Genomic DNA, 144179 nt, shown 5'->3' with positions numbered 1-144179 from the left:
CAATTGTAGCCGAAAAATGATAATGAAACATTTCTGTTTAATATCGATCTATTGTTGGAATTGTAAATTTTCATATTCAATTTTTGTGTTTAAAAATTACCATTTTAAATAAAGATTTTATTTTTTTAAAAAGCAAGTGTTAGACTTGTGCTTTTATTGCCACTCAGTTCATTTAACCTGTCATTTTAGACCCTGTAACTTTTGTTGCAGAAAGCTCGACATATGAATAGTGATCCGGCGGCGGCGGCGGCGTAAGTTAACTTCTGAAAAGCTTAATATTTTAGAACGTGAAAGAATTGGATGCTTCATACTCTGTATATAGATGCCTCATGTTACGAAGTTTCTGTCAGTCACATGTCCAATGTCCTTGACCTCATTTTCATGGTTCAGTGATCACTTGAAAAAAAAGTTCAGAATTTTTGTAATGTTGAATTCTCTCTTATTATAAGTAATAGGATAACTATATTTGTTATGTGCGTACCTTGCAAGGTACTCATGCCCGTCAGACAGTTTTCACTTGACCTCGACTTCATTTCGTGGATCAGTGAACAAAGGTTAGAATAAGTTTAGGTGGTCGAGTCCACATCTCAGATACTATAAGCAACAGGGCTAGTATATTCGGTGTATGGAAGGACTGTAAGGTGTACATGTCCAACTGGCATGTGTCATCTGACCTTGACCTCATTTTCACGGTTCAGTGGTTATAGTTAATTTTTTCTGTCTTGGTCTGTTTTTCTCATACTTTATGCAATGAGTCTACAATATTTGTTGTATGGAATGATTGTAAGGTGTACATGTCTAGCGGGAAGATATCATCTGACCTTGACCTCATTTTCATGGTTCAGTGGTCAAAGTTCAGTTTTTGAGTTTTGGTCTTTTTATCTAATATTATATGCCAAAGGTCACTATATTTGGTGCATGAAAATATCTTATGATCTATATATAAGTCTCCCAGGTTTTATTTGACCATGACCTCAATTTCACGGTTCATTGCACAGTGTTAAGTTTTTGTGTTTTGGTCTGTTTTTCTTAAACTATAAGTAATAGGTCAAGTATATTTGTTGTATCGAAGAATTGTTAGCTGTTCATGTCTGCCTGGTATGGTTCGTCTGACCTTTACCTCATTTTCATAATTCATTTGGTCTTTGTTTAGCTATCTTGGTTAATGTTAAGTTTATGTGGCAGTTGTAATAAATCTTTATACTTAGGGCTATCAACATAATATTAATGATGAGTAAAGTAGGCGAGACATTTCAGTGTGTGCACTCTTGTTTAAATGTGCTTATTTATCCGAGTCCTGGACTGCATTCCAGTGGCTTTCATTCGTTTACTTTTGTGTAAATTTTATACAGATCAGTATTTTTTCAAATGTTTTACCAATATTTTAGCTGCATGTAACATCTTGAACACTCAGAACAGCAAAACAAATTTAGATTTCAGAAATAAATAGCCTTCAGTCATCGACGAATAGCCGATGATTTCAAGAGTTGTTTCCGTTAAAGGATGATTCCTTTTTTTGTGTGCAATACTTGCTCTTTCGGAGGCTCGAGGGTAATTTCAGCAAAAATTTTATCATTTTTGTTTTCAATACAAATTTTATTTATTACACTATTAGTTATAACTTTATGAATTGGCTCAAAAATCAACCCAAAAAATCGAATGATTTTGGCCTCAGATTTATTTTTCAAATGTTTATATCACTGTAAAAGCTCCAAATTGTCTCCCTTTAGTGCATTAATGACATTTTGTTTTGGCATTAGAATTAAAATGTCTTTTTCAACTCATCTGTGACCTATAGATATTTTTCAAATATGCTTTACGTAAAAAAAACAGTTGTAAAACTAAATCGATTTCTGTAATTTAGTTCTTTTTTTATTTCGATATATATATCTCTCTATTTCTCCTATTAGTTCAACTTAAAAAAAGTACCTTAACAAAAATGGTTGCTTCTTTCGAGGGCAGATTGTGAGCTTAAGTGAACGATAACCCCATTTTTTTATTTGATTTTTCTATTTAGTATATGATAAAAGTTCATCTATAGAAAACAAGCAAAATCCTACATGTATATTTAAAACATAATGGATTAATACCCTCCAGTCCCCTTAACGACAAAAAAATAAATAGAACATTACGTTTAAGTACATGTATCACCTACAGTATTTTACAACCTCCATTGGTGATACAATATATGTATTTCTGCTGTTGTTTTATATAAGTTATTGTCCTGAATAAACATCTTTATGCATTTTTGCGTTTTTGCGTTTCAGTTTTTATTGTGAAATTTCTTCAATCAGCCAAGACAAACTTTAAATTTCGCCTTAACGATGTTTTCGCGAGAAATCCGTGTATTATTATCGAATTACTACAAATCTAATCATTGTCTAGTGCCCTAAAATGAGATTTTCCGAGACGCTGGGTTTGAAATGGGATACCCTATTTAATTTAAACAATATTTGCAATCTTTTCAAAAAGATGCAGATGGGAATTTTCGTTCCTTATGAAAGTGTTCGCAAGGAGTTAAAGTATTAACTCCTTATAGGATTATCAAAAAGCAACTATTAAGGACCCCCTTGGAATAAAGATCTTCCAAGACAACGTGTTCGAGAGTTTGAGTTTAATACATGACTTTTTAAAACTTAATGGACGGAGCAGGATTATCTTACTCTCCCAGTTAACCATACATCATGACAGTTGCATTGGTTCTTGTTGCTCAGATTTTAAATTTCAATGATTTCGTCCGAGACCACAATTGTCGTCCCTTGATTTTCGTTATTAGTCCCTAGTGATAACAGTGGGTTACTTGCCAATATTTATTATACAAATTTTTATACCCCTTCCAAATTTATTTCTCCTTGTTTAATGCCTCAAATTGTAAGTAGGGGGGGGGGGGGGTGAAATTACACTGTAAAAAAATTTGGGTCCAGAATTTTACAGGAAAGTAGTGATTTGGTCCGGCTGAAAAAGGTTAAAATTAGCACTTCGGAAGTTGTCAAAAGATTTCAAGACACCCTAAACACACAATTGTCCATATTTTGAGTTAGACGCGATGAAGTATTCTATAATTTTGATATAATTTGTCCCAAAATTAGTACAACACAATATAAAGTTTCATTGAGAAAGCGCAGGTGGGATTTTTTTAATTTTCATTTATGTTCTAAAAGAAATGCACTACGAATTAATTGTGTTCTCGGACCATTTGTTTTGTGGACTGTTGTGTATCTTGTTGTTTTTCATTCAGCTGCGGCTTTGTTGGTTTGTTTCAACCCTTTTTAGTGTGATTATCCTTTGGTACACTTTGCCTCTCTCTTATATATGATATCGCAATAATTATATATATGTAAGCGTTCATTTACATTTATATGGATACAATATTGAATTAAAATAGACATAATAATTAGATGAGTGAAAAAAAGAAAATGAAGTAATAATTGTACGTGTGAGGAGTTGGCATTCTTATAAAAAAGAAGATGTGGTATTATTGCAAATGAGACAACTATCCACAAAAGACCAAAATGACACAGACATTAACAGCATTAGGTCACCGTACGGCCTTCAACAATGAGCAAAGCCCATACAGCATAGTCAGCTATAAAAGGCCCCGATAAGACAATGTAAAACAATTCAAACGAGAAAACTAACGGCCTTATTTATGTCAAAAAAATAAATGAAAAAACAAATATGTAACACATAAACAAACGACAACCACTGAATATACAAGCTCCTGACTTGGTACAGGCACATACATAAATAATGTGGCGAGTTTAAAGTCTTTTACACTAGAAATATTTTAGATCTTGTTATAGAGACTAATTCTTATTCATTCTGGTCGTAAGTTAGTCTGTCATCCTCAAACGTGTGAGCAATGGTGTACGTACACCAATTTGTAGAATACATGGGATATCCAAAGACTTAAACGAACGTTAGGTCTCAGAGGCATGACTTTTTATTAGTTGTTAGTGGCTTTGGAATAGCTGTCAGATAACTGCGAGTACTCTCAGATCTGTTCATTGTGTCTTTTACTGTCGGAATGTATAAGTACCCGGCCACGTCCACTTGTATTTGTGTCTATTTGATGAGTTAAGCCTTTTTCAACTGATTTTTATAGTTCGTTCTTATGTTGTACTGTTATACCACTGTCCAAGGTTAGGGGAGGGTTGGGATCCCGCTAATATGTTTAACCTTGGCACATTATTTAAATCTGTGCCTGTCCCAAGTCAGGAGCCTGTAATTCAGTGGTTGTCGTTTGTTTATGTGTTACATATTTGTTTTCCGTTCATTTTTTTACTTAAATAAGGCCGTTAGTTTTCTCGTTTGAATTGTTTTGCATTGTCTTATCGGGCCTTTTTATATCTGACTATTCGGTATGGGCTTTGCTCATTGTTGAAGGTCGTACGGTGACCTATAGTTGTTAATGTTTGTGTCATTTTGGTCTTTTGTGGATAGTTGTCTCATTGGCAATCATACCACATCTTCTTTTTTATATGCTCGAAACTTTAGAATAGTTTAGAAATTTATCAAATCAAATAATCCTTTGAGTGATGGTTTCGTTGTTGAAATTCTAAATTGATGTTTAACCGCGCTAAATATTATATATGATAATCATACGAATAAGTCAGGAACGGAGTTTCAATCTGTAATTCAATAGTTGTTGTTTGTTTCTGTATTTGTTTGTCGTATAGTGTTTTGTAAATCAATGGTTTTCTCGTTTGAATAGTTTTATCATTATGTTAAATGATGTTGGCGTTTGCTACATGTGGAAGTGCACACATTTACGACATGTTATTGCTTAAACGCACAGTTTCTTCTTCCCGCTAATAATATATAGTCACCATTTGCACTTATATTCGAATGGCCGATTGACAGTCGCTCCAAAATATTTTGCAACATTTCAGTTAAAAAAAAACTTTTTTAAGTCTTGTAATATTTTCGTCATATTTCCAACAACTTTATTTTTCTTAAACATTACAAATATAACAAACAAACAAACTTCATTTTTGGAACACTATCACAAAAGTTTACGTAATACATGTGTAGCTATTTATTTAGATAAACTGTATTAATCCATACATTTCGGAATTATTTAGCAACTATATCCAAATGACGAGGAAGTTCGAGGTTATTCAAGTAATAAGATTAAGGAAACTTTGGTTAACACAACAGCATTTTCAACAAAGTAGTTTATTTTTGTTTGACAAACTCGAAAAGAGGGGGAAAAGTAATAAAATGGTTACTTAAGCATTTACTTAATTTCTATCACGAAATAAATGCGTTTAATATTTTTGATACAGATAAAATATAGTGCATTCGTAAATGTAAAACACTTTTTAATAGAAAATTTAAAAGAGATACATCAACAGTGTTTATTTTAGAATTGCTCAAGTCTGTAGGGCTTATTCCCGATTGTCCCACTTTTTTTGAAATTAAGAGCTCATATTGTCCCACATGAAAAGTTCTGACTGGTCCACAATATTTTATGAGGCGAAATGTTCTTATCCCTTGTTAGATTGTCTCTATGGTTTTGTTTCAGATATATAAGCCAAAATCTACATTTTATGCGATGTTCTATTTTTAGACATTGCGGCCATCTTAATTATTGGGCGGGGTCATCGGATACTTTTTTGAAACTAAATACCATAAGGATGATTTTGGCCATGTTTGCTTTAATTTTGCCAGTAGTTTCAGAAGAGAAGATTTTTGTAAAAATTAATGACGACGACGAATAATGAGAAAATGAGAAAAGCTCACTTAGTCCTATGGTCCAGGTGAGCTAAAAAGCAAAACGGACAAAAAGCAACGGACAAAAAGCAAAAGTGTCGGACAAAAAGCAAAATTATCGGACAAAAAGCAAAACGGACAAAAAGCAACGGACAAAAAGCAAAAGTATCGGACAAAAAGCAAAATTATCGGACAAAAAGCAAAACGGACAAAAAGCAACGGACAAAAAGCAAAAGTAACGGACAAAAAGCAAAATAATCGGACAAAAAGCAAAAGCGGACAAAAAGCAAATTGCGGACAAAAAGCACCGTATCAAACGTCTCCAATTTCAATAACATACTGTTTTCACGTTGTTGGGTTTTTTTTAATTATACACCCTGTACCTTGCTGATGCACCATAAACGTACACTGCATTTGTTATTGAACATATCGAGTCAAATTGACTTGTTTTCCTTATGAAATAAACTTTTTGTGAAATTCTTTTAGAAAAATAAATGTATGACGATATGTTCATATAACATATGATTTCATTGTGGATATTTCTGGGAAATAAAATATTCAGAAGCTTACACCTTTTGAATTTGCGAAATAACTTTTTTCTAAAAAAAAAAAGGGGGGGGGGACATATGCAGAATCAAACATTTTTGGAATGGCGGAGAGTCGGGTTTTACAAGAGTATGCATATCCAAACATAAAAAAACGAAGTCATACATAGCTGAAGCGTCATGTCAATGAATAAATAATGCGGGGGGAGTTGGGGTATAAAAAATGCCACATGACGTTGGACGTGTGTATTTATAACTAAGATAACGTTGTTGTACGAGCTGAAAAACCCAGACACAAGTACAATCTTCTAGTTCGTGTAGGATTTCTTAAAGCTTGACTGAAAAAATTAGAAAACTATGAAATTTGATTACGTCAATAAGTTGTTATCTCAAGTACATGTATTGAAAAACATTCAAATAATTTTCAAATAACAAAATCTATAAAAGCATCATACAACAGAAATATACAAAAACTTTGTACTTTTTCACCAAATTTCCAGACAAAGAAAATTAATAATCAACATAATTATTCGCAAATATGTAACATAACATGAAATCATGTCTACATTGTTCCGGAAATAATCCCAAATGTTCATTCGTTTTCTAGATTACTTCCGTGACATAATCCAAATCAATTATTTGGCATTTAAAGATATTTTAAGAGTACTTTTATAAGGTATAACATGTACAAGCAACATATACCCCACCAAAAACTGGGGATGATCGCAGGTGCTCCGGATAAAAAGCAGATCCTGCTCCACATGTGGTGACGGTCCTGCTGCTCTTGTTAGTACAAACCCAGTAAAAAGTCTAATTTGGTGTCCCATTCGTTAAAGAGAGGACGGGAATTTTAGTTACGACATTATAGGAACATATCTGCTATCATCTGCGAAACGGATATAACATAATGGTCACCTAATTTTGAGAAAGGCCGATTTCAACTTTACGATTTGGAATTGTTGGTTTAATATCGTTCTCGTGAGCAGCAACCCTCTATCAAAGAAATCACGTTAAGTATGTAATGGTATGGTTATAAAATGACATCTAAGTCAGCAATAGCCGTCAACTTCTTTGGATTCGGGCGTCACTAATGAGTCTTGTGTAGATGAAACGCGCGTCTGGTGAAAATAACAAAATTAAAACCTGGTATCTATGATAAGTTTATTTAGTTACAAATTAGATTCAAAACTGACTTGACCTGCCATGTTAGAGCACCTGCGTTCCAATTATCGTGTATATATGTAAACCTCAGATTTTTGTACAGCCTCAAGTCTGTGTTCGTTTCTCACATGTGTGCCCCATCGTGACGTCAATCCCTTATATGTGTCCATTAAAAATGATACGGACTTCATTCTGTGTCCTATTTTTACATTTGTGTTCAATCGTGACGTCATTTGCAAATCTATGTATCCCCATTTCAATTCTCAATTTTATGTTAAAAACTATATGGCCTCAAATCTGTGTCCTTTCCGTATTTAATCTTATTATGCCCGTCTAACATGTACGGCCTTATAGGATTTTTGTTTTTATTAAGTCATTTCTCATATTCCAATATTAAGTATGGCTGATGTGTTCTCCATGTGTGTGTTTAAAAAAAATTACATGCGTGAGTAGTTATTGTGTAATTTACATATTATTGTAAAATACAACATTTTAAAATTGTTTGCTTTTCTTGATCCCGTGTTTAATTCTTCTGTACTTATTATCGTAACTTTTCTTTACTCGTTACGTCATGATAAGAAATACACGAAAAAAAAATTAATAAACAACCTGAGAAAAATTACATCAAACATACAGGTTTGGCCTTCAAAAAAGAAGTAAACATATTCTGTATCGTAAGCTATAAACACATGCACTAATTTAAATACGTTGTGTTCAATGTTATGCTAAAATTTATTATTTCAAACAACGAAATGTTGTGCCCCGTTATTACAAAAAAAATAGTTTTTGTTAGTGAAAGTATTCTAGCTTTTAATCTATGTATCCTTAAAATACATAGTGTACCATGACATCAACATTCAGAAACCACAAAGGACATAGATTTGAGACAATACAAGACACAGATTAGAGACAATAAAACCCATAGATTTCAAACAATAGAGGACACAGATTAGAGACAATAAAACCCATAGATTTGAAACAATAGAGGACACAGAATAGAGACAATATCCCATAGATTTGAAACAATAGAGGACTTGATTAGGGACAAGAAAACCCATAGGTTTGAAACAATAGAGGACACAGATTAGAGACAATAAAACCCATATATTTGAAACAATAGAGGACTCAGATTAGAGACAATATCCCATAGATTTGAAACAATAGAGGACTTGATTAGAGACAATAAAATCCATAGATTTGAAACAATAGAGGACTCAGATTAGAGACAATAAAATCCATAGATTTGAGACAATACAGGACACAGATTAGAGACAATAAAACCCATAAATTTGAAACAATACAAGACACAGATTCGAAACATGAACTATGTCAATTGGACATGCTTTGATACTATATATGCGCTTGAATTTTTACTTGATAACATTTGTGATCGCTTTGGAGATTCCGTATATCGTCAAGTTATTGGAATTCCAATGGGGACTTACTGTGCACCACTTATTGCGGACCTGTTTTTTTATTGTTAAGAGTTACAATTTATGACTAAAATTAACAAAGACCCATCGAAAGAAAATTTGATAAAAAAAAATTAACAATACTTTTAGATATTTGGATGATATATTGGCTCTCAATGATGACGACTTCAGTATGTATACTAAAGAAATTTATCCTGTTGAACTTTCTTTAAATAAAGCTTATACTTACAATGACCACTGCCCTTTCCTCGATCTTGATATCTTTATCATTTACGTGAAGTTTAATACAAAAATTTATGATAAAAGAGATGATTTTTCATCTCCTCTCGTGAATTATCCATTTTTAGATGGTGACGTTCCCTTGTCACCATCTTATAGTGTTTGTATATCTCAACGTGTACGATTCGCTCGTGTATGTAACAACGTATTAGATTTTAGCGAGAGAAATTTATGTATTACTGAAAAATTATTACACCAGGGTTCTCGATATCACAAACTGGTCAAAACATTTACTAAATTTTATCACCGGTATAAGGAAATAATTCGTAAATATAACTCAACATGTAGACATCTTATACGTTCAGGTATTTAATATCCAATCTTTTATGGTAATATTCTTTACAAAGCACAAAAATGTCAGTATTCACCTCAAAAGCTTACAAAACTTTTAAACAGACTTATCAAGAAGGGATAAAGTTACGATACTGTTATCAGGTCATTAGAGATTGCATATTTTGGCTTTATTCACTTATAGGGTCTTTGCATAGGAACTAAACACCTTTTTTTTAAACTATTATTGGCATGACACGGGTTATGTGTTTCTCATATATTTTATGATGGTATGATACTAAACCCATAACGGGAGAGATTGTGCCTGATATTCATATGATGAAGACATAATCTGTCAATCAGTTTAATTGAGGTCTGGAGCTGGCATGTCAGTTAACTGCTAGTAGGCTGTTGTTATCTATGTATTATTGTCATTTTATTTGTTTTCATTTGTTACATCTTTTGACCTCGGACTCGGACTTCTCTTGAACTCATTTTAATGTGCGTATTAATATGCGTTTACTTTTCTACATTGGCTAGAGGTATAGGGGGAGGGTTGAGATCTCATAAACATGTTTAACCCCGCCGCAATTTTGCGCCTGTCCCGAGTCAGGAGCCTCTGACCTTTGTTAGTCTTGTATGATTTTTTTAAATTTATAATTCGGAGTTTAGTATGACGTCCATTGTCACTGTACTAGTATACATATTTTTAGGGGCCAGCTGAAGGACACCTACGGGTGCGGGAATTCTCGCTACACTGAAGGCCTATTGGTGGACTTCGGCTGTTGTCTGCTCTATGGTCGGCTAAGACACATTCCCAATTTCCTTTCTCAATTTTATTTAAATAGTTATCAAAAGTACCAGGATAATAAGTTAGTACGCCAGACACGCGTTTCGTCTGAATAAGTGACGTTTATATCAAAATAGTTATTAAGCCAAACAAGTACAAAGTTGAAGAGCATTGAGGATCCAAAATTCCAAAACGTTTAATTAACTGTAACTGCTTGATAATCGAATTAGGTATTGACAGTTCACTTGGAAACTCAATATATACACTAACGACACTTACCAAATAGGAAAACCTGGATAATCATAGGTCTATTCTATATTCCTTCGGAATTTCAACAAAAGATGAAGAACTGGATCTTCCATGACTTTATTGGATACCTAAACTACATAAGTGTCCTTACAAACAGCGGTATATTGCTGGGTCTTCCAAGTGCTCCACGAAACCTCTTTCTTAATTATTAGAATCTATTTTATCAGCAATCAAAGACGGGTTTCAAAGTTATTGAAAAACTGCCTGTGCTAGAGGTGGCGCGAATCAGATGTGGATACTTAAAAATTCCGAAGATCTTTTAGAGTACATACAATCTAACTCTCTTTCATCTTGTAATAGTATTAAAACATTTGACTTTTCTACACTTTAAACAAGTATTCACACCAAATCTTCCTATATCTATATATTCCACATTCCAAACTAAAAGACAAATTGAATGAGTTGGTTTAACTTTGTTTCATAACAAAGAATGACCAACGTAGATACAAGTATCTTGTCTTAGGAAGGGGTAAATCCTACTTTGTAAAAGATCACTCTGATTCAAACAAAAAATTATCTGAAACTGACACTATCAAGATGCTTGATTTCTTGATGGGCAAAATACTTATTACGTTCGGAGAATGTGTTTTTCAACAGACTGTCGGCATTCCAATAGGAAAAATAGTGCCCCGCTTCTTGCCGACTTTTTTCTTTATTATTATGAGGCTGACTTCATACAGAAACTTCTTAGGAAGAAAGATAACAAGTTAGCTATATCCTTTAACTCTACTTTCCGCTAAATAGATGATGTTCTTTCACTAAATAATTCAAAATTTGGTGACTATGTTGAACGCATCCATCCAATCAAACTAGAGATAAAGGATACTACAGATACAATTGACCTCATATCCTGAGTTAAAATCGTAAGTTCTTGAATTCGATTCATATCTGGTAATTCGTTTATACTCTAGATGATTTATGATCAGAACAAAATTAAAGCAAATTAACGAGCAAATTTCTAGACTTTAAATAAATAACAGTACTATACCGCTGTTCAAAATTAACAAAGTATGACAAAGAAAATATAATTGCAATATATTTACGTACGCATAATTTTGTTTAAATAAAGACTTTTTTTAGATGTCAAAATTCTATAAAATGCTGTTATGTGTATTGTGTTCTATATGTATATATATACATATATCAAGAAGGATAATGACTATCAGAAACCTGGTACAAATATTGCTGTTAATAAGTTGCTATTGTATTTTCGTTATTAATGCAGAAAATACAAGTTAATGGGAGAGTTGAATATTCATATCTGACATTAACAATTATTTAACATTTAACTACAATTTAGAAATTGCTTAATTTCATATTTTCAGTATGAATAAAATTTTATGTGGATTATAACTAATTTCCTGGTGTTTTTTTTTATGGTATTTTTCGAAAAACTAAGGATTTTCTTATCCCAGTCATCGATAATCTTAGCCGTATTTGGCACAACTTTTTAGAATTTTGGATCCTCAATGCTCTTCAACTTTATACTTTATAAATATTTTAATACGAACGTCACTGATGTATCTTATGTAGACGAAATCTTATTGTCAAAAATACGAACAAACATTATATTGCTCTCTCTAAAAGCTTTGAATTGAATGGCATGACTAAAATTGGGTTTCAAATCGCAGCAGCTCCAGATATGTCTTTGGTTATTTCTTTTTTTTACAAAGTTTTACCATCTTTGAAAATAAGTATGTGTCCCTAGTACACGGATGATCCATCCGCAAAATCATTTTTTATGTTCAGTGGACCATTAAAATGGGGTGAAATTTCTAATTTGGCATTAGAATTAAAAAGATTATATCAAAGGGAACATGTGTATTAACATCAAAAACTACCTCGACCAAAAAATTTAATCTGAAGCCGAATAGATGGACGAACAGACGGATGGATGGACGCACAGACCAGAAAACATCATGCCCATAAATGGGGCATAAAAATGAAGAAACGTACAAAGTAGTGTGTATTCAAAGTCAGAATATTCAGATAAATGGTACATGGGTATTACAATACTGTGGATTCATTTATTTTCGTGGGTACCAATTTTCGTGGTTTGAGGAAAACTTACATATTCGTGGATATTTAATTTCGTGGTTTCGGCAAAGTCTACACTCAGTCCTTTACAAAATTTGCATTTCGTTGAACATTTGAATTCGTGGTACCCACGAAATTCACGAAAATTGGTATCCAACGAATAATAATGAATCCACAGTAGATGCTAGATAAAAGCTTCTGTTCATTAGAAATCGTATTTAATGAATAATCACAAATTAAGGTGTAAAAGAAACCAACACCTACTTGAAGATGCGAAGTGTCGAACTCTATGAAGGGAGATATCATGTTGAAAAAGCAATTAGCTGTACTTACACAACAAGACAAACAAAGTACTTGACTGAATTACACATATGAGCAATTAGCAATTGCAATTAGACCAAACGAAAACATATAAATAGTTTGAATAATAAGGATTCCGTCAATAAACAACAAACAACAGAAGCAAGAACAACTTCATAATGTGTCAAATGTTGATGATTTTCGGATCCTTTGTTTTGTTTGACATCAGTGACCACATTAGAAACTGATAGTAGCGATGTAGAGGTTCGTTTACTCGATAACCTAAATTCTCCATTAATGGCTACATTTGACATGTCAAAAGCAAATGGTCGTATTAAACAGTTTGTAAGTGATACTATGGAAGCGAAAGTGAAAGATATAGAGGAGTTATGGAAACGGAAAGAGTGTATGAGTTATGCACTTGAAGCGAGGATGGAAGATATAGAGGCGAGTTTGGATCGGAAAAGTTTGAATGTTGAAAGAAACTTGACTGTTTATTTTACTGATCTGTTAAAAGGATTTGCTTATCAGATAGCTAACGAAAACGACAACGGTAAGAAATTTAATATTATTGACATTAACAATTATTTAACATTTAACTACAATTTTATAATTGCTTAATTTCATATTTTCAGTATGAATAAAATTTTATGTGGATTATAACTAATTTCCTGGGGGTTTTTTGGGGGTATTTTTCGAAAAACTAAGGATTTTCTTATCCCAGTCATCGATAATCTTAGCCGTATTTGGCACAACTTTTTAGAATTTTTGATCCTCAATGCTCTTCAACTTTATACTTTATAAATATTTCAATACGAACGTCAATGATGTATCGTATGTAGACGAAACGCGCGTCTGGCATACTAGATTATAATCCTGGTACCTTTGATAACTAATTAGGCGTATATTAATAGTATTTTTCTTATTAAAGTAAGTATTAGTCATGTATATTGCAACATAAGCTATTAATTTTATGCTTTAATTTCAATTGACAAATTCAAAGCTAACACATGTACAGGTTATGTGTTTTCAACAAGTAAATCGTATTAGGTCTTACCCCCTATACAAATGAGAAGATGTTGAATGATTTTCAATGAGAAGTTCAGATGACAATAGTTACCTTTGTTTACATCTCGTTATTCAATTAAGACAACACAAACCAAGGTTACAAACAAAAGAAACTATCCACTCGTCACAAAAAAAATATCCACTAGTCACCAAAAAAATATCCACTGGTCAACAAAAAACTATCCACCAGTCACCAAAACACTATCCTTAGTCACCAAAAAACTATCCACCAGTCAGCAAAAAACTATCCACCAGTCACCAAAAAAATATCTACCAGTCACTAAAAAACTATCCACCAATCATCAAAAAACTATCCACTAGCCAACAATAAACTATCCTTAGTCACCAAAAAACTATCCACCAGTCAGCAAAAAACTATCCACCAGTCACTAAAAAAATATCCACCAGTCACCAAAAAACCTTCCACTAGCCAACAAAAAACTATCCACCAGTCACCAAAAAAATACCTACAAGTCACCAAAAAACTATCCACCAGTCATCAAAAAAATACCTACAAGTCACCAAAAAAACTATCCACCAGTCACCAAAAAACCGGTTAGTTAAGTGGTAAGGTCATCGTACAGTCTTTTTAAATTAGCAAAGCATATACCATTAAGTAAGCTATAAATGTTACCGGAATAGCTTTATGTAAAACGCTGCAAATAAAAAAAATGCCCCAAAAAATCAAAAGCATGATTTAGGTATAAAACAATCAATTAAAAATGGTTAACATACACAACAACATACCTCTTCATATAACTACAGGTACATACATCATGTGGCAGAGTAAAAGAGTGCGGCGCTCAACATTCCTCTATGGCCAATTGTGTAACACTACAATATAAGAACACAGTGTAACAATCAGTTGAAAACAAGTTTCACGCATCAGTTCAATGCAAAACACACAAAAAAAAAAGACCATTGACTCACAGAATTGTTTTGAGAGTACTCACAACTACTGAAAGATAGTTCTCAGCCATTGACACTAGGAATGTAAACATTTCCTTTAAGATAAGAAAGTTAGTGTATTCCTTTAATACATAAATATTGATGTGTTCCTTTGACACAGGAAATGTTAATGTGTTCCTATGTATTGTAATTTTAAAACGGATAACGGAAATTGGACGGTAAGAACGAAATAAAGTGTTTTTTTTTTGTCTCTATTAGTCCTTTCAATTCATAATTAAATTCGTTGTACTAGTATCTTATTTGGTATGATTAACGATAATGGGTGGTCTTTACCAAAACTAAGTGTTTTAAGTGTATTCAAAATTTTCCAAAAAGAACATCCTTAACAATTAAAATAGTTTATATAAATAGAATTTTTCTTTTATTGTATTTTAGTTAATTTATCAGACCCATTTAAACCCTCTATTTTTTTAAGTTCAGAAGGCATTAAGGAAAAGGAATTTTCTCCTTAAATGAAAAGGACAGATATAACAACCGTACACAAAACACGATGTAGAAAACTACCGATAGAGCAACACGAACTCCGACAACACTGTGATGATATCAGGTGCTCATGAAGGAAGCAGATCCTGCTTCACATGTGGAACACCTCACCGAAATATAAAGTAGTTCTGACTTGGCTGATTTAAATACATTGAAACTAAAAACAATGTCCGATAACCCCAGATTCTATATTGAAATTTGAAGAACATTGACCAATAAGTCTTTTAGAGAAAAACAAATCTATCGTAATACATTTCAAACACACCAACAACCTTCAACGATCAAGTCAAAAAGTCTTTTACAGAAGTTATAGAAAATTCTATGATCGTACATATAACAAATCATCGACTTTAATTAATAAAATCATTTCTTTAGTGATGCATTCTGTCAATCTAAATATTTCAGTGATGCATTCTGTCAATCTAAATATTTCAGTTCAATAAAAATAATACTTTATAAATTACGAGTGTTTATGTAGAATGCTCTATCGTGGATTCCTTTCATCAAAAACACTCCAGTCGAATTTATAAGAGCATAGGATATGCAAATACTTCAACAGTAATGACGTATATGTTTTATCAAGAATTAAATCAATCAGAATTGGTTCAAAATAAATCAACAGATTGTTTAAAGAAAATGAACTGTAAGGCCGTACTTTAACCTATAATGGTTTAATTTTTAAATTGTTATTTGGATGGAGAGTTGTCTCATTGGCACTCACACCACATCTTCCTATATCTACTGATTCTGAAAAACTAAACTAGAGGCTCTAAGACCCTGTGTCTCTCACCTTGGTCTATGTGCATATTAAACAAAGGACATAGATGGATTCATGACAAAATTGTGTTTTGGTGATGGTGATATGTTTGTAGATCTTACTTTAACTGAACATTCTTGCTACTAACAATTTTTTCTATCTATATAGACTTGGTCTTTTAGATACAGGGGAAATTATTTTGTAAAAATTTACAAAAATTTACCAAATTAACGAAAATTGTTCAAAATCGACTATCAAGGGCAATATGTCCATTTTAGTCATGTTGTCCTATTATTAGATCTTACCTTGCTGAACATTGTTGCTGTAAACAGTTTGCCTCTATCTATAAAAGTATTCAAGATGATAACCAAAAACGGCAAAATTTCCTTGAAATTACCAATTCAGGGGCAGCAACCCAACAACCGATTGTATGGTTCATCTGAAAATTTCGGGGCTGATAGACCTTGACCTGAAAAACAATTTTAACCCAGATCAGATTTCCTCTTAATGCTTTGGTTTCAGAATAATCTACATTTTACCCCTATGATCAATTTTTAGCCATGGCGGCCATCTTGGTTGGTTGCCCAGGTCACTGGACACATTGTTTAACTAGATACCACAATGATTAATGTGGCCAAGTTTGGTTGAATTTCGCCCAGATGTTTCGGAGGAGAAGACTTTTGTAAAAGTAAACGACGACGGCGTCGGCTGACGATGGACGACAATCAATGAGAAAAGCACACTTGTCCCTTTGGGCCAGATGAGCTAAGAAAAAATCAACCAGGGTTTTTTGATAAAAACTTTCTGAAAAAAAAACGAGGTCACCAACAGAACGTTTATAGAGTATTCAGAAACTTGCCTTAATAGTCATCATGATCAAAGGTACCAGGATTATAATTTAGTACGCCAGACGCGCGTTTCGTCTAAACAAGACTCCTCAGTGACGCTCAAATCAAAAATATTTATAAACCCAAACAAGTACAAAGATGAAGAGCATTGGGGATCCAAAATTCCAAAAAGTTGTGCCAAATACAGCTAAGGTAATATATGCCTGGGATAAGAAAATCCTTAGTTTTTCAAAAATTTTAAAGTTTTGTATACAGGAAATTTAAAAAAATGACCACATAATGGATATTCATGTCACACCGAAGTGTTGACTACTGGGCTGGTGATCCCCTCGGGGACGAAACGTCCACCAGCAGTGGCATCGTCTAAATGAATGTGTTTCTATCTTATGACTGTTTCAACATGAAGTTTTGCTACTGTTAAGCAACATTCATAATAATGATAATGATTGTTTAGTTTCTTTTTTTTTTTAGGTATTTCAGAAAAGAATAAACGGTACGACAGACTTTTTCAGAGGATGGGAGGAATATGAAAATGGATTCGGTAATTTGGAGGCAGAATTTTGGCTTGGTAATTTCTTATATCTTTTTTTCAAGGAGCAACTTCAATTTGTTATGAATAATATTACAGACATACAAACAAACTCCATGCAATACATAGTCCAGATCATATTACTTTGTACGGGCACAATATCTGGTGATGTCATTCTAACGGTTTATGGACACTTTTTAATGACTGTATAAAAAATGTATTTAAACGGTTTAACAAAAGGTATAATGTAAAAAGTGCTATGGAATCCAGGGCTTCCCGTCGACTGTGGTTCTATCTGTTGGTTTAACGTGTAATGTTGATTTGAAAAACAAAGTTAATTTCTCAGTAAAACACGGAACACAGTAAAAACGGTTCTTTAGGTGTTCACAAACTAGCTTCTGTCCAAGTTTCGAACAATCCGTGAAGTGAAGTTATTTATGTCTTTATAATACTTATACTAGACATTTTTGAATGAAAACATAAAAAAATACTTACAATTAGAACAATATTATAATCAGTATTTAAACATGTTTGTCTTGGATACTCGATAGTAAATGCTTCTGTTCAAGCTTTTTATATACTCAAAAATGTTAGCCTATCTTGTTTGTTCGTACAAATAACTATAACTATTAACTAGACCTACATGTTGATGACGTAGATGTTGAGGTGTTATTCGTTACAGTTAAGGCAATTACCATTGTCACGTATACTTAAGCTATTTAATTTCATTTCAGGTAATCGGAAAATAAGTGATATAACGTCGACAGGAAAACATGAATTACGTATAGATCTTACCGATTTCGATGGAAGCACAGGATTTGCCAAATATTCAACATTTTCTGTCGGAAATGCGTCCACCAATTACAAACTGACAGTTCGTGGATATAATGGGAATATCGGTGAGTAAACATTTAATTTGTTATTCTGCTCTATATGTGTGAATCTCCATTCTTGTGGTTCTCGTAAATAGTTTTGGACTTATCTTATGCGGAAAGCATTTATTATGTTGCTCATAGAACATATCATATAGTCGTAAGATATGTTTTTCAAAGTTACTTATGACTAAGACATTTTAGATGAGGATTAGGGATAAATCCTACTTTGTAAAGAATCACTCTGATTCAAACAAAAAATTCTCTGAAACCGATATTATCAAGATGCTTGATTTCTTGATTGACAACATATTTGTTACGTTCGGAGGACTTGTTTTTGAACAGACTGTCGGCATCCCAATGGGAACAAACTGTGCCCCTCTACTTACACGACTTGTTTCTTTATCATTATGAGGCTGACGTCATGCAGGAACTTCTTATGAAGAAAGATAAGAAGTTAGCAATATCCCTTTTCACTAAACAATTCAAAATTTGGTGACTATGTGGCACGCATTTATCCCATCGAATTGGAGATAAAGGATACTACAGATACAGTTAAGTCGGCTTCATATCTTGACTTACATCTAGAAATTGACAATGAGGGTCGGTTGAAGACACAACTTTACTACAAAAGAGATGATTTCAGAATTTTCCAATTGTGAACTTTCCATTTCTAAGAAGCAACATTCCAGCAGCACCTGCATACGGGGTATATATCTCCCAATTGATACAATATTCCCGTGCTTGCATTTCCTATCATGATTTTCGTGATAGAGGGTTACTGCTCACAAGAAAGCTATTAAACCAGGAGTTCCAAATGGTGAAGTTGAAATCATCCCTTCGTAAATTTTATGGACGCCATCACGAGTTGGTTGACCGTTATGGAATAACCGTTTCACAAATGATATCGGATATGTTCCTTACGTCGTAACTACAATCCCCTTCCCTTTTATGAATTTGACCTACCGAATTAGACTATTTACCGGATTTGTAATCACATAAGCAACACGACGGGTGCCGCATGTGGAGCAGGATCTGCTTACCCTTCTGGAGCATCTGAGATCACCCCTAGTTTTTGGTGGGGTTCGTGTTGTTTATTCTTTAGTTTTCTATGTTGTGTCATGTGTACTATTGTTTTTCTGTTTGTCTTTTTCATTTTTAGCCATGGCGTTGTCAGTTTGTTTTATATTTATGAGTTTGACTGTCCCTTTGGTCTCTTTCGTCCCTCTTTTATGTTATATGTCAAAGTCGTAAGATATGTTTTTGAATGTGTCCCAAGTCCGATAAGTCATAATATTCATAAAAAATTAGAGACACCTTGTGACATGACGTATGAAAGTCTTCTGATTATCATAGATGTTACCACATCTCTTCTATTGTTCTATGGTGATCAGTATCCTTTACAGCATTTGTTTTCGCACATGCAGTTTAACGGGCTATCTTTATGACACTATTCGTTGATGTGTCGCGATCAGTCTGCAAAATAGAAAATAATTATGACTTTATAAGGACAGCTTTGATATTTGTTCTATGACGTATCAAATACTAGTTATGAGATAGCCACACAATTTGATTGTTTTAATTGTAATTAGGATACTCGTTGTGCTTGTACATTCTTTTATTATGTTATTATTTATGATATTCTATAATTCTTGTCTTTCATTTTTGCTAATGTGATTTATCAAGCCTTTTTGTGTTACGTCAATACATAGAGCGTTGCTCTGTACATATGCATTCCGTTATTGTGCTATTGTAAAACATGTTTGTATGCTTGTCTTTCATTTTTGCTATGTGCCTTTTTATGTTTGTTTTTTTATACATTTATCACGTGGTTTTGTACTTATATACCCGTCATTGGGTTATTGTACTTTGTAAATTTGTGTATTTTTGTCTTTATTTTTTTCTAATATTCTTGGTCTATAAGGAATTTTGTGTTTCTTTTTTACAAATTTGTTTGTTTTTAGTGGTTTAGATTATAACACAATATTGACTGTTGTACCCCTATTTTTGGCATGTTTACTTTACATGTCTGTTTGTTTCGTTCACGCGTCTTTGTCAATGTAATGGAATTTGATGCGACTGTCATACAAGTGAGGGGTTTATTTAGCTATAAAACCAGGTTCAATCCACCATTTTCTACTTAAGAAAATGCATGTACCAAGTCAGGAATATGACAGTTGTTATCCATTCGTTTGATTTGTTTCATCTTTTGATTTTGCCATTTGATTAGGGACTTTACGTTTTAAATTTTCCACGGAGTTCAGTATTTTTGTGATTTTACTTTTTTTCTATGATATATCTTATAACATACTTTAAGATACTTTCGAAAACCTTAACGTCGGCAAATTAATCATTCTTTAATATGACAAAGATATACGATGCATTTTTTATTAAAAAAAGTTTGGTTTATTTTAATCCTAAAGTCAATGTTAGGATAAAACAAAATTGTTCTTTATTATTAAGTTTACCTTTCTTTTATGACGATATTTCTTTTTCATCTTCTTACGCCGGTGACCTGAAATTTAGAAACGATCCTTTACTAATTCAACACTGTAGTTAGATCTTTAAATATTTCAGTAAATAGTTATCAAAGGTACCAGGATTATAATTTAGTACGCCAGACACGCGTTTCGTCTACATAAGACTCATCAGTGACGCTCATATCAAAATATTCATAAAACCGAACAAGTACAAAGTTGAAGAGCTTTCAAAATTCCAAACAGTTGTGCCAAATACGGCTAAGGTAATCCATGCCTGGGATAAGAAAATCCTTAGTTTTTCAAAAAATTCAAAGTTTTGTAAATAGGAAATTTATAAAAAAAAAAAAATGACCACATTATTGATATTCATGGCAACACCGAAGTAAATTATAGCGAACTTATTATTAAATACAGATGCTAATTCATTGATCTTCAAACTGTCGATATCTGTATAGCTCGTTCTTATGTTGTACAGAAATACCACTGTTAGGGAGAGCGTTGGGATCCTGCTAACATATCTAAACTCCGAAACATTCTGTATGTATGTGCTTGTTCCTAGTCAGGAGCCGGTAATTCAGTGGTTGTCGTTTGTTGATGTGTTACATATTTGTTTTTCGTTCATTTTTGTTTACATTAATTGTGCCGTTAGTTTCCTAATTTGATTTGTTTTACATATATTACGGGTCATTTTACAACTGACAATACCATATTAACTTTGCTTATTGTTGAAGGTCGTACGGTGACTTATAGTTGTAAATTTCCGTGTCATTTGGTCTCTTGCGAAGAGTGTCTCATTGGCAATCATACAACATCTTCTTTTGATGTATACAAGTGGATTTCTAAAATTACAATCACTACTTAATTTAATTTACTAACGTGATATTATTAGTAAATTACATAGTGTGCTAGTGACCTTATGCGCTATATATGGGGTCAATAAAACCCATATTGGGTGAGAGAAATTTTTTTGACACAGAAAATTTGTTTCAATATTAATTAAAACAAATGCAATAATAGTATTACATGTCTTACATATATTTCAATTATTTTGAACAGGAAATGGTTTATGGTATAATGATGGAATGAGTTTTACTACAAAAGACAGGGATAACGATCTAGATTCCACAGATAACTGTTCAAATACTCGAAATGGAGCCTGGTGGTATAATCGTTGTACCAATGTCAATCTAAACGGACAATATCTACAACGTTGGAAGTATGACATCAATGGTATTACTTGGTACGAATGGAAGACATCATTCCATTCAATGAAATCATCTGTAATGATGTTTAGAAAAGTTTATTTGACATAACAACATCAAAATGTTTTATTACGGCAGTTTGTGTATTTGAATTGTTTGATCAATTTTCATTATATATTTCATCCGTTTTGTGCATTTTCCATGTAAGATGTAGTCTTTCTTATTAACATAACAGAGACAGTTGTGTCAATTTGATTGTCCTGGATATGCCTGAAATGTATATCTTTCATTGGTCAACAATAAATCGATCATGAGTGGACCTTACATATAAATATATATCCAAAATACCCTCTGTTAGACTACATGGATTGCCTGAAATAATCATAATATTAGATAAAACTATTAAATGAGCTGTCAAAACATATAGAACATTTTACTAATTTAACGTCAATACACATTGAAATGCATTTAAACTGATACACACTCTCTTTCACCTTGCAATAGTATTAAAACATTTGACTTTTCTACACTTTACACAAGTATTCCCCATCCAAACTAAATGACAAATTGAAAGAGTTGGTATTGTTTTGTTTCATAAAAATGAATGTCCAAAATAGATTAAAGTATCCTGTCTTAGGGAGGGATAAATCCTACTTTGCAAAGGATCACTTTGATTCAAACAAAAAATTCTCTGAAACTCACATTATCAAGATGCTTGATTTCTTGATTGACAACATATTTGTTACGTTAGGAGGACATGTTTTAACATGACTGTCGGCATCTCAATGGGAACCAATTGGGCCCTCTTCTTGTCAACTTGTTTCTTTATTATTATGAGGCTAATCTTCACACAGGAAGTTATTTGACTGTTTGTCTGTTTGTCTTTTTTTCTTTTTTAAACTATGGCGTTGTCAGTTTATTTTCGATCTATGAGCTTGGCTGTCCCTTTGGTATCTTTCGTCCCTCTTTTACAGTATATGCTATACAGTCAAGTTCTAGCAATGTTTAACTTAGAATTTAAACATGATCAAACATAACCCAGGCTACAAGTACCCATATCAATTTCTTAGCAAAATATTGTTGATTAAATCATCATTAAATGAATACATAATTTGCAAACAAGATTGTCTTATAGTGTTCAGCCTCTCTTTGTTCTTTATTTCTAAATAGATATCGATATGAAGCATAACATTACATATTTATCATATATAACAATAGACACAAATCACCAATGTAAGAGTACACTCGAGTATGCAGAGTTTGAATGGCGAAGATAACAAAAATTATAGGTCTTCGTACGGGTTTTAATGATGAGAAATAAACTCATCATAGATACCAGGATTGAAATTTTATATTTACGCCAGACGCGCGTTTCGTCTACAAAAGACTCACCAGTAACGCTCGAATGAAAACATGTTGAAAAGACCAAATATAGTTCGAAGTTGAAGAACATTTAAATCCAAAAACTTCTTACAGTTTGAGAGAACCCCATAACGTAGAGTCAGCAATCCCCCCCCCCCCCCCCCAACAAAAAAAACCACACTCACCACAGAACACACATCAAACACATGAACAATATTAAACATATAAACAGTTCAAACCTAATTATCTGTTTTATGCAGTAATTAAATTTACAAATAGCATATATGACAAACAAGAACCAACGACAGCTCCTGAATTACAGGCTCCTGACCTCGACCAAGCACATATGAACACAGAAGGGTCAAACATGTCTGAGAGCGCTTAATCCTTCCTTTACACGGAATAGTGGTGTTATGGTACACCATAAGATTAGATACAGCCTACAAATGGTTCAAATCAATAGATGTGTAAGAATCACTAAATAACAAAGAAAGACAAAAGACGTAGAACCCCGTTTTAGAGCCCTTGCACAGTTAATAAATTAATTTTTCCAAGACTAAAGTATCAATCATGACACATCCAACAGATTGTGTGTAAAGATTTGATTTATAGTGTGCGAGTCGCATACTTTTGTGCACTGCCAAAATACAAGGAAAAAGTATCGGCATGTAGAAGGATCATATCATCAGGCATATATCCATTTGAAATTAAAAATAGAATGGAATTTTTAATTTAATAGAGCAGGTAAAATTGCCAATATGTCGTCGTTGTACGCCGTCTTTGTATGTAAACTTGCATACATCTGTTTCTTTGTGCATATTACGGAAAACCACCGTAAACTGAGTAGACAAAAAAAACCTAATCTTCAATATTACAAATTCAATTTAAGCTCACCTGGCCCAAAGTGCCAAGTGAGCTTTTCTCATCACTTGGCGTCGTCCGTTAACTTTTACAAAAATTTAGTCCTCTGAAATTACTAGGCCAAGTTAAACCAAGCTTGTCCTTATTCATCACTAGGGTATCTAGTTTTATAAATGTGTCCGATGACCCGGCCTGCCAACCAAGATGACCGACAGGGCTAACAATGGAACATCGGGGTAACGTGCAATTTTTTTTGTTTTTGCTTATATCTCATTCTCTGAAACCAACGCATTTAGAGAAAATCTGACATGGGGTAAAAATGGAAATTAGGTCATCATGTATATCTCTCCTGAAAATTTCAGACAAATCATGCAACCCATGGTTGTGTTGCTACACCTGGATTGGTAATTGTAAGAAATTTTGCAGTTTTTTTGGTTATTATATTTAAAAATATTAGAGAAAGAGATAAACTGTTAACAGCAATAATGTACAGCAAAGCAAGATCTACGAATAATTCAAATAACCAAAACTGTCAGCTGACCCCTGAAAGATTTTTTTACAAAATATTTTCCTGTCTGAAACTGGCTACTGGGCCAAGTTCATTATAGATAGAGATAATTGTAAGCAACAAGAATGTTCTCTATAGTAAGGTCTACAAACACATCACCATCACCAAAACACAATTTGTCATGAATCCATGCGTGTCCTTGTTCAATATGCACATAGACCAAGTTGAGCGACACAAGATCTTTAGAGGATGTTAGAGCCTCTATGAGGGTCTGAATGGGGGGGGGGGGGGGGGGGGGGGTATTCTGAAAACATTTAATATTTACCCCTTTTTTTCTCTAATCTTCAAAAAATAAGTTTATTCTTTAAAAGTGATTTTTTACGCATTATTCTCTATTTTTTCCCCCTAGTTTTCTTCAATTTTAAAAAAAAAAGAGTAAAAAACATTCTTTTAAATGAATGAGAATTACGGTGATTTCCAAACAACAGCAAGGCTTTCATTTGTTTCTCAACAATGACGTGTTGATGTGCATTGTTCTGCATCATTAAAGTGCTAGTTCCTTGGAAGTAACAAGTCCAAGTTCTCATCAGTTCTTTCCAGTGATTTTGACTACATATAAGAAGATGTGGTTTAATTGTCAATTAGACAACTCTTCAAAGAGACCAAAATGACACAGAAATGAACAACTAGAGGTCACTGTACGGCATTCAACAATGAGCAAAAGCCAACCGCATAGTCAGCTATATAAACAGGGACGGATTCAGGTTTTTTGAAAGAAGGGCTGTAGTTTGTAAAGATCGCCGTGCGGGCGTGGCAAAAAAAATTGTGAGCCCCTTTTTAGGACTAAAAACATAGAATAAATTAAATATGATATATAGAGCTAATACTTACTGGGGATCATTATTCAGCTATATTATTTTAAAATGGGCTGCGGATACTATTTCTGTGGAACTTTTTTTTTTCATGAGAGTGTAATAGTCTATAAAGCATTACTTTCTGTTTGGTGGAATAGTGAAATAGAAGTCAATATGTTCTTGCTAAATCCTGTGTCGCTTTGAAGGTGTCATGATTGTCATCCTCAACCTACACAATGTGTTACTGTAATTTGAATTTCAAAATGACTGAGAGACGTTTTATTCGACGCACTGCAGGTCAACTCCGCCATATCGAATCACATGACTTTGATAATCAGTAAATTCCAGCGAAAAATATCTTTATAAGTCAAGAACTGTCGTATAAAAATTAAATGGTAGTACACGGGAAAAGGCAAAGTTCACCATGTTCACGAAGTCTAATCTGATTATAATCATTTTAAACAAAGTCCGAGCAAAAGGGGGGCGTATGCCCTCTACGCCCCCCTCTGGATCCACCACTGAATTAAAAGTTGCAAGTAGAAGTATTGGAAACCAGTTCACATTGACTAACTCCTATAGTCTGTAATCACGAAACCAAAAAAGGTTTACCAAGTTTGTTTTCACTTTTATCATACTTTTACAATCATAATTTTTATAGTTTTCTTTAAATTTTAAGAAGGGAAAATTCTGTTTACAGTTAATTTTTAGCATTTTCTTTTATTAATCATTCAATATTCATTATATTTTTAGACCACATATTTCTTTAATCTTTTTTTTTTTTGCTCGTTATTCTCTAATCTTCATTTTTAAGGGCATTATTCTCTAATCATTTAACCCCATCCCGGCAAACCCTCCTCTATAGTCACCCAATTATATCAAGAAATATAATACTGTTTTTCTTTTTTGATATTAGAAATTCACATTTCTTAATATTAGAAATTCATTTTCTATTTCTAATATTGGAAAATGATTTTTTAATATTAAAAATGTGTTCTCTATATTATCATGATAATAATCATCAAAATGATTTTTTTTTACATTGAAAAAAAGCTCTTGCCATACATATCAACAAATCACATTTCACTTCCTTTTAATGATATATGACCCTTGCCTGCATATGTTGCATCAAATATCTAACTATATAATCACAATTTTCTTGTAATCTAGGGTAGTAAAAGTACCAAGCAGTAGAGAATAAATGGTCCGTTATTATATACTTATATTATTTTCTTTTTTGGTTGGTGTTTGGTTAGATTAGTGTAATTAGACTGTTAAAAAAGCGGCCCTCTTTTCTTAATATAATTTATAGCGAAAGAACATTACGGGGGACCAGATCAGAAGTGTAAAAAAGTCACATGACAACAAATTACTGTTAACAAATTCATGGATTTCCAAAACGATATTAATGCAATTTGTTTCCTGAGGGGTTTGAAGCAGTAAATCAGCATGCCGTCTCTTCGTAAAGTTAAAGATTTTCTCGGGAACCACAGGAAATTTTCTTCGATTCAGAAAATACTTTTCCTTTTCCTAGGGTTAGGAATTCTAGCTGCATTTTCATGGAAATTTATGTTTAGCTTTTTGTGGTATGTCCTGGTGATAGTATCAACGATCGGTGTTTGTCAGTATTTAATAACATCAAAACACAACCAAACCTTTCTGTTGAACATATACTTTTACCTTTGTAAACATGAAAAGGTTATAACCAGTTGTTTGAGTTTGAAAGAAAAAATTCAAGAAATATTCACTTTTGAAGTTGTTGAGGGAGAAGTTTTAAATGACCACAGTGAAAAAATTCAGGCAGATGAAAGTGAGCGTTTTTATGATGCTAAAGATTCATATTTTCCCAATGAACAAGAAAATTACCACTCTAGCATGCAATTGTCTGATCGAAGTGTTGCTTCATGCACACAAGTTTCGTGGCTTGAGGAGGTTGAAACCATTGCTGATTTGATTCAAAAACATTTTGTACATTCATGGTTAAAGGACTTCGATCCTCACATTGATGTTCTAACAGAATATGATAAAGTATTGAGAGATGGCATAATAAATTTTGCATACAAATTAAAAAAGGTAGACCCTAGTGATTTAGTGAAGGAAATTTGCTTAAATGGCTGTCACCATTTACGAACGCTTCAAACATCTAGAGATAAATACAAAATTCAGCCAAGAAGAAGACTCAGTTCAGGAAGAAGGGACTCTGGAAGTCTTTCTTCATTAAACCGAAGATATGCCTCAGTCGAAGAAGCGTTTGAGAACATCTCAACCTACCATATAGGCATATATGATGAGAATGAAAATAACTATCTTTTTAGCATCTGTGATATTATATTAAATAAGGCATTCAGTGGTATATTTTTAAATTCACAAGTGCTAAACTATATATTATCAGAAATTTTAACGTGCAATGTATTGTTGCCAGTTTTAGACCTTTTATCGGAACCAGATTTTATTTACGAAAAAATAATTTTTATTTTGTCTGATGAGGCACTCAATATGCCTGTAGATGAAGAAGATTTTGTTGAGGAAGTGAATGAAACATTTCAGATTGGTGATAATCAATACTTTCATGATAGTTCTGATAACACTTCTAAACATTTAGGCTTGCGGAATGAAAACCCACCTGATACAATTGAAAATCAAACTGCCTCTTCAATCAATTTTTCTCCTATATCACAAAACGGTACGCATGCTACAGAAATAAACTGTGATGAAAAGTTTTTACCTGTTATTCCAATGGCCCTCATAGAGCCAGCTGCAGCCTTCTCAGTGTCTGATTCTGGTCCACCTTCACCTGTTGAAACAGGCTCTCCAGTACACAAGCTCAATGAAATGAAAGCATCAAAGCCAGATTTCTTCCTCAGCTGTTCTGATGACGATAAACCTGACATGCCTGATCATTATATGAATAGTTTAGAAATCATTGAGCCCAAGCCAGCAATATTTCTGGATGTTTGTATTATTGATAGTGAAATTAGAAATGAAAGCAGAAGTAATTCACAGTTTGTGCTATATGTAATGCAGGTAAACTATTAAATTTACCTTCTGTCATGTCTATGCATCATGTTAACATGGTTAAGTTACATTGAAGTCTAAGCATACTCTAGTGAGGGGTACTACTTGTACAACTCAAGTAATTGTTATTCAATTGTAAAAACTTGAGAATTTTTGTGGGATTGTAATATACAATGATATAAAATTACTTAAATTTTATGCACGTACAATTTTTTTGGGGGGAAAATCAAGGGGAGATTATTCAAACATTATCATTAACTTATGTATGTATATTTTATTTACTTCTTCAAGTTAATAAAGATTGCTTGTACAAATAGTACCCCTAGTAAAAAAGTAAAACAGGGAAAAAAAATCTACATCTATAAATTATAAACAATGATAAATATCATGAACATGATCTTGTATGATTTTTAATTTTAGTTTTCTTGTGTACAATTCAGAGTTTAGTATGACATTGTTTGGAAGCAAGCTGAAGGACACCTTTGGGTGTGGGAGTTTCTAGCTGTATTGAATGGCCTTAGGTTGTTGTCTGCTCTATGGTCAGGTTGCTGTCTGTTTGACACATTCTCCATTTCCATTCTCTATTTTATGATAAATTATAATACATGTACGTGATATGCATGATATGTAAGAAGTTTGATCTACCTTTAGTTATGTGTAATCATGGTAATACAGGTAAAACTAATTACATTTTCGGTGTACATGCTTCAAATAGTCAAACTCATTACATGTATTATATGACTCCCTGATATTTAGGCCCATAAAAAACTCATGAGATCAGTGAATAATAGAATATAAGTATGATATTAACATGATACATGTACATACATGACATATCATTAGTTTTGATTGAAAGGAAATGATACAGATCATTAGTTTTGATTGAAAGGAAATGATACAGCCTCTCATCATTTAGTTATTTTGTTTCAGTATGATGCTCTATACTGGGTGGAAGCAGAGAAGGAACCAGTTCTACGTACAAGACAGGCTAAAAGAAGACATAGGGAATTTATTAATTTACATTCTAGATTAGAAGATAATACGTTGTACAAAAAAAGTCTGAAAGGTAATTCTTAAACAAAATGTAGCCAAAACCAGCATAATAGTTTAAACTTATAGTATCCAGCTGTGTTCAGCGAAGCAATTTATTAACACATGCTTATTGTTATAATATACATTTAGTGAACAATGAGAATTAAATTGCATAGCAAAAATCATTTGACCTGCTTCGAAATTATGTCTGGTCAGAATGAAGACATTAAATCTGATGCCTTGTGTACAGACAGTACCACGTTAAGAACCCTTGCAACAACTATTTGAGGGGAATGTAGGTAACCTCTTGCAAGGCTTAATTTCTGTCCCTATCCAATATACCCTTATTTTCTAGCATTCTAGTGGCAGTCCAAATTTTCCAAATCGTATACCCAATAATGCCTCTTTTACAAGACCTACCTACTATATGTACAACTAATATTGTTACCGGTAACTTGTTCTCGTCCTGAACATGCATGAAATATTTGCCACTGGATGTTAAACACCAACAGTTAATCAATTTATCAATTGCACCAAAACTTGGTAAATATTGGCCTCATCAACTTTGTAAAGCACCAAAATGACTGCCTCCAAGACAAATATTTCAATATAAAAAAAGTCCTACCAGGCATACTGTGGATTCATTTATTTTTGTGGGTACATATTTAAAATTTTCACTGTTGGCAAATGATTCAGCAAAACTTGCATTGTCATGGATATATAATGTTGTTGTAATGGCAAAGTCTTAATACATTCCGTTGAAGTAATTGAACATTTAAATTCTAGGTTCCCCTGTAATTTTCCCAAGACATCCATGAAAATTGGTATCCAACAAATATTAATGATATCACAGTACTTCTACATGAATTTATAGCAACATTGCTTTCTCTTCTGTAGAAAACTGATTGATGTTTTTTCTACACTACAAATCATCTGAAAACAGTTTTTTTTGCCAAATAACACAAATTGCAAGCTTGATTCAACTTCTTTGGGTCGCTCTAACATAACCAACTATCAGACTTCCTTCATACATGTCATATATAACCTGTTGACAAATTATATATTGGGAATCTGTAATATATATATATATGAAATTAGTCTTTTATGGATCATGTTACAATATTTGTATAGTTTTTATACGACCGCAAATTTTGAAAAAATTTTCGTTGTATATTGCTATCACGTTGGCGTCGTCGTTGTCGTCGTCCGAATACTTTTAGTTTTCGCACTCTAACTTTAGTAAAAGTGAATAGAAATCTATGAAATTTTAACACAAGGTTTATGACCATAAAAGGAAGGCTGGTATTGATTTTGGGAGTTTTGGTCCTAACATTTTAGGAATTAGGGGCCAAAAAGGGCCCAAATAAGCATTTTCTTGGTTTTCGCACTATAACTTTAGTTTAAGTTAATAGAAATCTATGAAATTTTGACACAAGGTTTATGACCACAAAAGAAAGGTTGGGATTGATTTTGGGAGTTTTGGTTTCAACAGTTTAGGAATTAGGGGCCAAAAAAGGTCCCAAATAAGCATTATTCTTGGTTTTCGCACAATAACTTTAGTTAAAGATAATAGAAATCAATGAAATTTAAACACAATGTTTATGACCACAAAAGGAAGGTTGGTATTGATTTTGGGATTTTCGGTCCCAACAGTTTAGGAATTAGGGGCCAAAAAGGGACCCAAATAAGCATTTTTCTTGGTTTTCGAAACCATAGCGTTAGTATAAGTAAATAGAAATCTATGAAATTTAAACACAAGGTTGATGACTATTAAAGGAAGGTTGGTATTGATTTTGGGAGTTTTGGTCCCAACAGTTAAGGAAAAAGGGGCCCAAAGGGTCCAAAATTAAATTTTGTTTGATTTCATCAAAATTGAATAATTGGGGTTCTTTAATATGCCGAATCTAACTGTGTATGTAGATTCTTAATTTTTGGTCCCGTTTTCAAATTGGTCTACATTAAGGTCCAAAGGGTCCAAAATTAAACTTAGTTTGATTTTAACAAAAATTGAAACCTTTGGGTTCTTTGATATGCTGAATCTAAAAATGTACTTAGATTTTTGATTATTGGCCCAGTTTTCAAGTTGGCCCAAATCGAGGTCCAAAATTAAACATTGTTTGATTTCATCAAAAATTGAATAATTGGGGTTCTTTGATATGCCAAATCTAACTGTCTATGTAGATTCTTAATTTTTGGTCCAGTTTTAAAATTGGTCTAAATTAAAGTGCAAAGGGTCCAAAATTAAACTTAGTTTGATTTTAACAAAAATTAAATTCTTGGGCCTCTTTGATATGCTGAATCTAAACATGTACTTAGATTTTTGATTATGGGCCCAGTTTTCAAGTTGGTCCAAATCAGGATCTAAAATTATTATATTAAGTATTGTGCAATAGCAAGTCTTTTCAATTGCACAGTATTGTGCAATGGCAAGAAATATCTAATTTAACAATATTGTGAAATAGCAAATTTTTTTTTAATTAAGAGTTATCTTTCTTTGTCCAGTATAGTAAGCAAGAAATATCTGCAAGACATTTTTTTAATTGGAGTTATCTTTCTTTGTCCAGAATCAACTTAAATCTTTGTTATATACAATATACAATGTATATTCACTTTTTACTACCAACTGATAAATTTAAATAATCTTTACCATTCAGTGATAACAAGCAGTTTTTTTTACATCTTAATATTTTATGATGTATTTAAATGAGTAGTAATTGTTGCAAACTCCATTAGAATATTTTAATTGAAATTAGTTTTGGAATAAGGGAAAGGGGGATGTGATTAAAAAATTGGGTTCAATTTTTCTCATTTGAAATTTCATAAATAAAAAGAAAATTTCTTCAAACATTTTTTTGAGAGGATTAATATTCAACAGCATAGTGAATTGCTCTAAGAGAAAACAAAAATTTTAAGTTCATTTGAATACATTCATTCTGTGTCAGAAACGTATGCTGTGTCAACTATTTAATCACAATCCAAATTTAGAGTGGAATCCAGCTTGAATGTTGTGTCCATACTTGCCCCAACCGTTCAGGGTTCAACCTCTGCGGTCGTATAAAGCTACGCCCTGCAGAGCATCTGGTTGGCTTCTCTATTCATAAAATGATTCTTTAATATGCCTGAGATATTTATTTATGTAAAATTATTTATCAAGATTTATAAAAACATCCCAATACAAAAAAATGTTTTTTTTGCTAACAGTGAATGATGGAACCACAAAATTTGATGCCCTTGAAATAGCTAATTTTCTGCAACCATGAAAATGATTTTAACAAAAATAACCGAATGCTCAGTAAATGTTACTGTTTTATGTAAACTTACAGGAGTGAAAGGTCCAAAGAGATGGCAAACTCTACCATTTGGAAATTTAAACAAGAAAAGTATTGAAGACAGAAGAAAAAACTTAGAGACTTACTTAAAGGTAATGTAAATATATAGTTATCAATACCTTTACACAAAGAGTTATGTATAATGCCTGTCCATTTTAAAATGAGCATAGGACCTAACATTCGAGGACTACATGTATTTCGATTCTTTTAATATGAATACCTGTTACATATAATTTGAAATATATTTATTTTTAAACAGACCAATTGTGCCAATTAGACATGTTCTCAAGGCAGTCGTTATAGTTTGATGTAGTGAAAAGGTTTTATTTAAAAAAAAAAAAGCAAAATATTAGACAATGTTTAACCTCCAAGCTATGATTTAAGCCAAAACAATGTAGTAATATTTCTTTTTTGGTTTAATTTGTCAAAATAACCTTTAAAAAAAATCCATTTCAGATGATCAAATGAATTATCAAGCTTATAAGTCAATAATTCAAACCTCATCTGAATCCTTATTTGCCGTACCTTCAATTTTATCTCTTATTTTGTAAAATTACAATACATCTCATAAATGTTTCTAAGATGAACATGTTGACAAATCCTTATTGCTGCTGTTGAGTGAATCACAGTGAAACTGGGTGATTGCTGGTGATTTGTAGTGATACCACTCTGATTGATAACTGTATCATATCATGCTAGTGAAAAACTTTAGATAGAAATCACCAGTATTCAAATTGAAAAATCATCTTGATGAGGGATTTTTAAATGAATCACTTTGCATTTAATGCAAACATACAAGTACTAAAAAGTAGAATCACAAAAATACTGAACTCCAAGAAAAATTCAATACGCAAGTCCCTATTAAATCAAATAGTACATGTATACTATAGCCATGAACTATAGACAGGTGGAGTAAAGCATATCCACTCAGTCTTTAGTGAATTGAATGCAAGTACATTATACTTACATCTTGAAGATTTTTAATGCCATGGATTGTGGACATTTGTAATAAGCAATATCCATCCAAGTGTATTTTAAAAGTGCAAGTACTCACATACTTATAGCTATGGGTTGTGGACATTTGGAATACCAGAACACAGTTAGCATGTTCACGATTTTTTTAACTAATTAACTTTGTGATTCCCATTTCAGTCGTTGATCCAGATAGATGATATATGTAATGGTCCTGAACTAAATGAATTCTTGGCGTATGAAGGGGATGGTCATATTGCATTCGTCAGGAAAACACCCGAAAATAGTATGCCAAGATTTGATAAGGTAATAATAAATACACAAACTGATTAAGCAATGGTGAAAAAAACTGCATATTAATGAATTTTTACATTTTAACAAAAAAATGTTTAAATTTAAATGCTTGATTGCAGTATTTTCCCTGCAAATTTCATATAGCACCCTGCTAAAAAGTTAAGTTTAAAAACTTAAAAACTTTAATTTTCAAATAACTTCTTGTTTCTAGAAATTATAGCATCCCATCCACTATTTTATCACCATCAACTGAAAAAAGGCGCAAAGAAAAATAAACAGTAAACTTAAATTATCAAAATATCTAAACTCAATATTATTCTTATAACAGAGCTTAACATACAACTGGTCTTATTTAACATTACATCATTACCTAATTTTAACTTAATTTTTTCTGATATTTAAAAACATAACCATTTATGAGCCTTGTTTTATTTCAGGCTGATCATGCTTTACACCACAGGCTGTTTAGGCGGAATGTATTGGTAAATCCTGTCTGAACAGTCTGTAGTGTATAACATGATTTAGCCTGAAATGTACAGTCTACTGATCTTCTTTTTTTTCCAGATGATTGTGAAGACGATGTCTGGAGTATTTGATGAGATAATAAAGATTCCTAGTCGTGTCAACTTTCCAAGTCTGCCTGGTAAAAAGGAGACCAATAAAGAAGTAGAAAAGAACGATTGTGATCTAATAGCTGTCGACTTTGACCTAAATACAAAACTTGTAAATATTATATACAATGTTACAGTGTTTATGCCCAACCTACGATAGTAGAGGGGCATTATGTTTTCTGGTCTGTGGGTCAGTTTGTCCTTTCGTCCATCTGTACATTTGTTCGTTCTTCTGTCTGTCCTGCTTTAGGTTAAAGTTTTTAGTCGAGGTAGTTTTGGATGAAGTTGAAGTCCAACTTGAAATTAAAACACATGTTCCCTTTGTTATCATTTTTAGCTCACCTGGCCCGAAGGGCCAAGTGAGCTTTTCCCATCACTTTGCGTCCGGCGTCCGTCGTCGTCCGTCGTCCGTCGTCGTTGTTAACTTTTACAAAAATCTTCTCCTCTGAAACTACTGGGCCAAATTAAACCAAACTTGGCCACTATCATTATTGGGGTATCTAGTTCAAAAAATGTGTCCGGTGACCCGGCCAACTAACCAAGATGGCCGCCATGGCTAAAAATAGAACATAGGGGTAAAATGCAGTTTTTGGCTTATAACTCAAAAACCAAAGCATTTAGAGGAAATCTGACATGGGGTAAAAATGTTTATCAGGGCAAGATCTATCTGCCCTGAAATTTTCAGATGAATCGGTCAACCCGTTGTTGGGTTGCTGCCCCTGAATTGGTAATTTTGTGGAAATTTTGCAGTTTTTATACGACCGCAAATTTTGAAAAAATTTTCGTCGTATATTGCTATCACGTTGGCGTCGTCGTCATCGTCGTCGTCGTCGTCGTCGTCCGAATACTTTTAGTTTTCGCACTCTAACTTTAGTAAAAGTGCATAGAAATCTATGAAATTTTAACACAAGGTTTATGACCATAAAAGGAAGGCTGGTATTGATTTTGGGAGTTTTGGTCCCAACATTTTAGGAATTAGGGGCCAAAAAGGGCCCAAATAAGCATTTTCTTGGTTTTCGCACTATAACTTTAGTTTAAGTTAATAGAAATCTATGAAATTTTGACACAAGGTTTATAACCACAAAATAAAGGTTGGGATTGATTTTGGGAGTTTTATTTTCAACAGTTTAGGAATTAGGGGCCAAAAAAGGGCCCAAATAAGCATTATTCTTGGTTTTCGCACAATAACTTTAGTTAAAGTAAATAGAAATCTATGAAATTTAAACACAATGTTTATGACCACAAAAGGAAGGTTGGTATTGATTTTGGGAGTTTCGGTCCCAACAGTTTAGGAATTAGGGGCCAAAAAGGGACCCAAATAAGCATTTTTCTTGGTTTTCGCACCATAATGTTAGTATAAGTAAATAGAAATCTATGAAATTTAAACACAAGGTTTATGACTATAAAAGGAAGGTTGGTATTGATTTTGGAAGTTTTGGTCCCAACAGTTAAGGAAAAAGGGGCCCAAAGGGTCCAAAATTAAACTTTGTTTGATTTCATCAAAATTGAATAATTGGTGTTCTTTAATATGCCGAATCTAACTGTGTATGTAGATTCTTAATTTTTGGTCCCGTTTTCAAATTGGTCTACATTAAGGTCCAAAGGGTCCAAAATTAAACTTAGTTTGATTTTAACAAAAATTGAAACCTTGGGGTTCTTTAATATGCTGAATCTAAAAATGTACTTAGATTTTTGATTATTGGCCCAGTTTTCAAGTTGTCCCAAATCGGGGTCCAAAATTAAACATTGTTTGATTTCATCAAAAATTGAATAAATGGGGTTCTTTGATATGCCAAATCTAACTGTGTATGTAGATTCTAAATTTTTGGTCCAGTTTTAAAATTGGTCTAAATTAAAGTGCAAAGGGTCCAAAATTAAACTAAGTTTGATTTTAACAAAAATTAAATTCTTGGGCCTCTTTGATATGCTGAATCTAAACATGTACTTAGATTTTTGATTATGGGCCCAGTTTTCAAGTTGGTCCAAATCAGGATCTAAAATTATTATATTAAGTATTGTGCAATAGCAAGTCTTTTCAATTGCACAGTATTGTGCAATGGCAAGAAATATCTAATTTCACAATATTGTGAAATAGCAATTTTTTTTTAATTAAGAGTTATCTTTCTTTGTCCAGTATAGTAAGCAAGAAATATCTGCAAGAATTTTTTTTAATTGGAGTTATCTTTCTTTGTCCAGAATCAACTTAAATCTTTGTTATATACAATATACAATGTATATTCACTCTTTACTACCAACTGATAAATTTAAATAATCTTTACCATTCAGTGATAACAAGCAGTTTGTTTATATCATGTATTTAAATGAGTAGTAATTGTTGCAAACTCCATTAGAATATTTTAATTGAAATTAGTTTTGGAATAAGGGAAAGGGGGATGTGAATAAAAATTGGGTTAAATTTTTCTCATTTGAAATTTCATAAATAAAAAGAAAATTTCTTCAAACATTTTTTTGAGAGGATTAATATTCAACAGCATAGTGAATTGCTCTAAGAGAAAACAAAAATTTTAAGTTCATTTGAATACATTCATTCTGTGTCAGAAACCTATGCTGTGTCAACTATTTAATCACAATCCAAATTTAGAGCGGAATCCAGCTTGATAGCCTCTAGTTCTAATCTAAATGCCAAATTAATTTTTCACTCCAATTTCGCAGTCTAATGAACATAGAAAATAATAGTGCCAGTAGAGTGTCCATGTACTATGGACACATACTTGTTTCATTTAAGATATTTTGTGTAAATATAGCTATGAATTTACTATAAGTAATTTAAATTTGAGCATAAAAGACAAAAACTTTACTGACAAATTACAGTTATAATTAAATGAGTATTTGAGTTTTATTTAAATAAACAGGAGACAAACAACACAGAAAAAAGCAACAAAATGGGATTAAGGTGGCTCGGGCGGCAGTCGGGCCTTTTCGAAATTTCTATCAAAAGTGCTGTATTTTTGTTTATTTTATTCTTTAAAGAAAATGAATCAAATTGGTCGAAACAAAAATAGGGGGTCACGGACCATTTAAGCTCAAAATTTTACTTGTTAACAGGTGAATGATAAGGAAAATAGAGGTGTTGACATATTTTTATCGGAATATCAAAAAAACGTTCTATGACAATTGGTCCAAAACTGTAATATGAAAAGCTGGAATATAGCTTCAAAGAATGAGCCAATAAAAAATATACGTCACCTATAAGGAAAAAAATTATTTTGCCTTAAAACCCAAATGTTGGCGGGAAAATGGTGAAAATGGGTGATATGTCATTTTGACCCTTTATCAAATACAAATAATAACGAAAATATTCTAATAGTCACATAAATACACTGATTTAACATTTCTAATCAATCAAAATGTTTAAAAAATTATATCGAATTTACTGCGTGAAATTATGCGCAGTCGAATAGTCCCGAGCCACCTTAAGTTCAACAATAGATTACTTTCTATACACTATGTAAATCTCTTAGTGACCACTACAGAAAGCCATTGTTTTGTTGGTCTCTCTTCAAATCTTGACCATGATATTTAATGTAGAATGTGTTCATTTATTTTCATTCATATTTAAGTTCAATCTTACAATTACAGCAAAGCCTAGAAGAAGAACTGCAAGAGTATATCAATAGTTATGATTGTCCATTTTTCACGTCAGACGATTTACCTCAGAACAAATTAGAGGAGACAGCAGGTATTTAAAGATATTCTAACATTTAGATATGAAATCACCACTCAAAAAAACTTGTATAGTGAAAGATTTCTAATTACTGCTAATTGTGTTAAGTTTGTATTTTTAACTAATCTATTGATTACATCACCTCTCCAAGGTAGAAGGAAGCCTTTATTTTTTAAATGAAAACTTAAGAAAATGTGGCATTTGACCACCATGTGAATATATATGGTACTAACTTAGGCTGTTAGTTTCTTAACTGAATTGTTTCACATTTTTTAAAGTAGCCTTTTATAGCTGACTATACATTATGGGTTTTTCTTGTTTTTGAAAACCATACAGTTGCCTATAATTGCTTACATACTCTTCATTTGAACTTGATAGCTGTTGCATTGGCAATCATATAACATCATCTTATTTTGATATTGTACAGAAAGCTTATTCCTCATGTTTTTCCCCTTTCAGATCAATTATCAGAAGAAGATATATCTTTAGCAGAAGCTGTTGTGGATATTGGGGTACAAACTTTACAAGGGAAGGATAACTGGGTCTGCAGGGAAAGGGTCATTATTGTGATGAAACGTTTGATAGGGGTCATTCTAGACAGGTAGGTTTACAGATGCAGTTTGTAGAATGTATCGGTGTTTTGCATTTACACTAATCTGCAATTTATTTGCGCCATTTGTTTTTTCTTCCCATTTTGAATATTTACAAGTCATTGCTAGCTGAATTCCGACCTTGTGATATCTTCTGTCCAATACATAACTTAAAACTGTAAAAGTAATTTTTTTCCTTATTTGAATTAATTGTTGCCTGGATTTTGTAAATGGCATCAATAAAATCTAAATGTTTGAGTAACAGAAGTATTTAAATCAATGACCTCAACATATTTTTTGGCGCAATTGAAAAAAAACCAATATTTTCAAAACTGGTGCAAATTTTATATGCCTTATTATGTATATATATATCTTACATTATTTTTACACTTTAATATAAACATGATTTTAGACAATTTGTTTGCATAACCACATAGATGCAATTGGTTGTATGACTAGAGCAAAAATTATATAAAGGTTATGTATCAAAAATTACAAAAAAAATATAAGATTTTATTTGCAAATACTTGCAATTTACCAATAGATAGGATTCTAAGGTTAATAATTTTCAACCCCAGGTTCAAAGCATACAATTCTTCAAAATAACCCTTGCCATATTGTGGGGTTAAAAAGGAAAAGAGATGAATTGAATAAAGACATGATCAAAGTCTTTAAAAAGTATTGATCCAGCATATTAAGATGGGTACACAAACAGATAAGAAATTAGCGCCTCATAATGATAGTAATAGTAATGACTAGTTATACATTGTATTGCCTATTTAGATGGTTAAGGGACCAGATCACTGATTTGACATCAGAACAGATGTGTGTCAAGTATCTCCAATTGTTACGAAGGACCGTGTGGCCTGATGGAGAATTGTTTGAGGGTGGCAGACCAGTAAAAACAGACAGACAGAAAGCTGCCACCAAAGAACAAGCTAGAAGATGTCTGGCTCAGTTTTTTCCAGGTGAGATTTTTGAGGAGTTACAATTCTAGGACTATAGGACAGTAGGCCCCTCTTTGTGTGATAGTGATACCTGCACCAATGACCTAATCATATATCAGAACCAAAGTATTCAGGATTTTCTACATTATGACAAGAATGATCTGGAAACTTGTTAATCAGTTTAATATAAGGTAGTACATGTACATACCACTACAGGGAGATAACTCTTTAAAAATCAGCTGAAAGTTTTAAACATGTTCTATTGTTAAAGAAAAATTTAGCTGCTCTATGATAAAAAAAATAGTGTTTGTCAAACTGCTGTAAATCCAATGAATTTTTCTGATAAAGTGTGTGGATCTTGGAAAGAATGCTCAATTTTTAGGAGAATCAGGATGAATTGGTTATTTTTCCAGGATTCAGGATGGCACCCCTCTTAACCCCTTGTAGAACTTTAGAATGTTTCATTCATACTCAAAATCAATATAACTGGCATGTGTAAAACATGAAAGACACCACCCATTCATTGATATGTGACATATGTCAAAACATTGATGACACTGCTTATTCAATGATACTTGACATATATATGTCAAAACAGTGCACCATATATTCAGTAATACTTATAGCACATGTGAAAACATCAAAGTAAGCATATTCAAAAGGTACTAGACTTTTGCAACAAACAGCTTTTGCATCAAAATTAATATTTTACCATTCAAGAATCCTACTTGATGGAAATGAGACATTCATGAATCTTTATTTCTAAACCTCTATGTGAGAAAATGTTCATGGGAGACAACTCTATCTTACACTATGATAAATGATATCCTAACAGGAGTTACTGTATTTATTTGTATAAGATCTTAAATAGAATTTAAGTATTCACATGATTCTATGCCAGGACTCGCATATATTTTAAACATTGATAAAATTTCAAAACAAAAAATCATAATGAGAGTCAAACATCATAATTTTTTTGAAAATTTCCAATAAACACATTTTTTTTTATGAAGATCTGTTAATTTCTAGATACACTAAGAAGACTAGTTGGAAAAGAAGACTTTGACCATGGCATCAATGAGATTATTGAATCTTTGCAATATAAAAAATTGAACAGGTAAACTTTGACTCTTATTCTTTACTGCTTCTCAAGTGTTTTTAATAATTTGATTTAAAATAAAGATCTTGTAATGATATTTCTATAATTTCCACTTGGTTGTTGCCTCTACAACTTTTCAAATTAGTTACCTAATTTTAGAGATGTTCATCTGAGAAAAATTTTCTGAATTGATATTACTATAGGACCAGTTAAGCGTTGCATGTACTGTGGATTCATCAATATTCGTTAGATACCAATTTTTGTGGATTTTGTGGGTACATGATAACCACGAATTTAAATCTTCAACCATACGTAAATTTCTATATATACTTTGTATGCAGATATTGGCATAACCACGAAATCGAATAGCCACAAAAATGCAATTTTTCTTCAATCCACAAAAAAATTGATACCCACGAAAATAAATGAATCCACAGTACATGGTTTTGAATTCAAAACTGTTATTTTGATATCAACATTTAGCAGTAAAGTCAACTCAGACTTGTTTGAGAGGTCATCTCAAGCTTTTATTAAGATGTGTAGAAGGTCTCATTTCTACTTTGAGATGAAGAACAAATTTAAAAGCACATTTCATTTGCTTTGTTTTTAATTCGTTGTATAAATGTTTTTTATTAAAATTAATACACTAAAATACTTCTCTTTATTATGTGCTCACTAGGGTCTTTTCTTTTATTCTATTTTGTACAGGCACTTGATTTATACATTAATGGACCAATTGATGGACAACGTTTATTCAGAAACCAGTGACAGAAAAAGTTCTACATAGTTACAGAAAAACCAAAGAATTAATTACTTAACAGAATAATGCTGTCTCTTTTTTGTTCGAAATTTAATTAAGTTTTTTTTTTAAGCATATTAAGTCATAGGCCACAAACAGTATTGTTGTTCCTTGCCAATAGGTCAACGTTTTTAATTAGAGTTATGGGACTTTGACCATTGTATGGATCTTTGTAACGCAACCACTGTGAAATCATAGATTATTGTGTGCATTTATAAATGTGCATGTTTTTTATTGGACAAAATGTTAGATAAACTTTTGTGACTTCAGGCAAAGCTGTCTATAGATATATGTGCAAGTTTTTGAAACTTAGTTCTTATTAATGCAATACCTACTCAAACGCATTATTTTCATTTATAAAAACCTCACACTTAAATCTGAATTTATAGTACTCTGAGAACCTATGTTAGACAGCTTTTCTAATTCATAAGGTTGTACATCTTTATGTATTATTGACCATATATATCTAATACCTTCATTTTCATTTGGCAGTTTTTACAGAAAATATAGATTTTTGACTTTTTTTTTATCTTCAACTTCTCAGAGACTGTTTGACTGAAAGCTCTTTACCTTTATAGGTTTGGTTATAATCTTGTGTAGTTGAACAGACATTACCACCATTTTAATTTGACAATTTTTATGTAAGTTATGAGATTTTAATCAACTTTGTTTAATCGTAATACAGGAACACTCTGAGCGTTCATTCTAGACATTTAGTGTTTTATTGTGATGACTGATTTTAATGGCAGTATAGCAGTATAACTTTTGTGAAGTTAAAAGTTATCATATTTTTGTTTTTATGTTTTATTTTTATTGTTATAAAGATTTTATTGAACTCCATTAACAGGGTCATATTGATGTTTAAAATAACATGTGTTCCAAGATGTAGGGTATTTGTAACATTGACTTCAAGAACTTGCATTAGATATTCAGCCATGTTTTTTTCATATTCAGTTAGTTTATAAGTTATAACTGTCAGTTTAAAAAAACACCAACATTATACAACTTTTAGAATTTATTTTTTAAGACAATTTTGTTCTAGGACCAATTTAAAATTTTACCCTTTCAGCACATTTTTCCAAATTTCGCAGTAGTAATGTAGCAATAAATTTCATTTAAATATTTGTAGGGGGCCATCTCAAACTTAAACTCACCTTTCAACTTTGAGATGATTCTTTTTCAAAAATTATCCAAGGGCAATAATCATGAAATAGGTTTTAATTGATGTAATTTTAGTCTTGAGTTACATCCCTTGACCACTATGTTGGATGACAAATTGGTTTATTTTCTTATTTAATTAACTAAATTTAGATATGTGGTACAAACAAGTCTGATGAAAGTGTAAAAATATATAAGAATAATGATGGATCTAGATCTTGTACAATAATTTGTAGTGCTGAGATATTTCGAGTGTACAATATGTATTCTTATTTAAAGATATATGAGCAGTGAAATTTTAACAGTTGTTTTTCCCTAAAATGTACTGCTCTAAAGCATAAAGTAACTGTAAGATATATGTTATGCTGTGAACACTTTTTTTAAAGAACTAATTATTGTTAGCTGTGAATGTGCAAAAATTTATCTTTTGTCATATATTTTATAAATGACTGTACTAAGTTTTCATTTGGCCATTTATAAAAGTTATCATTCTAATTATTAACAAATATTTGAAAAAATGGAAATGTCTAACATATGATAGTGCAATGGAATTATATGGTGCATAATATATATAATGGTAGTGCAATTTTAAATATTTATCATTTGATTTTAATGAATTTTTAAAGCAATGAATGTATTAAGAATATCATTGATATATTAATCCAGAAAGGTCTTTTGACACATACAATTTATGAAATGATATTTTCATTTCATATGTTCTGGGTAACATCAATGAGTTATTGACATGTCCTCAAAGAATGATTAATATTGTAATATAATGTTCAGTTTGATGTATTTAAAAAAAAATTATCAGTTTTATGTATTTTAAAATTTTTATCAGTTTTATGTCTTCTCAGTATGATGAAAACTCACCTGTGTAAGGTGATGAATGTGTATTGAAATAGCTGGAAGAATACAATGGAATATTGTAAAAGGCTTTCATTCTGTGTATTCATTTGTTTTCATGGATTAAGAAAAATTGTATTTTCATGGATTAAGAAAAAAATGTATTTTCATGGATTAAGAAAAATTGCATTTTCATGGATTCATGCATCATTGCTAATATTGAGGGTTATGAACCATTCCCTTCTCTCCACCCTTGGGAGATTGAGCCAATAATTGTGATAGGGTGTGTCGGAGAGGACGGGATTGGATCATAGTTCTTTGATAGCGAATATTTTAAACAGGAAAATTGTATTTCCATTAATATTTGACTTATTGGATTTGCCGAAGTCTGTATCCAAGCCTATAGTAAATTTATACTTACTAATTACTATTTTTTTCTTTCCTGGATATCCATGAAATACATGAAAAATTGGTATTCATGGAATAAAAATGAATCTATAGTAAATAGCATTGCAAAGCTGGAAATATTTGCCTTAGATATCGTTTGGTATATGAAAAATAGCTTATTGTTAAAGACAAACTTAAAAATTTTAAAAAATAAAAATGTGAGCTAATTTTTACAAAATTTGACAACAATATCATGCTTTAATAGAATATTGTAGTGTTTTATGTTTAATAGATTTCACTATTTCATGACCATTCCAGCTATATATATTGTATAATTGGCATGTTTTATAAACTTTGTTATTATTATTTAATAGATGTGATGATATATAAAGTTCAATTATATAACTCAAAAACCAAAGCATTTAGAGCAAATCTGACATGGGATAAAATTGTTTATCAGGTCAAGATCTATCTGCCCTGAAATTTTCAGATGAATCAGAGATTCCGTTGTTGGGTTGCTGCCCCTGAATTGGTAATTTTAAGGAAATTTTTCTGTTTTTGGTTATTATCTTGAATATTATTATAGATAAAGATAAACTGTAAACAGCAATAATGTTCAGCAAAGTAAGATTTACAAATAAGTCAAAATGACCAAACTGGTCAGTTGACCCCTTTAGGAGTTATTGTCCTTTAAAGTCAATTTTTAACCATTTTTTCGTAAATTTTCTATCTTTTACAAAAATCTTCTCCTCTGAAACTACTGGGCCAAATTACCAAACTTGGCCACAATGATCATTGGGGTATCTAGTTTAAAAAATGTGTGGCTTGACCCGCCAAACCAACCAAGATGGCCGCCATGGCTAAAAATAGAACATAGGGGTAAAATGCAGTTTTTGGCTTATAACACAAAAACCAAAGCATTTAGAGCAAATCTGACATGGGGGTAAAATTGTTTATCAGGTCAACATCTATCTGCCCTGAAATTTTTAGATGAATCAGACAACCCATTGTTGGGTTGCTGCCCCTGAATTGCTAATTTTAGGGAAATTTTTCTGTTTTTGGTTATTATCTTGAATATTATTATAGATAGAGATAAACTGTAAACAGCAATAATGTTCAGCAAAGTAAAATTTACAAATAAGTCAACATGACTAAAATGGTCAGTTGACCCCTTGAGGAGTTATTGCCCTTTAAAGTCAATTTTTAACCATTTTTCGTAAATTTTATATATCTTTTACAAAAATCTTCTCTATTGAAACTGCTGGGCCAAATTAATCCAAACTTGGCCACAATCATCTTTGGGGTATTAAGTTTAAAAAATATGTGGCGTGACCTGCCAAACCAACCAAGATGGCCGCATGTCTAAAAATAGAACATATGGGGTAAAACACAGTTTTTGGCTTATAACTCAAAAACCAAAGCATTTAGAGCAAATCTGACATGGGATAAAATTGTTTATCAGGTCAAGATCTATCTGCCCTGAAATTTTCAGATGAATCAGAGATTCCGTTGTTGGGTTGCTGCCCCTGAATTGGTAATTTTAAGGAAATTTTTCTGTTTTTGGTTATTATCTTGAATATTATTATAGATAAAGATAAACTGTAAACAGCAATAATGTTCAGCAAAGTAAGATTTACAAATAAGTCAAAATGACCAAACTGGTCAGTTGACCCCTTTAGGAGTTATTGTCCTTTAAAGTCAATTTTTAACCATTTTTTCGTAAATTTTCTATCTTTTACAAAAATCTTCTCCTCTGAAACTACTGGGCCAAATTACCAAACATGGCCACAATGATCATTGGGGTATTTAGTTCAAAAAATGTGTGGCGTGACCCGCCAAACCAACCAAGATGGCCGCCATGGCTAAAAAATGAACATAGGGGTAAAATGCAGTTTTTGGCTTATAACTCAAAAGCCAAAGCATTTAGAGCAAATCTGACATGGGGGTAAAATTGTTTATCAGGTCAACATCTATCTGCCCTGAAATTTTTAGATGAATCAGACAACCCATTGTTGGGTTGCTGCCCCTGAATTGCTAATTTTAGGGAAATTTTTCTGTTTTTGGTTATTATCTTGAATATTATTATAGATAGAGATAAACTGTAAACAGCAATAATGTTCAGCAAAGTAAAATTTACAAATAACTCAACATGACTAAAATGGTCAGTTGACCCCTTGAGGAGTTATTGCCCTTTAAAGTCAATTTTTAACCATTTTTCGTAAATTTTATATATCTTTTACAAAAATCTTCTCTATTGAAACTGCTGGGCCAAATTAATCCAAACTTGGCCACAATCATCTTTGGGGTATTAAGTTTAAAAAATATGTGGCGTGACCTGCCAAACCAACCAAGATGGCCGCATATCTAAAAATAGAACATATGGGGTAAAACACAGTTTTTGGCTTATAACTCAAAAACCAAAGCATTTAGAGCAAATCTGACATGGGATAAAATTGTTTATCAGGTCAAAATCTGTCTGCCCTGAAATTTTCAGATGAATCAGAGATTCCGTTGTTGGGTTGCTGCCCCTGAATTGGTAATTTTAAGGAAATTTTTCTGTTTTTGGTTATTATCTTGAATATTATTATAGATAAAGATAAACTGTAAACAGCAATAATGTTCAGCAAAGTAAGATTTACAAATAAGTCAAAATGACCAAACTGGTCAGTTGACCCCTTTAGGAGTTATTGTCCTTTAAAGTCAATTTTTAACCATTTTTTCGTAAATTTTCTATCTTTTACAAAAATCTTCTCCTCTGAAACTACTGGGCCAAATTACCAAACATGGCCACAATGATCATTGGGGTATTTAGTTCAAAAAATGTGTGGCGTGACCCGCCAAACCAACCAAGATGGCCGCCATGGCTAAAAAATGAACATAGGGGTAAAACACAGTTTTTGGCTTATAACTCAAAAACCAAAGCATTTAGAGCAAATCTGACATGGGATAAAATTGTTTATCAGGTCAACATCTATCTGCCCTGAAATTTTCAGATGAATCAGACAACCCATGGTTTGGTTGCTGCCCCTGATTTGGTAATTTTAGGGAAATTTTTCTGTTTTTGGTTATTATCTTGAATATTATTATAGATAGAGATAAACTGTAAACAGCAATAATGTTCAGCAAAGTAAGCTTTACAAATAAGTCAACATGACCAAAATGGTCAATTGACCCCCTAAGGAGTTATTGTCCTTTATAGTCAATTTTAAACAATTTTCATAAAATTTGTCAATTATTACTACCGATAACTTTTTCCACAGAAACTACTGGGCCAAGTTCATTATAGATAGGGATAATTGTAAGCAGCAAGAATGTTCAGTAAAGTAAGATGTACAAACACATCACCATCACCAAAACACAATTTTGTCATGAATCCATCTGCTTCCTTTGTTTAATATTCACATAGACCAAGGTGAGCGACACAGGCTCTTTAGAGCCTCTAGTTAATCTACAAAGTTTCTGTGTATTAATGTTTTCCTAAATGTAAAGTGAAAGATATTTCTAGTCATAACCACATATTGCCATATATATCCTGCAGGCTTTAAACAGGAAAAAAATATGATGGTTACAAATTTGTTTAAATATTAAATGTATAATCTACCATATTTAAAAAAAAAATTGGAAAATAGTATACACCTTATTGCTTTTTGATAATTTGCAACGCTTGACCAGAGAATCTGGGCTGCTTGAAGTCATACAACAATCACTTTTCCATTGTTGAGTCAGATATTTTCTAATGTAATGTCAAAATTTGATGTGAACTTATGAGATTGTCAGTAATGACAGACAAATAGCAATAAGATGTATTGCTTTCCCAATCATCATCTGCATGTTTTAAATGTGCCTTGTGTATTATATATGTGCATTCTGTGTATAGTATATGTGCACTCTAAATATTGTTTTATAATATAATAATACTCAATGTGATGAAAATAAGTACTGTAATTTGTAAATGTTTATTTTTTTGGTAGGTTATATATTGCAACTATAATTCATAAACATTGCAGTTGGCATAGAAAGATAGATGCACCATTCAATATTGTTCAGGCAGGGATAATTTTCCCCCATTTCAAGAAATTTCATTGAAAGTTTCAAGAAATTTCATTGAAGCTTTCAAGAAATTTCATTGAAACAGACACACAAAACTTGTATAATACCATACAATCAGAGTTTAAAACAGAGGTAAAAAAAAATAAAAAGAATATTCAAATTTATATGCTAACAACAAACTGACAACGCCATGGTTATAAAAACAAAATACAACAAAAAGACAAACAATTGTCTAGAAAGACTACATAGAAATCATAAGCCTGAACAAAGGAAACTGTCAAAAACCAAGATGATCACATGTGCTCCAGAAGGGTAAACAGTTTCTGTTTCATATGTTACATCTGTAATATTGCACATGTTAGTTCATGACACTGTTGTGGCTTTAACAATTGAACATATCCATAGTTATTTGTGAAACAGATGTTTCATAACTGTCAACAAACAAGTGACGGTCTCTGTTAAGTTTTTTGTATGGATGACTTTAACTTTCCCACTGGTAGCCCTTGATTTAATACCTTCGTTGTAAGCAGAAGCTCTCTATCATGAAAATAAAACTATTATAGGAAACCCATTGCCTGAATGATAGTATTATTTGGGAGATATAAATTCCATATGCAGGAACTGCTGGATTGTTGCTACATACAAATTGAAAGTTCACAATTGGAATGCTAAAATTTCAACAACCAAAATGTAAATGTAAAAAGTATTGTAACATGTAGGTAGTCACATGACATGTAAAGACATTTTGAATACTGTATACAACTTTAGTATATAGATGACCATGTGCATGTTCTCAGGAAATAATAAGTTATGTTTTAATTGATTTTATACAATTGAACTTTTATTTACAAATGGGTTGGTAAATTTAGTTATTATGTCTGTAGGCATTTTTTTTAGTAGCATGACAATGGGAAAACTAGAGTGCAAAATGAAAATGGTTTAATTTTGACCATTGAAGATTGAACTAGTACTGGTTTTGTAAAAGTATTAATTGCCTTTTTAATTTGCCAAGCATGCTTTTTTATTTTTTTTTATCTTTCCATAATTTGAATTAACTAAAGGTCATCTTTTGAGAGAAAGAAAATATCTTTACTTAGTCTATGATTAGAAAAAGATTTTCAACACCAATCTTCTTGGAGTGTGTAATGCTTTTAATGATAAATATAGCTTAGTATGAAATGATGTAATTTTTCATGTGAGAAGAAAACACCTGCATGCTGCAAAGGTTTTTAAAACATTTCCTGTGATATTTTTTAACTTGTTTAATGTATGGGTTTAGTTAAACTAAATCGTATTGAAAAGAGAGAACATATTTTACTCAGTTATGTCAGGGTCATGGCGAAAAAATTTATAAAAAAAATTGAATAATTAACCAAAAATATAAATAATATAAAAAATGGGCTAAAAACAATGCAGAAATGTAGAACTCCAATCCAGACGAACTTTTAAGAACCTACTTCTATTGGTCTGCACAAAAAAAATTAATGTCAACAATAACAACTTAATATCTGACAACTACCTTGAAATTTTTTTATTAAACATAACGTGCTAAGTCGTAACTCAACTACTAACAGTGTATCATAAAATAAGCCCAGCCCCCTACTAACCTATTTTGGAATATACACGGTCTCCATACGGACGCTTTTAACCAATCATATTCCTAGAAATGTATAGGAGGAAAGATAAAACCTTCTTATCCGTTCCTTTCTATTTTCAGCACCCCCTTATACATTTGATTTTGGAATAATCCCTCAACACTTTTAAATGTTTTTTTTCCTTCTTTATATCAGCTTAATTTGATATAGTAGATAATTGACCTTTGATATTAATTCATGTGTCAATATAGCCAACAAAAAAATTATATTATATAGGGCAGAATGATTGTGGTTGTATTTTTAGATACCTGCTAGAGGATAGCAGGAAATCAAAAGGGGCTGGGTCCTTCATTATAAGTATGCATTCCAAGTAGATTTAATATAAATTTTATTGTTACTAGTAAGGTACTGGTAAATTTTTTTGTTAATTTTAAAGAAGCATGAATTTAAGAGTTTTAAAATATAAAGATTTTCTACAAACTAAAATTTGAAAATGGCTGAAACTATGAGATCAAAATAAAAAAAATAATATTTATTACTTTTATAAAAAATATTGTTTTATCCTGCAGCCTTATGTTATTTGTTTAGTTCTCTCAATTTTGTCTTAATTTTGTAAAAACAATATGGTTAAATCTTAGACCATGTAGCAAATACTAATCTTATCAAAATAAAGATCCTTGTCCCGGTATTGCTTTTAAAGATTTTATGAGACTATTCTTTCTGTTCTGGTAATTATCAGGCAATGCTTAAAAATTTTGATGTGATGTTTTATTTAAAAAAACAGGATCCTGAAATGTCTCTAAAACAGAAAGTAGTTCGGAGTGTTGTCAGATTCTAATGTAAGCTAAGCTAGAACACAAGATCTGTATACATGTCAATATGTGATTGAAAGGTAGAGAACTTAAAAAACGAACTGTTATTGACAGTAATTTTAACATTACCATGATGAGTTAGACTTTTATTTTATACCTGTTGTTTGTACAATATCTAGCTAATTACAGGATGAATAAATTACAAGCATCTTTTAAAACTAGCTCAGAAAGAATAAGTTAATCTGCTGTAATCTATATGTTATTGGTGACATAATTAATGTGTTCTGTTTTTAATATGAGATTGTACTTAAATGTGATATGTTGTGATTCATAAATTTTGTGAAAAATAAAAATGTATTTTCTGTGTGAAATTGTTGTTATTTATGAGTGTCACAGTCTTTGTTTGATTATATTGTCTATAACTTGTTTGTACCTCAAGGCCTTTTCAATGCAGATGTGTATACTGAAAAGTTAAACTGCTACAACATCATCTTATTTAGTCCTTGTAAGTCTATTTTTAATTTATGATACAGGAGTTTGAATGTCCCTCTGGTATTGTTCGCCCATCTTGCAGTCAGTTTTGAGTTTGAGTAATCTGCTGAAGGTATCACTGTGACTTTTCAATTATTTACTGTTTATCAAGGTCTTCAAAATATAATACTCTATATATCCTTTCTTTTTCAAAGACATTAGATGGTTTATTTCACAACTTATCTCAGAAAGCTTGGCATACAGAAAGTGATCTAGCAGTGGTGGTGGAGATTACAAACTTCTGAAAACATTGTTAAAAGCTTAATATTTTGTGAGACCTGGATGCTTCATACTTTTTTTTATACAGGTGCCTTTTGTTATGAAGTTTCTATCTGTAATATTTCCATTGTCCTTGACCTCATAATCATTATCATGGTTCAGAAACTACTTGCAAAAAAGTTTAAATTTATAGTATTCTAATTTCACTCTTATTATGAGTAATAGGATAACTATTTATGGTATGTGCCTACCTTGCAAGGTCTTTGTGTCTGTCAGACAGTTTTCATTTGACCTTGACCTCATTTAGTCATACAGTGAATAAGGTAAAGTTTACGTAGTCCAGTCTATATCTCAGACACTATAAGCAAAGGTGTAAAATTTTTGGAGTGTGGAATGGTAACAAGGTGTACATGTCCAGCTGGCATTTGTCATGGTTCAGTGGTTTAAGTTACGTTTTTGTGTTTTGGTCTGTTTTTTAATACTTGATGCAACAGGTTACTGTAAATTTAGAAATTATTGCGATTTTCTTCATTTTTTACTTACATGCAATTTTATTTATTTTTTATATTGAGAAAAAATCCTGCTAGACTCATGTCAAAATGCAAGTTAAATTATTGGGATTATAACCCTGTCGCTTTTTTTCAAAAATAAAAACGTTGCAATAATTACTGAATTTACAATAACATGATCGAGTAACTATATTTGGCGTATGAAAATATTTTTATTTGACATTGATCTCCTTTTTACAATTCATTGCTCAATGCTAAGTTTTTTGGTTTGTTATTTTAATACTTAAATTAATAGGTCAACTATATTTGATGTATGGAATGATTGTAAGATGTTTGTCTGGTAAAAATCATCTGACCATGACCTCATTTTTATGGTTCATCAGTTATTCCTTAGATACTAAATGTATTTAAAACAATGTAATAATTGTAAGGTGTACAAGTCTGTTTGGCAGGATTTATCTGAACTTGACTAATTTTCATGGTTCATGATCAATGTTAACTTTTCCAGGCCAAGTTTGTTTCTTAGATACTATGTGCAATAGGTCAACTATATTTAAAGTGATTGATTGATTGATTGTTGGTTGCTTTACACCGCATTAGCACAAAAAGGCTATATCGCAGCGAATATATTTAAAGTATAGTTGGTGTATGAAATGATTGTGGGGTGTACATGTATTGAATCATATTTACTTTATGTGGTAGTTGGTGAAAAGTAATATATTAGGACATCAAAATATATATCAACATAAAACAAATGATCAGTAAAGAAGGCAAGACATTTCATCATGTACATTCTTGTTATTTATATTTGCTCTTTTGGGAGATAGATGAACTTTTTCATTTTTGAAGCATATACTTGCATAAAAGGTGCAGTGTTTCTAGATAACTCCTCCGTGAGTGAATCATAGACCAATGTGCCCCCATGCTCAATATTGTGAATTTTAAAATAAAATTTTGCATCTGCCAGACACAAAGTCCTACATTGACTTTCTTATAATATAGGCACCTCAAAGTGAAGTGCAAGGGCATCACTTTGTCTAGTCTTTTAATACTCATATCAGCGTAATTTAAAATCTAGTTAATTGTTTACTTGGCAACTATACCGCATCTTCACATCTCCTTATTTTTATTATGAAAAAATTCTTTGGTCTTGGAAGGATACCAGTTACTTAGGACAATATTAAACTATCATGTGACTGATGATTTGGATCAGATAGTGTCCTCAATAGAAATGCAACCTTTTTGTATTTTTTTTTATTTAAAGGCACAAACTCTGGAATCATTTCCTATACTGTATAGTTATGTGGTAATGTGACTACTTACAGATCTTATCTTGTAGATCATTTATGCTGTTTAATATTTTTCTCTATAATTAATACAATTTTTGTTAAGTCAGTAAGTTGTCTCGGAAAGCTCAACATAGGGATTGTGATCCGGCCGTGGCTCAGGCTTTATACTTTAGAAGGTGGCAGACTTGGATACTTCAGACTTGGTGTATAGTTGCTGTATTTTATGAAGTTTCTGTTTACCATATGTTCATTGCCCTTGACCTCATTTTCAGTCTTCAGTGACTACTTGAAATAAAAGTGTTTTTTTTGTTGTTAATTTCTTTCTTAAAATGAGAATAAGATAACTCTATTTAGTATGTCTGTACCTTACAAGGTCCTCATGCCTGGTAGACAATTTTCATCTGACCTCAACCGCATTTCAAGGATCAGTGCACAACATAGAGTTTTCCTTGTACAGTCAGTTAATCAGATACTATAAGCAAATGGTCTATTAGATTTGGTGTATGGAATGATTGCAAGATGTAAATGTCCAATTTGCAGACGTCATAATTTTTATGCTGCAGTGGTTAAACTTAAATTTTTTGTGGGTCTTTTTTCTATTAGTGTGTCAACTGTGTATGGAATTATTTTTACAATGTATATATTGTACATGTCAGTCTGGCAGTTTATTTCTTTACCTTCACATCATTTTCATGGTTAATTACTTCTTTAGTTTTCCTGAATAGGTCAAATATATTTGTTTTATGTTAGAATTGCCAGGTGCATATATGTCAGTGTTTGGCATGGTACATCTGACCTTGACATCATTTCCATGATTCATTGGTCAATGGTGCTAGTTTTTCTGGTTAAGTCTATTTCAAGCTATATTTATTGAATGATTGTAAGGTCCTGTTAGTATAACTGAGCTTGACCTCATTTTCTTTGATCATGTTTAGTTTATGTGAAAGTTGTAGTAAAGCTTTCTATTTAGGACTAGCAACACAAGATCAATGGTCAGTAAAGAAGGCAAGACTTTTCAACATATGCGCTCTTGTTAAATGTGATATGAATTTGAACAGTGCTTTCTTCCAAATCACATAATTTGTATTTTACTGGACTTCACACTAGGTGCCACATGTGATGCAGGATCTGCCTAACATTCTGGAGCACCTGCAATTACCCCTCTTCAGAGAGGGGTTGAGTTGTTAGGCCAATAGTTTTCTATGTAGTTATATATAGACTGGTGTTTGTAAAAACAGACGATGGGGTATGATTGCTTACGAAACAAATCTCCACAAAAGACCAAATGACACAAAAATTTACAACTAGTTCACCTGACTACCTACAACAATGAACACATCCCTTACTGCATAGTTTGTCTTTTCTTGGATGAATGATTTTTTAATGTCCCTTTCCAATTTTTTTACCCTTTTGTACAAGAATGACACACTGAGCGAGAATTTTTTTGAATGCTTATTTGCAAGTCACTACACCAACACATTATCTAGATTCTGAGCCAACTCATCTTCCCTTTTTCAACTAAATCCTGTGTGATAAGTAGATATGTAGCAAATACCAAATTTTCATTTTTGATTTGACTGTCCATGAACCCATTAAGTTCTGCACTTACAGTGAACAAACCATAAAACAATGGAAGCAATCAGCATCTCTAATCCTTAACACACTGAATTAATTCATTTTTCTTATGTTCACATTTCACGTAAAAAGACATCATTCTGGTTTTTTTAATATCAAATTTGACGGAAATGACAAATTCTTTATACAAGTCTATAGGGAACTTTTCTTTTGTTGAACACTGAAATCTCAAACCAATATATTTCTTCAGGCCTTATTAAGAAATAGACAACATTTACATGATGCAACATTTATGTTACCATGACAACAGCAGTTTCACATTTTACAACGAAGCAATGGATCATTTGACAATTTCCCTGATTCCACTCTTTGTACATAATTTTCGTTTGGGAGTAAAACTTACAAATAGTTCAATAATGATAAAATTTCAGGAGAATGTCAATGATAAAATTTTCTCATATTACAAATATAAAATTTCACACATACACGATAAATCATTGGCTATATCTATCTCATACATCAAAGGATTTCTTTCACACACAAAATATATTCTAATAAATCATGATTGACATACGATGAAAATGCTGTATGAATTTATAATGGTCCTTTTCCATCAATTTAGGAATTACACGACTTCTTACACCTTAATTGTCTTTTTAACATGGCTAAATCTTATCTTGCAATTATTATGTTTTAATCTTATTGTCTGTTATGATCAATATCGCCGAAATCCACCACTCTGTATACTTTTGTATGCATCAAACCTTGCTTCCTGTTGCCTAGCCGCAGCAAGTCCTTGGTTTGATATTATCATTTGTGCCGTATTGGGTACAGCAGGTACAAATATACTTGGCTGAACATTGCCTACCAGAGCCGGATTGATCGTGTTGGCAAATGTTCCTCTAGTTTCCTGTTGAACAGCAGTGAACCGTTCTTGTTGAATGGTGGGACGATTGTCTATGATATTTTGTCTGTCAATAGTACTAGCTCCTCCCCATGATCTTCCCTGCTGGGTAGCAACACCTAAAACATAGCAAAAACCAGTTCAAGTAACTTTTCTTACAACAGTATATACTAACGTGTAATGACAAGTAAATTATCATCATGCATACTGTGACATTTACTTAGTCTTTAGTTTTCTATGTCATGTCTTTTGTATTATTATTTGTCTGTGTCTGTCTTTTTAAATTTTTAGCCATGGCCTTGTCAGTTTATTTTCAATTTATGACTTTGATGGTTCCTCTGGTATTTTTTGCCCCCATTTTACAGTTAGATTATGTACATAACTTACATACATATTTCCCATCATGTTGATGTTTCATCATTTGCACAAAGGGACATATTATTTTAAAATGAAGCAAAAACAAATTGAAGTGAACTAGATTTATTTTGTTTTCCACTAATTTAGATTTAGTGATAGCAGTATCTAACAGATGTCAAAACATATCTAAATACCAAGGATATGGAGAATCAATCCCTGACACAAAATTTGTACATCCAGAGAAAAAAAAGACACAAAATTTATTCTTTAGTTTTCTATGTTGTGTCATGTGTACTATATATTGTTTGTCTGTTTGTCTTTTTCATTTTTAGCCATGGCGTTGTCAGTTTGTTTTAGATTTATGAGTTTGACTGTCCCTTTAGTATTTCCTCTTTTGTACATTCACAGAAAACAAGACACAAAATACAAAGGAACAGTGTCTGCATACAGTAAATAAAATTGTGAGGCAAACTTCGATTCTGCGACTTTTGGTAAACACTTATTTTTCGTTTCCAGGGCTTCATTATGACTGTCTACATTTTTTTTTAATTTATATAAATTAAAGTTTGAAAACTTGGTCAGTAAGACAAAAGTTTCTATATGAAATGATGCTGTACATTTTTAAAAGGCATTTGTTGGACCAACTATTTATGAATAACAGATAGCTGAGAGGCACATAATAAAGATTGTTACCATGAGAAAATATTGTCAACTGAGGCCAAGAAAAAAAGTCAATCATACACATACCTTGTTGCTGGTTAATGAAACCTTTGTTGCGACTTCGATCATCTTGTATATTATTATTCTGCCAGCTGTCACGCCCACCACTGCTGACTGTCCCGCCGATATTTTGTCTACTAACCACCAATCTTGTGTCAGCCTGAGTTCTGTTGTCTGAAAAGATATGGTACTATCAGTATGCTGTTCAAACATGGTAAGTCATAATTTCAATAACAGGATAAACTTCAATTTTTGAATGAACAGTTATCAAACTCTATGATCTGCAGTCTTGAGGTAGACATGAAATTGAGAATGGAAATGGGGAATGTGTCAAAGAGACAACAACCCGACCAAAGAGCGGAAAACAGCTGAAGGCCACCAATAGGTCTTCAATACAGTAAGAAAATCTGGCACCATAAGGCAGAAGTATATATCTGTGGTATTTTGTATCCCTTGCCTTTTGTTTTGAATTTTTATTCTTATCTTATACTCTATATGCAGGAATGACAGCCAGTGCCGTAGTATGGTGGAAAATAAAAAGCTACTTAGGCTACTAGTGGCAAAGTATACTATAGACAGTTGTCTCTACAATATGCCATTAACTGAATTGTCTATTCACATCAAGATGATGATCAATGTATAATATAAGCTCAGTAAAGCTTCCTCATTTATCATGTTTACATGTGATGGCAAACGTCTGTTTTTAGACACAATTAGTGGAAAACAAAACTAACCAAATAATGAGCAAACAACTTATGAAATGATTGTTTCTGATCCAACAAACAATCTATAATTTCTAAAATGACTTAAAAATCATTTTATCACCATATATAATAAGATTTTACAGTTTTAAATTATAAACACAAAAGTCAGTATATTTAACAAACAAATATTACTTATAAAAAAGAACAATGATTGAGACCAATCAGAAGAGATGGAAACACATTATTTTAATGAGAAACTATCCTTGTTTTTATTAATGAAATTACAAATAGTAAAGCATTGTCCTTTCGTGTAAATTGTGATAATTTCGATTAGTTTTAATGAAAATATAAATAAACATAATAAAGCATTAGTGTTATCAAGCAAACAAGTAAAAGTAAGTTGTGCAACATCTAATAAGATGTAAATCAATGAAAAAATGTGTGTGCAACAAGTTCTCACGATTATTCTGCTGCCTCTGATTGGCTGTGTTATTTGTTGTCCAATTTGTCTGTGTGGCATTACCTGCTATGGGATGACAACTTTCTGAGATCAACAACTTATCTGAGACATTGTTTTACGTCATTTCTTAAATTAACTTTAACTTTATTGTTTTTAACTTTGTTGTTTTTTCTATGGTCGGGTTGTTGTCTCTTTGACACATTCCCCATTTCCATTCTCAATTTTATTTAACTTTAAACAGCACAAGTTTCATTGTCAGTCATTCATGATCAATTCATATTTTTGCTTATTATGGTTTAAATGTTAATTTGTAGAAATAAATGGTGAGAAAATTTTATCGAAAATAATTGAGGAGCTTTCAAATATTGGGCCCCTATTATACATGTATTGTGTAAAATACCTCAATCTTCTAAAGTTTAACTTGATCAGTGTACATCATGTATAGGATTGTGAAAATATAAATATCAAAGGCCAACGAAGAAAAATATTTGCAAACCTATATATATGTTTTAAATTCTTTCAAATTTGAGAATCAAATATCCTTGATTTTTTTTAAAAATTAATTATTGGGTATTTTTTTCTGGTTAAATTTGCTAAATAAGAATTATAGTAAGAAGAAGTCTACAATCTGATTACACCAGTTATCAACACACACATGCTACAGCTCACATAAATTTTCCATTTCCATTCTGCCTTTAATAAGTAATAAGTGGCAACAAATCTTTTTCTAAAATGCAGTTCATCTAGACCTTTACACAGCCTTATATCAGGCACAGAGCAGACAAAAAGCTGTGACATAGGACACAAGTAGGCAAATAGCATATTTAGTCAAAAATTATTTCTTTTTTCTTTCATCAAAAGATTATATATGTAAAAATGGTCTAGTTTTTTTTTGTTTTGTTTTTTTGAGGGGGGGGGGGGGGATAAATTTAACAAAATCTAAGCTATATTGGAGCAGGGAGGAGTGAGAAGCAAACAGAGGGCAAGTGAAAATGATGCATTCCAACCTTAGAGCAAGATATTGTGTATTTCTCTTTTAAACAACACATTGAATTTAACTGTATTTTAACAATATCCAATTAAAATATTTTCAAGCCTAAAATCAAACTTTCTCCAACCCTCACAGACATGACAGAGTACTCTAAACCAAGCAATCAACAATTTTAAAATTGGCAGGAACATCAATAAATATATTTGTTTCAAGATTTTCATGTTACATTTGTACTCAGTAACTTTCTGTTCAGGTCCATTTGGTTTAGGGATCACAAACACCTATTGAAATATCTGTCACAAAGGGGAGTTACTCTTACTTGAACTGAATAAAGAATATGTTTGAACAGAAGGAAAAAATCATGTAAGCTGTAGTGATTATATATTCACAACACTATTTACCTTCAGACAAGAATTTATGTATAAAGTCTACAGATAAAGGATTCATATATATTACAATAATATAACATATACTCAAACATTATCCTATACAAAAAACAAATTTAGAATAATTCTAGTTAAGGGGATCCACATAGAGAGTAAAGAGTTTACAGTCATATTTTAAAAAAAATTGTAGGGGAAAAGAGTTTATCTTGTTTTGGTTTTATAAGAATGTTTTATATATTTTTAATTTTCAGACCTATTATTTCTTGTAGTTCTATTTAAACATACATGGGACCAAGAGAAAGCAACTTGAATTGGCCACTACAGGTGGTACAAAGTATGTTGTACTTTAGTTTAAAATAAATGCAGGTTCCCCAAAATTGTTTCTATTTATAACTGTAATCAAAGACCCTTAACTTCGTACCTTATTATGTTTTCATGGAACAGCCCTTTAGAGCAAGTTGACAACTATGAGTATAAAACAAAAGTCCTGCAGATGTACACATGCTTAAGATTCAAGACAAAATTGGTACTCAGCGTGAAAACAAGATACATAGAAATTTCAAACCATATGAAATAATTTGTAATCCATTTGTATGATAAATGCTGCATACCTCTTTCATTTTTCCAATCTCTGTTGTCTGTATGACGTGGAGGCGACGTGTGGTGGGATCTTTCATTTCTATGTTCATCACGCCCCCGGCTGACTCGAGTATCAGATCTGTCTCGACTTCTTGATCGTCTATGGAACTCTCCTTCCCTTCGATCTTCCCTAAGTACTGGTCTATCATTTCTTTCCCTTGCTGCTCGGTCAAAACTAGCCTGGTCACCTGATCCTCTGTCAAATCTAAAGATCAAGACAATAATATAATTAATATCTTTTCAATGCAGGTCAGTAATTTCATTCATCCTTAAGTCCATTCATTATTCATTATATTTTATGAACTGCACAGACTTATCTGACAGACAAACAAAATTACGGCACTTGACAGCTGGGTTTTTTATCTGGTAAATTTTGAATCAGTTTGGAAAAAAAAATAGACAAGAAAAGAAAATTATTCAAGAAAGTTAGTATTGATCCCTGACATCTTAAAATTGACTAGAATTTATTATTGCGTATTAGGAACAAAAACGTTAATGTGATCAATTTTATCCCCTAGGGAACTCCTATTTTGTTACGCCAGGAAAATAAAATAAAACATGTTAACTTCTATAAAACTATCTAAAACAACCAAGCAAAAAATGAAAGCCTATCAAACCTATCATCATTTCTTCTGTCGCTCCTCTCTTCCCTGTTAAATTCTCGTCGGTCATCAAACCTTCTTGCTTCCCTGCTGTCTGTACCTCTCGGCTGTTCTGCCCTGCGATCATACCGCTCTACCTTTCTTTCAGTTGTACCAAATGATCTGCAAAGAAAAGAGGATAAGTTTCAAAAACTTATCTGTCTTTTATTCATGATCAGATTACACAATATGAATAAAAGGAGAGCTTGGGTTATTAGAACAAGTACAATAATGACAGATTTTGTGGTTGTTACTCTGACCTCAAGTATAATACGTGTAATTATTACTTTCACTTTAAATATGTTCTTTAGGTAATTAAGTTAATCAAGTGCTAATAGCTGTTATCATAATGCTAGCAAGTTAGAGGTTTGATTTGCTTGCTTGCTGTTTAAGTATCAAAGTTTGCACAAGTATTGTAATTAAGATTGACATCTGCAAACAATACAAGTGGGCAGAGTTAAACATGTACATAAGTATATTTGCCTATTTTATATTGTCCAATCAAATTTAGATATAATATATACAAGTTTAACCCTCCTTTTTTTATTGTTTTCAGAGGTCAATCTTAATAACAATGCTTGAGCAAACTTAAATACTAACAAAGCAAGCAAGCAAATCAAACCTGTAACTTGCTAGCATTAGGATAACAGCTTAATACTGTAAAGTCAGAAATGATAACATGGCTTTTATTAATGAAAATAATGCAACTTGATGCATTCTGATACCTGATCTGTATGCAGATTTCCTGAATTCATCTCTCATATTTGTGTATTCTTCAAAAAATGCAATAATAAATGCACCTTATAATTTCTGATTGTACAGTTTAAAATACTGTGAAGTTAGTACTATTTGCATAACAATTTTCTTGGATTTTGGTGGTATAAGTCAGCCAAAAATTAAATATTCCATTATTTTCTGAAAATAAATGTCAGAAGGCACTTTTTTTTTCACCCCACCATGCATAAATTTTTAATTAGACATTTCCTTTAAATGTTCAAGCAATATTACCACCACCCATCAAATTTTAATGAAAGTGCCTTCCAATCCCCTCATACAATTAATTCTAGAAAAGCCCTAAGATGTAATCTTTGACAAACCACAAAATTAAATCTCCACGAAAATACAAGATATTGGTACACACAAAAATTTAAAAAGAAAACTTTTCATGACGTTTACAAATTATTCAAAAAATAATATCACTAATTTTCACCATCTTTTTAACGCTCTGTTAGAAATATATTCAATTTGGTTCTAATTATAAAAAATTTGATGTGAGTTAAAAGTCCAGAAGACTTCAACACACGGAAAACACCAAAAAAAAAACGTAAAATTTCTTTTTGGATCATTACTTTCTCTAATAAGCTAGAAAACACTACTTCCTTTTATAGGTATAGCCTTTTAGAATGTAACACCCATCAAACAATTAAAACCAATAACAGACTAAGTAATATAAACAAGTACATCCTGTCAAAATAATTAAATTCCATTTCATAATTCTAAATTAATTTTTTTACAACTTATATAAACATCATGTAATATGTTTTACAAAAGATTTGGCTCATTTAATTCTTGAAACGGTTACACCCTTATTTTGTCAACCAAATCCTAAATCTACCAAAATAACATAGGCATTTTTCTTATCACCTGACTTCTGAGTATATAGTTTTTTGACAAGTAACCTACTCTGTGGGAGGACATTCTTGTACTTTGTCTAATGAGAGCAAGTAAAATAAGTAATTACAATCAGCTGGGGAAGAGTCAACTGTTTTTAATGATTTCTTTACACAAGAAATATTCATCAGAAAACAGTAAAATATTCCACTTTTATTGCATCAATTGTAAAGTTGATTTTAACTCTTTTACTTTAAAGTGCCAGAATGTCCTACCGTCTATTTAGATGAGAATGTGTTAAATGTTTACTATTGAGACAACTTTCTGCCAGTGTACAAATTATGTCCTTATAAGCAATTACTACCTTCAACAATAAGCACAACCCACAGCCATAAAAGTTCCATGCAAGACAGAATAATAACAATTCCAACAGGAAAACCGACGGTCTGGTTAAGGTTCTTAAACATTTTATATATACCTGTTATCATCAAATCTATTTTCATTGGTAGCAGCTCGTTTAGGTTCTGACCAGTACTCGTCTCTGCCGCCCCCTCTGCTGTCGAACGTTCTCTTCTGTGCTCTTCTTTGTAACTCCTGCTGTTCTAACCTGTGGAGGAAGGGGATGAAAAATTCAAATACTATTCTCTTGAACTATTTGTATGACAAGGTAAGTTTCCATACCAAATACAGCATAAAAAGAAAAGAAGTGTTTGTGGATTGTTTTTATAGTTTTTATAAACTATTTTTTTCTAATTTTTATGGAATTTACAACATAGATTAAATCAAGTTAATATGTGGCTCTGCAATAAAATATTTTCATTTGTTCTCTTAATTTTCAATGTTTGATTTTAAACTTTTAAAGCTACTTTCTATAATGTGCATTGATCAATATGAGCCGAGGTTATTTCTTTCCATATAACTAACTACCTTAAATTAACCAAAGAAACATCAAGGTATATTTGTATATGAAACTTTTAGTTTTAATGCATTTGTACTTTTTTGTCTTTGGACTTTTGATTCAGAGCATTGGTTCCAACTATGTTAAATTCATCAGGTCTATTCTACTTTTCAAATGTTAATGTTTATACAGTTAACACAATGTATATCACAAACCTGATTTCTTCCATGAGTCGTCTTCTTTCTTCCTTATCTTTTTCTCGTTCTACTTTGTCTCTCTCTAGCTGTTCCATTCGTAATTTCTGTTGTCTTTGCAATTCAATCTTTTCACGTTCTAATTGTTCCTTCTCTTTTCTGTAAGCAACAATTATTATTTCCCAATGATACAAATTCTATTTATGATAGGTTAAATTATAATTTTATGCAAAGATAAAGGAGTTCATTTCACGAGAGCATATATATAATATGAAAACTGCACAATGAAAGTTTTTTTTACGTTTTTGCTACAAATTAAATGATCAACAATTTTCTTAAAATCCAACCTTTAAGTTCAATACAAAGTCCTCATACTCATAGAAAACTAATATAATTTGTAATTTTGTAGGTAAATAAATGAGTGTGAGAGATTTGTGGAAAATACATGTGATATTGAATCCTTTTTACTTAAACAAAGTGAATGGTCTTTTGTTTTAACAGTTATCATGGTTGATTACCTCCATTTCACTATCTTACACAAGTATTATAATTTGTGATTTGTCTTTTGCTAAAAATTGTAAATTCATGAAAAACAAAGAAAGCAGGTTATATAGCAAATGTTCCCAAAAATTGTCAAGGAAATTTTATACATTTAACTTCAGAAAATTGAAAGATTTTTCCAATTTTGGAATCTTCAATGGACTATTCAAAGTAAAAAAGATACAAGGGGCAATAACCCCCTGCACAAGTATAAACACATCTTAAGTTGCCCAACCCTTCCATACATAATTTCCTGGAGAGGCCAAGACATTAAATCTGAAATGTTCCCTGTTGAGTCTTACCTTAACTGTTCCCTGTTGAGTCTTACCTTAACTGTTCCCTGTTGAGTCTTACCTTAACTGTTCCCTTTCTCTAGCCAGTTTAATGGCCTCAGTTCTCTGTTTGATCTGGACATCTCTCTGACGACGTTTTTCTCTTTCTATCTCTCTCATCCTTTGTCTTTCTAATTCCCTCTGTTTTCTCTCCCTTTGCCTTTGTCTTTCTCTCTCTCTTTCTTCCTGTAAACAAATAGTAGCAATGTTTTATATTATATAAACCACTGTGTACAAAAGCCCTAACCAAAACAAATCACTGAGACAGTCTAAAGCTAAAACAAATCACTGAGACAGTCTAAAGCTCCTTAACATAAAAAAAACTTTACGAGAAAAACATATTTCATTGTGTATCTTGTTTAATTTTGATAGGCATTATGTATATCATACTAGCATTGAGATTTTGAGCAGTATTTATTTATTTTTAAGTGCTAAAAGTTTCAATTTATGATACCACAATATATCAAAGAAAATAAATAGTGAAAATATCAGAAATCTTCATTATAGATAGATACTTTATTCTCTAAAAACTAGATACAAGTTTACAGAGAAACATACAATATAAATACAGACACAATAGTTAAGGTTATATTAAGACCCTATGAATGCATAATACTTGTAAATAGATTTTGCAACATGCATTTAACTTGAATTAATTTACAATTTTAGAACTTTAACATTGTTTCTTTCAGTTGAATTAAGATGAAGAAAACATTTGAATAATTGTCACCATCATTTGATTGTTACAAATGTATGTTTCATAACTCTGCTTACACATATCACCAATAAACTCAATTTCAAACAATCAAATCACCAATTGATACCCTAAAATCTTGCAATCCAATACTATAATCTTATTACATGTACATGTTTACCTTTATTTTGTCAAAAGATAGTACATCTTTGTCTTTCTTATCAGATTTCGGTGGGTCCTTGGCAGTAGATGTCGCAGACTTGGCACGACTTTGACTCCTCTCACCAGATTTCACAGGTGTTTTTGTAGGACTTTCTGCTTTCTTTTCCTCTACTTTTTCTTTTTCCTTCTCTTTCTCTTTTTCTTTCACCACATCTTTATCTTTTTCAGCTTCTTTTTCAGTTTCAGGCTTAGCTGTTGTTTCTGTTTTAGGCTTTGCAGCTGTATCAGTTTTCGGCTTAGCTGTAGCATCTGTTTTTGACTTAGCTGTTGTGTCTGTTTTTGGTTTTTCTGTTGAACTAGGTTTTGATTTATCTGTAAAAAGAATTTCTTTATAATAAACAAAATGATAAATATATAAAAAATATATATCAGAACAAACCTTGCATAATATTGTATTCACTTGACGTTTACTATTGAAGACTGTGTGTTAAGTTTTCTACTTTTATTTTCTACGATGTTTTTGTGTGTTGGTTTTTAGTAGGGATTCTGTTAATCCATTTTTCATTCAAGATTCAAATTATATGCAAGCTTTAATATGAATAATGTAATCTATTAGAACAATTTATGCTAAAGATTCTGAAAATGACTCTACTGTTAAGTTGAAACTTTTGATACTGCACTGAGTTGGTATAACGAATGGTACTCTAGTCCATTTTTAATGTATACCATGTGAAAAATGTATGTGTTTGTTGGTAAAAGTTAAACTTCACTTCATCTACCTTGGCTTCATGATGGCTGTAATTTTATAGATGGAAGAAATTAATTATCAAGAGAGAACCATAATCTTTTTGCCAGGAAACTGAAAATCCTTGTGTACAAGCATTGAAGTAACTTATAAATTGTGAATTTCCAGACTGTTTGAAACACACCCCAATTGATCAATAAGTGAACAAAATTTTACCTGTACTTCAATGTGGCTTATTAGCTAACACAATCTTACCTGTACTTGAATGTGGCTTTTTAGCTGAATCATGTTTATTACTCGTAGCACTGTTATGTCTATCTGATTTCCGTCTGTCGTCATGGTGGTCATGTGAATGTGACCGTTTACGATCATCCTTTTTCACGTCTTTGGAATCTTTCTTTTCTTCCTTACGATGACGATCAGATTTCTTGTCATCTGTTTTCTTATCAGACTCCTTCTTAACATCTTTCTTATCATTGTCTTTACGATCTGGAAACAAAATATCTTGATAATTATGACATTTTAAAATGCATCCAATTTTTTTGCTTTTCTTTTGTTTGAGAAGAAGCAGTAATTAATGAGTTTATATCTTAATAATCATTATTACATGAATGTGGTGGAATTATTTGCAGATTTTCCTTTTGATTTTTTAGTTTTACAAATTTTATAAGATTAGAAGCACCACATAGATGTAATACTACATTCAACAATTATTACATATTTTTCTATATTTATCTACATGTACTTCATGTATTTCATTAGTCAAACCCAAGAAAATGATGGTTTGAAAAATTTGCTAATAAAAAAAAGAAAAATTGCACTTTATATTTTTACACTGACTTCATCAGCCAAATTGCTGATCAAAAGAATAATGAAACTATTTATTTACTGACTTCATCTACAGGAATAAAAAGTAAAATCAAAGATACTGAACGTCGAGGAAAATTCAAAACTGAAAGTCCCCAATAAAATGACAAAGTCAAAAAATAAAACACATCAAACGAATGGACAAAAGTGTCATATTTCTGACTTGGTACAGGCATTTTAAAATGTAGAAAATGGTGAATTGAACATTTTGCATGATATTCTAAATGATGAAGTCAGTATCAAAAATATAAAAGACATAATTCTATAAGATCCACACATTATATTGCAACAAATCAAAACCAAAGGGACTGCCCATTTATTGCTGTTCTTCATCTTAAAAGTTACAGTGAGACCCTTAACATATTTTTCACAATAATATACCTTTGTCATCTTTCTTGGCAGGAGTAGATTTCTTATCTCCAGAGGAACTTTTGGAATCTGTTTTACGACTAGAAGGTGTGGCCTTGGATTGCATGCCAGGTTCACTCTTTGCCTACAATAAAATAGTATTATAGTTTGTATGAAAAAAAAAATCATATACCAGAACCTGTTGATTAGGTAGGGAAATGTTTCAAAGACCGTAAGAAGAAGTAAATATTGCTCTTGTATGCCAATACAGACTTGATTATCTTTGAAGGTGCCTTCCAAGGGGGAATAACTATAACATTTAAGTAACTTTAATTTTTGATTAAGTGTACATGTATCTTTTGGTTTAGGTAATCAAACTAAAAAAAAATCTCACTGCTTAATAGATTTACAACCTTGACTCCATCATCTAATAAATACCAATTTATCCCCAGTTTACATGATACAACACCATATATTGTCTTTTATCATATATTTAGTGCAAAATACAGCTATTTTGTATATATAATAAAGGTTAGTTTTTTCAGTCTGTATCACCTACCCTGTATCGCATACCTCGTATCGCAAATTATTTTAAGGCATTGAAACAAGACAAAAGCAGAACTGAAGGTAACCCAGTGCTATGGATAAAAAACAGTTCATGAAATATAATACTCTTCTGTTGAAATATATGAAAAAGCGTATAATACATGGCAAAATCCGTATCACATGCCGTATCAACCTCGACCAATATCATCCCTCGGGCCTAAAGGCCCTTGGGCTGATATTGATGTCTCTGGATGATACGACATGTGATACGGATTTTGCCATGTATTATACGCTTCTCGCTTGAGATGGAAAAATTATCGCTAGAAACTAAGGAGACCACGTGGCGTTGCTAACGAAATTGACATTGAAATTGACAACGTCGTCATAGGTAAAATAGCGATAAACAGATTATTGGTAATAGGTAATAATGGTATAGAACAACCTTGCAGCTGAGTAACTAGTGACAAAAACATGCTACATTTGAGAAAAATGACTAAAGATTTTACCTATATCTGCCATCGCCATACTGAGATAATCGTAATTGCAGTTATGATTATCTCTTTAATACCAGTGTGTATGGGCTCTGCTCAGTGTTGAAAGCTGTATTCAGTGAATTAGAGTTGTTAATATGTGTGTCATTTGGTCTATTGTAAAGGGTTGTCTCATTGGCAATCATAAAACATCTTATTTATATATACTGTGTAACCTGTGTAATCTTGACACATTGAGGGACCAGAAAAATATGTCAGATTAAGTAAGTAGACCTCGATTAAGATTTGTGTCAACCATTCTCATAAATATATTCTAAGCTTCTAGATTACATAGATTATTTCCTGTTTTAGGTAAATGCTTAAAATACATTGATGATACTTGACTTTTACAAACGCATAACTGATTTAAAGACTTGACTTTTACAAACGCATAACTGATTTAAAGAGTTATCTCCCTGAACCAAGGTCTACCCCCTTAAGCAGGGTGTTGGAATACTCAGTTTTTTTCTGCAAGGATAAGCAAATTTTGTGACCATAATAATGTGTCTGTTAAAGCAGGATGTTGGAATACTCGGAATTAGGCAGTCAACACTGTAGTCTGTATGTATATATTCCACTTACTCTTTCCACTGAGATCATCTTGCCATGAAGTTCAGTCTTGTGTAAGTGTTGGATAGACTTAGTTGCTTCATCAGAACTTGACATGGTGACAAAACCATAGCAGCGAGAACCTGGACTCTTGGCATTAGTGACCACCTTGGCTCCAACAACCTACAAATACAGATATTATATTAGTTAAGATGTAAGCTTTTTGTAATCCCTCTACCATTTTACTTGGCAAATTTTTAAAACATTGACCAAGCAACAATTTCGTGTCTAGTTTTTACCATATTGTCAGTAAATCATTTTAAGTATCAGTCTTAATTTTGTGTCTGAAGAAGATCTGTTGATCTGAATATTTATCAAATGATACATGTATGAGTTGGGTTTCTATTATATATAAATACTTTGTTATAAACCTGACAACTCTCAGGCTAATTCTAGAGCCTCCCTATTTTTTTTTTTTTTTAATTTTGAAATCTCACTCTGAATATCAAATAAACTGGCATCATTGCCACTAACATTTTTTTTCTTTCTGTAAAATTGGTAATTGTAGAGGAATCAGACATTCTTGTTTTAATATTGATTCTTTAATAATGGAATAAACATACTAAAATAATATAAATGCAAATGAAATATTACAAAAATCAATTGGTTCCCTCTCTAATAAACCATTTCTACACATCTCTCACTTTAAGGGCTAAAAAAATTAACATATTTTTAATTTATAATTCATTATTTATATGATAAAAATAAAATCTTCAAAAAAAGAGAAAAAATAATATGCCATCTACATATTCACTTCAAAAGATCCAATAAAAGTATAAAACTAGTTAGTCATAAACTATAACAAGTGATAAATTCAATATGTATAATTCAACATATCAAACATTAATTAGGTCATAAAATACTATTTGTATATAGAAAATATTGGAAGCATAAAACAGATTGCAATCTTGATAGATTTTCAATGAGGTATAAAATTCATTTCTATTGCTTAGGATTTTTGTGTGACAAAGTTGACCTATTAAATCTTGTTTATTTGTCTGTTTCAAATATGAAATGTATATTTACATGATTTAGATGTGAACTAATCGAAGCCAGAAGACAGACAGAGCACAAATAGGCATTAAATTGTTCTTAGAATTTAAGGACAGATGGGCAAGTACCCAGTGCCTTGTCTTAAAGGGAAAGCTTATCTATAATCCATCAGAAAAGAAAATGTGTAAGGTAGTACGTACAATAAGGAAATATTTCAGCTGCAGCCCTTTAATTATTTTTTTTTAAATTGCCATGCACCTCTTTTTTTCACAGCCCTTCAAATTTTTTTTTTAAATTGCCATGCACCTCTTTAATACACACTATGAAACTTTTGGAGGTAATAATCTTTATATATAAGGTCTCACATCTAACACTAAGCTCATTATTTACTATTCAAGGATTTCTAGAATTAGGTAAATCACAAATTTTAAGTGTTTCAATGAAAATACAGCTGATTTCAAAAAATTTGCCCCCCACCCCTCTCCATCCGAATCAACAAAATTGCCAACCCCTAAAAATATTGTCAGTATTCAAAATTATGAAATAAATAAAATCTGTTAGTGAAAAAATTGACCACACTAATCTTTATCGATCTTTTCATGTTTATGTAATCAAAACCTACATTTCCATAGCTTAAATGTTAATGACCTATATAACAAAATACAACCACCCTTTTCCCATATTACAGAATGTTTTTGCATCAATATAAACTCAATCAGGCCTTTAACACAAACACCTTGATATATAATCACATAAAAATTAAATTTCCAACTCAATAGATGAGACAAGAAGCTTCTATTATATCCATTGTTAGAATTGAATTGACTCCTGCTGACAAAATCATTCGTCTAAAAATACTGACGTTCGAAAATTGAAAAATAAACTTTATTGAATATATTTGAATTAAAGGTTAAAAGAGGCACTTGTAATAAAAAATCAATAAATAAATGTCATTTAGTGTAAAGTAAAAGAAGACTGAAACTTGCTTAGTGTCCATTTATACTGATGCAAGTGATGGACAGTTATTTATTGGAATCTGCTGAATTGACATAAAATGAGTTATATTACATCACTAACTTATATATACATATCTGATGTAATTTCTTAAAAAAAGATTTTTAAATGGATTAAAGTGGTTTTTAACATTTAAATTATCAAGATAATTTCAGATTAAGATGTTAACTCTAATTTTTTCTTAAAATCTCTAATATACGTTTATACATGCAACAAATGACAAAAAATGATTTTTCAATGATGTCCACTGTTGAAAATTTAAATTGATACTGAGTTTAGTCATCAAAAACATTCTAATTTAATTTACATAAAGGTTGTTGACATGTTTAAGAAACACCATGCCTAGGTCCCAAATGTTTACATGTATAAGAGGTCTATAATAACTAGGTCCCACAGGTTAACATGTTCAAGGCCTAGTCTTAGGTCTTACTGGTTAACTTGGCAAAGATAAATAGCCCATTCAGAATGCACCAGTCTGAGTGTGAACATTTTGGCACTTACCTTTCCATATTTACTGAAAATGGACTTTAGGTCTGTAGCTCTTGTGGACGATGCCAGTCCACTAACCCATAAATTACGACCAGTGGAGGCAGCTAAAATAAAAAAAATAATAATTTTAAAATCAATTAAAAATATTAGTACATTAAGAATCAGCAGCATAACTAAAAAAAAAAGCGTGTGTGGGTATACAAGTAAACAAGAAACTTTTAATGTTCAATTAAATGCAGATTTTTCTATAGGTTTGTATGCAGAACTTGGTAAAACCCTGAAATTTTGTTTCCACACAAAATGAATTAATCCACAGTACAAGATTTTGCAAAATAAAAAAGGTTTACAATTAAATATCAAACATGTCAATTTGGTGTCACAAAAAGAAACTTTGGCAAAAAGTGGTGGATATATATATTTTTTTTTGTTTTGATGATATTAAAAAGAATTCTTTATAACATACTTTAGATTCATTTAATTCGATTGAGGAAAGCTTGCATTTTTCGAGGATATTTTATGTCATTGTTTAGCCTGAGTCTGCATACATTCACATAGAAAGTTATTAATTTGTTGATAATATTAAATTCATGGTTCCCCCCAATACCAACTAAAACCATGAAAATTGGTATCCAACAAATAACTAGAGGCTCTCAAGAGCCTGTATCGCTCACCTGATTCTACTTGGGTTTTTGAAATCATATAAAAAAATATAAAATTTGGCTAAAAGTGACAACACAACCTCATTTATAAGAAAAGGAACATGTTTAATTTCATTCAAAAGTCCCCCACTGGCGGCCATCTTGGATGACGGATCGGCTACAAAGTAACAACACTTGGTCAGCACCTCATAAGGAACATTCATGCCATGTTTGGTTTTATTCCATTCAGTGGTTCTCTAAAAGAAGTCATTTGTATGCATTTCCCATAGGGTCCTATGTTAAACTAAGTTCCCTGCTGGCGGCCATCTTGGATGATGGATCAGCTACAAAGTAACAACACTTGGTCAGCACCTCATAAGGAACATTCATGCAATGTTTGGTTTTATTCCATTCAGTGGTTCTCTAAAAGAAGTCATTTGTATGCATTTCCTTATAGGGTCCTATGTTAAACTAAGTCCCCCGCTGGCGGCAATCTTGGATAATGGATCGGCTACAAAGTAACAACACTTGGTCAGCACCACATTAGGAACATTCATGCCATGTTTGATTTCATTCCATTCAGTGGTTCTCTAAAAGAAGTCATTTGTATGCATTTCCCATAGGGTCCTATGTTAAACTAAGTCCCACGCTGGCGGCCATCTTGGATGATGGATCAGCTACAAAGTAACAACACTTGGTCAGCACCACATAAGGAACATTCATGCCATGTTTGGTTTCATTCCATTCAGTGGTTCACTAGAAGAAGTGATTTGTATGCATTTCCAATAGGGTCCTATGTTAAACTAAGTCCCCCGCTGGCGGCCATCTTGGATGATGGATCGGCTAAAAAGTAACAACACTTGGTCAGCATCCCATAAGGAACATTCATGCTATGTTTGGTTTTATTCCATTCAGTGGTTCTCTAAAAGAAGTCATTTGTATGCATTTCCCATAGGGTCCTATGTTAAACTAAGTCCCCGGCTGGCGGCTATCTTGGATGATGGATCAGCAACAAAGTAACAACACTTGGTCAGCACCTCATAAGGAACATTCATGCCATGTTTGGTTTCATTCCATTCAGTGGTTCTCTAAAAGAAGTCATTTGTATGCATTTCCCATAGGGTCCTATGTTAAACTAAGTCCCCCGCTGGCGGCCATCTTGGATGATGGATCGGCTACAAAGTAACAACACTTGGTCAGCACCCCATAAGGAACATTCATGCTATGTTTGGTTTTATTCCATTCAGTGGTTCTCTAAAAGAAGTCATTTGTATGCATTTCCCATAGGGTCCTGTGTTAAACTAAGTCCCCTGCTGGCGGCCATCTTTGATGATGGATCGGCTACAAAGTAACAACACTTGGTCAGCACCACATAAGGAACATTCATGCCATGTTTGGTTTCATTCCATTCAGTGGTTCACTAAAAGAAGTCATTTGTATGCATTTCCAATAGGGTGCTATGTTAAACTAAGTCCCCGCTGGTGGCCATCTTGGATAATGGATCGGCTACAAAGTAACAACACTTGGTCAGCACTCCATAAGGAATGAATATTCATGCTATGTTTGGTTTCATTCCATTTAGTGGTTCTCTAGAAGAAGTCATTTGTATGCATTTCCCATAGGGTCCTATGTTAAACTAAGTCCCCCGCTGGCGGCCATCTTGGATGATGGATCGGCTACAAAGTAACAACACTTGGTCAGCACCCCATTAGGATAATTCATGCTATGTTTGGTTTTATTCCATTCAGTGGTTCTCTAAAAGAAGTCATTTGTATGCATTTCCCATAGGGTCCTATGTTAAACTAAGTCCCCGGCTGGCGGCCATCTTGGATGATGGATCGGCAACAAAGTAACAACACTTGGTCAGCACCTCATAAGGAACATTCATGCCATGTTTGGTTTCATTCCATTCAATGGTTCTCTAAAAGAAGTCATTTGTATGCATTTCCCATAGTGTCCTATGTTAAACTAAGTCCCCCGCTGGCGGCCATCTTGGATGATGGATCGGCTACAAAGTAACAACACTTGGTCAGCACCTCATAAGGAACATTCATGCCATGTTTGGTTCCATTCCATTCAGTGGTTCTCTAGAAGAAGTTCAAAATGTAAATTGTTAACGACGACGACGACGGACGACGACGGACGACGACGACGACGGACGACGGACGACGGACGCCAAGTGGTGAGAAAAGCTCACTTGGCCCTTCGGGCCAGGTGAGCTAAAAAACGAATCAAAGTATGAAAAAAACCCACCATTATTACATAAATAAGTTATAATTTTTTTTTTGTGGTTTTCATATGATACATGTTGTTTTTAAATGTAAATTTTCAAGCATCTTGTATAATTTTCTTATAATTTCCTTAAAACTTCTCTTACATGTTTAGAAAGCTTTGTCCCTGTTAAAATTTTATAAAAACAAAAACAAATATGAAAAAAAATAAAATAAGTCTTTCATAACAGAATAATAATATTTAATGTTCAGAAAATATTTTCATCAAAAGGTACCTTGATTTAGAACTATTAATGAAATATGAATAAAAATTACACACAATAAAACATATGTTATGGTACAAGCTTTTATTGCCATACATTTATAAAGGTTTATAGTATGGAAATGTGTTTTTAAATTCAGAAAAGATCAAATCTCAATTTCAAGCATAATTTTGACATAAATACTATTGATCTGTATTTCAGAAGTATTATTTTTATGTTATTTTGGTGAAATTAATGGGAGGAAACTTTTTCTAATGCATTTATAACTTTATTTGTACTACAACATTCAAAATCTGATAATAAATATTTACAACAGAAAAACTGAAATAAATCTTAATATTAAAAGCTAATAAATTTTTTTCAAAGATAAATGTAAATTAACAAACTTTTAGTACCATGCATATATTGAACATGACAAAGTACTTTCAAATTATTTTTAATTTTTTATTTCAAATATCATGAATATAGCATGACTAGTCTATTACAGTGCTCAACTGTTGTTGTTTTTTAACAATGGACATGACACCTTATACAAATAATATAAGAAGATGTGATATGATTGCAAATGAACCACCTCTCCACCAGATACCAAACGATACAAAAGTTGGCATCTAAGATCACTGTACAGTCTTTTAACTTTGAGCTAAAACCAATACCTCATAGCATTAGCTATAAAAGGCCCTAAAATTGAAAGTCATAATAACCAGTGTATGCAACTTTTAATTTCCTCAGACCTCAAATAAATATGGGGAAAATTTCTGGGTATTTAGTTTTGTCAACTTCCTAAATGATTCGTCTTTTCAACTGTTTTAAATCAAAAACCACTGATGAATCTAGTGTAAGTGATAAGTGTGTCTTAATGTATGACGTTATACATGTTATAATCTTTTCTTTTGACAACAAATATTCACTGCTTCAATACTTTCAATTATGACAGAACAGAGACGATAATTTTGTTATTCATGGTAGATTTTTTTTTTAAATGTATATATATTAGACATCTTTTATTCTAGGGTCACAGTAAGTTCATATTTACCAGTCATGGTGATTTTCAAATAAAATGATTAATGTGTAAAATAGTTGTCCCTTTGACGTCCACAATTTCAAAAGTAAAAGTCATTCATATATTTGATAATCCCTCAACCCAAAAGACTTTAAATTTTGACATGTATAAACTATTTTCCAATAAATCATTTTATAAAAAATACCAGTCAAAACAACTAGACTTCACAAACAAACAATACATGAAAGGATAAAAGTCATCTTAAAAAATATTGGACAGTTCAATAAACACATTAACCATCAACATATCATCCAACTCCTCTCCAAACAGACACACAAACAATGACAAACAATAAGCAACAACAGAATATTTTCTGAGGACCTACAGAAAACCTGCTGGCAAATGAATAAATTGAACATTTGTATTACCCTGAAAGAAAAGGACTTAAAATATATATACAATACAATTTCATGAATTTTAAACAATTTAAACAAAACTTCATTCCAAAAGGTCTACTCTATTGAGGGGTCACTTTTGGCATTCCAATGAGTAATTCAAACTTTTTTTAGTTTTTGCATATAAAGGTCCAATTCACATCCCAAACTTTGTGTTCCTGACAACTTGCTTAAAAAAGCTATAAAATTTCATATTAAGAAAATTTACAATTGCATTTGAATTGGAGAATAACTTATTTCTATCAAAGTCACTTCAGAAATAGAATAAAAACCCGATTAAAGATCTCATTTGTTTACACAAATATCAACTGAATTTGATTTAATAACGAAGAGGTCATATACAATTTTTACTGATTTTTCTTTTGATGTTTATGTAAATTTGATGGGAGTCAGATAGGTCATGAATCACATGAGATATGAATTGTACATTATCCAGCTCAGTGAGGTCGTCAATTACATGGGATGAAAATGACAATCTCCGATACCCACAAATATTCAATTTAAATCTATTTTCCATCTCAAAAATTTCATTAAAAATCAAGGTCAGAAATTTTATTATACCAAGTTTTACTATAAGCTTACAAAGAATATGACACAAACATGACAAAGAATGTTTAAAATTACACAGTTTTTGTTCTTTTAAATATTTATAAATAATTGCATTTCATTTTGAGGAGGGGGAGGGGCTGACAAATTGGGAACTATAATAATATGTTTTTTGTATCCTACTATTTTTAGGCTATGGTGTTACATATTTTTATTTAACTTTGGATTTTTATTGTTTCTTGGAATTGTATTCTTTTTCTAAATGCAAAAAAAAAATATTACAAGAAAACACCAAGGATACAGCAACCAAACAACACTGAAAACTAAATGACATCCAGGTGTCATTCAAAAGTCTTATTGGTTTATGTTTTGGTTTTAGTTAAGAACTGTAAATTTCAGTTTCTGCTGGGATGGATATATTTTATATTCATAAAACATTTAATGGGTTATAGAGAAGTGACCAAGTATCATTTTGTAAACAGAATGCATTGACAAGCTTAAATGCATGTAATGATAGTCCAGGTGTTTATATTTCAATAGAAAACAACTTTAGCCCTTTTCACAAACAAAATACAATAAAAGAGGCAACAGTTAAGTTGAACTTAAAATTATTTTTTTATTATATGTTTTATCAAATGAAACTTTGAATTAAGCAATTAATAACCTCCTTTCCCATAAACAAAACAAAAACCAACTTAAATCTACCATGTTTTGCCACTGATCATGTAATTATGGACATCAAATCTCTAAGTCATGTAATTGGTTGTATTAACTAAAATAAAATTCTGACCTAAAATCAAGTCCAAAACTTTTTATATCATTTGCACACTTTGAATAAATCATAAAACATAATTCATAAATGAAGAAAGACATATTCATATTTGTCAATAAGAGAACCACATAAAAAGCAATGCATTTTAAATTCAATCTAACAAATCAAAAATTTAACATAGCCAATGAGATTCCTTTAATTTCTGTTCTTTTATTCTGAGATGCTTCGAATAAAATTTAATCTGACAAAAAAACATAATTATAAATTGATATAAATATTGAAAAAATCTCCTATCTTTAATTTAAGAGATCCAGTAAATTTTTAGTATTTTTTTTAGAAAAACAAACTGATATCCATTTTAAACATAAATTAAACATATATATATCAATCCTAAGTTTTCTAAACCTCAGAACACATCACACTTTTCAAATTAAAAAGCGTGGAGTTTGTTTTTCATGAGTGTGTCAGACACCTTCTTAAGATTACCTTTCTCATCCTTTTTAGTATCTTTTCCGGAACTACTGAAAATAGTAAAACAAATTATGAAACAAACTTTTACATTAAAAGTAATGAGGGAAAAAATAAGTCAGAGTGTTTTAAAAAGTGATAAATTAAGCACCTTTAAAGTCGCGCACTGTTCTGAATACCACTTCCTCACCATATTCATCAACCAAGCGAAAAGGTCTATAACGTTTGCGTTTGGATCGACAACGCTTTTTCTTAACACTAAATACACTATTGTATTGTTCATATTTTTTACGGAAAAGTCCATGCACTAGACACCATTTGTAGCTGTGGAACTTAAACTGACTCACTGTCATTGTCATTCACAATATTTCACTCACAAAATTGTCAACAAAAACAACACAGAGAGTTAAATCCTCATTTCCTCCAAGTAAAGCACAATTTTATCAGAAATTTTTTTCTATTCTATATAGCATCAAAAACACTTTGAGCATGTTTCAATTTATATTTCTACTATAAAATATATCAAAACATTGTGAGCATGTTTCAATTTATATTTCTACTATAAAATATATCAAAACATTGTGAGCATAAATTATTCAACAAATTTTTATTTAAATGATCGTCAATATCCATTTCAGTTCAGCTACACAATAAATGGGTGTGTCCGATATTGCTGTTGTCGATTTCCATTTGAAAAGGACATAAAATCAGTGAACCGTTTATAAAATGCTATAAGTTATTAAATAATCTATTTTCTTTTTTCATGTCATTAATGATAGCAAAAGTATGAAAATAGATCAAAACTACAAAATATATTATACCACATAAAACAAACTACGTCTTTTCGCATGTTTGATCATAAGATTTTTTTAATTATGGGTGCAACCTTTAATATAATTGACAAACTGTTAATAAACTGTATCAAGTTGGTTTGAACTGTTTTGGTCTCTTCCTTGTCTTTTTAATATGTTAAGTGTCGTCTGCCAATAAATGTGTTGCAATGACTCAGCAAGAAACTGTTATATCAATCGAAACTAATTACACATAAAATATTTTCCAATTTTTAAAAAAACAAAAAAAAACTAATGGAGATATAATTGTCAAACCAATCAAAGCCTTTTAATGGAACCAGTTCTCTAATCATTATGGATGCAATGAAGAGAATTACTGTTCCAACAAAATACAAGGGAGACAATTCTTTGTTCCAAGGCAAGGGGAAATAACTCTCTTGACCTATAAGGGAGTAGATTTATACAAACCAAACCGACCTCTTAGCAGTTGATTTTGGATCCTTCTCATCCTTTTTATCCTCGGGTTTCTTGTCTGGTTTTGGTTCGGTAGGTTTCTCAGGAGTCTCCTTTATCTCGGATACAGTTTCCTTCTTCGTTTCCTCTTTAGAAGTGGCAGCCTCATCCACTTTTGCCACAGATTCCTGTTTGGGTTCATCTTTCTTTTCCGCGGTTTTCTGTCCATCAGCTCCAGTTTTACTTTCTTTCGTAGTAGAAATCAGGTCAGCGTCCAGATCATTCTGTGTATCATCAACATGAACAACCAACGATTCGTTATCCATTTCCTGGGTATCTACTTTTACAGATGTCTTTTTTCCAGCACCAGATGGCTTAGATTCAGTTTTTTTAACTTCATTAGAAACAGGCTTTTTAGGAGCGGGCATTTCCTTCTTTGGGTCAGGTTTCTCAGCCTTTTCCAATGATTGAACGGTCTCTCCAGGAGTTTTAGCAGCCTCCTTTGCAGTTTGGGCATTGTCCTTCTGAGCAGCCTCCTCTAAACTTAGGTCAACCACTGTTTGGGTGGGCTCTGCTGATTTTTCAGCAGACTGATCTGGTGCTAAAGAATTCAAAATATAACTTGATTGGCAAATCTAAACACAAGTTGACAACAAGGTTTTCTTCCTTTTAGTTTAACACGTTATAAATTGTAGTTTATGATTTTAGGGACCAGGGACATTTGTTTATGTTTTCTTAACCTCTAAATCAAGAATACTAAAGGATTAAATGAAAAAAAGAAGCCTCTGTCTGCCATGGTTTACTATTACCTGAGATAGGCTTTACATAGCCATATCCATGCCATCATGCTATTGTACATTCTTTTATTTACTACAATGCCAAATTGTTATTTATATCTATATGTATATAGCTGGTGACTGCTGGTCATGCTGGTAAATGGAATTCATCAAGTAAGCATAACGTCAAGACTGTTTGCCATATTGCTCTAAAAGTACTGGTTACTATAACACGCATAAGTAATCATTCCTTCAATATGTTCAAACTACTGCCAAAATACTTCTGTTAAAACTTTCCACCAAAATCCTTTTCATAAAGTATCTAGATCAATCTGCAACTTAGTTTTTACGTATGTTAAATATAAGAATGCTAATTTTCTAACACCGATTCTCTCTGATGGTCAGTCTAGTTTGAGAATGTTGATTTCCATCTCTTCCACTTTTACAATGTCTTCTTCGAAAATTCACTTCATTTGGAATATCACTCTCCATGGCAATAAGGTGAGGTCTGTTTTTGTTGTATTCCAATCTGACAAAACTAGTTATTTTGGGGTCCTAAAAATACTAAGTCTTGAACTCAAAATGTACTTGGTAATTTTGTATTCCTCTAACGCCTTATTATAGATGTCCTTTGCTTCAATGTTCAGTTCATAGGATGACTTTTCTTCATTTTTTACACTGTTGCTCACATATTGCTTGACACAATCCTCAGATATCATCATAAAGAGGTCAAGTAGTTGTCCTTAGTCTATGAATGGTCCAATCAATTTGAATTTGTTTTCAACAAAGAGGTCTGTACAATAAGGAAGAAGATATCCTTAGTCTCTGAATTTTTCAATTAATCTGAAATTGCATTTAACAAAGAGGTCCATCCAACACAGAAGTATATGAACTTAGTCCCTGAATGGTCCAATTCCTTTGAAATTGTTTCAATTTGATGCAAAGTCTGGTCAGGTATTTTTATTCATTACAAAACGCTTCTGTAAATAGTTGTAAAATATTCGTTGAAACTGCATCCTAATATACGCGATAAACACTACAATCCTAAGTCTTCAATTGGAAATAATTTTCTTCTCAATATAGTTTAACAAGGTCCTCACTTAGTGTAGTCCACCAAAAATACTTCATCTGTTCTTTGAAAATAATCTCTTTACACTTCCACAATTTCCGGATTAATGAAATGAATGAGCATCACATCATGGACTAAGATCTGATCACTGGACAGCAAGTCTCCATATTAATTTGACTTGGTCTGGTTAGGTTAACCAACCATGGTCCATGACAGAACAGAGGCCCTTAACTAAAACTGTTATTTGTCTTAACTGTTGAGGAGAGTGGTCTTTCTACGTGAGAGAAAGTGTGTTGTACTTAACAAATCAATATCATGCAAGAACAAAACCACCTACCTTTATCAAGTGCTGGTGGGGACTCTTCAACTTTCTTCTCAGATTCCTCTACCTTTTTCACCTCTTCAGAGGAAGAACCCTGAGGAGTTTCCTTTAGTTGCTCCTTTTCTGGAACCTTTTCAGCTACCACTTTTTGTTGTATTTCTACAACAGGTGCTGACTCTGGTACTGGTACCTTGTCTTGTTTTGCTTCCTCAGCCTTCACTGGTTCTATTGGTTCTTTGGCTTTTTCCTCAACATCCATTTTTTCTTCTTCCTTTTTCTCTTCAGTCACTGAATCTTTTACAGTTTCAACTTTGGAGGCTGGAATTTCTTCTTTATTATCTTTTTCTTCCACAGTTTTGGACTCCTCTAGTTCATCTATAATTTCTATACATTCCATATTCTCTCCAACGGCCTCAGAAGAATTAGTTTTGGAATCAATCTCCATCTTTTCTTCTTTAACTTCTTCCTCCTACAAAATTATATCACACTTCTAACACTACTCATAAATAGGATGTTTTTGTTTATAAGGGTTTGGACAGAAAGAAATTAAATTCTGTTAATTCTGACTATTATTCCCTCCCCTATTAACCCTTTTCTTTTCTTTTATATACCCCATCATATCATTGTTCTTTATTGCTATGCCCATTTTTCTCTACCCTTATCCCACTCTTTTCAATTTTATAAACTCCATTCATCCCCTTGCTTTAAAAGATTTAATTCATCCTTGAATCAACATATTCAACATTAACCTATTCTTCTTTGCTTAAACTTTTTTCTCTAATTCTTTGTCAATTTATCCCTTTCTGCACCCATTGTATAAAAAAATTTAATCAACGTGTGGTTCGTTTGATCCCTGTTATTCATTTCAAAGAATATAACCTATCTCCCCAAACATGCCAAAACAATAAGACTTTTTTATGTGACAAAACAATTTGTAACAGTTTAGTACTATAAACACATTTATTGTTATATGTCTCAAAGTAATCAATTACTACCATAACAGATGAAAGGTTTATATTTATTTAAATAAGTTATATATTATATATATCTTGTGACATATGTTTGTTATAAACACACTAGATTAAATCTGAAATTAGAAATAAAGGAAAATAAATTTGAATCATTAATTCCTGATAAATATTAACCTTTTCTTTCTCCACTACTTTCTCAGTCTGTTCTGCTTCTGTTTCCATTTTCTCCTCTTTTTCTATCTCTCCATTTTTCACTTCCTCTGCCTGATCTCCCTCTTTCTTGTCTTCCTCCTTTACAGAAGTTGTCTCCCCTTCACCTTTACTATCATCACCTTCCGTCTCCTCTCCTTCACCTGTTTCCTCGTCATCTTCATCTTCGTCTTCTTCTCCATCCTGTCATGACAAAACAACATTTCTTGTTATATCGTAGAATAACGTATCTGTAATTTGTACTTAATTCCATTTCCTTAATAATGACCCATCATATATAAAATTTCCATCTGATTTCTACATTTTATCTTATGCGAATAAAAAAATCTAATCTGACATTGTCTGAAGGACTAGGTGACAGACAAATTTTACTGAAACAAGAACTATGTAAATTTACGTCAATGAGATGTTGTTCGATTTTCAATGAGACAAAAAAAAAATAATGAACATAATGAATGGACCAGAAGGTGCAGATTTATTATATTTCCCATACAAATATACAGTATATTTGTACATTCAGCAAGCTGAAAACTTGGCACTAAAAACAGAGTGTAATTTTAAAAGGAACAGATCTTTGGGATAACTGTTTAAATTTTCAAGATTTCTTCCAACACATCTAAGTTTTCATGTCAACTTTACACAAGAACATTTCACGAACATGATGATTTCTACATTTTATTTGAAGCTGAACAAATTTAAATTTCAATATTATTTTATATATATTCACTTGATGTATTAATTCACCTTTGGAAATTACAGGACTAATTTGATCCCAGTAAAGTGACACTTCTTTTCACTAAATATCTATCAAATTTATATCCACCCTAATTTAAAATAAACATGTTTACACATTAAAATGTTTGGGTGGAGATTTACTGACAAAAAAGTAATAATCATGTCCACAATATCCTTGTAAATCAAAGGTTTGAATACTGAAATTTTAAATTAAAAAATATTTAGTCACTTTCCATTACACTTGAAAAATATATATACTCTTTAATTGAGACAACATTTTATCTTTTGATCATGTTTATGTTGAATTTTAAAAACTTTTGAAAAAAGTGAAATGGCACTTGAAGCGTGTTCTATGAACAATAACACTGACTGAAAAAAAAGAAACAAGTGAAACTGCGAGCTACTGCGATACCCCTGCCAGCAAGTGAATAATATAAATAGTGTAAAAATATGCAAGTGTTTGGTAAACAGAAGTTGTTGAGTGATGAATCTGAAAAACGCATAACTCGGTATAGTTGACTTATATAAATCTTGAAACCAAATTTCAGAAATCCTTGTATTGTAGTTCCTGAGCAAAATGTGACAAAATTTTTCAACTTGGCTATCATGTGTAAAATCATACAGTGTTCCGTAAACAGGAAGTTGTCAAGTGATCAATCTGAAAACGCATCACACGGTATAGCTGACTTAGATAAATGTTGATACCAAATTACAGAAAGGATGGATGTGTAGTTCCTGAGAAAAATGTGACGAAAGTTTCATGGGACAGACTGACTGACAGACAGACCTACTGACAGACAGAGGTAAAACAGTATACCCCCCCTTTTTTTTAAAGCAGGGGTATAAATATATACAATTGTTCATTACACAGTTCCCACTGGTAGTGATGATCTGATTATTAATTTTAATTGAAAAATGATATTTGATTTGAAAACTTTCCATTTCAAGAATAACAAACTTTTAAATATATATCACCCCTTATATGCACATTCCATGCAGCATCAATAAGATGAAAATGACATAATTAAAGAAAAGATATTGACATATATCATACACATGATACATTAATGGAAAGAAATCATTTATTATCAAAGTACTGCAAAAATATTTTAAAGTACTATAAATCAGAATTATCAATAATTGGAAGCAGATCATAAAACATTAAATTTAAATAATTAAGTGCTTTTAATCTTGATAATTTCTACATCTTACAAATAACTTTCAATGGTTTAAAAATCATGGAACATTTTGCCTTGGAGCTTATAACTTTGCAAATATATTTGAAATGAGGTCTTTAAAATTCATTTGATACCCATCCAAATGACTTGATCTTTTATAAAATAAAATTAAAAGCCTTTTATGACTTTTACAACAGATTATGTGCGATAATATATCAAAACCATAATCAATTATGATGATGTTTGTTTTTTCCCAAAGATTTTCCCTTTATACAGATTGAATTGAAGGCCAATATGATAAAAAGGAAGAATAAATTATAAAACGCATGCAATTCCATCAAAAATAGTGATAAGATGTATTCACAAGGAATGTAGTAACAGTGGCACTTACAAGGTACATTTTTTGTACTAATGCCCTTGTCAAATATTCAGGATTTAGTCCCCCTTTTACATCCAAGACCAATAATATTTTCCTTTATGCAAACCCTACGCCTATTCAATAATTCATTCACCGGTTTAACATGGTTAACATGGTTATGAGGTGACAACAGATCAACAGATGAATCTTTTGCTATTAGGGTAAAAAAACATGAAGGTAGGGTGGTTCAAAACATTACAGACAATCTTAAAATGCACCTAGCCAAGAATTTACCATAACTATCCAAGTTTCTCCAAAAAAGTGTTCATATTCCAATGTGGCAATTTTGTCCTTCCAAGAGAAATCGTCTGATTCACATATTTTCATTCCACAAGAATTATTCAGGTGTTGCATGCTTGAGCACATCAATTCTTTGGTTTAAATAACACTTTTCTCTTTCAAATCATCAAAACTAATAGATCCTGAAATTTCTCTTCTATGTGCAATAAATGTACATTTAAATCACAAAGCTACTTACACCAGTAAAAGATGTCTTAGCTTATTGACCAACCTTACAAAAACAATACAACCTGTTCTCTATATAATGATAAACATCTGTGCCCCCAGACTGGCATAGACTGATAAGTGCAATACATGGACAGATCGATAATCCAAGAATACATTATAACGTTTTCATTTATTTTGATTCGATTATCATGTTACATCATACTTTAAATAACTGAACTTTTCATCAGAAGATCTTAATTCAATGTCATGAAAATATCTGTTTTAAGTAAGGAAACAAACATGATCAAAAATAGAATCAAGAACGCAGACTCCCACTGTCTGTGACGACAGTAAATAACACTTTTGTCCTCAGAATTACCTAATTATTTTTGTCACAAATTACTGAGCGGTTATCATTAATTATTAATATCCTATAACATAAAATCTACAAACACTTTATAGTAGGCCAAGCATGTGAATCAATATTTGTGGAGTACAACACAGCAATAACATGATATATTATTCTTTGTAATTATGACATAACACTTCTTCTTCTGATGTTATTTTTACATCCCATCAAATCCAAGGTCTCTTAAAACTAATTATAGTTTTATAACAAAGGAGACTGATGCTAAAATAATGATTGCCAATTTACTCTGTTCTTTAATCTAAACATTAAAGGGTTCATCTTGAAAAAAAGAACAAAATAATAGTACGTCATTGGTTTTTTTTCGTCATTGTTTGTTTTTTCGATTTCATTTTTATTTTTCAGTGCATAAAGTTCCAAGGTACTAATTCCTATGCCCACAACATGGGTTTCTGGATTTACCTTTATATTATAACAATCTCTAAACAAAATATTTTTGATCATGGGTAAATATAGTGATTCAACATGTCTTTTACAGAATATCCAATTAACAAAAGATTTTTTTTTACAGTAATAAAAGATAATATACTAAAATTCTTTATATTTAAAAAGATATTAGGTATTTCTGTGTTTTACAAGACAAATATATTTTTAACAAATTCAATCAACAGATTGAGAACTTCGAAGGGCAGATCCATGATTTTATGAAAGGGGATAAGAGGGAGGGGCCTCCTGAGAATTCTGAGTTCCGGGACAATTCATAAAAAAAAATCTTTTTATGGCTAGGCGGCGTGGGGAGGTGACACTCACCAGTTGCGCCTCATATGAATCCAGCACTGATCTTAATCTATTATTTTACAATGATCAAATAAAATTTAAATTGCACACAATTCTTAATGTTTTATTTTGTTTAGATAGTTACATATAATTAACATGAATAAAATATTTCAAGGGTATTCACAAGACAAATGAGCATTCAGCACATACATGTAGCAAGGACTGAAATACATGAAATATAATCTGAGGTTTTTTAATCTTGGAATTTAAGTACACTATAATAAATTATCCACTTTCAAGATGATCAGTTAAACACTACAATAATATAACCAGCCAAGCTACTGGCCCCATCCATATATAAGTGGACAAAACAAAAGTCAGATTAGTAATTTTACCTTCTCACTGAAGACGCCACTTAAAAAAGATCTTCTCATGTGTTTATAAGAATAAACTTATAGAAATAAACATAACCTATTTATAATCCTTTATTTAGAAGTTTTAACATGCTGTCTATGATAAGTTATCGTCAGGTCAAAGGTTAAAACCCTCCAATCCTTTATCTCCAAAATTAAAATAGATAATTATTGATAATTTTAATGTTTTAACTGAACATACGTACTGACAAAGGACTGATGCATTTCTATGTTAAAAATCTTTTTTTTAAACACAAGAATTTGAACCTTTTCCTAACCTTATTTTTTTTGTTAAGGGTGGTGGGAAATAGAAGGAGGGTTAGATGGGTGTACTATAGTGATTGTTTCTGAATTCATTCTAACAAGTTTTTCTATGCCTTCATTATGGAAATTCAATTAAAAGCATATATAAATATATATATATATGTCAAAGTAATATCATCATTTCTATTTATAAGTCAGTGTTAGTATTGAGTATTTAAATTATGGTAATCAATTTGACAAAATTCAATAAGCCTCTGCAGTATACAATTTATAATTATGTAATATACATTTGTACATGTATCTTCACCATACTTTTTCCTTGCCTCGTTAATTCTTAAAGGAGTACATATGTACCTGATCTTGATACAGTACCAATGGATTATTTAATTTTGAACCAGAAGTATGGAAATTCTAATTCTGGTCAAATTTTATTTCTTCTACAAAAAAAAATGTATTTACATGTACATCAGCATGATCAGAAAGTATCTTAAATCTATTCCTTTCATTTGGAAAATATTTCTTAAAATGTTACTTCATGACCTATGGGTGTGTTCCATTGAACTGGTCACACATTTAACTTTGATGAAAAGAGACCATTTTCTTAAATTCAAAAGCATTTATATATCCTCTGAATATGAATATTGCAAGAGGATAATATTTCCATGAATAGATTTCTCCTTCCTTGTGTACCAATAAAACAAGTCAATATAAAAAGGAAAGCAATAGACTTCCTAACTTACAAGATCCATTTAAATTCAACATGTGTTTATTAAAGACAAAAATTCAATAGACTTAACAATGATTAAGCTCTGTTATTTAAAGAACTACATGTATTTAGAACTAGAAATAAAGGGTATCTGAATGCTGCGTCATCAGCCAAACTTTTCAGTGAATAATCTCTCAAACTGGTGATTGATCACAGTGAAAGATGGGGATTGTGGGTATTTCCCTCTTTCTAAACACGAGTGCACAGACTGAAATGTCTCGCCTGTCTTACTTATCATAGAACTTGTGTTGAAAGCCTGTTAGTAGTGTTACATGAAGGTTTTACCCCAAGTATCACACAATGTTATCATTATCAATGCTCTATGAGAATGATCAAGGTCATCATATTGGTTAGATGAACAAGGCCAGACAGACATGCACACCTTAAGCTTACAGTTGTCCAGTACATTAATACAAACATACATGTAGCTGAAATATAGCTTTTAGTTAACATAAACACAAAATCCTAAAATTTAACCAATGAATCATGAAAATCAGGTCAAGCTCATGATCAGATGATATCGGCTAGACTAACATGCACATCTTACAATCATTCCATACACCAAATTAAGTTGACCTATTGCTTATTTATAGTACCGGGAAACCAATCAAAACATAAAATCTTAAGTTGACTTAACATTGATCCATGAAACATGAAGTCAACAGAATCAGTCATATGAAACTGCCAGACTGACATGTATGCATTACAATCATTTCATACAACACAAATAGTTGACCTACTGAAGGCCATAATTTTGCCAGCAAAATGAAGATTTAAGATGCAGAAGAATTTTTAAAATCTGCATTGATGAGTGGGCCCCTGCTAATTTCAAATCCTGTTGTACCTATATCTCCTTATTGTAATATTAAAGATCACATATATTTTCTCAATTCATGACAGCTGTTAAATGTATGACTAATTTAAAAGCACTAAAGAGAATGCAGGTTCTAGCAAGTACTGTAATTGTTGCATGTCATCTTTTCTTCTTAAAACACTAAACAAAACTACAGGTTAAAATGAGTTCTGCCTTTAGAAATACATGATGACGAAAAAAACATTATGGTAATTTTTCATTACTTTAATGTTATGTTTTCTGGTTGAACAATAAAACTATTTAAATCATAAAAAAAACCTTTAATATTAGGTTCAGTACATGTACATTATGATACCAATCATGAAACTTCAATAAACTAAAATAAAAAAAAATAATATGAAATCTGTTGAATAGTCTTCTTGGCAAAAATATGAAATCTAAAATCATATCAATCAAATTATGAAATATCAATGTTATTATCATAAAATCAAATAAAACTGCATATCATCATTGAAATGCATGACAACACTCTTCTAAATCTAAACAAATTATTTTTTTAATAAAACATTTTCTTGTTAACTCTCTCTTAAAGTTACATAACATATTGTATTCAGAACACCAAAAACAACACTTAGCCGTTGAAATAAATGCCTGTGGTAAAATTTTAAGTATTTTATTACTGAAAACTGTAGGAGTTGATGACACAATCAAGAATGTGAAGAGAAACACTTTTCCAGACAAAAATAAGCCACATCTCAGTGATATTGTTTGCCTAAAATTAGTGGAGAATAAAGGCTTTTCCCCCTGGAGAAAAATCCCAATTTGAAAAAAAATTGGCTTAAAATTATTCCCATAAAGACAATTTTTTCCCAAACTGTGCAGTCTTTGTAGTAATTGCACATAAATACAAAATGAAAAACACTCATTTAAACATTTTTCATGCCTGAAATGACTAAATGTGCAAATTTGAGGGTCTGTTTATGAATAACCAGTGACAAAAAGGGGTCTTATTTCAAAGCCAGGTTAGATTCTTAAAAGGGGATCTGTAAATTGAACTTTCAGTCAAATTTGGTTTATTTTAAATTTCCCAATCTGATGAAAATGACGCATATTTTCCCAATAAAAAAGGGTAGAGGTAGTTTTGAAAAAAGCCAACAATATCACTGCATCTTAATCTTCTCCACATACACATGATAAATAAAATTAAACTTTTAAACAAACCATATACCCTAAGAAGATAACCTATTCAAGTGACAATCAATCTGACTTATTTGATATCTATATAAACCCTTAGACTAAGATGTTTGTACAATGCATTGCAGATGGTAGGCATGGTTACCGGGTAAGTAGCAGCCATGAAAACTGAAGTAAACATAAGAGATATCTTGATTCTTAAGTCTAATAAAATTTTCTTCCAAAAAACCTCTGCACTATTAATCTGATGTCAAATAATACTGTAGAAAAAGAATCATTCACACATGAAACATCAAATGCTTTATCTTAAACTGCAAGATAAATATATAAGAATGATGTACAAGAACACAAAGGCCTTGCTCAGGCTTGCTTACACTACAAAATGTAAAATACCCAAAAATAAATTTTGAGAGCATTTACATCATGTAATGTCACTGCTAGCTAAAGTAACCAGATGCTCCGCAGGGCGTAGCTTTATACGACCGCAGAGGTTGAACCCTGAACGGTTGGGGCAAGTATGGACACAACATTCAAGCTGGATTCAGCTCTAAATTTGGATTGTGATTAAATAGTTGACACAGCATAGGTTTCCGACACAGAATGAAAATATTTAAATACATCATAAAATAAACTGTAAATAAAATGTAAAAAAACTGCTTGTTATCACTGAATGGTAAAGATTATTTAAATTTATCAGTTGGTAGTAAAAAGTGAATATACATTGTATATTGTATATAACAAAGATTTAAGTTGATTCTGGACATGGAAAGATATCTCCAATTAAAAAAAATTCTTGCAATAAGATATTTCTTGCTTACTATTTTGGACAAAGAAAGATAACTCTAATTAAAAAAAAATTTGCTATTTCACAATATTGTGAAATTAGATATTTCTTGCCATTGCACAATACTGTGCAATTGAAAAGACTTGCTATTCCACAATACTTAATATAATAATTTTAGATCCTGATTTGGACCAACTTGAAAACTGGGCCCATAATCAAAAATCTAAGTACATGTTTAGATTCAGCATATCAAAGAGGCCCAAGAATTTAATTTTTGTTAAAATCAAACTTAGTTCAATTTTGGACTCTTTGGACCTTAATGTAGGCCAATTTGAAAACGGGACCAAAAATGAAGAATCTACATACACAGTTAGATTTGGCATATCAAAGAACCCCATTTATTCAATTTTTGATGAAATCAAACAATGTTTAATTTTGGACCCCGATTTGGGCCAACTTGAAAACTGGGCCAATAATAAAAAATCTAAGTTCATTTTTAGATTCAGCATATCAAAGAACCCCAAGGATTCAATTTTTGTTAAAATCAAACTAAGTTTAATTTTGGACCCTTTGGACCTTAATGTAGACCAATTTGAAAACGGGACCAAAAGTTAAGAATCTACATACACAGTTAGATTCAGCATATCAAAGAACCCCAATTATTCAATTTTGATGAAATCAAACAAAGTTTAATTTTGGACCCTTTGGGCCCCTTTTTCCTAAACTGTTGGGACAAAAACTCCCAAAATCATTACCAACTTTCCTTTTATGGTCATTAACCTTGTGTTTAAATTTCATAGATTTCTATTTACTTATACTAACGTTATGGTGCGAAAACCATGAAAAATGCTTATTTGGGTCCCTTTTTGGCCCCTAATTCCTAAACTGTTGGGACCTAAACTCCCAAAATCAATACCAATCTTCATTTTGTGGTCATAAACATTATGTTTAAATTTCATTGATTTCTATTTACTTAAAACTAAAGTTATTGTGCGAAAACCCAGAATAATGCTTATTTGGGCCCTTTTTTGGCCCCTAATTCCTAAACTGTTAAAACCAAAACTCCCAAAATCAATCCCAACCTTTCTTTTGTGGTCATCAACCTTGTGTCAAAATTTCATAGATTTCTATTAACTTAAACTAAAGTTATAGTGCGAAAACCAAGAAAATGCTTATTTGGGCCCTTTTTGGCCCCTAATTCCTAAAATGTTGGAACCAAAACTCCCAAAATCAATACCAACCTTCCTTTTATGGTCATAAACCTTGTGTTAAAATTTCATAGATTTCTATTCACTTTTACTAAAGTTAGAGTGCGAAAACTAAAAGTATTCGGACGACGACGACGACGAAGACGACGACGACGACGACGCCAACGTGATAGCAATATACGACGAAAATTTTTTCAAAATTTGCGGTCGTATAAAAACCTTTTTGTTATAAAGTTGTAAAGGGGCACAACTCTAAATCTAGAATGGTGAGTGACTCACTGCCCAACACTGTCTGTGAGATTTGTATCTTATCATTGTGTCTTAAATTCATAAAAGGAGAAGGTTCAGTAAGACCCCCTTTTGGCCCCAAAATATTGCAGTTTTAGAAAATTGTGATAAAGTAATCTTTATGCTATATTTCATGTATTTTGGAAAGTAAAATGTTTCTGCTACATAAATATGAGCTGTTTTTGACAATACAATGCACATATATTGCATTCTACATGTTCTAGCATCATTAAGTCATGCTAAATTACTGAAATCTTCAAAAAATTTAGCATTTTGGTTATTTTACGGTTTCCGTCTAAAATGAAAGTGGCCGCATTCGTGTTCATTCATAATATTGAAATGTAAGTTGTATTTGATGACAATACAAAACATATATAAAGGTTGAGGATGAACACGGATGCGGCCACTTTCATTTTTGACAAAAACAATCTGAAAAGTGACGTTTTTTGGCATAATTAATAGATTTTTCATATTTAAGATTGAATGATGAGCGTTTTTAATGACTACATCAGTTAAAATCTTTTACATTAACTAATGGAATCAATTGAAATAGACACTTAAAAAGTGTCCAAAAACTTTCGGTAGATGAACCTGAAATTTGAGGCCAAAATCATCCCTTACCAGACCTACTCCTTTGGATGAGCAAAACTTGTTATAGTTGGAGGAGAAAAAATAGGACAGACAGAGAAACACAAACTCATACAGACATTCATTGACTCAAGGGTAACACTTAATGCCCCCTTTGCCTAGCTCCGGTGGCATAAAAACCTATACCTTTGGAAAATGGCTGACAATTTGCTTAACTTTAAAAGGCAAAAAAAGTGCTCGTCTTTAAATACATTATTCTCATGATTCTAGCTAAAGATAAGTCTTCAATTTGATAAACAGTTTTTCCCGTTTTATACATGTAGTTTGAGGGTTATAGTTTGAGGGACGTCTGAGATACATATCAGTACTTACTTCATTTGTCTTTCCTTTTCCTTTACTTAATCCTGAAAACATAAACAATACTTATATAACACTATATATTTATTTTTATCGCTATTTTGTGCATTTTTCTTTTGATCTTTTTTTGTGATAATTTTCATATCATGCTTCTCGCTTGATATGGAATAATTATCACTAGAAACTAAGGAGACCACATGGCGTTGCTAACGAAATAGACATAAAATTGACAACGTTGTTAAAGGTAAAATAGCGATAAATAGATTATCATTGGTCATCTCAACTTGATTGCTTTTCTCACTTTCGCTGTACCAGCTCAAGCGAGAAAATCAATCTCGTTGAGAGGATCAACGATAATCTACAAATATGTACATGTAGATTTACTCCAAACGCTTGATAGGAAAATCAATTTCTAGGATTTCTTGGATCGCTTTAAGTCAGCCATAGAACTCTCAGGACACCCTTCCCCTTTTCCCTTTAATTTTACATTAATTTAAATCAGAAACTAACATAGGTTCTTGCATGACTGGATAGCATTTGTAAGATTTTCAGTATTTGGAGTTTTCAATAATTCTTTAATAAGTCACAACAGCATTTATGATAATAGATCATCACATAACATTTTCAAACTGATCAAATAAATGTATGTCATAATTCGTCATGTTAGTAGCTATGGGCTGTTTCTACCCTTTTGTTAAGTTGTACATGTAATCACACTGTTTTCATTCTCAATGTTATGTTTATAGAATAAATAAAATAAAATTAGGAGATAACTGTATTGCATTTTAAGCTCCGACGGCATCAATTGGGGGTTTGATGGTCGCAAATTAAGTTTACTGGCGACAATATTGTTATCTCCATTCTAATGAAACTGACAGAAAAAAACGTTAAAACATGTAATTAAAATCTGTCATATGCCGTCTGCGCTTGCGCGTATGCCCCATAGAATCAATTGTCAATTGATGCCATGTACAAAAATGTAAGAAAAAAACGTTATCCAATCAAAATGAAAGTTACAAACGTTGTTGCATTAGAATAATTTTTAAAGGCTAGAGTGGTCTTCTTAGGAGTATTATTAATTTGAGATAGTTTATATAATAAGGTGACTTACTTGACTTTGTCTTTTTAATGGCTGGAGTGGTCTTCTTAGGAGTATTATTATCTGCAGATTCAAACATATATTCTTCTGGGTTGTGTCCCTCATCTTCTAATGCCTGAAGGAAAAAATTACAACTGTCAGCTACACACAAAGTAGATGAGACGTAACAACTTTTCCCTACTAGCGCAATCAATAAAACAGACATTTTCAATAAATTGATGAAAGCAAATTTCAATTTCATTAATCATACATACATCATTAAATGTACTTTTGTCAAAGGAAATAGCTATAGGTGTGTATTTACTTCTCTTGAAAACATGGGTTATAAATTTGTGTTGCCCCTTTGCTTGGTTGAAGTAAATGTAAATAAATGTATTCAACACATAGGTGTATTCTCATGAGAAAATTCATAAAACATTTTTATAGTATAACTAAATATTTTGAATTCTTCAATTTATCTAAAATGTTGCACATATTTACTCCTTTTATCTGAGTTTTGACCAAATTGTACTGGTTAAAATTCTTTTTTTTTATACCTGCTATACAAGACTTTTAATTTGTACCAAGAAAGATAACCCAAATTTTGACTGAAAAAAATTGTAGGCCACCACTGGCACCAGGACAGGAGAGTTGAAATCATTAGGAATGATTCCATGTGTACATGTATTATAACATTTGGCTTTCCCGACACCAATGCCAACATCCTTTGATTTTGTGCATTTTTTCAGGAATTCAAGTTTGAACAAATTCTACAATAGACTCTATGGACATTTAAAGGTGTTTTTTCTCCAATATTTTTATAGTTGTATCAATGTGTGTATGGTAATATCCTTCCAATTATTACTTGATTAAATTTCTTGAAACTTTACATCTCCTGTAAGAATAGATTACTAGTTTATTTTGTTCAGGATGTTTTCCTTACTTATAAAATTACACCCTTTTCTATTGTAAATGATTCATAAAATAACGGTTTATCAATAAATATTTTTGAAGAGAATAAAACAAAACAGTTTTTATTAACCTTTTGTCTCATGGGGTTCATAGTTTCATAGATTTTACAAATACAATGCCTTTTTATAATGGACTGAACCATCACGTCTACATTATTTGTTTGTGTGATATTGCTTTGAAATAGTTTGCAATAAATTGAATAATTTGAGGGTTTATAAAACAGGAAACCTCAATTTTGGCCATGACATTCGACATCAATTTAATTTTGTATGAATATTGACCTCAAACATGATGGACAGAATATTGATCTTCTTATATTGAATAAAAAAAAAGGTCTATGAAAAATAAATGTAAATCGTTTTTTATTATCTACCCTATATTCCTGAAAAACATTAAGGCATGATCATTGTTTTTCGTGCAGTTTCCCTTTCATTTTGGATGGGTTTTTTCGTGGGAAAATTGTGTAAGACAGAAGGTGTTTGTCATTTTGAAATTCATAAAAATACGATTTGCTTGACCTTTTTTGTCTGCCACTAAGATTGATGAGACTGAATGGTACAATGTAGGTACACACCGCAATGGAGGCCTGAAGTGGGATTTTGTGCAGTACTAAAATGTTTTAGGCATTCGGAAGTCAGGTTTCAAATGGTCATTAGAAAAATGTGTTTTAGTACAATACATTTGAATAACAATTCAATGAGATGGGTTTTTTTATTTAGAAGAGTAAAAAAAACGTATTCTGCACTAGTTTTACTAATTTTTTTTTTTTTTTTTTTTTTTTTTTTTTTATTTGATTTTTAGATTTGTTTATATGTACTTGTTTCATTGTTTTTTATGCATTGTAAAGCGCTTAGAGTAAATGTTTATTTAGATAAGCGCTATATAAGCACTGTAAATAATAATAATAATAATAATGTCAATTCAGAGTTTTCCCATGGATGTGATAAGTACAAACACAAATACCGAACGAAAACTAACAAGATGAACGATTTTAGACTACGGTAGGATACTAGTATTACTACCCCCTTATATAGTATAAGGCAGGGGTCGAAATTAGCGCTAGTCTAGTAGTCCGGGACTAGTAAAATTTGCATTGGACCAGAAATCTCCGTTTGTTTACAAATCAATTTACCTGTGAAATCAATTACACTGTACTAGGGGCTATTACAATTGATTAAGTTAATTAATATCTCGGGTGAGCGTCCTTCACAACAATATAAAATGTGGAAATTAGCGGAAGGAGTTAAACGCCGGACAAAAAAATTAAGATAATTTAATCCTGTCCCTTCCTGCTCATTCTTCTGATGCAGAAAGGGGGGTTTCTGAGATGAAACTTGTAAAGAATGATTGGCGATCAAAATTGCGTCCAACTGTTTTATCAGAATTTTATTCATTATGTTTCACACTGAAGATATAGCATCATTTGATCCAGTCCAGGCTATTGAAATGTGGAATATTTCTGGACAGCGCTCCCGACGACCTAGTCAGGCACCCTATGGTCGTCGTGAGGATTGTGATGATGTGGAAGACAATGTTGATTTTTTTTCTGTCCTTGATCCTGATTTTGATAAAGAAAATCATTGAGATTACTAAAGCCTTTATTAAAATCAGAATAAAGTCTATTCCTTTGTTATTGTCTAACTTATGTAAACAAAAGCATCAAAATTAAACATCTGTCATTTATATTAGTGTTTGTCAAATTAATGTCATTTTTGCAGGACCAGTAGATTAAGAGCCGGACCAGTAGAGTTTTCAGTCTACTGGTGTTATATATCAGTATGTATGGTCAGATTATGTTCTGTTTGTGAGAGAGAGTTGTCCCCCTTTTGTTAGTATTTTGTATCTATGTTTGTGACGTCATCTTTGTCTGATTAAAATGTAGAAATGGAAGCTGGTGTGTTTTTATGTGTCCGTATATAATCGCCTCCATCCATGCTACCAGACCTATTCCCCTAGTCTGTAATATGGTGGAGTGACCTAAACGATCCTGAATAATGATTTATACATATTTTGGATTATATTTTTCATTGGATTTTGGATATTTTTACTTTTAAAGTTGAACGACTGTTTCTGATGGATTTGCCATGCCGCCATGATGCTGAACACTTTTCGTTGTTTTTAAAAATTTATACTTGAACTTTTATTATTAGACCAACATTTAAAATGATTTTTTTGGAAAAAAGAACAGACCATGTCTCGTCTTGTATACGTACTGTCTTTGTGAAGTGTGATGAATGTCAACTATACCTGTATCCCGTCGTTTTAAACCTGAAGCAAGTGAGATTTATCTCATTGCATTATGATCATGCATTTTATTTCTGTAACATTCGTTTGGATCCTGTTTATACATTTATTATATGCTATTTTCATTTGACATTATTCAATTTGTATCGGTGATAACTGTATCGCCATGCATACTCAAGTTCCGATTTCATCACATGGAAGAGCCATTTTACATAACATTCGTTGACCCAGATTAACCTGTTGAACTACATGTGTGCCTGATGTGTATTGCTGTTGTGTTTCATTCCGCCGTAACCTATATTAACTGTTATATTTACCGTATTTTGGTGATAACTGTATCGCCATAGTTTTGACTATTTTTAACTATGTTGATTTTATGAATCCAGATACTTTTCATGCTAATTTTGTTTACATTGAATTTAAGCTAATGTGAAAGTGTTTATCATTTAGCGGTGTGATATTTATCATAAATAAAACCTTATTAAATTAAAGAGTTTAAGGTCTCTGGTGATATTATCAAATGTGTATTCAGCTATATATAATGATATGTTTGTCTAGTAGGAAATGCCATTAATATGTGTGTATCACTGTAATTGTTTGTGTGAGAGTAATGCGTGCATAAGGTCATCCGAGGGAGGAGTCCGAGATGCCAGACTTTCCGTTTTGCAGCGTTGATACGTTTGTTTTAAAATGGTTACCAGAGTGTCGAGAGATTAACTTTATTCATGTAAACTTTCAATTTTGGAAATTATTACATATTGTATTTTTTTTTTAACACATAAACATATTGACCATTGTAAAATTTTAGTAAATTTTTGTTTTGGGGGCGGGATGTTATATATCAGTATGTATGGTCAGATTATGTTCTGTTTGTGAGAGAGAGTTGTTCCCCTTTTGTTAGTATTTTGTATCTATGTTTGTGACGTCATCTTTGTCTGATTAAAATGTAGAAATGGAAGCTGGTGTGTTTTTATATGTCCGTATATAATCGCCTCCATCCATGCTACCAGAGCTATTCCCCTAGTCTGTAATACTGGTCCAGCTGGCCAGTACACAAAAAAAGCTTAAATTCGACCCCTGTAAGGTCCTTATATTGTGTGAAATTTGCATACATTCACCAATTTGCAAATTATCAAAAAATATTGTATGGACCTACGAGTTACAGTTCCGCAGCTATGTCTGTTGATGAACACTAAATACCACCATTTGAAACGTAACAAAGGGAGATAATTTCTATTAAATCCAGAATTTGCGATTAGCATTACATATCTAATGTTATTCAAAAACCTTTTTGATTAAAAAAAATGCTCATCAAGTATAGTGTTGTAACGTGTTGTGTTTTAAACTGATATAAGTTTGACCGCAGGCTAATGATAAGACCAAACACAATGTTCAAGCACATGGGTTGGTAGGGATTCCGGATACATAAACCTTCCAACTAAGCAACGGGAGAATTGCTATACCTTTTGTAAACGTTCTGTAAGAACTGCTTTAACACCATTTTTATCGAGACCACGCTTTTCTAATTCTGCACGTAAATCTACAACGCGTAAATCCACCAATTTCTTCGCACCTTCCACTTGCGATGCCATTTTGTTGGAATTACCCGGATGGATTGCTAAAAACCGAAAAGATTGAAACAAAAGTACTCAACAAAGGACTGAAGTGCCAAAATTAAAGATTTCTTAATTTTATTATGATGTCTTAAAATGTTAAAATTAAAAAAAAAAGAAGGTCTAGGCCCTATTTCAATAGGATGATCCCATTAGTTAATATTAATCTTCCCGAGATTCCTCAAAATATTAATGACATATTTATAAGTACATTTAATTGATAATATATTAATATACAATTTAATGAAATTTTAGCACTATTGATGAAAAAATTGTTTTAAAAGATACAAGTGTATCATGTGTATTACTCATTTTTATTTCATTAAGTAAACTGTTCGATATTTGAGAATCTCAATATGTCATTATTAAGAAAAAAATGTTTTTGGTTTCAGTTGAAGATTAATAGTTTTTCATCAGCTGAACGTAAATTATAATTTTGATTACCAGTAAAATGTAAATTGTCTTGTAAAGAATTAAGAACCATATCATTTAAAGATTTAAATACAAGTATTGCCTTTTTGTATTGAATGCGTTTTCCTACATTTAACCATTTAAAAATATTAAACAATAAACTGAATGATGTCATTATCATGATTATGTCAGCTTCTCCTATAACCCTATCAGATTTCTTAAATAAATTATTAAGTTTATTTATTCCACTTTCATAACAACTTTTCCATATATTGCAATAATAATCAAACAATGGCAGAATATGAGCATTAAAATAATAATACGTATATTCATAGGTAAATATTTTCTTATCTTTTGTAATAAATTGATAATATTACATGACATTTTATCTATTTGCTCATTCCAATTTAGGTTTTTGTCAATATATTAACCAAGAAGTTTTTTACAATAAAATTTAGAAAATGTGAGCCAAGAATATATATAGTAAATTATTAATATGTAAAATAAATAACAGAGGGCCAAGGATATAACCTTAATAAAAGATGCAAATTTACGTACTTAACTTGAGAGGACATTTAGTTTATGCACACAGTGAGCTAATAATTCATGCAATGAAAAGAGCTTTTCCATGTACATGTATATACTTAAAATAGTAATGAAAAATTCCTTACCGATACAATACTGATTAAGTTAGTGACGGTGAGTACTGAAGAAATCAGTAATGAAACATTACTGACGAAATGAGTACTGAAACAGTACTGTCAAAATCAATGCTGAAATAGTACTGACGAAACCAGTACCGCAACAGTACTGTCAAAATCAGCAGTAATGAAACCGTACTGTCAAAATCAGTACTGAATAAACAGAAAGTATAACATTACAAGTTTTCTGTCTTGCCGAACAGTACTGATATATACGAGTTAAAAATGTACCAAAAAACTTGAGTAAATTCTTGGTAGTGTACCGTTTGCCGGGACAAACATATACCTTTATACCTTTTTTGGATTCAAGTGTCACCGAAAATATATGATTTAAATATTTTAATTTGTTTTAACCTAATACAAAAATCTATTATTAACGTTAAATTTTCGAGAGAAATTTTGAAAAAAACTGATATGTGGAAAATTCACGTCGTAACACTTTTGCAGTCAGAAAAAAATATATAATGGGTCGAAAACAAGTTAAAGAAAAAGAGAGGCGAGAGATAGCGAAGGGACATTCAAACTCATAAGTCGAAAATAAAGTGACAACTTTTAACGCCATATGGCTGTAAAAGAAAAAAATCATACAGACACACATTAGTACAAACACAGAACTTAAATCAAATAAAGACTGAGCACCACGAACAAAACCAAAAATGCGGGGTGATCGAAGGTGCCCTGACAGGGTAAGCAGACCCTGCTCCACATATGGCACCCGGCGTCGTATATAGCCGGGACAAACATATAAAAACACGATTGCATTAAATATGTTTGTGAGCGTTCATGTATTAAAGACGACACATATTTTAACATGTGAGCTGCATAAGGTCGATGTCTATCCGACACATCTCATGTTAAAGTGGAATTGTACTTCAATAATTTTTATTTTCTCCTTGGTATGGGTATCTTTTCCCGAATATTTCATTAAGCTGTAGAATTGTTCAGATAACTACGTCATGAAGGTATTTACTTTATCTTGTAGTCCTCACTCATGCCAATACTGATACTAAAAAAGAGACAAAAGATACTAACGGGATAACATAAACAGTACCGACCTGCCTGAACCAGTCATCATTTCGACAATTTATACTATTTTCACAGTGATGCTCGATTCCGAAATTTTTTAAATATTCCTTACTCATATTTATGTTTCTATCAGGCGAAGAAATATTGACCAACCTTGAAAGGAAAAGGTACTTATGTTTTGTCTGAACTCAATGCCAAACATACACACGATAAGTTCACATCTTTTTAACTTTAGTCATGATATAAATGTGTAATCTGTTTTTTTCCTCAACTCAAGGTGCGATAACGATTCCGTGGATTATGAGGCTTTTATTGGAGCTGTGTACAACATGTACAATACGTTTTCAAAATTATTTGAGATCAAGAATGGAATTTGGATAGAAATGCAGACCGCAAGTGAACTGCAAAAAACTACAAACTTTTCTGATTTCGTTGGGACGACAGGTATTTAATGGTAGGAAAAGGAAGCATTGAAAATCAAAGTGTTCTGCTGACCCATAAACTCAAATGTCATGTTGACAACAAACAGATAAGTAGTCACGACTTAAATACTTGGGTTTCAATACAAGGGAAGTATATATTTTTTAAACAACATACTTATATTTATTCACCAACTTCCTTGTGACAAATTTCACTAAGAGTCACAGCTTCTCTTGATTTACCTGATTACACTCCCCTGCTTATCCAGGGAAATAACAATGAATAAACAGCTGATCCAACTTATTAACTTATAAGAATAATTTAAAAGATGTACAATTGTCATATACATACTAATTGATGCTTCAATTCTTTATAATTGACAATAACAGTGGTTATCTTTATTTATTTCTTTAATTATGTAGATATAGGAAGATGTGGTGTGAGTGCCAATGAGACAACTCTCCATCCATGCAAATGACAATTTAAAAAGTAAACCATTATAAGTTAAAGTACGGCCTTCAACACGGAGCCTTGGCTCATGGCTTTAATGATGTGTCTACTCTTTTATTGAATTCATTTTCAAAAATACTCATATTTTTATTCATATTGATGGCTCTAGTTTTATACTTATCAAAGAGTTATATAACATTTCTTTGTTAATAATGTTGTCTCCGTAAAATGATTTTTCCATAAGATCTTCTTTCTCTGAATATTAACTGTAGATTTAACAGAACTTTCTTTTTGAACAACTTCGATCCATTCTTTTGGGATAGATTTTATTTACTTGTGAAATTCAGTGATCTAGTTTATTTTAAACTTTAATTTGTTTAAAACGTAAATTGCAGATAATGACATTTTATCATCTAAGATATCATTTATGTAAATCAGATCACTCTTAAGGATGTATTCTTCTGACGTTTCAGTGTCGTTGAAATCTCGTTCTGGAATTATTTCTAAAATGTGTGATACAAGTGGAATAAAATTAACGGTACCAATTGAAAATATCAATGAATTTAAAAAATGTTAGAATCAAACTTAACTCTGTGAAAAAATTGGGTATTTCCAATGAGTAGTTTTTGAGTAATCGATATTTCAAATTTTATTACCAATCAAGTCAGTCTCTTTAGCCAAAATTTTGAGAAAATGTGTTAGGGATACATAAAATAAGTTTACAAGAAGCATGTAAATTCTACATTCCTTTTTTCTTTTCAAATTTCTTAGATATGTTTTTTTTCAATCATTTATAACAAAGAAGTTGAACAAAATACAGATTATATGTTTTTGCTGTTGTGACAATGATTTGTATATGTTTTTTTTGTATTTTATTTGATTTATACTACATTAAACATGTAAAAATTAATAACATGCATCACAAAAAGTACAACACAGAACAACAAGTCACACAAACGACCAACAACTTTCTCTTCAGGAAAATAAAGGCAACAGTAGTATATCGCTGTTCGAAATTCATAAGTCCATTGAGAAAAAAAACAAAATCCGGGTTACAAACTAAAACTGAGGGAATTAAACACATCAAATGTAAAAGGAGAAAAACGACACAACAGAAACACAACATTAAAATGTAACACACACAGAAACGAACTATAATATAACAATGGCCATTTTTTTGACTTGGTGCAGGACATTTTAATAAACAAATGGTGGGTAAACCGGGTTTATGGCAATATTAAGTATAACATTACAATGATAGGAATACAAATAAATGGGTGAACATATAGGACGCGAACATAACACACGAATAATAGCTAAAAAAAACCCAGACGCACATACAAAGACAAACAACAACAGACAACCTGATTTGTTATAGCCTATAGTATTTTTTATTTTTTCATTTGAACTATTTTAAGTAAAAAATTTAACGAAAGATGAACCTGTATAAGTTATTAACGATTTCGATATAGTTTATAAAATGTATCGGTCGTTTCTGATCTAAATTCAAAATCAAAATTGATTATACCACAAAAAAACAAAGAAACAAATCATGATTAAAAGGAAAATTTGTAGAGAACAGGTACCGGTATTTGAATCAAACAGTAATACTCAATAAAGGCACCAACCTTAAAAACATAGAATTAATTACTCTTTTGTTCACCTTTCTATAAAAGATAACTCAAAATCAATTACCCAACAGCAACCTGAAACAAGACAAACATTGCCAGAGAGTAGTGTACAGACTGGATATATCATCAAACTGTGAACCGATGACACGAGATAGCAATGGACAAATCCGATATATCACCAAACTTGGAACGGCTGACAGTTGAACCTGTAAGTGATGGAACACAACAAAATTACATGCCAGAAATCAATATTGTTAATAATGTTTATTTTTATTCACACGCATTTGGTCCCTACCACAGTTGTTTGACTGTTAGTTCCCAGGGATTTTATCAAACTTATAGATGGTGCCTCGGGACAGAACTGACATGATTTTAACGATTTTTTTTAATTTCTCCGTTGATAAAAAATTTAATCACAAAATTACTGAACTCAGCGGAAAATTCAAAACGGTAAATCCCTTATCAAAATTGCAAAATGAAAAGCACCAACACATCAAACTAATTGACAATAACTGTCACATTCCTTACTTGGAACAGGCAGTTTCTTATGTAGGAAATGGTGGAATTGAAATTGTATTTAGAGATTAAGGTTGGTCTCCGTCGGGTAAAGGTTAAGATTATTATGGGTATTTTTTTGTCTCTTTTTGTCAAATAGCTATTCTCGTATTTATATTGAATTCATCAATGGGTTTCAAATATTTCGCGTTGAATGTTCCTGATGAAGTTCAAATCTGAAAAGAACTTCGGACAAATGAACTTAATAAAGTGTTATTTTTATAAATTGTACATAACATATAGCTTTATTTTTTAATTTAAAATACCTTATCGATGATCCAAAACCAATATTATCTCAGTAGTAGAGTTCTTTGGATTATTGATGTGTCAGGTTGATACGGCTGTGTTATTGTAAAAAAAAGCAAGATGATATTACCAATATAAACTACATTGTATTTAAAAAGTAAAGTAATAAAAACATACCGAACTAAAGGAAAATTCAAAAAGGGAAGAGTCTTAATTATCAAATGGGAAAATCAAAAGCTAAAACACATCAAACGAATGGAACAGAGTTTTTGATAATTTTATGTCTTATTGATACGGCTGTTAGTGACATTGAAAAAGTAAAATGATACTCTCTATCTGTCTTTGTAATTTATAATTATGCATGCTTTCCATTGTTTGCTGAAAATGATCTTCAATGTGATATTGAAAAATGTTAGTATTTCATGATCGCGTGATAAAATCAATAAACAAATTTGAAAATTTAGATGGATAGAAAATTCTAAGCTCTTTCTGTCATCAATTTCAGAGTGGTCATGCTAATCCATAACGTCACGTAATAATAATCTGTTTATACTGAAACCAGGTATTTTTTTTGCTGTAGTTAATAATGCCTACCTAGGATGAATTTTATTTTTAAATTAAAAAAATGCTGCCTAATGATTCAAGTAAACGTGTCACGTTTAGCATTAGTAGGACCACTTTTATCTGTCTCATGGACCTTGACTCTTAAGGACCCGGTCTGTAAGAACATAAACGAACGTAGTACATATTAAACACAAAATAGCTGCTACGCATAGTTGTAACTTTGTGATCATGTTTAACTTTGATAATAATTAATAAAATGTGAGACATTTAAAAACAAGTACAAATACAGTTTACATGTTTCAAAGTTCTGAGGTACCAGCTCTGTAGGCACTTCTCAAATTCCTGGAACCATTACTCTCTTATATGCAATTAATAGTATGTTGATTTACTTCAGTTCATGACATCATATGGTGCTGCTTTGATTGGCAATGACTGCCACTTTATTTGAACTTAAGACAAAAGGGATCTATAAAAAAGAAGATGTGGTATGATTGCCAATGAGACAACTATCCACAAAAGACCAAAATGACACAAACATTAACATTTATAAGTCACCGTACGGCCTTCAACAACGAGCAAAGCCCATACCGCATATAGTCAGCTATAAAAGGCCCCGATAAGACAATGTAAAACAATTCAAGCGAGAAAACTAACGGCCTCATTTATGTACAAAAAATGAACGAAAAACAAATATGTAACACATAAACAATATGACTGCTTGAAATGAAGAATTTAGTAAAGCAGCCAAACTTCACACTAATATTTACGACAAAAGGGAAGATTTTTCGTTCCCTATTGAGATTCTGTATGTATGTGCCTGTGTCAAGCCAAGAGCCAGTAATTCAATGGTTGTCGTTTGTTGATGTGTTACATAATTGTTTTTCGTTTAGTTTTTGAACATAAATTAGCCTTATTTAAGTCGTTATTATTTTCGTTTGAAATGTTTTACATTTGTCATTTCGGGTTATTTAAAGCTGACTAGGCGGCATGGAATTTGCTCATTGATGAAGGCTTTACGATGACATATAGTAGTTAATTTCTGCGTCATTTGGTCGCTTGTGGAGAGTTGCCTCATTGGCAATCAACCCCATTTTATAAGTAAATAATTAGTAATATTCTTTCTTAAAATTGTCGTGAGAAAATGCGTTAAGCAACGATATTTTGATGTGATGTAGTTTGTTGTAGTAAAATTTGACTTCTTATGTAGAACATGGATGATTAAACCGGATTTTAAAGCTAACTAAACCTCTTATTTGTATGAGAGTCACATTGAATCATAAGACAATTCGGTTTGGTAAATAACGATATTTTGGTAAGACAGTTTTCGAATTTTATCTAAAAAGTAGATCGCGGTGTTAAAATTTGGCTCTTTTTGTCAAAGGAGATTTATTTTGGTGTTTTGCATAGTTATAAACATTACAGATGTAGTATGATTTCCAATGAGACAACTCTCTACAAGAGACCAACTGACTAGGAAATAAACAACTATTGGTCACCGTACAACCTTCAACAATAAGTATAACCCATACCGCATAGTCAGCTATAAAACTATTTTGTTTATAAGCTAAATATGTTTTTATCAGCTCCTGTAATAGGACAAAATACCAGGACAAATACGATCAAAATAGTTCACGTATCCGAATCTGCAGATTTATCTAAAAACAGTATGTGATCTCGAGCTTTAATTTTATGTACTTTCGATAATACAAATGAGCAATCACTGATTAATTTTAATGCAAAAATTAGCAAAACAATTCGGAAATATAGAGTTTTTGTGGAACATGTAATCCGACTTTTAAAGATACTCCGGATAGTTGGAACAGTTTACAGGCATGATAGGAGAGAATATGGTAAAATCGTTTATTTGTGTGCTAACTTGTGCTCATGTAGAACAAACTTGTTATTTGACAAATAGAGTGGTACTCAGTAATGTTTTATTAAATGTACATGTATGTATATGACATCTGAAGACAACTCGTGTTTCTATTACCTCTTATGATCGTAACATCGCAAATGAACAATATTCAAAGTTTCTTACATGTATATATAAGTAGTACATTTGATTTTTTGTGTATGTTTATTCATAAAAGTTTTTGATAAATCTGCACGGATGCGGATACGTCAACGTATACGATACGTTTGAAACGTTTTTAAATGACCGACTTCTATTAGGAATTAATCTTTAAAACAAATCATATCATTATACATGTATTAATAATTTAACGTTTAAATCGAAGGAAGATCAATCAATTTTTAATATTTTATTCATTTATGATTTGATCTAATACTAAATCTTGTCATTAGAAAATATAATTTAAAACGTTGATCAGTTGATGTATATATATACTCTGCTTATCGTACGATTGGAGGTTTTGCTGTAAACCATAAAACTAGTTATTGCATGGCCACATGTTATAGTTTAATTATTATAATTACTCATAACGTTTTATCTATGATTTGCCTGGTGGGGGATACTTTTATTGCAGGAAACGCCTAATAAGATTTGGATTTTCAAATATTTTGGCCTCGAGCAACACAGAAGAGGTATTGATTGTCGAAATTCGAATCCGGTGCAGAAACATTTGTACCGTTTATGTTATTACTAGGACTGGGACGACGACTCTGCTAGTGGACTGATAGTTCCAGAAAGTATCACCATCCCTAGAGCTTGTATTTCGATACTGACATGTAAACACGGATGTTGTGTTATTGAAATTTTCTAAACTTCACAAATAATATTTGACTCAGAATTATATCAATAATGTGGTCATTTTAACAAATTTACTGTTTACAAAACTTTTGAATTTTTATCGAAAAACTAAGGATTTTCTTATCCCAGGCATAGATTATCTTAACTATATTTGGCCCAACTTTTGGGAATTTTGGATCCTCAATGCTCTTCAACTTTGTATTTGTTTGTCTTTATAAATATTTTGACATGAGCTTCACTGATGAGTCTTATGTAGACGAAACGCGCGTCTGGCGTACTGTATTATAATCTTGATAACTATTATGGTTTCTGGCTTCCATATACAGCCAAACATGTATTAAGAGACCACTCAAGGGATAAGGCAAAAGTGGTCTCTTAATAAGGTGGTCTTTGAATACAGTTTTCCCAATTTGAAAAGAAGGAATCATGTATGTGCTTTATAACTTTTGAACGTACCAGTGCAAGTTAACAATGAGTATACTGTATTGGTTTCGTATTTATATCCACTATGACTAATTATGATCAATGTATTTTTTTAAATTTGTTAATTCACCTCAAGACAGGGTTCTCGTTATATTAATTACCAAGGTTACAGAGAAGTTAAAAAATGATATACATAAAAATAAAAAATGCATTAAAAATGCATAAATTTCAACTTCAACATCGTCATTTTGGCAATTTCACAATTGTATAGCTGCCAACAGCTCCGTATGAATAACAAATTTCACGGGTTGAACTTATACATTATCCTATAAACGATCTTTTACTTGGTAATAGACGTTTTGACTGTTGAACTTTGCGGTTATCAATCGTCTTTACTCGGTCGATTCCGTTCTAGCGGATTCACTCGAAGATTGACGATTGTTAGAACGTCAACAATCGGCAATCATTGAGTGGATGCGCTTCTCTCGCAACTGAATCGGTAGCGTTTTACACGAGAGGAAAGATCAAAATGTTGGTCATATTATTATTATTCGAAAGGCAGAGATACTTCCAAGTAAATTGTGGTCGTTTAAATAGTGCATGTGGTCGTTTTCAACAAATTGATACAGTCGCTGTTCGCTTTAAAATATTCATATCTATTCGTGGGGAAGGGATTGAAAGGTCGTTCAATACATGTGGTCGTTTGAGCAGGCTTGACTGTAGTTTAAATGTGCATGTATAGACATGCAGTCTACGTTACTTGGATATGGCAAATTTTTAATTCATATACTAGTATATTGTTATTGTTTTGTTGAAGTTAAAAAAAAAATCTAGATTTTGAATTACAAAAAGACAATAACAATCTAAATAAACTCATCATAGATACCAGGACTAAACCAAGGAGTAAACAAAGACCCACAAAACCAAAAGATATTCACATCAACAGTTATGAATAATGAATAAAAACAACACAAACTCCAATAAAAACCGGGAGTGAAATCAGGGACTCTGGAAGGGTAAGCATTTTCTGCACCATATACGGCACCCGTAGTGTTATTTCTTTGTTCAGTTCGGTAATGATGGAATGTTAATATGACTGAGGAAGAATATCAGATATGATTTCTGACACACTTTTGTCATAATGCCAAATTAGCTTATGATGGCGACCGTACAATTAAGTGATGATATTCATTTAGTTGATTCATAGACCTGTCTTAGCAACTTTTGAGTAAGCAGTATTCCTCGATCAACAAATTCAACGTACTTTGAGCAAGCTCTAGAGTAACGTATCAATTGAGACACATATACTCCATATGCTGGTGCCGCTAGGATATTGCTACAAAAAAATGGAAAGTTGACTATAGGAGAATTAAAATCATCGCGTTTGTCATTTTTTTTTTGTATTTGTATTTAACCTACCATCAGAAGTCATTTCGAGAAAAAAAGGTCTAAATATGAAACAGATTTATCTGTGTCGGTAGTATCTTTAATTTCGAGTTCACTTAAATATATTTAATCTAAATGATCACTGAATGTATTTTTATTAAGATACAGTACATCAATAATATACCAAAAGGTGAAATTAAAATGTCAATATAACTGCAACAAGGGACAAAATTATCTGCACAGGTCACACAAGTAGGAATAGGTTTCAACTATAACAAGAACAATCTGTCAGGATGATATGAACCAATTTTTAAACAAAACCACTACGACAGTGATATTTGTCTCTATAGATGAGATGAATAATTTGACAAATCATTTGGGAACCTGAACTTTTTGAATGTATGCTCTCATCATACACATTGAGAGGATAGAATGGGATATATCCAACGTTAATACATTATCAATGTATTTTCTTCGTCTCCAATTATTTTTATATGAAGTATTTGTAAGCCTGAAAGAAACTTGAAAGGCAAGCTTGACAAGAACACTATTTTTAAAGATATGTTCAGAGACTGATCGGTTATTTACATTCGCGGTCATCGAAGCCATGATGTCAGGTAGTTTTAATGTATAGAGCCGCATCAACAACTCCAAAACAGCATTAAAAGAGTGACGAAAGATACCAAAGGGACGGTCAAACTCATAAATCTAAAACAAACTGACAACGGCATGGCTAAAAATGAAAAAAAAAACAACAGAAAAACAATAGTACACATGACACAACATAGAAAACTAAAGAATAAACAACACGAACCCCACCATTAAACGACGTCATGATTATTTCGACCAACCATTCCCAATAACCAATTTCTTGATTATTTATATTGGACATTATCCCTTTAAACTATCTAAAACGCCTACCTACGTTATTCCGACTGTCACCGCGGTTTCATTTAAAATCAAGACTTTATAATTTGAAAAATTAAGTGGCTGGATGATCTTCACTTTGAGGGACATCAAAGTATAATAAGAAAGAAAACCGACGTGTGTATTGCCATACATTGCCGATATAAAGTTGAAAACTTGTATATAAGGGAAAAGATAATGATTCAGAGAACAAACTCACAAATTATTCATTAGATATTCTTATAATGTACGCTACATATATCAATACCGTCAAACATTGAGAATGCTGAGGAGGACATATAGTTATCTTCTCTTTTTCTGTTGTAGAGAAATTCTTGGTGAGTTGGATAAATATGACCGAAATGTATATATTATTCATACATTTCATTTTGTTTAAACACAATACATAATTCAATTTTTTAACATATTAAGAGGAATTTAAAAAATAGTGTGGAGGACTGTTTGGTTCATTTCTTGTGTAGAGTCAGAAAATTCAATATGCCAACAAATAAAAAGGGTTAAAAAAACCGTTTGTACCTTGTTACGTTTTTCATTTTGAAAGAATTTATAAAGTTGTTGAATTTTTCAGATATCTACATCATGAAGTTATTTAGTTCATCTTGTTGTCCTCGTGACTTTACCGAAACCAAAAGCTATACAACAGATACCAAAGACATCCCGTACACGGTACAATCCTTCAAAAACAAGATGCGTATTTTGATTATTTATTTTTGTTTCAGTGATTTTTTAGGACAAAATATTTGGAAAGTTTCAGCTTTCTACTGACTACTTTTAATGGCAAGTTTACAATGATCAATAAATGTCTTCATTACTTGTACTTTAAACCATCATTGCAGATTGTTTGTTTTTTTTAATTTTCACACATATACATTTATGTGTTGTGTCTTTCAGGCGGAGAAATACACATCAAACTTGAGGGAAAAAATGACAGGCATCTTTTGTCCAAATTCAATGCCTTACCAAAACACGAGAAGTTTGTGTCTTTTAAACTTATGTCATGCTTTGAAGGTATAGTCTGGTTTTTGTCAAACAGCACAGATTTCTACAATAATAACGTTTATAATCATAACATGTATAAGGCTTATATTGGAAGTTATTACAATACGAATGCAAAATTAATCGAATTCAAGAATAGAATTTCGGTTGACCTCCAGACGAACCACGGCCCGCAAGTGGACTGCAGCAACTACAAACAGTTTTGGTTTAGTTGGGACGATGGTTATTTGATGGTGGGAAAAGGAAGCATTAGAAATCAGAATGTTCTGCTAATTTATGAACCAAAATGTCCCTTCGACACAGAACAGATCGGTATAAGCGGTAGTGACGTACGTTCACACTGGATTTTCAATACAAGTAAAGTATATTTTTTCAAAACAAATTATATGTTTTTGCTTTTCTGACGTTGATTTGTCTCCTTTTTTTGTAATTTTTTTTGTTCAATACTATATAAAAGGGATAACACAAAGAAAAATACCCCATACCGAACAGTACAACTCACCATACAAACGACAACCAATCGGTACCTCGGAAAAAAAACCAAATGCACAAACAAAGACAAACAACAATGAACATTATTTCAAACAGACAACCTGTCTCATTGGCAGTAGTTTATATGATTTTTAAATTTCTAATTACAATTAAAGTTTTAGATTTAACGAAAAAGTCAAAGTTCGACGTATATATAATTTATAAAAGGTTTCGGCCGTTTGCTAATCTGGACGAGACATAAACATAGAGGGTCGTTTGCTGATCTGGACGAGACACAAACATAGAGGGTTGTTTGCTGATCTAAACGAGACATTATGTAACATAAAGGGTCGTCTTCTGATCTGAACGAGACACTATGTAACATAGATGGTTGTCTGCTGATCTGAACGAGACACTATGTAATATAGAGGGTTGTCTGCTGATCTGAACGAGACACTATGTAACATAGATGGTTGTCTGCTGATCTGAACGACACACTATGTAATATAGAGGGTTGTCTGCTGATCTGAACGAGACACTATGTAATATAGAGGGTTGTCTGCTGATCTGAACAAGACACTATGTAATATAGAGGGTTGTCTGCTGATCTGAATCAGACACTATGTAATATAGAGGGTTGTCTGCTGATCTGAACAAGACACTATGTAATATAGAGGGTTGTCTGCTGATCTGAATCAGACACTATGTAACATATAGGGTTGTCTGCTGATCTGAACAAGACACTATGTAATATAGAGGGTTGTCTGCTGATCTGAATCAGACACTATGTAACATAGAGGGTCGTTTACTGATCTGAACGAGACACTAACATAGAGTATACCACAAAGAACAAATTTAAGAAACAAATCATGATTAAGGGGGGGAAATATATATACAGAATAGATATTACAAGAAATTGTTATACCGTATAGCGGGGTATTTTATTCTATCCGCGAAAATGTACATCCAGCAAAAAAAAAACACGCTATACGGTACGTAATCAAGTCATCAACATTAATTACAACCAATTATTCACTAATGTATTTTCATCTTTCTATCAAAGCAACTCAAAAGGAACAGACGAACACACAAATTGTTACAAGATACAGACTTTCACTGAGCTGCCAAGCAAGTCGGGTTGTTCTGACTATGGACACCGAAAGTAAAATTGATTGCCTGATAATGTGTTCATATGACAAACAGTGCAAGAGAGCAATGTACAAATCTGATATATCACCTAACTGTGAACTGATGACAGGTGAACCAGTAAGAGATGGGACACGCCCAAATTATATACCAATCAATTGATATCACATAATTATTGAATACATCATAATAAATATATTTTCAAAGTATTGATAAGAGCCATTGCAAATGAAAATCAATGGTATATTTCATTTGTTATTTTTTGTTTTTATTATATATTGATGAGTGATTAAAGTAATTTGTATGTGTAAAACAGTCGATAATGATTATCCAGTAACAGCAATCCGTAATGATATCGAGCTATTTATAACGTCAGGTAAAATCATTTATTTTAGAAAAAATGAAGGAAAAGGCACTTACAAATGTAAGTCCTACGAAACTAGACAAGTGTTTACTTTTATGCACTAGCACTTGGTCCATACCAAAGTTGTTGGACTGTTAGTCCCCAAGGATATCAAAGAGATTTTTTGTTATCTCTAGATCTCCGTTGATTATTTACAAAATGGTTGTGAAAGGTTTCCTCGGGCATAATGTATATTATTTTGGGTAATTTGTCTCTTTTAAGTCAAATAGCTATTCAAGTATTTATATTGTATACCTAGATAGTTTTCAATATATTTCGCTTAAAATATTCTTGTTAAAGTTCAATCCAGAAAATTGCTTCGAACGTGTTGTGCAATCTTCATGAAGTTATATAATAGTTTGTACATGGCTTTCTTCATTTAACACGCCGTAATAAAGATCTCTTTAACAGAATACTTTGGACTTTTGATGTGTATGGCTGATACGGTTGTGAAATTGAAATAGCAATATGATATTCCTTATCTATTCTATAACTATACATGTTATCTTTGTTTTGCTGAAAAGTACATTAAATGTCAAATTAAAAAAATGCTTATACTTCTTGATATTGTGCAAATTGATGAAAACAAATTAAAATATTAAATGGATAAAACATTTTAAGCTATTTCTGCCGTCATTATCGGAGAGGTCCTGCTAATCCTTAACGTTATGTACCAAACCTCTGTTTGTACAATACAAATAGTTAGGAGTAAGAATTAATCTTTAAAACAAACTAGAACACATATGTGATATCGCGGGTCCGTGACTGAATTAAATTATATAACTATTTAAGTATTGGTATTGTATTCTGATAAAGTCATGCCGATTATAAGATGCACAGCTTTCTCTGCTTTCAAAATCTTTCTGTTTGAACGTGTCGACCTGGAACTTATCAATTATTGACAATATTAATTATTTGGATAACAAAAAGTCCTGGAATGGAGTATTTTTTTTAATGCATTGTCCTATATAAGTTATAAATAAAGTTGAATTCTTTTATTTGCTGTTTTATGTCATGCCCGCTAACAAATTGAAAACTGTACCTATATGCCTTATTTTAAGTCCTGATTTCTAGAACTCGTATTGTTATCTTAGAAAGTCTTACTCAGTGGCGTAGCTAGACTATTTTTAAGTGTACGCCCTAACCTCGCAGAGTTGGTTGAAGACCTCAATCGGATCCAGATTATAAAACCTACCAGTAGTGGGTTCGAGATGGGAGGCTCATTTCAGTCATTACAAATTAGTCAATAGCAAGTTGGACATAGACTATTGGTCCGGGAACACAGTTTATCGTCCTTTGAAAATAGACCATAGTGTGAAAAATGTGTTACCTGGTAACTTGACAATCTTTTTTATACTACTTTCAAATTTATTTCTTCATGTTTAATGACTAAATAACAAGAAGGGGGATGAAATTACACTGTAAAACAAATTGTTTCATGTATTTCAAAGTAAAGTAGTGATTTGGTCCAGCTAAATAAGGTTATGCTACTAGTATTTCTTGATTTCGCGACATAGAATAGATGTCACAGGCTTGGGTAAAATTCAAAGCATTTATCGAATCTCAGCTGATTATTTATTGCTTTAAACAAAAGGAAAGTCAGAAGAATTCCAAGTAGATTAAGACTTTGACTGACAGAAAGTAAAAACATAATATAATACGGTACCAGATTGAAAATTAAATTTCGTCACCTTTTGATCGCAGTTACAAGATTTTGAAGAAAGATTTACAAAACTGATGTGCTTTAAAAAGTAAAATCACAAAAATACTGAACTCAGAGGAAAATCAATTTGGAAAGTCCATAATCACATGGCAAAATCAAAAAACAAAACGCATCAAAAACGAATGGACAAGAACTGTCATATTCCTGACTTGGTAGAGGCATTTTCAAATGTAGAAAATGGTGGATTAAACCTGGTTCTACAGTCGGAAAGCAAGCCCTTAGAAACGTCCGTTGTTGCTACTTTCTTAAGACAACAATGGGACTGATATTAAAACCCGCCATTCTGATATTGCGTTAATTTCGCGGAATTTTTTTTTGCCGCCAATTTGGAAGTTTATCTTTTTTTCAGTTTCCTACTTGCCATTAGGGTCTGAAATAAATTTATTTCGATTTGCTAAGCATGGATTTTATTATCAAAAGGAAAAAAAATCTCAAACATGCTTCTTTTTTACAAATTGGCCGTCTTTTATCGATCCCGTAATGCTGTTGATCGTCGTTTCAATTTTTTTTTTTTTTTTTATAGATTTACAAAGACTATATGTACTATACAAACGTTACAATTAATAATACGTATCTGAAAATAAAAATAAAAAAGCATTTTAAGCATAACGTTCTATCGCCCCTTGGGAAACCCCGATTGAACTAAATTCCAAAAGAAAGACATTTTTTGACATTGTAGTTTTTCGGTCTTACACATCGATGTCACCTTGCATCTAAACACAGTCAATGTACACACATTTAGTAGTTTGTTTGAAAAAGTAATGGCGAGATCAGCTGTGAATATTTGACTGGATTAATTATTCTCTTTAAGTCAGTGAAATGTATGACTTAACTAAAACAAGGTAAGGAAATCTTATACTGTCTTTGCACAACCTTAACTGCTTTGGATGACTGACATAAAACTCATTCGTTGTTTTTAATAATATATATTTGTTGTGATAAAGGAATCCTGCAAAAGTAAATGTAAAAGTATTGTCCTAAATTTGAACATAGGCAGCCAACAACCATTTTATTTTCTGGTGGGGTAGGGGTTGGTGGCTATTGATTGTTTTGAAGAAAAAAAGTTTGTTTCCATTTTTTTGATAAAAAATAATTTGTTTTTGACCCTGAGAAAAAAAACTAATGTTTGTTTTACCCTCAGCTGCCATTAAATGAAATGCTAAAATTGAAAGAAAAGTATTGTTTTCAACTTGTCTGGAAAAAAATCCATAGTTCCCCCTCCCTGAAAACAAATGGTTGCTGCCTTCAAATAATCTCTTTCAGAGTATCATTTTAATCAATCTTATTCAAAGCATTATCATACTGACATGAACTGTGACTTAATTTTGACTTGTGATCTAAAACATAATTGTTGACTTAGCCCCCAGAAACTGCACTGAAATACTTTTATATAAATTTACATAAAAATGCATAGTTTTTTTAATATTATTATTTTTTTCAAATAGAAAAAGAAAAACATAACTGAGTGTTTTGTTCTTATTTATTTTCAAGTTAATGATTAGCACCATCTATTTATTGGTTTAGTGTGTTATTTTTATAATTTGAGTCCATTCATTAGAACTAACATGAAATCAATGAGACAATATTTATTGTTATAGATTTAGTTTGTTCATACCTGGATTGCAAACTAATATTCCTTTTATTTAAAAAAAATGAAGATTTTACACTAAAATTACATACAGAATACTTCCATTATGATCAGTTTTAGGTTTAAATGAAAAGGTAGGACCAACTTGCAAGTGTCAGTAATGAAAGGAAATCCTGTTTTTTTTTAACATTTTATTAGAGACATATAATGTCTCTGATTAAATACTGTCTTGATCCATTATTTATGAATATTTAGACTACCCCTTGTACAAATTGAGTAGACATTTATTTCTGTGTAAAAATAATTTGGTTGCAGTAGTAAAAATACTTACCAAAACATGAATATTATATAAGCTCTTGTAATATTAAATCAAAATTAAATTATTAACCCTATCATGGCACATAGGGACACATAGGGCCTATTTCACTGGGACTGAGTTCTGAAAAGTGATAAAATGTGTTTCTCTATTTTTTTGACACATGTTTACAGTATCAAAATATATTTAATAAGATTGTTTTTAATAATAATCTCTTGTAAATGACAGCATATGGTGCTAGATACACAATTGTTTGTTCCTGATAGTGTCAAACAAAGGGACGTAACTCGTGAATTACCGTCGGCCCCGCTTCGTCAGAAATATCGACACATCTAACTGGCACATTTGCGTATCTTAGCATATCAACTGGCACAAATTTGACATATCATAGTCCAAGTTATGTTACATAACATAATTTAAATTCAGCATAGCTTCCCGAGAAGTTAAGAAAGAAAATTACGATTTTAACTTTCTGTGACCAATTTTTTTCGTCAACACCTTGACTTTGAAGACACATTTTGAGAGAAAAACATGAGTTTAATCCATAATTGAGTTGAGTAATATATTTCTTATATACTCAAGAATGTTCACTTAAAAGGAAATTAGTTTTAATTCATGCAAAAAATTACAATTTTAAAAAAACGAGCTTCACTTTTTTTGGTAAAAAAATGCCCATATATGGTAATCACATGACGTCCATTGTTGCTTTAAGAAATGGGGTCAAACCGGGGTCAGCTTTCCGACTGTCTATAGCGCTAACCCTCTCACTTTAATAACAGTCTCATCAAATTCCGTTACATTTACATGATGCGTTAAATAAACAGTCACAATCAATAAAATAGTCAAAATATGGGAACATCAGTCATCATCGTATAACAATTTAACAGGACACAACAACATCTACTATCTACGAACACATGGATTGATTTGAGTGTCTGACGTCAGAAAAATTATATACGTCACATAAATTTGTCGTTCAATGTGCATACAATAGTTATCCAAAGTACCTGGATTATAAACAATTTTAAATTTTACATAGGCAATGAGCGCAGACAGGGTTAAAAAATCAAAAGTATGTAAGAATAAATTACAGAAATCAAACTAGTCCAAAAGTTAAACATAGAATTTATGAGAATCCAAAACTTTTAAAAGGAACAATTTAACAGGACACAAAAACCTATCAACGAACACATGGATCTACTTGAGTGTCCGACGTCAGAAAAATTATATACGTCACATAAATTTGTCGTTCAAAGTGCATACAAACAATTTTAAAATTTACATAGGCAATGTACGCATACAGGGTCAAAAAATCAAAAGTATGTAAGAATAAATTACAGAAATAGACCGAGATTCAAACTAGTCCAAAAATTATACATAGAATATATGAGAATCCAAAACTTTTTAAAGGGAACAATTTAACAGGACACAATAACATCTACTGTCTAAGAACACATGGATTGATTTGAGTGTCTGACGTTAGAAAAATTATATACGTCACATAAATTTGATGTTCAATGTGCATACAAACAATTTTAATTTTTTTTCATAGGCAATGTTCGCATACAGAGTTAAATTCAAAAGTATGTAAGAATAAATTACAGAAATAGACCGAGATTCAAACTAGTTCAAAAGTTATACATAGAATATATGAGAATCCAAAAAATGTCAATTCCACTACGCCATTGATTGATTTTGACGTTTGTGGTTCAACGTATAAAGTAATTCATAATAGAAATATATCATAATGACATATTATAGACAAATATCATACTGACGGGATCTTTTAAAGTACAGAGTCACGTTATAAGCACAAAAGAAATACAAAGAGTCACATATACAAAACAAATCACCAAAAAATGAAAGCCAATACAAACACATTGACGAGATGTATAAGTACCGAGCCACGTCAAACGGATATCACATAAAACCATTCAACAGTAAAAGTAATCTTAATAAAAGAACAAAAACAAATAAAAGAACAATAAAACATGTTGTTAAGATGATACACAACATCAGTACGCAGAATCTATACATCAAGACCATCGTGTATTATTTGAGAAGTTGATACGGAATATTTATCAACAAGGTCTTGGTACCTTCCGATGAACTTTTTTAGAAAAAGGACGAGACGTTCTTTGACATACCCCTGGTTCATCAACTTTCTACTCAGACACTGATAAACCAGATCTTTTTGAATTATTGAGATTAAAATATTTTTTAACAAAAAATCAAGTGTACCCGGGCGTTTTGACGTAAACGTAGCTACGCGCATGGAACTTTACATTATAATTGATTACATAATTGTTGTATTATACTAACATTGCATTAATTTGAAAGAGTAATCTGTTAGCTATCCATAAATACCACATTTATAATTTTTCAAGCATTTGAAAAAAGTTACAGCATTTCAAAACTGGGGAATTGGATGTAAACAATCTTTGTATTGTGCAACCTTAAAGGCATAAGAAACCTTAAATTAAAAAAAAAATATGCATATGTTTTTTTATAACTAAATGGATAGTTTTCATTAAACAACTAAACGGTACATATACTTTTTTCTGAGGAAAATTCTTTAATTTGTCCGCAATTAAAAGAAGTTTACTTATTTTTAATTGCTTGCTTCCAGGAAGCAATTCGCCGACATATTTTCCGTATGCATAGTGACCCGAGCGTAACCCTCATCGTAAAAATCCGGTGACCACAATACGCACGGATTTGTCATTGAAATAAACAAATGTCTGATTATACATGTTACATGTAAACACGTGCTCCGTAGACATTTGCGGAAATTCTCATACACCTTCGATTGGGATTACAATTACACTTACAGGTAACATTTAAATCTTGGGCTTTCTCAAAGTGAAAAAATAAACCATCGATCCAAAACAATGTAACGAAAGTGATGTTTTTCTGTAGTTGAACAACGATTTTTCTCTAATATATTTGCAGCAATACGTTTACATTAATTATTGTATACGGTGTTATCCTGGTTGAAAATGCTGTAATTGTATGATTGAATGAACTAACACTATTTTAAAAAAAATACTATGAGACACACAGAATATCGCAATTGCCCGCGTTGCAGTAGCTAGATTGGGACAATTGCCGAAAAAAAATCAATTATTATACTGTGTGTAAGGAAACGTGTGATCAACCATGACGCGTGTAAGAATGTTTATGCTAAGACATATATATACTTTTTCTCTTTTGTTTTGTTTTAAAGAGAATGAGGAAATACAGCGGACTATTTTATTCTTCATAAAATTTCACTTGTCGTTCGATAAAATTTTAAAATCATTTCCTGATTAGTTTAAACACGTTTTTGTCTTAATTTTTGTTTCAAATCGAGAAAAAAAGAACTTCTCTAGTCGGAAATATATTTTAGACTGTTCGTCAGACTCAATCGAAATGTAAGAATAGGTGTACTGAAGTTAAATCTTTGCTATCTATGTTTTCATCAGTAACAAACAAAAAAGACAAACGAATTCCAATAATTATAAGACATCTTGGACGATTTTTTTCGCGGTGTCGAAAATTATCCCCCATGAACACGAGTGGATCTGGTATGTTCAAAACATGAGCTTTAACCCCTGTTCCGAAACTGGTTCTATTTTCATGGAATTATAATAGAGTGCACTGACAACGAAGGGGTCTATCGAGCCATTTTCTAAAGGGGATTCCATCCCAAGATAAAGAGGGGGTCGGACCGTATTTCCCTATTCGAAAGCAATTATCGGCAAGAAAAGGGGTGTTCCTACCACCGGAACAGCCCGTGACCTCTCTTTTCGACGTTGTTCATTTCAACACAAAGTTAATACAAGTACGCAAATCTATTTGATAGATTGTTAGAGATAACAAATGCAAAAGTGTAGAAGGAGAGAAGAAGTTGTTAAAAAATCACAATCTATTTAAGTCGGCAAGGCAACAGTTGCGGATACAAAGTTGTAATCATAACAAAAAAGACATTCACATTACTATTTCAAATGAAATAGTTTGTAAAGTATCCTCTGAACAATATTTTTGCTGGTTTTCGTATGTGTATATACATAACCATTGTATTAAAAGTACCCTGTTTCGCGGGGAAAGTCTATTGCTCCTGCTGATAATATCTAATATATCATTACAGCTTATTTCCTGATGCTTGTAGAGTAAAACTTTGGTTGGCTTGCTTGCTGTGTTTGTATAATTATTTATTCAAGCTTTGTAATTAAGATTGACATTTCCAAACAATATATATATGACATACATGTAGTTAAACCTGTATATATCATATTTAAATTGAATTGGACATTTTCCAAATATAATTGTACAATATACAAACACAGTAAGCAAACTTAATAAAGTCTTCATCTGCATGCATTAGGAAATTAGCTGTAATATATCTACTCCTTAGGTCCTTATAAATCCTTGTCTTCAAATATTCGACTTTGTGCGGTCTTGGTGTTAAATAAATAAAAGAAAGCGCTTCGAACACCTGAGGTTAACGTGTTGCTTACATTTATATTTCTTGCTTTTTCTTTTTTTATTTAGAAAAAGACACCATTATTGCTATTTTTTATCTGTATTGTTGGTTGGTTTTATATTTTGAGATGACCCCTTGTTTTGTCACATGTAATATAGTAAGTCTAATTTAAAAGTGTAATCGGTAAAGACCGAGTTTCCGCAAATGTCTAATACCCATGCTTTTTGCGATTTGTTTACTATAAGGTGACAATCGGTAAAACTCAGCTTCAAAACACGGCATTTAATGAGCAGCCATATTTGTTATATCATGACAAACAGAGCGAAAAAAAAATGACGATTATATGATATATTTGCGAAAATAAGGATAAAATCATGCACAGAGGACAAAGTTTATGATATATACATGCATTGGTTCAAGAATTGGACAAACATTATTTTTCACCACTCACTCGTTTCATATGACTTTAATCAACGTTAGATATTTATTTTCTTTATCAATATTTACGGACGTTTTAGTATCTAAAAATTTGAAAGTATCGTAGGTACTTAGTTGTTTCCCTGTAACCTCGGTTTCAAACTGTCATGGCAGCTTCCATGAAAAATAATACTTTTGACAGGTAGCTGTAATAATTTTTAAAATAATAAATTCCCTGTAAGGGTGATGTTGTCCTTTTGCTGATGAAAAACATCCTGTCCAAGCTGTGATTCAAATAATGTTTCTTTTGGAGAGGAAACTTGTCTCTCTCAACCCAAATCAGGAGCCTGTAAGTGTAAATTATTCAGTGGTTGTCGTTTGTGTATATTGATGTTTAATACACAGGGGCGAACATACCCGGATTCGGTCACCGTACAGCTTCAGCAATTTGCAAAGTCAGCTCTAAAAGGATACGAAATTTCAATGTAAAACATTTCAAACGAGAAAACTAACAACCTTATATTGTACAAAAAATGGGGGGAAAATTGTGTAACAATATGCATAAACAAATGACAACCACTGAATTACAGGCTCCTAATTTGGGTTGAGAGAAAAAAAATTCCTCTACTAAAGAAACATTATTTGAATCACAGCTTGGACAGGATGTATATCATGAATCCGGGTCCATTCGCGCCCATTCACTTTGTCCCCTTTCACTTCTGCACCCTACACATTCACACCCAAAGTCCGTTCGCATCCTACACAATCGTGCCCAATTTGTGATCAAATTTTGGCAAGTGTATCCCAATAAGTATAGTTGTTGTCATTGTCTGAAAATAAAGTGAGACAATGTTTTTTTTTGTGATGAATAAATCTTAATATCATCATGTTTTGGATAATATATTGCCAAAAAAATAATCATTGATTCAAAATAAACAGTGAGTTTCTGTGATCGTTTTTTTTGTGTGTTTGTGTTGAACATGTTAAATAAATTGATCTTTAATAATCGATTCATGTTTTGGTTATTATCGTCGTAATATTTTAAGACTTTTAAAATATTTCTTTTAATTCGCATTCAAAAGATTTTATAATTGTCGTACATATTTTTAATGTAAATATAAAGATATCCACAATCTCGGTGTGTAAATTAAATTGCTCATCCGATAAGTGGAGTGCTCCGATTAAACGGAGGTGAATACCTGTACAGAACAGAACAGTTAGTGTATTGCTATAACTTTATTTCATTGTTTAAATAAAAAATGAGATTCTGACAACTTTTTTTTTGTTGAGTAAATTTTAATCCTGTTTTGGTAATTGTATTGCTCTATTTCTTTGTTTTATTGTTTCAGATCAAAGCTGTTAAAAACTTTATTTTGTGTTTTTTATTTGAAATAATCAATGTTTTACTCATACCCAGCTTAAAACATGCAGTATTTACATCAACAGCAGTTTAAAAAAACAATTTTAATATGATTTTCTAATTATTCAACTGGAATTTTGATTTAAAATTGGGTGTGAACGTGTAGGGTGTGAATGGACCTTGGGTGACAATGTGTAGGGTGTGAAAGTATATTGGGTGCGAACAGACCTGATATCACGATGACCTACATGTACATGTATATGTACATGTATAAATTAGCCTTATGTTCTTATTCAATACTTCAAACCCATAAAGCATGTATAAAGTAAAAATCAACACCATTATTTGGTTATCAACTCGCCCCGACAGCACAGAAAGCTTATTTTATTAGAAATAGTAAACAAATGTCCAACTTCATGAATTTGTTGTCATCTACCGCTGCCATCACATGTACATATAAACACAATCTACAATAGAAAATTTTTCTATAAGTTGAAGAAAAAAAATCTTAACAGTAATACATATATACGTGTTTCTCGTTTCTCGTTTTGTTTATATAGATTAGACCATTGGTTTTCCCGTTTGAATGGTTTTACACTAGTAATTTTGGGGCCCTTTATAGCTTGTTGTTCGGTGTGAGCCAAGGCTCCGTGTTGAAGGCCGTACTTTAACCTATAATGGTTTAATTTTTAAATTGTTATTTGGATGGAGAGTTGTCTCATTGGCACTCACACCACATCTTCCTATATCTATGTACAAATGTATCATATAAACTATTTACTCCATAACATACTTTTTACACTCCTATGAAGAAACAAAACTGTACTGTCGGATATACAAACCTCGAATGACAAATTTTAGACTATGATATTATAATTTTTGTGCTAAAATTCTAGCATGTATGGCAAGCCAAAGTGGACAAAAAGAGCTATTTTCTAATATTAAAAAATGATTTTCTAATATTAAAAAGTACCTTATTTTTTAATATTAAAAAATGATTTTCTAATATTAAAAAATGATTTTCTAATATTAAAAAATGATTTTCTAATATTAGAAAATCATTTTTTAATATTAGAAAATCATTTTCTAATATAAAAAATAAGGTACTTTTTAATATTAGAAAATCATTTTTTAATATTAAAAAATCATTTCTTAATATTAGAAAATCCTTTTTTAATATTAGAAAATCCTTTTTTAATATTAGAAAATCCTTTTTTTAATATTAGAAAACCATTTTTTAATATTAGAAAATCATTTTCTAATATTAAAAAGTACCTTAATATTAGAAAATGATTTTCTAATATTAAAAAATGATTTTTTAATATTGGAAAATGATTTATTAATATTAGAATTTCTAATATAAGAAATTACTTTTGATTTTCTAATATTAGAAAATGAATTTCTTATATTAAAAAATGATTTTCTAATATTAAAAAATGAATTTCTAATATTAAAAAAATAATTTCTTATATTAAAAAATCATTTATTAATATAAGAAAATGAATTTCTAATATAAGAAATTACTTTTGATTTTCTAATATTAGAAAATGAATTTCTAATATTAGAAAATGAATTTCTAATATTAAAAAAGGATTTTCTAATATTAGAAAATGATTTTCTAATATAAGAAAAGGATTTTCTTTTATTAAAAAAGGATTTTCTAATATTAAGAAATGTTTTGATTTTTTAATATTAAAAAAGCATTTTCTAATATTAAGAAATCATTTTCTAATATTAGAAAATCATTTTCTAATATTAGAAAATCATTTTCTAATATTAGAAAATCATTTTCTAATATTAATAAATAGACTTTTTCTTTTTTAATATTAGAAAATGATTTTTTAATATTAGAAAATGATTTTCTAATATTAGAAAATGATATTCTAATATTAGAAAATGATATTCTAATATTAGAAAATAGCTCTTTTTGTCCACTTTGGCTTGCCATAAGCATGAAGGTATCATGATTGATATAACTTAAACCAGTAATAAATTACTGATTGTCCAATCAAATTAAACATAAACATGTTTTGAATTGAACACACATGCTTAAAGTAAACAAATACATATGTTCCAGTATTCCAGACTAACCTTTTTATAAATACATGTATATTGATTGATCTGTGGTGAGTTTCTTAACCTAAATAAGAAGCTCTAGACTCATTTTTATTACAAACAGAAACAGACTTGATTCATATATAAATATAGTTAGATGACTTGCAAGTTGCAACCTGGCAGCATCAATCATCAGATCAGCATGATCAGGAACACATGGAACAGGGTAATGCTCAACTGTAAAAAATAAAATAGAAAATAAAGTTAATTATTTTAATTCATGGGTAAAAAATGTGTATACATGTGTTCATGATGATGTTATATTAGCAACTTACATTTTACTTATGCATTGAAACAATTCTATCAAAACAATATACAGCTAGATGCTTCACAGGAGTTTTCCACATTTTTCATCACTTTCACCTTAAACTTTATTATACATGTATGTTTTTTTTTTACAGTTTACAAATACTTCTAAGATTATTGAATGATATTGAAAAGAAAAAGATACTAACTAAGACAACTTGTAAAGGTTACCATGATCTGTTTAAACCATGGTGAGTACATCATTAATATTCATGTTATAAATCAACACAAGAAACTCAAATCATAAGTCCAAAAATTCGAAATCAAAAACAAAGGATGTAGAAAACCTAAACACACTAAGAGCTATATGAGAGCTTACTCATACGGTTTTTACAGTTTTTGGTTATGTTATTTCTTGGTAGTTTTTATGGTGATTTTTTTTATTACCAAATACTTTATGTTTATTTGCAATTGATAACAATGTATTTGATAATCTAGGACTTTACTTTTGATTTATATTTGATTATCTTATTTAAAAAAATAATTAATGATTATGTAATTAAATATTGTTTTATAAGCTGAGATTATATGATAAGGGGGATCATGTGACTCAAATGGATCTAAACAACAATCAATATAAAAATAAGTAAATACGTTATGATTGCCAATAAGACAAGTATCCACCAAACATCTGCCAAAGTTCAATTGAAGTGGATGTAAGCAATTTCCAGCAGCCATACGACCTTTAACAATGAGAAAAAAAAATCCATTCTGTATGGTCAGCTAGAAGTTCATTTAAGGTAACATATTTGCTTTATTTCTGATAATTTCTTTAATTTATCAACAGAAAATTAAAGAATAATTTATTTATTAATCATTCAGTACAGTTTACTGAGATGATAATATCCTCAACGACTTATAATAAGAAAAAGTCATATCCCTTTCCACTTGCAAAAGAGGGACAAAAGATACCTGAGGGACAGTCAATTGACTTGTCAAAGAGGATTTATAATTTTGTAAACTTTTCTCTTTCATCACCAACATTGATAACAGATGGTAGGATGACCAACAATGACAAAAATAAAAATAAACTCTGTACAATAATTACAGACACGGGGAATGAATCAGTTAGCAGTAGAAAATAATTGCTAAAGTAAAACATACACTTTCCAAAATTATTTGAAAGACATTTTCATGGTTACATTCTTTTAATTTGTTACATGACATTTGAATAAAATCCCTTAGTCTTGTTAGTTACATTATAAGTATATATATGTTGGTATTAATGCATTGTTTCAATTTATTGTTTTAAGTTGCTTTATATATTTCAAGCTTAACTGAGAAGCCATGAAAAAGATCATGATATCAAACATTAATATAAATGGTATAATTTTGATTGATTATTTCTTTTTCTTTATAATTATGTTTTCTTAAAACCTGCTACAAACCTAGAAGAATATTAAACAGTCTTTACCATAAGCCATTAGTCAGGTACCCCAGACTAGTAAACAATAATTAATTGGACATCACAAACAATGACTTCTTCACAAAAGTCTCTCTACTTTATTTATTGTGAGCCCTGCCTGGTATACAAAAATCACTATATGTATAAGCTATTAAAAGAATGATTTAATGCTATTCAAATTATAAAGTGCTATCAATTTAATCTGTCACATCTTTCTAGGGGTAACAATATGTTCTATCACCCTCTCAAATGTGTATTTTCATGTTAATTTTTCTTTAATGAAACAGGACTTTAAAAAATGAAGAAAAAGATGAGGAAAATAAATCTAAAGAGAAATCAGCAGCTCCCCTGACTGATGAAGGTAAAGTGTTTAGAGGTCACATGATTTTCAAGGGAGATAACTATTGAATGTCTATATCAGGCATGTCAGGTGTGAGTGTGTGGATGGCAGAATAGAGACTAATTGTTATGTTTGTCAAAGAGTGTTATTATTATAAAATAATAGAGGGAATGGACCCAAAAATGAAGAATGGAGAATAATGAGGTGCCATTATCATATGAAGACAAGAAAATAATAGGCAAAAAGTATAAAGAATAGAGACAAATTATCATAAAGAAGAAAGAAAAGAAGGGCTCACATCCATCCCCATCTCTGAGGGATTAAAATAGCCAATGATTAGGCTGGATTCTATAAAATAGTTTAATTAAAGTATTTTTTATTTTAAGACCTGACACTCTCATGAATCAAGAAATACATACTTATATACAAATGTATACAGGTTGTCTTTCTGATATTGTTTTACATCTAACCCCCTTGTTTTATTAATTTTGTATCTACATTATGTCATATATCAAATTTATTCATTCAGTGTAAGTTATGATTTAGGCCCTTTCTTTAACATGTTTAAGCAGAATTTTTCTTGGTCATGATACATTTGTATTTCAATGGTTGATGCATTTGATGAAAAGTTTCTTTGTTTCTTCAATAAATATAGATAATCAGGGATATTCAAGTAAAATTATTACATGTAAATTAGATAGTTTCAAAGGTTAATCCTGTCTTCTGTTAATTGTAGATCCACTGTCATCTGTTGAAAAAGCGGAGTTGGAACTAGTAACTAAACTTCTGTCAAAAGCTGAGAAAGCTTACAAAGTAAAAGAAAAGGTAAGGGAATTGGAATTTCCAGTTAAATATGAATTTTGTGTTGTATTCTTTGATCACTAAGATTTTGTAATCTAAAAATTATAATCAACTTTTAAGATGGAAAACAGATACAGTCGATTCCACGTAATTGCATACCGCTTAATAGCATAATTCGGTTAATTGCATAGATTTCTCCTGCACGAAACCATTTCCCATTCATCTAATGTTAAATTGTCCGGTTATATGCATAGCTCTACAAGTGGCCTTTCGGTTAATTGCATAGAAAATTATTGCCGTCTAGATATGCTTAGTTAAAACTGACGAGATTTTTTTACCGAAAACGGCAATTCGGTAAGTATAATTATCTGGAATGCATTCTTATTTTCATTATTATTTCATATTTACTTTTGTGTTATTTAAATAAAGTTTTAAAATAGTTTCTTTCGTGTTTATATTATGGAATTTGATTTAAAAATTAACCTCGATGTCTACACAGGTAAAGTTTCCCATGTTTTATTTTAAGCCTCGAGGTCTTAAAAATGTCAAACAGATAATTGTTGTAAAAACACTGACCATTCTATTTCAAACTTGAAAGGGTGTTAAGTATTTGATTGGATTTAAACAATTGTCCATAGATTACATTTGGGGTTAATTTTACAAACAATAACTCCTGCCAATTATGGATCATGACATAACCAATGTGAACTCTAGTAATTGGGCTTGGGGTGATCTGTATAAAGTTAAATATTGTAGGGCATTTAAATATGGTTAAAGAATTTTAGACATCAATCATTTATTTTTGATATTTTATGAAAAGAGCATTGACTTTTAATTATTATATTTTCTCACTTTCAACACTTGTGTCCAGCAAATAACCTGTACAGGGCCCCATTACTGCTTTGCATATACGAAACTAACGATATGTTACTTCAATGTCCAACTGCATATTAAAGGCAATTAATTACACATCTATTGTTAAAATAATTATAAACTGTGAAGAATTGTTTAAAAGTGTTTTTTTTTAATCAAAGGATAGCAATGTACATTGTACATATGGGTCATAGAAACAAATCTATTTTTAGAACAGTTTATTTTCGTATCCTAGGTAAAGAAAAGTTGGAACGCAAATAAACTAAAACAAAATGTGTTTATAATCTTTATTTAAAGAAACAAAATAAAATAACACATATGACCCTAAACATATAATATAAATCAACATTTAGTATGTTGTATGTGGATTACAGACGTTCATCTTTCTTCAGGTCCTGATCTGTTCTATCGATGTTATTTGACTCTGTCATTTGGCATTTTGGATATAAGCATACTCCGCTTTATTGCATAATTTTGTCTGACAAATAGGCTATGCAAATAACCGGAATCAACTGTATTATAAATGTTTCATAAATGACCATTTTCACTTTGTTATTGATCATATGAATTAAAAACACTGTCATTGATGTAATAAAAAGCTGATAATAAAACAATTTTATTTTATTTATTTAAGCTTGCAGAACCAAAAAGATCTAAAAATGATATCCATGATGCTACAAAACTCTTAAAACACAACCATGAAGAAGACCTAGATCATCAGACCGAAACATTGAAACCGGGAAAGGAAGAATACGTAGATGAAGAAAGTGTAAAAAACAATACTGTGAGAACTTCTTCAGAGCTCAAGCCAAAGATTAATAATTATAAAACAGCTGGTTCTAAATCAAGTGCTACTGTGGTTACAAAATCTGCTTCTATAGAAATTGAAAAAACTAAGAATGCAGTGAATAATAAGGTTAAACCAAGAACAGAAATCAGAAAACCTCAAAAAACATTCCAGTCTCATATAAAAGCACCGTTTCAAACAAATTCATCCATACCATTTCCTAAAAAATCTACCTCTATTACAAAAACTGCCCCTCAAATTCGTCCAACATCAGCTAGTAGATATAAACAAGTTAACAAAAGTTCCTCCAATCAAATTGTACCAAAGAGTTCTGCCAGTCAGCCTTCAACTAGAAATAAGGATGTGTCTCAGAAAAGAGGTCAAGTTGAAGGTCAGATTGAAAAAGTACAGTCTGCACGATCAGGTCAATTATCAAAATTAGCTGAACAGGAGGACACAGACCATTTTGAATTGCATGATGGGAAGAATTCTGACAAGGGAGATAATTGTACAGACTTCAACAACATGGAACAAGATAATCAACAAGTTTCAGCAGACTTATTAGCCAATCGTTTGTCTCAGCTCAATGTACCAGAAAATAAACCAGCTGGAAAACAGAAATTTGACCTTCTGAGAGATGGGTAAGATTGAACAATAAACAGTGAGAAAAAGATTAAGCCTGAAAACATGAAAATTGAAAAATGATGTATCTTATAAGTCAAGGCAAATAATTTGTTAAAGCATATTAATACATTAGCAGAGTTGGCATTAAGTTTTACCCTTATCCATCTCAAAGTTAGTTTCCTTTCTTTAACTTTAGTTGGCTTCAACCTTATTTTGAAACTTATATACTAGCTATAGGCTTTTTACAATAAAACAAAGATCAAGTTTAAATTTTGGATGGCACTACTTTTACAGTTCTCTAGTTATGTCCCTTTGTGATGTTATATGCTACACCAGGTCATGAATCCTACTAAAAACAAGAGGTGAACTTAGGGAATCCGTAGGGAAAGTAGTTCCTGCTCTTTATGAGGCACTGGGGTGTTGTTCAAGTTAATGCAAATGTAGTTTCTGTTAGAATGTGTGAGAAATTATTACACAATAGTTGGGGAAACTTTTTTATCTCACAATTATGAGGTGTTCTTGTTCAACCTTGCAGTTATAGGTTAAATAAAAAACTGATATTTTCAAATCTTTTTGTTTTTTTACAATCATTTGAAAACTTTTTTTCTCTTTTAAACAATTTCATACATTTGTCATATTACTGAAGTTTTATTATGAATTACAGGATTTAGGTTATTCCAATGGACAGTACTTCTTCAGAGACTATAGTTTGTTTTTGCTTAGATACTGATTAAAACATATTTATTTGTAGTTGCCATCTTACAATTCCTGCTAAACTGAAAAAGTATGCTGCTCACAACAGAAAATTGAGACAAAAGTATGAAATGTATAAAATGACAAAGAAAGTTGACGGGCAACATTCATCAATGAAAATCTTAGCTGGTATTGAATCAACTGTAAGTTACAGTAGAAACTTTATTTAGATATTTGTTTTTAGGCCCTCAGTGGCCTCGGTGGCCAATTGGTCTAAGTAGTTACTACTGTAATCCATAGCCAGTCAAGACTGAGGTTGTGAGTTCAATCACCGTTCATGTGGGTGCACTCAAATGCAATCTTAATTGACTAGGCTTGTAAGTTTCTCTATAGAGGGTCTGGGTCAGTGGTGTTCTCAAGGCGTTCTGGCTTCTTCCATCAATAAAAACTGGCGACTGAAAAAAAACCCAAATGTAGCGCTTAAAAGAGGTGTTAAAACAAATTTAGGACCTGCAAGATGTACAAGGGTCTTTGTCTCACTCTATTCCTTAGTCCACCCTTTATACCATATATAATGTTAAAAGTTTTGTTCTAAGATACATTTGTAGTTGTGGATGATTTTTTTGTCACATCAAATTTAGTACATGTTTTCATTATAGTAGCAAGGGTATGATGTGTTCATAATGATGTAACCTTATTAAATACTAAAACATGGCATCACATGCTTAGGTAAGAAAAACATCTAATGAATATGTCAGGATACTATGACATCCAAGATGTAAAGACTACATAGCTGTTTGCTGAAATAGAATGCCTAATATATGCCTATACTGGAGACAATATAAAGAAGATTTGGTATGATTGCCAATGAGACAAATCTCCACAAGAGACCAAAATGACACAGAAATTAACAACTATAGGTTAATTTTATGGCCTTCAACAATGATCAAAGCCCATACCACATAGTCAGCTATTAAAGGCCCTGAAATGACAATGTAAAACAATTCAAACAAAAAAACTAACAGCCAAATTTATATAAAAAAATTAATGAAACAAACCACAACCCCTGAGTTACAGGCTCCTGACTTGGGACAGGCACATACATAACACAAACATAACAAGCCCACTTCTAAGAAAACACAGAGGCATCACACGCTGTTGAAATGTGTAAAGAACCAATGTCATCAGGTGAATAGTTTGTATTTTTACGTAGAGTATTCACCTTCAGTTGTGTCCCTTTTTAGGACTGGTTTCTCACTCTAATTTGGTTAAACAATTGAAATTGAATTTGATTGCAGTTTACAGATATAGAAGAATGGGTGTTGATGAAGAATATCACAGACATGACAAATATATACACCAACTTAAGAAAATACCTCAATTCACTGGATCTGCAGAACATATCAGGTAACTCAATTTTTTTATTCAGATTTCTCTCTCAAACAGATTAACAAATAATGAGAAAACTTGAATGTAGGAATTAAGGAAATGCTGCAATGGGAATTCATTCCTCATGTACAAACTTCAATTTATTTTTATACTGGCTGTATATATCTCTCAATGGAACTATCCATAATTGTATGCAGCTAGATTGAAGGAATTTTGGGGAAAAATGTGTCCAGTGTTGTTGTAGGCTGTTAACCTTTATAAAAAAATCATTTTTTTCTGACCCTACTTATTCTAAATCTATTGGCTATATTATTATGGTCAGTTTTTATTGGTCCGAACCACCAATCTTAAGCTGGATATATAACAAACACATGTTTTTTGATAATAACATTATGTTTACAGACTCTTCATCAGTGTATGAGATATTAAGATCTAGAAAAGCTTTAGAGATGATCCTGTCAACATTTCAACAAGTGGAAGAACAAAGAGGACAATTAGATACAGGTTTGACAAATTTAAACTATGGGTGTGTTCCCATTTCGCCTTAGCTGTGAATTCCAGGTAAAAAAGGTATAAAATATACTAAGGCCAGATGGGAATTGAACTAAGGTGAAATGTGAATTTAGATAAAAATATTAAATAAACAAATTAAACCTTTGTGTTTTTATAGCAATTTGAACAACATGTAGTTAGGGATTTGTTTCTCTTTAATTATTTTTTTTAAATAAATTAAGTGATTTCAAAAGTTGTGAAATCAGGAAAAATCTACAAGAAAATAAATGTAGTTGGAAAGTTGCTTCTCTTGAAATATTGTTTGCATTTTTTTTTAATTCATGCAGTTAGAAAAATCAAAATAATTTATTATCCTTCACATTATGCAACACAAAAAGTTTAATAGAAAGCAAAAAATATATTTTCTCACAGACTTGTTTAATTACATAACATAAACTTTATTTAAAAAAAATATTAAAAAATCTCCAAAACTGTGCTAATTATATATCACAAATAAATTATCGGTTGTTGAATAACCCTTTCTAAAACCACATTGGTTTTCGTTTAAAATCATGAATTCTTCAGAAAAAAATCAAATAATTTGTTGATAGGGATGTCAGGTTGGGCTCTCTTTTTTCTACTGTTAAGTAATTTCCAATACTCTTTTGAGTTATTGGATCTCAATGTGTTTATTTTTTTTTTGCCATTTTCTTTCTTTGAGCAATAATTGCTTTATCTTAAGTTTTTTGTATTGTTTCTCCGAAGAGTTTGCAATAATTTTCAAATGTGTATATCAGTCCCTTTTACTTGCATGATAATTGTCTTTATTTATTCATTAAAATATGAAATGTTCATATCCAATTTGTCATTCTAATAAGACTTTATTTCCAAAATATAACATATAAGTAAAAAAAAAAAACACTTTCAGGGGGAAAAAGAGCAACTATAAAAAGTGGGACACCAAAAATGAAAAAAAAAATATATCATTCCTTTAAAAAGTATTAATGGTAGAATTTGACATCAAAATAACAAATATCAACTAATTGCAATACAAACAAAACATAACTTAATTTTATTGTTTACAGAAGCTCCCATTTCGCCTTAGTTAATTCTTGTGTACCTGAAAATTTGTACTAAGGCAAACTGGGATTAATTTTATAAATAAATTTTGACAGCTAAGGCGAAATGAGAATAAGCCAAACTATGAGCTCAAAAGCAGACATAATTATATTTTATTACAAATATTGTTAACTATCTTTGTTTCCAACTCAATTGGTAATTATTCTTTTCTGCTAAAAACCATTGAAAAACAATATGTAACTGTACAAAGGAATTGTAACCGGAGAGCATGTATCTACTCTACAAATATATATGGTCACCACCGGGATTAGAACCCTGTTCGCCTGTGTGACAGTCAGTGCATTAACCCACTGAGCCAAAGAATTGATTCCCTAGCTCAGTTGATTAAGACTATTCTACCTGTACTAAGGAGGGGAAGCAACCCTGCTACAGAATGACTAAGGGCTTAAAACATTTTTAGAATTATAATCAAAAGCAATAACATACAAAAACATCTATCTGTGAACAGAGTATTGATTCTCTTAGCTACTCATCTTATCAGGATTTGTTTTGTCCTTGCCAAGCTGAGAAAGAGTTTTGTCCCTTGGTCTTTTAAACTTCAGGTTTTTAAATGAGTCAAGCTACATGTATCTCAAGATAATTATCTGGTCAGACTGACTTAACAAGTGTGGCTGTAAAATTGAAAATTGATGTCGTGGACGATGCAAATGAGTGAAAGCCAAACTGTTATGTACATCACTGACTTTGTAAAAGTGGTGGAAAATGTGACAGAGACTAGATGGCCTTACAATTAGTGATATAATTTGACAACTGAAGAAGTGTACTAGTAATTACTTCCGTGTAGAAATGTGTTTGGAGTACAATTTGATAGAAAAATAATAGTTGAGGATTTTAGCAAAGTGTTTGTTTTGTGCATTTCAATTGTTTTGGCGGCCATTTTTAAAATTTCCACAATTTTGGAAATTATTGAATAGATCCAAATAGTAATAGCACTTATTTGAAATGATTCCTTCTGTTGTATTTACTCTAAACAGATTTGGTTTCAAATCTCCTATCGTTGTTTATTTCAAATTTGTGAAATTTATGGCATCCGTCCGCCATCTTGAAAATTTCTGCCATTTTGGATTTTTCAGAGTGGGTCCATAGCCTAAATTGACCGCCAAATACATGTTAACCTTTCTGAGAAGTTTCATGCTTTTATCATCCAACCCACAATTCTTTTGAAAATATGCACGAATCAGCTGGACTACTTAAAGATAATGAGAGTTGACACTATTTTTTTGTAATAATCCTATGTTTATTAACAGTGTGGCTTAATAATTAGGATCAAGTAATAATCAATATCTATAAGGAGGTATCACAATGGTTCTGAAACTGCATAACACTGTGAACTGTCTTTTTTATTACTTAAAGATAATTTTACATGAAAATGTATATTACAATTTTAGGCTGTATGGATAATGCAGATTATATAGGTACCTGCCATGTAGATGTTACAATACCACCACCCCTCCACAGACAAAGTATATGGTTATCTGAGTCTTTTATCAAAGGTATTTTGAAATATTTATAAATCTTTTATTTTTAAAGGTATTAAAGGTAGATCATAGGTATATATGTTTGGCGAGATAGAACTTTCTTATACTTAGCCAAAATGAAGATTTTATCATGCACTTTTCAAAAATATGATAAAAAAGATTGATCACCATGCTATTTTTCAAACTATGAGTCACTGAAAACTGCCTAAATTTGATTGAAAAAGTCATGCCACAACATATTTTTGGGCATAAAAAAAATCTATGAGATAGAATTTGAAATAAATTGTGAGAAGATAGGTTTTGTAGTATGTTTTTAAGAAAATCAAAAGAATAAATGGTGTCACTGAACTTGTTTTCTTGCTACAAGTAAAAATAAAAATCAGTCCAGTATAAATTTGTTCCTAAGAGAGTTTATATAGATATAGGAAGATGTGGTGTGAGTGCCAATGAGACAACTCTCCATCCAAATAACAATTTAAAAATTAAACCATTATAGGTTAAAGTACGGCCTTCAACACGGAGCCTTGGCTCACACCGAACAACAAGCTATAAAGGGCCCCAAAATTACTAGTGTAAAACCATTCAAACGGGAAAACCAACGGTCTAATCTATATAAACAATGGCCTAGTTGCAAAAAAATATTCTAAAACACAAATGTTTGGTATTTGTTTAAATATTTTGTATAATGCTATAAATATGCAAGTTGTCTTTATATAAATAAACGGTCTAACCAATAAAATTGCACATCTCTCTACAAATAAGCAGATTTGGGTAAATAACTAGACTGATGGATAACTGCAAAAGTACAATCCAAGATGGCGGTATAACATGTATAACATGAATCTACCTTAATATTTATATAGGCATTTCTTATCCGTCAATAGACTGTTGGAACCATTACGTGTAACCGTTTTCTATCAACTCAGTATTAGTTATCTAATATATTTATTATGCCCAAGACAAGCTAAGGCATTCACTCTCTGGATAAAGTTTTTAAAATTTCAATAACTTTCTCAAACTATCCTGGATTTGTACCGAACTTGGACAGAAACTTGTTTATGTTTATAAGATACATTATGTAGTACTTGTGTATCCAGAACATTTTTTTGTAAAAATAAAATTCCTTTTTTTCCATATTTTACTCATAAATGGACTTAGTTTTTCTGTCGAGAAACATAACATTCACTCTGGTTAAAGTTTTTGAAATTCTTATAACTTTCTTCAACTTAACTGGATTTCTACCAAACTTGAACAGAAGCTTGTTTATGGTCATTAGAGAGTATCTAGAAGCAAATTTTGTACTAAAAAAAATAAAATTCCATTTTTCCGTATTTTACTTTTAAACAGATTTATATATTCTGTTAGGAAACAACACATTCACTCTGTGGTTAAAGTTTTTATAATTTTAATAACTTTCTTATACTATTTGGATTTGTACCAAACTTGGGCAGAAGCTTGTTTATGATCAAAAGCTAGTATCTAGAAGGAAAAAATTGTTAAGATTTTGTACCTGTGTATAACTTTCTAAAACTATACTGGATATCTACCAAACATGGACAGAAGCTTGTATCCAGAAGTAATTTTTTCTGTATTTTACTTATAAACAGACTTAGTTTTTCTTTCAGTTAAAATTACATACAGTCTGCAGTTTGTAAAAGGGCAAATGACAAAATTAAAGTAAGGATACTTCAACATTTAAAAATGAATATACCATTTAAAAGTTCAAAAAAAAATTGTGTATGTATAAATTCAGAAATGTTTTATTGCATTTATTATTGTGACTGTTGGACGATGCAAAAAAGTGAAAATGATTATTGCAATTTTAAAGAATGCACCATACAAATTAAATAATGCTCTGAAAATAAAAAAATACTATTTTTCTTACCATAAAGCAATATATTTATAATTCTAGATGTTTTAAAAAAAATCTTACATTAAACTCAGTAAAAGAAAAGATTAAATATGTGTATGCAATGGAAAAAAATATTGCTATGAAAAACAAATGTGAACATCATTTTCTCAGAGAATGGAATGTTTTTGATATATTACTTAGTTAAATACAAAAATGTATATACTTTACATTCAATATTATACATGTTATAAATGAAAATGCTGTATTTACTATACTAAAATAGAATTCAATTTCTAGATGAATTATATTGAAAACTCATCACACTATTCTCTCTCACTCTCTTTCTCTTTCTCTCTCTCTCTCTCTCTCCCTCTCTCTCTGGTGTTCAAACTGCTTTACTCTATATCTTATATTTGTATTTAAAAAAAAAAAAAAAAAAAAAAAAAAAAATTGCTTCCTAATAGACAGTTGTATTGATTAGATAATATCTATAGATTTATATATTATATATTGCTATTATATTTGTGTATATTATGTTGTAAATTGGAAGTTATAAATAATAAAAATTAAAAAAAAAAAAATCTTAGGATTTTTTTATGGTTCTTTTTTTTGGTGAAACCCATTCTGCTGCAATTTTCTCATCAATAAAAACAATGCAAACAATTGTGAATAAACATATATTTATTTATTTGATTCTACAGATATGTGGTTGCCAAGTCCACCAGCCAGCATGCAATATAGGTCTGTCCGACAACTAGAACGATACACCTCACTTCTGTTCCAGTTACAATACAGTCAGTTCCAGTCGTATATACAGGAGGTTTTTGCCAAAGATATTCTACCATTTCTAAAGTCACTTCATCCTAAGTCTAGGTGAGTACTAAATTTAAGTCTGAACTTATAAAATGATACTGTTTATTTGTTTATATTTTTGGGTACCAATTTTTATTAATCTAGGATTCCTAGGAAACTTGAATTTTTATGGATATTTCATTTCATGGTTTGGCAAAGTCTGCATATATTCCTTAAGAGAATTTGTAATTCTTTGAAGATTTAAATTTGTGATTCCCTTCAACAAAATTCATAAAAATTGGTATCCAATGAATAGTTACGAATCCACAGTAAGTCTCTAAATTTATAAAATATGTAGTCTTTAAACCTATTAATTCAAAGTTATTTTAGAGGCCTAGGTGGTAGTTACTAATGTAATCGCTAGCCTGTCAACACTGTGGTTGTGAAATCAAACCCTGCTTTGACTCCAATTTTGATTGACTAGTGTCATTTTTCCTATGTAAGGTCAGTGGTTTTCTACAGGCACTCAGGGTTCCTCCACCAATAAAATATGGCCGCCACAAAATAGCCCAAACGTGGTGCTTACATGTTGCTTTAAAACACAAAATTGTGTCAAATCTCAAGTGATATTCATAATGAGAATACAAAATAAAGGATATTGTGGTCTTGAATAAATTTACAGAAAAGGAAGCATCCCTTTATTGCTCTTTTTTTATCTTAAAGTCAAAGTGAGATTTTAACATGGATTTAAACTTCTTTCACCTCACTACAAGTTCAAGACTGCCTCTATTAACCGTTTAAGAGCATTTTGTTTCAGATGTAGATTTGGGATCGAGGAAATATCAATAATGCATAATCTATATCATTGTGCAAATCAGTCGATATATTATATATCATAATTAATTTACAAAACAAACACTGTTATTGATTTCCTAATAATCACACTGTTACTGTATGGCAAATACATTTAATGATCTGCTTAACTAATATTTAAAAAACTAAAAAAGTAAACATATAAGAGTATTTGCCTCAGGGTACAAGGCTTCTATACAACACAGTACTGTTAGGATTCAACTTGGTATTGGTATATATATTTACTATATTTAACTATAAAGGAACTAGGGTACATTTACCTTTAAAATATTTATTTTCAATGCTAAATTGCCTCTATGAAATAAATCTTGTAAAAAAATTGGCCAGACAGTAACCAATGAAAATTCAACCTATTAGTCTTTGAATCTTTCAAGATAAAAAATCAGCCAGTTCAAATTAAGCTTTAGTTTCACTAGAGTTGAGAGGAAACTGTCAACATTCAATACTCTCAAACTAGCATGCCACCCCATAACAATTGAGACTATGTTGTTCATAGGTACCATGACATATTGTTGTTATGCCTTTTTTTTACCTAAGTTTTAATTGTTCTCTTTATTTGTAGTGAATTCATACTCATTTTGAGAGCCTCATTTTCCCTTCTGACTAGTGATGAGACATTTCCTGTTATTGTACAGGACACAATACAGGAACTAGAAGAAAGTATTGGAGGAGATGATAGCTGATACATTCCTTAGTAGAGACATCTTATAAGTTGTTAGCATGTCATGTGAAATCAACCTTAATTAGACAGACAAGAAGGTGATGAAGGAGAAATTAGTTGACACTCTCCTTAACAACTCTTTTTATCCCTTTAGCATGTCATGTTAAATTAGTCATGCTTAGACAGACAAGAAGAAGGTGATGAAGAAGAAATTAGTTGAGACTTTTCTTCAAAAAGAACTCTTTTAATCTTCTTAACATGTCATGTGAAATCAATAGACATTCTTAAAACAGTTAGAAGGTATAGAAGGGGGAATAAGTTGGCACTTTCCTTAAAAACTCTTATTATCCCTTTAGCATGTCATGGTAAATCAGTCATGTTAAGAAACACAAGAAAAAGGCGCTGAAGGAGAAATTAGTTGACACTTTTTGTCACGAAAGAAATTCCATAAGCTCTTAACACACTATGCATGAAATATCAAATGACAATTTGTAATCAGTTAAAAGAAAGTGTTTAAAGAGATATGAGCTTAGTATAGAATTCTTTTAAGCTCATAACAGACTACATAAAATCAAAAGACAATCTTTAAATAGTAAGAAGAAGGTGTTTAAAGATATATGAGCAGACTTTTTTCTAAGTAAAGAACTATTTTCAGATCTTTCCATGTCCTTTGAAATCAAAAGACATTCTTGAAACCGTAAGAAGAAGGTGTTGAAGTAGATATTTTCTGACACTTTCCCATAGTTCTTATATTAGCAACTATTTAACATACCATACAAGATCCTTAGATATTCTTTCAATAGTTAGAAAATGATGTTAATGATGATGTAGTTAGTCATTATTGGCTGGGATAGAATTTGAAAATCCTATGTTCCACCACATGGGAAATCAACTGATCTGCTGATTACAGCCAATTCAGAAACTTTTCCAAGTATAAACTCCAAACATTAGAACACTTTACACCATGTACACTAGTGATATTTTATCTTAGATATACATATGTTTACTGTCACTACATGTATATCAATGTTACTTATCTGTGATATATAAATAAAGATATTGAAGTTATTTCTGTGTGCCAGATGTAGTTCGTTTTATTATTGTCAGATGTCGAAAATTCAAAAATCTATCTTGACCTTCTTATAATATGTGACCTTACATTGGAATAATGAAAGAAATGTGTTTATGAGATTATAATATAAAAAAGAAGATGTGGTATGATTGGCAATGAGACAACTATCCACAAAAGACCAAAATGACACAAACATTAACAACTATAGGTCACTGTACGGCCTTCAACAATGAACAAAGCCCATACCACACAGTCAGCTATAAAAGGCCCCGATAAGGCAATGTAAAACAATTCAAACGAGAAAACTAACGGCCTTATTTATGTAAAAAAATAACCTCATTTTATATGAAACTGTTCAATCAGTGGTCATCTACTTCTTTTCAAGCTATCCAATAGACAGAGTATTTGCCGATAACTGATAGCTGTTAGGCAGCAACATTTGGAAATATAGTTGAAAATATGCCAATATCAATTACTTTTACACACGAAATCATTTTATAGGAATAAAGTTAAAAGAAATTCCTCCATCAACCAATATTTCTTTTCTAAAGCTAATAGCTAGGTCTGTCAAAAGAATCATGCAAATTTAAATCGACCAGCCACGATTTGCCTGTATCTGAGACTTCATATGTTATTGTAGTCTAAGCCTGTATTGACCACTTAAGGATTATTGACCAGGGTGGTAAATACCACTGGTAAAACTTGTGTATTGGAACGAATGTAACTCAATAATTATACATATCTATATTAATTATGTCTTGAGTTTATTTGAACAAGATAGGATCAAACTTAAAATTGAGAATGGAAATAGGAAATGTGTCTAAGAGACAACAACCCAACTAAACAGCCAAATGCCTCCAACAGTCTATAACCTAGAGTATATAAACCATTTTACAGTCATTGACAACAAAGGAACTGAAAGACTTAGTATGAATGAGAGAATATTAATATATCCTAAAATGATAAAAAGTAAAATCACAAAAATACTGAACTCAGAGGAAAATCAAATCCGAAAGTCCATAATCACATGGCAAAACCAAATGACAAAACACACCAAAAAACAAATGGACAAAAACTGTCATATTCCTGACTCGGTACAGGCATTTTCAAATGTAGAAAATGGTGGATTCAACCTGGTTTTATAGCGCTAGTCTCATCAAATTCCGTTATATTTACAATGATGCATGAACTAAACAGACAAAATAAATAATCAAAATATGGGTACAGCAGTCATCATCGTGTAACAATTTAACAGAACATAAAAACATCTATCTACCAACACATTCATTGATTCGTGTGTCCGACGTCCGAAAATTTTATAAGTCATATATTTTTGTCGTTCAATGTTTTTAAAAACAATTTAAAAATTTCACATGGGCAATGTTAGCATACAGGGTTATAAAATCAAACCATATACTGTGGATTCATTTATTTTCGTGGGTATCAATTTTCCTGGATTGCAGAAAACTTGCATATTCGTGGATATTTGATTTCGTGGTTTTACAATTTCTGTATATTAAGCCTATTATAAATTTGTATTTCGTTGAACATTTGATTTCGTGGTTAACCCATACCCACGAAACCCACGAAAATTGGTATCCAACGAATAATAATGAATCCACAGTAACCTATCTTTCAATTATACTAACTTTGATATCAAATGATGTAAATCTGAACACTAAACCTGAATGTTCAAACACCAGTGGAACTGTGTTACCATTGTGTCATCAATAAATGATCGGAAATACAATGGTCATTGAACGGAAATTTAATTACATGTGTATTGTCAGATAAGCTCTTCAACGGTTTAAATCCCTGAGGTCATGTTTTAATAACGCAACATAAGACCAACCCCGTCCCAATTTACCTCGAAAGTTATGTGGACCGACTTTTACGCCTTTTGAGATATTATATAACACTGACAGAAAAAAACCTTTTATAACACATATGTAGCAAATAAGATCAGCTTTTTCCTGAACTAAAGCGTTTAGTTGAAAGGTGCATACTGAAAGAAATCTAGTGAGTGAAACTTGCAAATGAGATTAAACAACATTTTTATTTTTTATAAATTTAATGTTATTTCAAGGATAACTTTATGCACGTTTCTTGCCATAATAACCATTCCACTTTCCATTTCTCAGAGGTTTTCCGTGACGTCTCATCCATGTCTTTTTATTGTTATTATTTGTTTGGTATATATGTGTAGGTCTTCCCTTGCATGCCTTTGGAACATTGCCTTTATTTCTGCACACATCACATGCTGGACAATTCTTATACGTGTTATAGCGTTTGCATTGACGTGGTAAATTACAGCCCACTGAGGCTTCTTTAGGTGCTAAAACAAATGAATAGGTTTTACGACAGAACAAAAGTGAAAAAATCGCCAGTTTATCAATAAAGCATACTATAATTAGGCAATTTTTGAAAAATACGAAAACAAAATGCTGTCTTCAAAGATATACATGGAGAATGTAAGATTGAGTAACACGAACTTTATCCTGTTTCAGAGTCATCACAAATGATCGCAAAGGTACACCATTGTGTTGTTCACGAAAAGTTGAAAATCAATGAAAAGTCGACCATAAGGCGTACATTACCCCATTGCTGATACCCTCTACCTGACTGTAATATATTATGAATGAACTATTTTATGTTAATAGATTGTATAAGGGTAAAACTGGTTGCCATAGGATATGAGAAGAAACATTTTATAAGATGAACGATTTTAACTAGTAAAAAATACAATAAGTTGTAAATGAAATAATCAAAATGACGACATATATATATTTTTTTATCGTTGTTTATTCATAAATAGTTTGCCGATAAAAACGCGATAAACTGCTACTGACAATTTTATAGACGCAATACTTGCAACTAACAATTTTTGAAATTTATATAAAATCGGTACTTACGAGGTGTTCCTGATTCTGAAGCAACAATAACATGAAATTCAATAAAGAGAAACAATGAGATGAGAATTTATTATGATAACAGACCAAAATATCTGTCGATCAGGTGATTTAAAACTACGAGTGACATCAGGTCTAAATGTAATAGCAATGTTTATTAATCTGCCCATGGTATTGAAGGAATTAAAGAAATAAAGAGGTGACAACAGTTATGTTTTCAAACTCAAATACATTAAAGGTTACCAAACACATCAGTTGTCTTTTCGCTAGATGTATATACAATAATATTTATAAAGAATGTAAATAAAAGCAACAGTAGTATACCGCTGTTAAAAACTCGTAAATCTATGGACAAAAAACAAAATCGGGGTAACAAACTAAAACTGACGTAAACGTCAGACTGACGAGAAACCCGTATGGAT

At 31.5% G+C, this 144179-nt stretch overlaps 4 protein-coding genes across 13 annotated transcripts; 3 read left to right on the top strand and 1 right to left on the bottom strand.

Moving 5' to 3' along the window:
- The first annotated feature begins 14995 nt into the window (after positions 1-14995).
- LOC134726115 (ficolin-2-like) lies at positions 14996-22832 on the top strand. Its single transcript, XM_063590513.1, has 4 exons — positions 14996-15034; positions 17436-17532; positions 18228-18392; positions 21902-22832. The coding sequence occupies exons 1-4, from the start codon at positions 14996-14998 to the stop codon at positions 22156-22158; spliced, it is 558 nt and encodes a 185-aa protein (XP_063446583.1). The 3' UTR covers positions 22159-22832.
- A 4109-nt stretch (positions 22833-26941) lies between these two features.
- On the top strand, positions 26942-43107 carry LOC134724513 (uncharacterized). The gene is made up of 10 exons (XM_063587578.1): positions 26942-28653; positions 29575-29710; positions 33000-33097; positions 34158-34283; positions 34836-34994; positions 38483-38582; positions 39027-39168; positions 39941-40125; positions 41134-41221; positions 41912-43107. The coding sequence occupies exons 1-10, from the start codon at positions 27079-27081 to the stop codon at positions 41988-41990; spliced, it is 2688 nt and encodes an 895-aa protein (XP_063443648.1). The 5' UTR covers positions 26942-27078; the 3' UTR covers positions 41991-43107.
- A 12139-nt stretch (positions 43108-55246) lies between these two features.
- On the bottom strand, positions 55247-98825 carry LOC134724510 (SAFB-like transcription modulator). 10 transcript variants are annotated; one of them, XM_063587569.1, is made up of 20 exons: positions 98671-98825; positions 94025-94127; positions 92929-92960; positions 82280-82498; positions 81150-81603; positions 78983-79568; positions 77742-77776; positions 71360-71451; positions 68825-68974; positions 67200-67311; positions 66207-66440; positions 65226-65578; positions 64373-64536; positions 63500-63637; positions 62865-62993; positions 60752-60898; positions 60107-60339; positions 59511-59537; positions 56982-57128; positions 55247-55996 (listed from the first exon to the last, which is right to left on the bottom strand). In XM_063587569.1, exons 1-20 carry the CDS (start codon positions 98797-98799, stop codon positions 55689-55691), a joined length of 3792 nt encoding a protein of 1263 aa, XP_063443639.1. In that variant the 5' UTR covers positions 98800-98825; the 3' UTR covers positions 55247-55688. The 10 variants fall into 10 exon arrangements, with proteins under 10 accessions (XP_063443639.1, XP_063443633.1, XP_063443635.1 ...); XM_063587563.1 differs by lacking the exon at positions 59511-59537 and adding an exon at positions 58119-58184; XM_063587565.1 differs by lacking the exon at positions 59511-59537 and adding an exon at positions 58119-58181.
- Positions 98826-121925: 23100 nt separating this feature from the next.
- On the top strand, positions 121926-140073 carry LOC134724509 (uncharacterized). Its single transcript, XM_063587562.1, has 11 exons — positions 121926-121997; positions 125672-125767; positions 127269-127342; positions 128058-128146; positions 129630-130423; positions 131158-131302; positions 132398-132506; positions 132891-132992; positions 135509-135613; positions 138152-138323; positions 139678-140073. The coding sequence occupies exons 1-11, from the start codon at positions 121963-121965 to the stop codon at positions 139796-139798; spliced, it is 1842 nt and encodes a 613-aa protein (XP_063443632.1). The 5' UTR covers positions 121926-121962; the 3' UTR covers positions 139799-140073.
- Positions 140074-144179: the final 4106 nt, after the last annotated feature.

This window comes from Mytilus trossulus, chromosome 7, assembly GCF_036588685.1.
Source record: "Mytilus trossulus isolate FHL-02 chromosome 7, PNRI_Mtr1.1.1.hap1, whole genome shotgun sequence".
In the NCBI taxonomy this organism is placed as follows: domain Eukaryota; kingdom Metazoa; phylum Mollusca; class Bivalvia; order Mytilida; family Mytilidae; genus Mytilus; species Mytilus trossulus.
This window is presented reverse-complemented; position numbering and strand designations above follow the sequence as displayed.

Coding starts and splice junctions, on each gene's coding strand:
- LOC134726115 (XM_063590513.1), top strand. CDS start 14,996: ATGTATTGTAATTTTAAAACGGATAACGGAAATTGGACG. Junction 17,533..18,227: donor GGAGGCAGAATTTTGGCTTG/GTAATTTCTTAT, acceptor ATTTCATTTCAG/GTAATCGGAAAATAAGTGAT. Junction 18,393..21,901: donor TGGATATAATGGGAATATCG/GTGAGTAAACAT, acceptor TATTTTGAACAG/GAAATGGTTTATGGTATAAT.
- LOC134724513 (XM_063587578.1), top strand. CDS start 27,079: ATGCCGTCTCTTCGTAAAGTTAAAGATTTTCTCGGGAACCACAGGAAA. Junction 29,711..32,999: donor GTACAAAAAAAGTCTGAAAG/GTAATTCTTAAA, acceptor GTAAACTTACAG/GAGTGAAAGGTCCAAAGAGA. Junction 39,169..39,940: donor ATAGGGGTCATTCTAGACAG/GTAGGTTTACAG, acceptor TTGCCTATTTAG/ATGGTTAAGGGACCAGATCA.
- LOC134724510 (XM_063587563.1), bottom strand. CDS start 98,799: ATGGCATCGCAAGTGGAAGGTGCGAAGAAATTGGTGGATTTACGCGTT. Junction 60,899..62,864: donor AATAGATTTGATGATAACAG/GTATATATAAAA, acceptor TTTTCTTTGCAG/ATCATTTGGTACAACTGAAA. Junction 57,129..58,118: donor TCAGAGGCAGCAGAATAATC/GTGAGAACTTGT, acceptor ATATCTTTTCAG/ACAACAGAACTCAGGCTGAC.
- LOC134724509 (XM_063587562.1), top strand. CDS start 121,963: ATGGCAGCTTCCATGAAAAATAATACTTTTGACAG. Junction 127,343..128,057: donor AGCTCCCCTGACTGATGAAG/GTAAAGTGTTTA, acceptor TGTTAATTGTAG/ATCCACTGTCATCTGTTGAA. Junction 135,614..138,151: donor ATCTGAGTCTTTTATCAAAG/GTATTTTGAAAT, acceptor TTGATTCTACAG/ATATGTGGTTGCCAAGTCCA.